This window comes from Pseudopodoces humilis, chromosome 4 (assembly GCF_049639895.1).
Source record: "Pseudopodoces humilis isolate 2021_Gansu_Grassland_sample_001 chromosome 4, ASM4963989v1, whole genome shotgun sequence".
NCBI classification, from domain to species: Eukaryota; Metazoa; Chordata; class Aves; order Passeriformes; family Paridae; genus Pseudopodoces; species Pseudopodoces humilis.
Genome location: NC_142203.1, coordinates 64,170,768 through 64,314,946, shown reverse-complemented (window position 1 = coordinate 64,314,946; position 144,179 = coordinate 64,170,768). Strand labels below are relative to the sequence as shown.

Genomic DNA, 144,179 nt, shown 5'->3' with positions numbered 1-144,179 from the left:
TCTTTCAAATATTTTCTTCTTCAAATGATTTCCCAGCAGGGATAGATTCCCTATTTCTTGCTTTTTCTGAGTTTACCCAAAGGTATCTTCTGCAGTTCAAACTTCTTTCCCTTCTGCATTGCTCTTGAAGGAGGCTCAGTTTTCCTGTAATTCTGTTTAATAGAAGTTAATAATTACTTTTCTGATAAGTCTCCAGTGCTGATAGGACTAGGTCAAATGCCAGAATCCATTGCTAATGGAACAATTTTTAAATAGCTCAGAGTGGAATTCAGGTGTTAAACAAGTGCATGGTCATATGGTCCACATGTATGCCCATAAATTAAACAGCCCCAGTGAACAGCCCTGAAAGGATTCACTTTCCCATGCTGTTACTGTCTGGGTTGTGTCATGCAAGTTATTGCTGAAGAGCAGTCCTAACACTTCAGTGTTCTCACACACATCTATGCAGCCACTAACTTACTCATTTCAACCACATATTGACACTACACTTTTTTAGCCTAAAAGCAAGGATTAAACTTGCAAGTGAACTCGATGTAAACTTGAGCACATAAACATTAAACAGTATACAGACATACTGAATACAGACAATTTTATTGACTGGTAGGATGGTTATCAATTAATTAATAAATTATTTAATGTTATTATTACCTGTGCAAGATCTACATTATTATTATTTAATAAGTAACAAATGAGATTAAGTTTATTTTTAAGTTTATTTTTAAATCTTTTGAGCTGACAGTAAATTTACTTAATGCCCACATGATAAATGACAAGGAGCTATGAAGAATTCAGAAGTATTTCAGAGTACACTGGGGACTACAGAAAAATTTCAGTGGTCATTGAAAAATATTGTGATTGAATTTTCCGCTCATAAATCAATAATACGACAAATAAAGGAAGCAGATGTAGATGGAAATGACCCACTGTAAGAAATAATATGAAAAATAATATTCAATATTATTTATGACAGTTGTTTTCCTGTATTAAGAATATGTAAAAGAAAATGACATAGCTGGGAGACGATAAATAAAATGGGCAATTCAACAATACATGGCAACCAGATTTAAATTCTGCCCCTCTTATCCCTAGTGAAGATTAGGAACTAGAACACTGTTAGCTCTTCCAGTTCACACTGAGGACATTCTCATGCCTGACCCATCAAAAAAGAAGAGTCCTAAAACTCTGACTATAGTGGATTGTGAATCAGCCTCAGTTCAGGAGCAGTGGTAATGATGTGTAAAGCAACATTCCATTTGTTTCTTTAGAGAAAAAAACATGCACACACAGACTAGAGGTTATCCAAGTCTCTTGTTACATTTCATGGTTTATATGGTTTGTCCTGCTGGGACAAAATTGCGATGTTCCCAAGGAGTTTTCCAGCCAAGCAAAACCATAACATAAGCATCACCACTTGCATGGGAGAACTGGTTCAGTACTCCTGTCTTTGAGGTCAGTGGATGATACAGCAGAAAAATACCCCTGGCGTTTTATGCAACAGTGTCTCAGCTAGTTCAGAAATTATTCCAGCCAAAACCACATGTTCTACATTCTCAGCCAATGAAACATCGTAAGTGAAGCTGCAACACAACACGGCTGCCATGCCGAAATAAAGACAGACAGTGCTCAAGGATATAGGATACAGAAATAAGAGCACTTGATTTTCCAAACTGGTTTCTGACAAGTAAGATCTTGAAAAAAAACTACTTACGAAAATATTTTAATTACTAAAGACATCTTAGAAATAAGAACACACAAAGGATAACATTTATTCTCACATTCCTGTGAAACAGTTGAAGACTGTTGAAGACTGTGAGACAATTGAAGTCTGGCTATCTAATGATTTTTTAATAAAACTACAGTTATAATGTGATTTAAAACATTAACTCATTAATAGAAGCTACATTTGTGAAGGAATTACCTAAAATACTTGAGGAATAATTATTATGAATTGTGACTTAGAACCTAGAAGCTGACCAACAGAACTTATTTTTGAAAACAATAGAGCAGAAAAAGTGAGATGATGCTAAATAAAATTCAAGCCTAAATAACACTAACAAACCTAAGCAAGGTTAATATCTGAGGATCTCACTGATGGAAAGAAAAGTCCAAGGTAATGATAATTTTTCTCTAAGTGTACAGAAAGAGAAAAAATGAAGGAGTAGCATGAATGATAACCATAGAGTTCTGGAAGAATGAGGGTTTGTTATTCTCATTAAGGTTTCTTTACCTGGTGTAAAAAATTCATTGACTAAGAAAACAAAGACTAGCATAAAAATCTTTCATAGTGCCTGAAGCTTGTTTGAGTTCTGAGAGACTGAACAACAACCTAAATTCCAAATATTCTTTCAATCTACCTCAAGAACTGTCTGAATAATGTAAATTATTTTCATTAGAATCACAGAAACAAAAAAAATAATCATAGAATTGTAGAAACATAGATTAATTGTGTTAGAAGGAACCATTAAGATTATCTAGTCCAATCCCCCTTCAATGACATATTCAACTAGATATGGTTGCTCATCTTTTCCTTTCAGTCCCACTGGAGTTCTAAACCCTGTATTTGTCAATATAACTTGCAGTCTGATTGTTATAATCTCTGGTAGTATTTCACTTCTACACTTTTGAAATTTTTCAAAACTTGTTACATAAACAGGTATATGTGTATATCTTTGGATGGGTGGATGGATGGATGGATGGATGGATGGATGGATGGATGGATGGATGGATGGATGGATAGATAGCAAATTGCATATTTCTGTCTGGAATTTTAAGAGAGTAACATAAGTAACATGCACAGGGCAAGTTTTAGCTGTACTATGTAACCAGAGAGGTGTTTTCAGCCAAGTCGTGATACCAGCACTTAGTCCACCCTGTTGAAGTCCATCCTATATGAAAGACTCCTATTCTCATTTCCTCTCTGCACTCTACAACATAAAGAGATAAGTCTGCTTAATACCAAGAGGCTTTTGCATAGAACAGATATGTGTGTGAAGCTTCTGCCACAAGTTGTTGCAAGAGACTTTTAGAACTGAAAATCCTGGCAATCAAGAGATACAGACCATCTCCACAGTATAACAATATCTGCATATGTGACTTCATTCTAAAAACCATGAGGCAAGGAGATTTAAAATAGACTGCTGGCTATTTGGCATGTGCTGACAAGTTTTATGTGTTATTATACACACATACATAAATTTATAAATATAAACATTTATAGATTTCTAAATATATAAATTTAACAGATTTGCAAATGACTACTCATAATTAAACACTTTTTAGGTTCTTAACTACTAAAATTAACTCTATTGGTTAGCTATAATGTTTATTAAACTAATTTTATTATTTAACAAATTAGAAATCTCTGATCCCAAATTTTTATTTATATTATGCTAATAGTGAGTCATGCTATGTAATGGTGTGAAAAAATAAGTGATAAGATTAATGATAACTTCTCTTCTAAGTGTTATATTTAATCCAAAGCATAGAGAGGTCATCAGAAGTCTTTCTGTTGCATTCAATTAAATTAAAATTGAAAAGATAAAACTGAAACACACCTTAAATAAAATAAATTAAATTAGAAGCACTACTAAGTGCGTTCCTACTTTTGCAGTATCTTAGTATAGCTGAAAATAATACATCATTCTTTATATGCGGTTCTCCAAATTTCATTCTCAGAGGCAAGTACTTATTTAATACAGATCTTTCTTCCTTTTCATGGAAAATCTTTGGCTGCCCTTCATTGTAAACCCCAAGGAATTTGGATTCCTTTTGCACTAGGAATGAAATAATTTCCTTCCTATATTCCTCCAAGAACAGTTTTAATAGCTACTTCTCAAATTTACTGTGTAGACCTGTTTGGTCTGTTAGGTTTTTATATTAACTACTGGTTATTATTTCTCACTCTCTGCAGCCTCTGTTTCAAGGGTGATGAATCTCAGTTAAGATTCTATTCTAGCACATATCATCTCCTTTTGAGTTTCTCATAAGCAAAGTGTCTTTGGGTGGTCTATGGCTGACAGGGTACAGAATAATAAATAGATACAATGTCAAGTGATTTAAATTTTTCATAACTCTCCCCATTATTGACTTCTGACATAGATTTGTTTTTCCATTCCTTTCAGCTGAGAAAAATGTAAATTAATGGTTCAAAAAAGGGCTTTTATTATTTTTACCAAGATTAAATAAGTCAAAGTAAAAACATTTGTTGAAGTAAGGCCCGGCGCTCAGAAGATATCGGAATGTAACGGAAAGATAGTAACCCCCCCTCTCTGTTAGTATGGTAATGCCTTCTGCAATTAGCCAATAGCACCTAGCTGTGATGAAAGCAGATGGGAGTAACACAGTGAACCTAGGTTATAAAATGTCAAATTCTCCAGCAATAAACACCATTTTTTGCCATCCGTCACATTGATGCTGTGGGTAATGGACCAAGTGGCCAAGGGGGGCCACCGTGCTGTTCCTTGAACCAGGGTGTTTGCCTTGCTTAAAAGGCAACAAACATTGACATTAAAAAACTTAATTACAATTAAAATTATGAAAATATTGATTCTATTTCTTTGTATAGTGTGTTAATTATTGATTTAAATAAATTCACTTAGTTATAAAAACAAAATATTTTCATATCACATACTGAACAAACATGAGATTAACCTCTTTTAGCTTTAAGCACTTTAATTGCACTATGAATAATTCATATACTTTACAGGGATAAATTTCTTTTATTTGGCATTACATCAATAATCTCTCATCTCTGAATCTCTCTGTTTCATTCCTAAGTGTCCTTTACACAAAACTCACTGTTGATAAAGCTAGCAATAACTAACTAGCTATGAAATATAACTGGCAACCAAACAAGGAACAAGTCACAGGATCACAGAATGGGTCAGGTTGGAAGGACCCACCATGGGTCACCTGTCCAACACCCCTGCCCAAACAGGGCCATCCTAGACCATATAGCACAGGAATGCAATCTAAAAAATGGGGTAACTGCAGTGAGGGAGACCTCACAGCCTCTCTGGGCAGTCTGTCCCAGTGAGTCACTGCATATTAAAAAAGCTCTTCCTCATGTTCAGGGGAATTTCCTGTGCATCAGTTTCTGCCCCTTGCCTCTTGTCCTATTGCTCAGCACCACCGAGCAGAGCCTGGTCCCTCCTCTGGCCCCTCCCTGCAGACACTGACAGACACTGCTGAGGTCCTCTCTCAGGTGTCTCCTCTCCAGGCTGAACAGGCACTGCTCCCTCAGTCTGTCCTCATATGAGAGGTGCTTCTCTTCCTTCATCAACTTCATAGCCCTCTGCTGGACCTGCTCCAGGAATTCCATGTCTCCGCTGTGCTGAAGAGCCCAGAACTGGACACAGCACTCCAGATGCAATCTCACTGCAATCTCAATAGGGCTAAATGTGTGTGTATATATGTGTATATACACACACACACACACACACACACACACACACACATATATATATATACACACATATATATACACATATATATACACACATATATACACACATACAAACACACACACATTTCCCAAAAATCCCCCAAAAAGAATTCATATCATTTGGATTCATATCTTTATTGCTGTTTATTGAGATAGATTGACTTGATCATTCTGTACTTGCAACCTCAACTTTGGCTTTCAGTATCATTAGTTAAACTGAAGTTTAATTTTTGGAAGTCTAGAGTATTAAAATCCAGCAAAGCACTGACACATATAAATAGGTTTGATCTTCCCATTAGGCCCATTATGACCTATTGTGATATATGACACAAAAGAAATTTAGTTAAAGTTTCATTCTTCCAGCTGAGCACGCACTAATGAATTGTTTCCACTCAACTGTGGATCAAACTTTAGGATCGAACCTGTAGGCAAATTATCTGCTTTAAAAGTGCATTATGATATGGAAATGGACTCCAGCTTGGGTGGTGGCTTTTGATCATTCCTATTTGTTTACCATTTATGGTAACATGCCATGTGGAATCCTCCTAATAAGATACTAACATTCCTCTTTCACCTGGCATGATCAGATTGTCTCTATTTGAAACGTGGATTTCCCAATAGGATCTCTTCCAAGCAGAGACTGGGATTACATGGAGGAATGGTAAAGGCTATGAAATTGTCTAAAAGGGAGAATAAAGTTTTAGAGAGTTCCCCTTCAGAGATGTGTTTGTCCACAGACAGTACACATAATGCCATAACTTTGACTGAGGCATGGCCCAGGCTTTGGACCTTGGTCTGTCTGGTACCAAGCAGGGATAAATCTGACATTTAGATACATGCTGATACAGCCATGAGGATTCCAAAATATCTCTTAATGTGAAGATAACAGCAGAAATAGCTGTTCTCTTTCTTTCCATACTCAGATATAGAAAGAGGCTGCAGTTCTATTCACCCTGTTTGAGGTCAGTTCACCAATCAAGAAGGAATTACAGAGTGGGGTGTTTTTTAAGATTAAGATGCCAGTGCTCCTCAGATATCAACCCCAGTCTCCAGTGTACGCAGTCTTCATTGTTTGTTTTCTGCTCAAGGGAGAGAGCACACAGCCACTCCACTGCAGCAATGAAATGAAGGGCACAGCAAGTTGCAGAATCAGGTAAAGACCTACTTGGTTACAACATTCCAAAGTTATTTGGGAAGGTAAGAGGAAATACCTGCTCACATGAAAGAATTGTACAGGTAAAAACTTTGGGAGTATATCACCAAATTAGGATCGGTCTGAAACTGGAAGTACTACGTCCTTCATGCACTTGTAAAGAGAATGGTCAATGAAAAGCTGTCTGCCACTTATATAAAAGTACCTGCCTGTTTTTCCATGGCTACACATGGAAAAGTTCTGGGAATAAAGACTTTTTACAGGAATTTTTTACCTAGTCTTGAACAATATATCATCACTATCAACTATGTTAAAATTCACATTTCATTAGCAATGCAGCAAATTTTAGAACTCAGTCTTAACATTTCACATCAGATTCAGTTTGTTCCTCATATGCACCCTAACCTAGTTCCAAGAACATATGCAAATTTTTAGTATTAAAAGTGTTTTATGGTGCCACGGCTAAGCACTCATAGAAGTGATCAAACATTATAGGACATAAGTATGAAAATAGTAAATTAAGCCATACCTAGTTACTGTAAATTTTCCATCTCAGGGAAGGAGGCAAATCTGCACCAAGACTGTAATAATTTATCTTCCTGTTGTGAGTTCCAGTCTTCAGAACCTAAAGGAAAGACTCAGGTAATTAAGAAAGGAACAGAAAAAGCAAGCAAGCAAGCAAACAAACAAACAAAAGCAAAAAAAAAAAGGAAAAGTTAAAATGTAGAGCTTTTTGAATAAGGGAGACATATCGGTTTTAACAAATGCTTCATTTATATGGATTTGAGTTTATAATCTCAGAACAGAGTTTGGGAGACTAGTCCAGAGACTCTTCAATTCCCCATCTCATTCAGGAAAGCCACATGGTAAATTCCTTATAACAGAATCACAGACTATTCAAAACTGGAAGGGACCTATAAGGAACATCAAGTCTATGGGGATCAAACCCACAACCTGGAGCATTATTAGAACAATGCTAATGACAACTGAGCTAGTGCTAGCATCTCTAGGCAGGATGATTTATCATCTAACCTTCTTCAACCATCCTGTTCAAGAATCATATTCAACATTTATGGGAAAAGTCTTCAATGAAGACAATTGGGGAAAAGATGACTCCCACATCTCTTATCAGTCACCATGATTCAGGCTGCTTAACTTAAACAAGGAAAGTCTCTTGATCAAGAAAAGAAAAATTTTACTTCTTTGGATTATCTACGAATCTCTTACAGATTAATCCCTCATAATGGGTGACAGAGGATCTGGTATCTCTGGTTTCAGACCACTTTTGATAGATTTCTAATTACCTGAGATGGAACTTGATCCAGGAATTGATCTATTCTTCATTACAAGAAACACTCCTATCTTCCATTTACTCGTGTCCATCATGGACATACTCAGTAAATTTTCCCTACCAGCTTTCACCCAAGAATTTTTGTACAGGATTACTTATCTTTTCCCCTCCACTTCTTTTCCTTTACTTTGTTAGTTATTGAGCAGAACGCCCAGTACATGCTCCATCGTCATTTCACTTGTGGCTAAGGGCTCATTGTTTTCCACTCAGACACGGAATTGTTTTACGAAAACAGTTTGGATTTTCAGTCTCTTCCAGTCTACTTTACTGTTAAAATTTCCCTTACTCACTGTCTTCATGTGGTTTCCTTCCTATAGGAATGACTCTTGCTGGGTCTCAGGAGAGCGCAGTTGTGCCGCAGCACCTTTCTCAGCTTGCGTCACTAGAACATCATAGTCTGGAACCGGTTTTCCATCTTGCGGTTCACCCATTTTATTTCCCCTGCCTGCCCTGAACTCTCAAGAAGGAGAATTTTTTTTTCCTTTCTTAACTGTGGGGCTTAAGGGATCACAATGTTGCAGTGATTTGTGGCTTGGCTTTCACTCTCTATTTCTCTCATCTTACAATGCTGCTCTCCCACCAGCTCAAACTTCTAAGGTAGTTAGTTCTCTCAAGTCATAGAGCCAAGAAAAAAAAATTCTTTCTACTTCTTTCTGTTCTCATTTAAAGCTATTGCAAGTGAAGTGTCATGGTACCATCTGGCAGTTAGGGAGATGCCACTGTATTCTAATTACCTTTGTCATCTGTATGCATACACAAAAAAAATCAAAGGGAGATGGATGTCCCTTTCTGCCTCGGTCCAGCTTTTGCGCTAAGGCTGCTAATGCATGAGGCTTTAGGTAGGAACATTTGTTCTACCCTCTGAACTCGGACTTTTGTCAACTGCATCATCTGTACAGGAAATACTCCATGAAAGAAGATACTAGGGAGGTAAATTTAAAGAAGGAACTGTTTTTAAGTGTATTCATCTTTACATACCATTGTTATTATACTTGGTTTACAGTTTTGCATTTCAGCATTTTAACAAAAGCCTATTTAAAGACATTCACCAACTACTAAGGCAGAGGCAATCACTATGCAAGGGATAGTGATTACCCACCTACCCTGGATTTGGAATACATATGCCTTATTAAAGAATGCCTTCCATAAGATAATGAAGACAGTGAAAATTTCATGCATGTCTTTTACTTAACAAAGGATAGATTTAAATTTTAAAATGTAGTGATAACCCTTTAATAGAAAACTAAGGGTGATGCTTCTGAAAAGACACCTGGGTTCACACAAATCCTGGAGATGATACTGCTGGGACTGATTCTGCATCAGTTGTTTTGGCAGATTTTCAGTCTAATTAAAAATGTTTATGTGGAAACAGCATTAGGTGAACATCAAGCCTGTGGAAGGCAAAAGGAAACACTAACTTCTGTAATACAAAGCATATGTAAAAGAGTTTTCAATCTAATGATAAATAACTAACCATGGAATTGCTTTTATACAGCTTGAAAGTCTGAATAGCACCCGCATACATCAGTAAAATTTTCTAGCTTCCTGATTTAATTTTACTTTCCTCAACAAATAACACAGTCTAATGTGCCAATACAGACACACTACTTTAGGGTGACAGATTGAAACACTGAGTTTGTTGCTTTTAAATATTAAAAGATATGTGTTGTATGGTGGATTAGAGCCCTATTTTTACAGCACAAATGTTCTCCACATTTATCTGAAGCACGCTGTCTGCTCAGATGCACAATAAGGAATTTAAATTAAGGCCTTTAGCATGCCACCCTCAAAGTGGACTCTCAAGTAGGCTTTACCATTGGAAGCACATGCACTCATACAGTTCATTTACAGCAATAAATACCTTTCAGCCAGTCACGTTTCTCCCTTGGCTTCAATGAAGGCTGGATCACATCCTTAAAGATAATCAGTTACAGAAACTGTAGTCTATAATCCTGAATAAAAGCAATAAGAAAGAGTGCAGCGGATGCAGCTACTCAGCCAGTCAGAAAGACCTAGAAGGAACACGGAGGGAAAACACATGGACATCTCCTTGATGAATTGTGGGACATTGTTGACATTTCTCACAGGAACAAAATGCAGAGGGCACAGTGACTGCTACACCAAAAGAAAATATCAAAATAGTGATTATCTCATCATCATAGCTTCTAGGTTTTGGCTTCTAATGCTTGTAGTCCTTCAAATGCTTTCTAAGCACTTTACTCCACTTTGTCTGTAAGGCACCAAATGTTACCCAGAAAAGGTTGACAGTTTTTTTCAGTCCAAAAAATTTTTTTTCATGAATTCAGATAAGCTGTGAATTATAACACATTTAAGAACAAAGAAGACGGCTACCCATTGCAAATTAATATGCATAAAGATCAATGTTTTTCATGTTACAAATTGTATTTCTTGTTTATAATCAAGTTTGTCAAGCTCAGAGGAAGATACACATTCCTACAGGTAACAAAAATTTTCCAGGGACTTACATAGTGAAACATTCTTTTCAGCAAATTGTATTGGGTTCACAAAAAAGTTTCAGAACCAATTATTTTCTCTTGTGGCATTTCTGTTTTTAAAAGGCAGGCTAAATCTGGCATTTTGTGTTACAATCTGAACTTTCTCATACTTGCAATGGGTGCTGATGTTGGCACAGGGGAATAAAAAGCCTTTTCTTCCAGTACCAAAGATCTTTTATACCTTTGGCATGCACCTTTCCACCACCATTCAACTTACTTAAGAAATGGCAATTTGATATTGCCACCTATGAAGTAAAGAATATTTCACGGAAATAGTTTCCTAACAATTTGTCAAAATGTAGACCTGAACTGAAATTGATAATGGGAGGGCCTTACTCATTACCCAGAAATCTTTCCCACTGCCATGTAGTACCACTCTCACTATACTCCACTTCCTTAAGTATTATCACTGGTTTATATCAGACTAAAATGTCTATGAATTTATTGTACCTGTTTGCTGCTTAGAGAAATATTTTTGGAATTGGTACAGACTAATTACAGCTGTGAATTTTAGTTGCTCTTAAAAGGCTCTACATGTATGACTGCAGAGCAGCACTAGAACAGGCAACTAAAGATATGGAATTCTACATCCTTGCAGGTTTTTCAGACTTGGCTAGACCACGTCTTTGCTGACCTAATGCTGATAGTCTTCCTTGGAGCACGAAGTGTGACTAGAAACTTCGAGAGTTTCAACCACATTTTCATGACCTGTGATCTGAGGTACTGAAACAAATCTGGTGAGCACTCAAATAAGTCTCTCACGGTTGGTGTAGACAGACAGTCCTGGCATTACCTCTCAAACTTACTTTATCCTTATAATGCAGATTTTCAAAATACACCATCGATAGTAAAAGGGAAGCCCTTTATAAGAGTAATACAAAACTGAGATTTACTTCAAATTACATTGTCTTTTCGTCACATTTGAAGGGCTGGAGGGCAGAAAATTGAAATATTATTTGGCTTTATGTTCTCAATAACTTGATTTTAACTGTACCAAATATCTGGTTATCAGATTGGCTCCTTCTTGTAGAAGGCCACAGTAAAAGTGGGCTTTAGGAAAAAGGACACCACACACATTATTGCAAGAGGCTTGCAGAATTTAACTGCAGTGGGAAAATGACTAGCCAGCTGCATAAAGAGCACTGGGCACATGATTATTCAGGAGGTAGTCTAGCTCCAAACAGACCTCAGAACATGCTGGGAAGTAAGAGGGACACATGAAGAAGACAAAAAGAATGGGTCACTGAAAGAACTGCATGCATAAAGGCAGACCTGCTGTAAGATATGATACTTATAGAATACACCACTGTAGCAGATATCTTTTCACTCTGTAATCAAGACAGTATTAGATTATTTCTAATTTAAAACGAAAGTGAAGATTCTGGTTATGAGATAAAAAGTGAGGGTTACTGAAGAGTCCTTAATGTCAAGGTGATTTCCTGAAGGAGTCTCTTTTACAGGCTGTATGGAGTCCTGTGCATCTACAGACTACAGCAATTGATTGTTTGGCAAATGCACAAGCTTTGCCCAGGTGGCAAGGTTAAAATGCATTCCCAAAAAGGTTAAAGGAATGATGTTCATTAACAAACATGAGCTTCTAAGTCTCATCTTAGAGCCCTAAGGCTTCAGCTAACAGCTTAGAGCTCAGGATTTAGATTTACATCTAGATCATTTTAATAACACAGGAATAACTTAAAGCACCTGAGCAGTCCCAGTGAGGTCCATGCAGGTAAGCACTTAGACATCTGCCTGGACTGACTCACACAAGAGCTAACAACCGAAACTCTGAGCAAGTATTGAAATAAGACCCTTAATAGTACTCCTTAACAGTTTTCAAAATATCACTACACCACTCCTTTCAAGAGCTTTGTTGAATAAATATCTGGCAAAGTTTATTTAGGCATTTTCTATACATGCTATTTTTTCACAGTATGCTAAGCACTGCATTTGTTTAGTGCTTAACAATTAAATTACACATCTCTTCACTTATACCTTGTGGCTGCACAACTCTGAAAATATATCCGCCTCACAGTTTTTAGCCTCCACATGCACACATTCTTCTATTATAATAAACAAGTGGGCTATACCCACCATACAATTTCTTGATGTTATGTGCAGAAAATGTACATAGCACATTTTTCAGAGTCCTGTCAAAAAGATTTAGAACAGCTTTCCACAAATACTAGAATAATATTCTTGATTAATATTTCAGAACAGTGACTGTCTTATCAAAATCCACTGTTGAGAAAAAAAAGCTGCCACATTACAGGAGCTGATACTGGTTTTTATCTTCTCTAAGCTTAGAATGCTTATATCATCTTTTAAAAAAATAAATCATACAAACCAGTTGAATAAGACAATACCAATTCCCAGCAGCTCCAAGTTAGTAACTGTAATGTTACTCTCTTTTTAACTAAATGGGTTTACATTGCTATACACATAAAGTGCTAAGCAGCAAAATACATATACTGAAATTTGTGGTAAAATCTGCTGTGAAGCGACATTATATGTGAAAAACATATTTTGATTACAGAAGAAACAAAGTGTATGGAATATCAGGAAAAAAAACAGAACCAATTGGTACTTTCACCAAAAAAACCCCTGAAACACCTCAATAAGCCCTGATTATGTAATTAGGCCAACCTGGATGGGGCTTTGAGTAACCTGGCCTAGTAGAAGGTTCCCTGTCAGTGGCAGAGGTTTGTAACTAGATGATCTTTAAAGTTCCTTTCAATCCAAACCATTCTGTGAATCTATGATTGTAACAGTTCTTATGACTGTTTTCCTGGTAGTTTTAAGAAATATAGCAAAAACTGACCGTTAACAAAAAAAACAACATTCCTGTCCAACTAAAAAACTCCTTTAGAAACAAAGAAGGTTGCAAACACTGAAATATGAATGCATTAGCAGTCTTTTGCATAGTAGAATTGATAAATTCCATTTCCTCCGGATTCCTGATTTGCTGTACTATGCATTCCACTGCAGTCCTCCCTACCTTCCATAGGTTAAAAATCAAGTATGGCAAATCAGACAGAGCTCTAATCAGTCCTCTTAGAGTTACCAGGACAGAATAGTCTTGTGCATTTGGTGGTCCACCAGGAAATACCAAGTAAGTTGATCACACTTGCAGATGGACAAAGTATTCCCTTAGCCAGCTGGGTCTCCGCAGTAACACCACCTAACACATTAATATAAGAGAAAGCCACAATTACATTGGCCTGCTGCAACTCACCACAGAGAAAAAAAAAAAAAGTCTGGCCAAAATTGCTAAAAGAAAATGTTTTTAAAAGACACAAAAAAATATTTTTTAAAACTCCACCTTTTCTTAAGCAGTTAAATATAGATTGGGAGTCTTAATAAAATCCTTTCTTCTGATGTCCTTCCCACCCAAGAACCAGCATTGATGAACACCACTGTAGGACTTTTTACTGTCAGGTTAATTAATACCTCTGCAAACTCTGCTGACAGAACCCAGGATAGCCCTGAATTTATGCTGCAGGAAGAGCCTCAATTGCTGGAGCTGTTAAGTGTTATATTTCAACACCAGCCAGTTCTCAAAACTTCAAAGAAAAACTCAGATGTCTCTCTTTGACTTTTCAAGGATTTGACATTAAATACACTTAATAAAAACAAAACATTTCCTCTGTTAAAGTCAGAAGGACATCTGCTGCTGACTTCACTGGAACAACACCAAATTATTCTTAAAAATAAGGATAGGTATTATCCAAATTAAAAAAAAAAAAAAAAAGAAAGAAAAAATATTAACTTTTTTGCCTAATTCATCATCAGCTCTTTATTTAGGACATGTCATCTGAATTTATGATCCCGCTTGTCCAGACTTTATCCCAAAATAGAAACAGTGGTATTATAAACCTCTGGGAATACAGATACTTAAACAAAGAGTTCCTGTATCGATCATCTGTGGGAGTCAATGCATGTCGGTTGCAGAATCCCTTGATAGAAGCAGCATATCACGAAAGCAGAAAACCTGGCCTGTGAGCTTCCTAATGCAACACTGGAAACCTCTCCTACTTAGCTCAGAAATCAACAGCCTAATATACTGACCTTAGTAATAAAGATTCCATGTAAGCTGTACTCTAGAAATGCATGTTTGCAGAACCAGACCAAAGTTTATGTATGTATTCAACTTTTCACTTGTTTAACAAGTGGGCTTGGCCTGAACGACAACCCTTTACCATATGCTGTACTATCAAGGTCACAGTGAGACAGAAGAATTTTCCTGCTTGCAATGAAAAAACCAGTTTTGCTCTCTAAGTAGTCTGTTGTGAATGAAATATTAAAATTCATTATTACTCAGAGAAAATGAGAGTATCTAGGAGGACTGATTCACTGTGTTTTAAGAAAGTAATTTGAATATTATTCTGTGATTAAGGACATGGTTATTAGGGTATTAAAATATTAGAAATTAGAAATTAGAATATTATTCTATGGTTATCTCTATGGGTAACTTATAATAATAATTTTATAACACTGATAGCCCTAATTATCACACTACAAGCAGTGAAATTGCATTTCCTTCTAAATTAATACAGCTTAATATTAAATATAACAGAAGAAATTAATCTTTAAAAAAAACTAGAGAAATTATGGTGAATGAAAATCAAATAAGTTCACACTACCGTGACATGGAGGTTGGAAAAACCTGAAAGACTGATGATTCGAAATAAATAATTCTTGTTTGCTTTATCCAGAAAGCTGCTATTGCCAAGTGCTGTTTAAATCAGTTACCCTCATTGCTGAGCTCAAATGAAATTTCACAATGGTGTAAAAAATTTAAAATTTAAACATTTTAATCTAGCCTGTATGGAAACACAGTTACTGAAATGATTAAAATTAAATTCATGTAGACATTGGTAGATTTAAGAGGAGATTCAATATATTTTTTCAGACTTCTTCAGATATCTACACCTTCTTAAGATCTGAGTTTGCTTTCAGTGTGGAAAACAACTATCTGATTCTGATAAAAAAAAACATCTGTGAGGCCTCCTACACACTCCAGTGTAGGTGGATGATGGGGCTGTGTGGGTATATGTACTTATGAGCTTTGTGCCTCATTATTTGTCTTTTAATCTTTTTATTAATTAGACAAGTTTATCTCATATTTCTGGCATGTGATCAACATATTTTTACTTCCTCAAATCAAATCAGATCTACTTATACAGCTAAACTGTACACCAGACATGACCCACTTTAATGTCATCAGCTCACTGGTTTTCCTTGTTCCAATACAACAGAAGCAAACAGGAATGACACTACCAAGATAAAACCTACCTACAGAACCCAGAGAGTTACTAATTATATATGTATTTAAATATGAGTGATGCCTGCTCAAGGAATGAGCTGAGAAGTTAAATTCCTCAATATGCTCACTGTCATTTGCCATGAAGAAGAAAATCACTGGAGCTCAGAAAGATCTAATGGATTTATTAGAAGTCTTCCATTCTGGAGAAACACCATTTGCATGAAGCATGTGACAGCAAGCTTCTGTCATTTTACTCCCATTTCCTTAAAATCAATTTCACATAAGCATTTTTTCTGAATATTCAGCTACAAGTCTAGCTTACATCTCAGGGACATGGGATATGAACCTGGCAGTTTCAGTCACCTGGATTTATTGGTCATCGTATCATGATGAGCAGCTCAGCACCACAACAGATGCCAACACAGTCAATGAGTAGACTGGGAAATTTTTTTTTGCTAAGGAAGGATTCATATTCTGCTTTTTTTTTTTTTTTTTTTTTTTTCTGGACTGCAGGCTCATCCTCAGTCCCAAACTTTGTCATTCCGCTATGGAGCAGATGGTCCCATTTGTGTAAGGAATAAATTCTGCCTCACACTTCCAAATTAGTCTACAAATGTGGACATCTGGCTTAATGAGAATAAAACAAAAGTATTCAGTCAGACTGATGACACATGAGCATAATAGTGCAAAATAAAATGAATAGGCCCATGGGTAGAATTGGTGCTGTGCAAGTTATAATCATCATAAACCTAGAAAAGCAAGGGTATTTACATTTGCTGTCATGATGGAATCCATCATGGCAAAATGCACACAGCTGAAATGGTAATTGCTCAAATATTTTTAGAATGGACATTTTTTATCATTGAAGACTTTTCCAATAACATGGATTTTGTATTTGATTTTGCTTTTGTTCCTTACATCTCAGCTTTATGGCATACTCACCTTATGCATTTGCAGGAAGATCTGTCTTGAAATACATTGGTTAAAAAATGCTAACAAGCTGCATTGACTTTGCCCAAACAGAATGAAATAGCTATTACGCATGACATCATACACCCTTTTCCACACATTCACAGACTCAAAAGAACAACTTTTCCCAAGAGAGGCAGTGAAAGAGATACAATTAAGGCTGGAAAGCATAAATTGAGCCAGAGATTATAAAAAAAAGAGAGGTTAAAAAGTGTATTAATACAGACAAAACAGTGCCTTGCACAGGCAGCAAAAATACTTCCACACCTCCAGAGCTGGGAGCTGTATGGTACAGGTGGCACAGAGCTCTTCAGGCAACAGCCTAGCTCCTAGCAAGCTGGTAACCACTGGCTTTGCTGCACTAGTGGCATCCTAGGTAAGATCCTCAGATCTAGCTCAAGCTACCTTGGCCCGGCATGTCTTGTGCCATAGTCACAGAGGGTTCTTACTGCACAGGGTGGGTTTGGAGCCCACAGCCTGACAAGGCTAGTCACTGAAAATTAGTTGTAGAAAAGGGAAGATGGAGAGCAGCCATGAGAGTTTTCTCCTAAAAGCTAAGTGTTGAATACCTTGGGACATGTATTCAGCAACTCTCAGCTGGCACAGAACCATCAAAATCTCAGAGCTCTGCAAAATGCCTGCGGTTGGGACACAGTCACACAATTAAATCCAGTGCTGAGCAGTTATTTCTGAATGTGTTTACTAATGCATTATGCACTGGCTCTCCTTTCCTAATTACAGTAATCACCTGTGTACCTGTCCAGATGTGTTGCACGTTTCTTAGACATGTCCCCTTTCAGAAAACATTGTCCTAAGGGTGAGAAATAAATGTAGACATCCAAAATTCACAGATGTTCAGACTGGTGAAAAGTGGGAGAATTTTATCTTTGAAACAATATCTATGCATATTTAGTAAGAGCTGATAGGTGATAAAAATCAATTATACAGTTAACAAGACTAGCAGGATATGTTTAGAAAGAGGAGGGGAGACTTATGCAAATAAAACCAAGGATGATAAAACTGCCACCGATTCTCAGACAGCCACATCATCTGACTATGCAAGCAAAACAGATGGTAAATGTTAATACAGATGGGTTTATAGGTAGCTTATCATAATGAACAAATATGTACTGTGCAGCATGTGCAAAGGACATTCAACCTATATTACCCATCCTATAATAAGATTATTCTGGATGTAATATTGTTCTTAGACATTTCATATCCAAGCTGTGTGAGCAGAAATATGTGCCTGTCAGTTGCAGTTGAAATGAAGGAAATCAGAGGGTACCAGGTCAAGTTTATGCATATTCTACAAGCCCATGGAACAGAGGGCAAAACCACAGTACAGACTTCCCAAAATTATCTACACAGTTTAAAAATAATAAGATAGATTTGCTCATACTGTCCTAATGGAAATCCTCCAACAACACTATCAAAGAACCTTGAAGTATTTAGACTGCATTGAAAAGACTTATTACACTTTACATACAAACACCAGCTGGCTTGGGAATAAATAGAAGACTACCTGGGGTAGGAAACTGCAATGTTCTGGCTGGTCATTTGAGGTTTACATAGCTTTCCAAACATACATTGTGTTGCAAGCTCAGCCCCACAGTTATGTGGGTGTCAGCAACAGCACTACTTAATTCCAGTGGGGCATGTTGGTGTGAATTGCTCTCATACCAAAGACTTCAACACAGATACTTCCTCCTCTCCCTCCCCACAAGAAAGTCTGAAAATCAACTGGTGAAGCTTCAGAGCCCAGGCTCATTAACGCCTGACAATCCTAAAATCCTTGTTAATATCTGAATGGCAGCAAAATACTAATTCTGTAAGTAAATATTTAAGAAAATCTTTATATGACTCATCAGAAAAAGCTTTCACACAGGTTGGGCGTCTGATGAAAAACTGGCATGGTACTGACTGAAATCTGAAAGAAAATACATGGAGAAGAACAATACATTAGCAAATTGAAGGTGGGACATCCAATCTTCCATACTAAAATGAGTCATTCCTGAAAGGTAACAACCAATGCAACAGCAAAATTTGCAGATGATACAACCTTGTACAGTATTGTACAAGCACCTTGTACAGTATTGCACAACAATATACGGTTCTGCTCTATTTACCTTAATTTACCTTACCTTTTCCAAGAAAAACAAACAAATTTTTTTAAAAAATATGCTGTGGGAGAAACAGAAAAACAAAGGTTCAGTAAACCTACATGTAGCTTATATTTACTGAGTAGACAGCTGACAGCTTTGGCCAGGGAACAGCTGTTTTTCATCTGCAGAACTCAGAACACCTTTATGTACAAAGTGGCTGATCATTCAGGATCAGAGCAGTGTTCATTCTTTGCCTCATTTATTTTTTCCTGTGGGCTCCATTCTACAAAACACCATTCTACAAACTCTGCCTCTCTGCCTTGCCTCTTTCCTCTGCTGTCAAAGCACAAGGTACTCCAGAGACAGCAGACTATTCATACCTGTAGAGTCCTCACCTGAATATTAGGACTATTCTGTCTTGTTCTGTTCACATAAATACATTGACTTTCCAAGGGTTCCTCAAATTCTGACTTTTATTTAGAGTTACAAAGCCTAAAATACATTACACCTTAATCCTCTTCTATCTGATCCATACTACATAAAAACAGCTTTCTCCACCACAATTTGCCAACCTCTCTTTAAAGGCAAACTGAATTATGTGGAATCTGTAAAGTAATTGTTATATTTTCCACATATTTCTTGCATTACTATACAAAAAAATAACAGGTGTCAAAACTGTCGTCTAGTTAGTTATGAAAAAAATTGAAAAAGTTTAAGCAAATAATTTACACCAGAGAAGTCATGGGCCTTCTCATTCCCTCCCAAACATGGAAGGCAAGGAATCATCCCACTAATAAAATAAACACAGTGTTTTACTTTTTCATCATCTCATCCTTGAAAGGTCTTTAAAAAAAACCAATATATTTAGCTCAGATATCTCACAGACATTTTAACATGGTGTGGAATGATACTGCAGTACTTCTTCTACAGTGCAAATATCAGCTAGGATGCTCAACAAAATCCTAACATAAAATGCCAGATAACAGTAAACAAAACCAAACTTGCAGAAGCTATTCATGCGACCTCTCCCAGCAAATGTACTTTTCAGTCCTGATAGTAAAGTCTCAGGAGACAAACTGAGATTAAGAGATGTCAGCTGATGACAGGTACTTGGGAATATCAATGGAACCTTCCCCTGGAAGCACCAGTGGAACAAGCTGCAGATGTGGGGCTTTCCTTCTCTTTGGCACTTGCAATGTCTTTGTTTTCCAGTGCTTGAAACTGCCTTCCTGAGATAAGCTTTACATGACTACCTTCTATGGCTCTGCTCAGCTTTGGAAAAGTGTCAGCTGTGTCCAGTCTGTCAGACTGCACTGCACAGAAGTTGTGCATGATCTGAAAACCACATAAAAAAATAATAACTAGAAATGCAGAGCTCATGAAATCTGAAGAAAAAATATTGAGAATGATTACGCTAAGGAAGAAAACAGTGAAGGTGAAATCTAAAAGCAGACTACAGATACTGTGATAACACAAAAAAAATCAGGGAATAATCTGTCCCCTGTGTCTTGGATGGACAGGCAAAGAAGACATTATTTTAAATTTCTGGAACAGTGATTAAGAAAGTAACAGAAAGTCTGGAAATGTTCGGGAAAATTTTGTAAGAGTAAAGACAGGTTAAGATCTGAGACAAATAGCTTGAGAAGCATCATCAAAGACCTTAAAATATGGGTGGAACAATATGAATGACACATTTTGAACCATACTTTTCCCTGTCTCTTATGACATTCACTTACCCAGGTACTAAACTGCAAGAACACAGGACTACTATTCTTTTAACCATGGAAAAATATGTCAGAGGGGTGAAAATTAGAAAAGTGGATTTATGCGGCAGGAGAAGCCAGGAGTTCATGTGTTACATGTGTTACAAATCAGCATGCACAGAGCACGACTTGGTGTGTACCTTAATAAAACATTCTAAAAAACCAGATTTCAAAAAAGTCCCTTTCAAAATGTAAGCAGAGGCTATGAAAAATGTGAGCTGTGAAGTATTTTCATAGTCAAAACTGGCTAATACACAGAAGAAAAAGCAGCAATGGTGAATGCTCAGTTTGCTTTACTGAAAAAGTAAGTTGACCAGTACAAAATCAAGGTATTTGTTTCTTTTCAAGTATAACTGAAAAAAAACTGGGCCAAAGGCTGAGTAGTAAACAAGGAAAGCTGCAGGTGCTTCAAAGTTATATAGGGTGGTCAAGTCCAGACAGAGCTGTGAGAAGTTTACAAGAGAAACCAAAGCACTCTCCAGAGTGGCAAATGAAACTCAATGCTAGTACATACAAAATAACCCACAGAAGAAATTGGACAGAATTGGACAGAAGAAAAAAGGAAGAGTGTACTTTCATCATCCTAAATTAACTATGAACTTGTGAAAATAGTCTGGTATCACTGTAGAAAACTCATTAAGGACCTCAGCTCAATGCTGAGCTGTGGTAAAAAGAGCAGACATGATGTTTTGAAGGATAAGACATAGGATGGTGAATAATGCAGAAAGTATTGTAACGCCATGATATAAATCAGTGGTGGAGTCTCACCTGGAATGCTGTACGTGCTTCTGATTACCCAGTCTCAAAAAGGACACTGCAGAACTAGAAAGGTTCAGAGAAAAGCAATGTAAATTATCAAAGGGCTGGACACCTCACATATAATAAATGGAAAGGATAAAAAAATATTATCTTCTGAAAAGACCAGGCCAACAATGACAAATGTGCACTGTGATGAAGTATGGAGAAAGCAAATAAAGTTTCTTCTTATCCCTGACTCACAACACAAGAACAAGGTCATTAATTGACATGAAAATATTAGAAATTTAAACATAAACAGGAGATGCTTCATTCTAACACATAATTGATACGTATGAAGCATAAGCATAATGCCAAGTACTTATATTCTGCCCTTTTTCTATACATTACAAAGCAATTAAAAAAAGTAGTAACTATCAGTGTTAAAAAACTTTGAATGGAACAGTAAACCAATTAGGATTAAGGAGTAAACCAAACCTAGGAGGGAGATTACCCTTTGTTTAGAAGCAATTTCTCATACTTCCTCAGCTAACTGGTAATGGACACATTACATTGCAACTTGATGAAATAAACCAACAAAACTGTTTTTACTCTGGTCCTTCTACGTCTGTGAGAGAGAAGGAGTGATGGACACTGTACATCATCAAGGGAGATGGCTAAGACAGAAACTGTCAGGAAATGGAAATAAACAGTGAAAAGCAGTTTAAAAGAGGTTGTCAAAATCCAAAGCTGAATTTGAGAAGGACAGAAATGAATGCTAGAATAAATGAAGGTACAAAGATGCTCTAAGCACAACTATAAAATCTATGGTTACAGAAAAAAATGTGGCTTTACTAATGCAGAGATGTAATTTACAACTGGCAGAGGTCAAGCTTAGAAGACAAATTGTAGGCCTCTACAGTGTCAACTAATCTATTTAATCTATTTAACTTTGAAAACACAATAAATTATGCTTTCTTTTAAATGGAGTATCTATGCATGAAAGAAAAGATGTGCTGGCATAGGCCTCAAAAAAAGCATACTTAAGTTTTAGAGCTGAGTTGACATTCCAAAAACAGATGGGAAAATGAAAACACAGTCCAAAAGAGTGACTCAAATTGTGACTGTAGTTTGAGGCTCCACAAAGGTACTGAATAAACTAACTTGTATTTCAAAGTGTGAGTGACTGTGTGACTAAAAATTTTAGCACTACTTTCAGAGACGCTAACAGGAGTTACACTTTCAGGGCCCACTGATATTCAAAATAAATTGCTAATTGAATAATTAATTGCATACAGAGATTTGAAAACCTCCTCTTTATAGAACTAAGTTTTTTGTTTTATATATGTAAGTATTTCTGTTTGTTTATGTATGCATATTTTCATATGTAAATATATTTAAGAAAAACAAAGGTGGCCAGGACCACTTTCTGACACCAAGACCACCTGGCAACGAACTCATCAGGTCTCTACTACTGAAGTGCCCATGTCTGCAAAACAGAGAGGGCACAACATGGAATTAGATGATAGACAGGAGTCCCCACCCCTACCCAGGAACTGCCTGGGCAGCTGGCCTGGGCCAGGGCACAGTGGTGCCTGCTCTGGTGACACAGCAGCAGAGAAGACCCAGTTCTAATGCCATCAGATGTCCTGGCACTGCTTTCTGCCACAAAGCAGCTCATGGAACCCTGCCCCTGACTACCAGTGTCTGACTTATGTTATTTTTAAATCATGGAGGTATTTTCTTCTTTACAGTGAGGGGAACATCAAATAAAAAAGAATTAATTATAGTTATTTTTCCTTACTTCATTGCTACTTTTCATTACCCTCATTACGTAAGTCCCAAGTAGATAGACACTTTTGTCTCTTGCAGGAAACCTCCTTCCCCCAAAATACGCTTAGTTCACAAAAAATGAAATGCATGTGATGCTCAGGTAATGTCAGAGCAGGCATATGGCAACAACATAAAAGCCATATATGGCCAGGTTGCCAGACTGCTGCCTCCTACTGCGCAAGGACTTATGACAACATCACGCTGAAGGGTTTGCATGACTAAAATTAGGCAAAACATATTCTTCATGAAAGAAAGGCAAGGCAGTCTATAAACAGTAGCCAGAGGCAGCTTCAGACGTGTCAATTCAGCTGTATAAAGAATGTGCCAGTCTCACTCTTGGAACAGTTTCCACACTTAATATACAGAACGAGTCATTAAAAATGAGGGGGAGTAACATGAAAGGGTGAGGCATATGGCACACAGTGTGCTACCACAGCATACCATATATTCAAGATAATAGTGTGCATTAGAAAATCCATTTGCACTTTCACTGATGTCAAGTACAGCTACTGCCAATTAACTTCTCTCTCCACCTCAATTTCTGTTTCAAGGTAAATTCCTAACCCTAATGAATCAACAGCAAATTTGCAATAAAGTTTAGTAGGAACAATACAAATTACTTTTTTGGGATTGTGCAAATGTTTATATTCTTCTAATTCAAAGAGACATATTTATTACATATTTTAATACATATGATTTGCTTCACTCCTCCATGTCACTTTTCTCAGTTTTTTGTATTATTTGGTGTGAAAAGGCTGAGAAACATTAAACTACCATCATATTATAAAAAGATGGGTAGCAATTTAGGAGGCAGAGCTCCTGTCTGTCTTATGTCATTTCTAGTTCCAATCCTCCTTTGAGCTTTGCATGAATGTATCCACTGTAAAAGTGGACACTGTGAGGCATAAGCAACATTAGCTAACTGAGATCCTGGCTGTCTGTGTGGCATGAGTTCAACACTTTCCATTTGCCCAGTGCAATGGCAACCACATTCTGATAGCTCGGGGCATAGTCCTAATCCACAAACAGCAATGCAAACCATGGCCTTCTCTTTTAAGGAGATTCAACTCTGGATTACAAGTGATGTTCTAGTGCCTTCTTGAAAAGAAAATAGCAAATATTTTTCATTCTTATGTAATGATATTGGTAGCCTAAAGGATTTAAACAAACCCGTTCCATACCTATATGAAAATTATAATATCACATACCAGATTGTTTAGCCCTTCTGTACATAGAAAATTGGATTTATGTTGGTGAATTATTATTATTGATAGGCAGGAGCTACCCTACTATTCAAAATATTCCAATGCAACAATAGATCAATTTGATCCATTGCAAAGTGAGGAGAGCTGAGTTGATCTAGGAAAAAGGGGAAAAGATCATGCAGAAACCTGTTCCAGTTTTGAGGCTGTTGGAATGAATATAGTTCTGTGCACGTAAAGGCTCTGCGTAAACATACAGCTGCTGAATGGACTGTGGTGAAACTGATGATGCACACACACAACATTCCTGACACAGACAGGTGAGCACACCACCAAGCCTCACTGAATAAATTTTATCTTCACTTTCACATCATGTGGGGCAGTTTCATTTTGCCAGAAATTAATGTTGACATACTCCCTCTGAACAAACTCCAACCTATCTGCAAAGCCCATCTGTACAACCATTCCAGAGAGTCAACAGCCCCCCTGATGACAACAGTACTGCCCACCGATTGCAGTGGTTCCCTGCAGGGAATAATGCTGTGACTCAGGCTGGCCTGAACTTTTTATTACATTTAACCATAAATCTTACTCACAGAAGTACAACTGCACGAGCTTTGATTTCATAAACAGAAAATTTAAGTGCTTGTTTCATTGCAGTTAGTGTCTAAAAGGCCACAGGAAATCTACTCAGTCCAGGATGACTGCACATCTTCATATTGTGAGAGAGATTTTTAATTCATTCCCTGTATGAGATTCTGCTATTTGGGCTAAATTAGTTCCTGATATTTAAAAGGAATCCCCTCTCTGTATGAAAAATCCACAGCTCTTTAACATTTACAGATCTTAGGTATGCTCTCTAAGGGGGAATTTTCCTCTTACATCATAATGTAGATTTGCACATCTATAGACATAAAAAATACTTAGCCCACCTTTCTACCAGTTATTAATTAAAAACAAAAAACCTTCTGATGTAATTTTATTCTTTCCAACTAATGAGGATGAAAAGAAAAGTCCTATTCTGTAAATTAATTAGTCTGGTGCCTCTGTACTTTGTTTTCTATTTCCAGGAACGCAACTCCTTCAATGAATGATGAAATTCAGGTACATGCAGGAAGATTGATGCAAAGACCTTGTACTGATGATGAGGGGTCCAGAAGGAAGATCCAAGGATAAAATGTAATTCCTAAAATGTAGAATTATAGAAATTGTATGATCTAACACTTCAGTGCATAAATGAAGGGGGAGAAGGGGTGGAAAGAAGTCAGATGTATTTCTAGTACTTCAAACTAGTAGTACCCATTGGTACAAATGTCAAGATAATAAGCAAGTCAAGTGACTTCAAGGATGCAAACACCAGCTGTGTTTGTTGAGTCAAATGTAGACATCATTCGGTTTTTTTCACAAGAAACATTTTCTATAAAAGGAAAATGGAACAAACATCAAGCTTGAGTCAAGTGCCAAGTTCATATGCCTGATGAATGTACAGGCTTTATTTGTCAACCTTCTTTTTGTTGAAGTTGTCAAAAATGGAACACCAACGAAGCAATGCTAACAAAAAGCAATTGTCCAAGTAAGTGTGACCATCAAAACACATTCATATTATTTGACTTAAATTAACTCCTCCTTTATTGCATTCATCTAACTTTTTATGATGGGAACACACATCTGTAGTGCAAGCCATCAAAAGAGGAAAAATTACAGCAACACAACTTTCAAGTGAAACAATTATCAAATAATATCATGCTGTTCCAAAATACCACCTTAAAAATGAAAAATCAGGCCTCCTAGATACAAATATGTTCAATTATTTGTACACTTTTGTATCTCTAAGATCATTAGTAAGCAGTAATGACAAAGTAATCACAAATGGCATTTTCCCAGTAGAGGAGATCAGTGACCAATACCCTAATCCTAACTGAGCCCATCAAAGGCAATCAAGGAAATTATCCACAGAATTTAAACCAATGGTGAGTGTCAATAATTCATCTCTAAAGCAACAACAAAAGTAGTTTCTTCTATGCAGTATTTTCCATACTTATAATGTGCTAGATTGGTTTATAAATGAGAGAAGTACATACCAGGACTCTGGCCATACACCTTAAAGGGGATGAAATAGATCTCTAGAACATTCAGGTCCTGAGCCAGACAAAACTGTTATTTTTATGTTGCACTTAAGCTTTGGTTTCAATCCTTAGTAAAATTCATCCTGAAGAAGAACTTTAAGATGGTTTTGTTCTAAGTGAGAATTCTCTTTCGAGAGGTTGCTGATGTCAAATTCTTAGTCCCAGTGCAGTTAACAGCTGTAGCTGATGTTGACTTCAGTAAAACCAGGCTTTTTAACAACTTTTTGTAAAGGTACATCGACCTGTCATCAGACATAGAAAGGTAACACAAGCAGAGGCTGCTAACATATCACAGATAAACAAGATAAAAGTTTTCAAAAGCTAAGATGTTGAAAATTAGTTTTAGCTTCATAGATATACAGCCAGAAAACATCACCTTATGCGTCTATGTTTTTACATCTTGAGATGAAAACGTTAGTAGTGGAACAACTATCTTACTTTACAGTGACCACACATACAAATGAAAGTCACAAGCAGTGATATGCTCTGGAATTTAATGAACTTGCCTTCTTAAAAAGCATAGAGAAAAGCAGACAGATCTTCTGGAATCAAAGAAACAGCTAAGAAAATTCCATCTTTTTTTCCACAGAATAGTCCCACACATTTAATTCCATTTGAATTAATGCCATTTCGCATGCCTGAAGTAATTCAGCCTAAATGACAATGGCAAGTTGAGCCACAGAATTTACACCATTGATATTGAACAAGATGAACAGAAATCAGGTCTTGTAGGCAGGTTGCTGAACATGTGCTTTTTGATGGTCAGTGGAAGTTTAGAAATTATTTGGACAAGAAAGGTTTGAATCAGCATTATCACATACAGGACAGACATTAAGAATTCTCTCTTTTGATTCTGAGATAATGTTTTGTTGAGTTGTGTTTAACAACAGAGAACACTAGCAACAAAAATTAAGAACAAATCATCCCTTTGTGCTTTGGCATAGTCCTCACAGTATTGTATCACTACAATTATTTTAACCTCATAGACACATTTTCCATTATTTCATTTTATTACCCAGTGCTTCAGTGAAGTCTCTTTGTTCTTTAATACCACGAAAATTGGAAGCTCTGTAGTAGCTGTGATCAGGTCAAAAGCATGCTTCTGTAAGCCCCTTTTTTTCCTTTATTTTGTTTCTCTAGAATGAGTAGTTTAAAACAAGAGCCAAAGTGCACGAAGAAAGTTTACCTCCAAGGTAAAAAAACATATGGCCAGAGGACATGTCCATACAAAAAATTCCCTAGCCTTCTCCTTTTCTATTCTTTGGAACGGGTTTGAAAGCTAAAGTTGAAGCTCAGTTCCAGATTATGATTAATGAGTAATATTGTTATAATGCTTACAGTACAAAAAAACCCTTGGGGTTTATTGAAAGAGAACACTGTAAGAGAATTCTGTTTTATTTACAGTGGCTGAAGCACTGTCACCTTCCCGCAATGATTAAGAAAGTGTTTTTTCCATTGAAAAAAAAAGATTAATATTCACAAAGCATTCTTGGAAAAACACACTGTGGTAAACAAACCTACAGCTTTTCCTCCTATTTTCGTCAAATATTTTGCAGACTTCTGAAATTTGCTAGGGAAAAGTTGAAAGAAAAAATACTTACCTGGGAAAATTAAACCAAAATCAGCAGGAAAACAACAATATGAAACACAAAGAGACTAAAGGAAAAGCAGGAGACAGATTTCTGAAATACTTACAATTAAATCCAAAGACATTAATGCTAAAGTCACTGGATTCAACATCAATAATTTAAAGACCATGGGCTCACTCCAAATTTTGACACCAATTTTCTAGTTGTTCATTTCCTGGTGTTATTCACATGGGCAGCAGACTCCAGAATCAAACCCATCCTCCGTATTTTCACTGGAAGGAGACCTAAATCACAATAAAATTATTTTTCTGTACAAAATTATTTTTTTAAAGATAAATCAAATTAAATAATATAATAAGTTAATTTAATCAATTTCTATAAATATAGTGCAAGCTTAGAAAGTGTCATGGAAATTGATTTTTTAATTAATGCTGTTTCCTTAAAGGTACCTGCCCATACCCAGCACAAGTCCTCTCTTATGTAATACAATACTCTGAAACACAGACTGAAAGCAGGATTGATCACATTTGTTTTTACCATTTATGATAAAGAACACTGTTTCAGCAAGGTAAGAAGATTCCTTCTATGGTCAAACAAGATGGACTGCCACTCTCAGAGGACAATTCTACATGGGTTCAGGGACGTCTCTGTTGCACCTGACAAACTCCTGAACTCAAGCATCGCTGAGAGGAAGAAACCTATCCTCCCTCAGCTGCACATTCCTACGGGCCTTTGTATGCTCACATTCAGTGAGATCAAGATACAGATTAAGGTGAAAATTAACCTCCAAAGTGAAGAGAAAGCACTCCAGGCAACAGTCTTTCAGAAACATAAACCCCAATGTGAGTCAACAAACAGGGGAAAAAAAAGTCTTCACGTACAGAGCAGCAACCTGCACCCAATTTAATCTAAAATGATGACAAAACCACATCTTAAAATAGGAGGAAGTTACAGTTTCCCTTATAGAAGAAACCCAGATAACAATGTAAGACTACTAAAGTCATATGAAACTTGCTTATTTATCTCAAATTTCTCCACACTGCATGGGGCATGGTTATGAGATTTCTCACATGGTGCTTGCAGAGAAAAAGTTTTTACACACCTTTCAACTGATTGCCCAAAACTTCTTTCCCATGAAGATGCAAACATCCAAGCACGCCGCTAAATGTAAGATGTTTCTGTTCTTGCCTTCATTGCATTGGTGCAGCCAGCTAGGTTCATCTTTAAACTTTCACAAAACTGAAGTCATGAACTTCTTCCTGTGCCACTGAGTTCCACCTTAGAAAGTCTCTGAGTAACAATTTAAGAAGACTTTAGATTGTTTTTGCAGAATTGATAGTTACAGGACCTGAGAGCTGCAGACAAAAAGCACTTAAAAACTTATGAACACTGCATAGAATTTCTAAATCCCTGCTGCATTGTTCCATGATTTTTTTTTGTTAAAACTTGTATTATTAGTATCAGTTCATAAAGTTAAGCACCCTGAAAGCTAATGCTGCAGGGTTTCTAAACATAATGAGATAGTCTCAATGAATTATTTTTAGAAAGTTACTCCATATCTTTAGAATAAACAAAATTATATAACAGAAAGCATAGAAAATAATCTGATACATATATTTTTTTGCAATTCCTGTGTTAAGACTTCTGAGATTTGATATTTCAAATCTTTTGAGATTGGATATTTCATATTTCAAATTAAAGAGAAGACTGATTTTTTAAGTATGAGGATACATAAATGTACATAGAATAAAACTTTATGTTACGGTTTTCAATTTCCATTGAAATTATGATTTTGGTAAGAATTCCCAGGCTGCTTATAAGGCTTGAGAAGACAGCATCAAATCTTTCAGATTTCTTATAAATCATCACTTCCACTTCATGCAAGTCCCATTTTGAAACTGATTGTCACCAGCCAGTCTAGCAACACAAAGACCAAATTACTTCTCTGTCCTAGAGCTTACAAAGGGATAACCATGACACTGCAAGTGCCCCATGCCTGATGCTGGCACAAGGTTCTTGACACACTGAGTAAGAACACTTCAGCCCTGACCCTCTAGCCTCACTCTCTGCTCTCCAGCCCAAGAAATCTCTATCTGCCAGCAAATAAGGTATTGGTAATACCTCTTAAAAAATGTATATGCAACCTATTTTTATCTGTGGGTCTCAGTATTGCTGTTTTAGACAGCTGTGCTTTTTATCACTTGAATTAGCCCCAATTAGCCACATGCTCAAAACAATACAGCCCCTGAAACTGCCAGCACACCAACACAGTAACTAACACCCTTCCAGGAGCCTCTGATCTCCCAGCTCTTCTCTCTGTCCCTCCCACTGACACACACTCACTATTATGCAATCGGAACCTCAGTCAATTTGTTCACTCTCACTTCTGTTCCAGGATGTTGTCCAGCCCTGATTACAGACAGGTGGCATACTTAATTTGCTAACTATACTGCATTTTAAAATAAATACTTCAACCAAGAAATATGATTGCTGACTGTTTAGAAATATATATTCTCCAATTCTGCTGGGGAATGTGTCTCCTTATTTTAATGCCAGAAAATAATTCAAAGGGAAAAAAAAAAACCACTTATAAATTCTTGTGTTTTTTCATCTATCCAAGTCTCATTCAGGAAGAATTTTTAATTGTGTAAAAAGCCAACAGCAGTTTTGTTCTTTAAACAAAAGGTACTATATGCAATATATATATATAGAAAATACTTACATTATGAAGTACTATTGCAATAGGAGCACATCTGATTTTCAAATTTTGGAAATGGATAAAACAAGCAAAATGACTCAGCATTTTTCCTGGTTTACAGTGTACAGAAAATGCAGGTACACATCATCAGGGATATAAGAGACATGAGGCAACACCAAGAACCAGTGTTTACAGAAGTCACTGACAAATGCAGGTATGCAGGTGACAGAAAGAGAAAAAGAAGGAGAAAATTTTAAAAGTAGGAGAAAAATTATTACTTGGAAGCAAAAGTACAGAGAAACTCACAGGAGAACCTTAAAACTACCAAAGAAATGGTGACATGGGTAGTCCTCTGACTCAAGAGAGAAAGAGGGAAATGCTGGACTTGCCAGGGAAACGTTCTTGAAAAGTAAAACTGAGGCTACCTAACAGAGGAGATATTTTAAAATAGGTGTCTTTCTTTCACTGCATCATTGAAAGGCCATACTGAAATCAAGCAACGAATTTCCTCTCACATATTCCTCTTCATGTCTCATCCTGAGCTAAATGTAGTAAAAAGTATCTTTATTGTCCCCTACAGTAGAGATCAACAAGTATTGATCTGTAAAGACTGCACAGGGTCATTATTTGGGTTAAAATTTCCATATTGGTCTTTTATGTGCAATCTAATCTCTATGAAGACAAAGATCTGCCTTTCAGTCATCTAAAACTGAAAGGCTTATCAGTGGAATGCAGGTTTCAGCAGGACATCAAGCAAATTCTTTGTTAATTCCTCTTAAACAGCAAGGTTATTTTTAGCTAAAAGACAGCATCCATCCACCCTGGCAAAGGCTCAGAAAAAATTTAAAGATTAAATAGCAAGTGCAAGTTGAAAAGCATAGTAAAATGGTAAAAGTATTTACCCCTACTGGGAAGACAAGTTCCACTGAGGTCTGAGCTCCCTTTCTAAAAACTTTCAGCAGCAATTCTCAGTGTGCTTTTTACACACAGATCATTAAGGCTTAAAACTACCAAAAAGATTAAACACCTTAGTAGCCCTCCATTCCTGAGGTTGTAATCTCCACGAGTAATCTGCTGAGTCTATTACTCCTACTGGAAACAGAGCTGCTCAGTTGCTCATTTCCCTAAAGTGTTCATCTGCTGTCAGGCTAAATCTCTTGTGCAATATTTGAGCCTTCCAGTTACTGTAACAGCAATTTTAGCTTTCAGAAGGCTTCCCCTTCCTCTTAAAGACTGAAATTTGTTTTGCAATTCAGTTCATTTTATTTATAAATATTTAATTTTCATTTGCCTCCCTAAAATTTGTTCTGAGTGGATAGTAACATGAATTTATTATGAAGTGTATTTATCTTTCTCTATCTCATTAGTGCTCAAGAGTTCTATTGACTCTAAGGATTCTGCTAAACGAACTTCTGGAGGCCAAATTAAAGTGCATGGAGGAAATTAAATGTAAATTTAGGATGTAGCTCTTTTATGCCCCTCTGCAATCTTCTTCAAAAAAATATGGCCCATAGGAGTTCAGAAATGGCTTTAGGTTTGGTGATCTGAAGACAGGATACATGGCTCAGATTAGTTTTAAGCCCTCTGCTTCATATACAAACTGCAACACTTCCAGGAATAAAACCAAAGTGACAGATTTGGGGGTTATAAACATGTACACAACATAAGAAAAAGGGCTAAAAAAGTCAGTTTTTAAAATTAAATAAAAAACTCTGAGTGAGGGCTTATAGCTGTTACACAGTGTTAGTTTACGCTAGTTGTTTTCCAATTCTACTTTTTATCAGGTCTGCATTCTGTTCATATCTCTCTGAGGCAATGAACAAATCAGAAAGTTCAAATCAAATGAGGCTGCTTGAAAAAAAAGGTGAGGAATTAAGCGAAAAAGACACAAAGAGAGTCAAAATCAGAAAAGAACAAAAATATGAATGAAAAAAATTATGACAAAAAAATAAATGTCCATTTGTGCATCTCATCATGACAATGGTTGATAACATTTTCAACATACCTTCAGTTCAACCAGTCAGCAAATATTCTGATAACATAAATATCCTGAAAGCACAAGCCAGGAACAGCACAGCATGATTTCAATCTGTTTTGACTTAGGAACATCACTATAGTTTCATAGCAACAGTTAATGGAATTTAATTTGTCATTTTAAAACCTTTATGATGCAAGTTTCTTGGCTGGATATCAAAAGCTCTTTTCACTACTTCTCTGCTACAGGGAAATTAGAAAGACATTACTAATTGGGCAATTCCAAACATATCTGCATACTTTTTTCCCCTTAGACCAGCATCATAACTGCTTTATTGGTAAGTTCACAAGGAGAATCAGGTTTTATCATTAATACTAAATTACTTGGGAGATGGAGAATAAAAAAAAAAAATGTAGAAGCAGTTAATTTAGACTTGAATTATGATGCCAGAAATTATTGAAAAGCTAAACACCTTGACTACAGTAACTGAATTCATCCATCTGAATGAAAACCATAGTTGCACTTAGTTGGCTTAAAGCAGGGCACAGATAAAAATAATTAAATTAGCAGTGCAAACATTCAATGAAAGTATTAAAAGAGGAAGTGCTTCTTACTCTGTCTAAAAAGATATAGAGACTTTATGTTGAGGCTGAATGAAAATGCATTGTGCTTTGCAATCAGTGGGTAAGCATTTAGTCAAAATTACCTCTACTGGTGCACTCAAAATATCAGAATGATCCATTTCCTTTAAAATGGAATGGTACTAATATCTGTGTGTCTTCAGATAAAACAAATAGTATTTTGAAAAGTTCACTTTGATCTACTAAAATGGATACTGCAGTTCTCTCCATCACTAAGATACTCATTAATCTGCCACACTGTTAGATATTTCAGACAGCTAAACAGGTTTCTGGTTACTATTAAAAAGCATTTGATATCAGGTTTTCTAGTTTTTGAGAACTGAGGTATTGCTCTAACACATTCTCTTCTCATTCCCAGACAAAACACAATGCTCAGAACTTCCAGTAAGGTCCTGGAAGAACAGATACACTTTTTCAAAATAATCAAATCCTTCAAAATATTCACTACAGCTGCCTCTGGCACTTAAACTTCCTGAATATGAACTGCTCCAAAAATTGACGCCTACAACATCATATTTTGTATTAACAATTTCAAGACAGTAGAGTTTACAGATGTCACATATTTTATTACATAAATTTCTGTAGTATTCTATTATGTGGCACTCTCTTAGCTACTGGAAGAGTCTTACAAGCACACTCTGTATTAGCAAAACCTTGTGACAGTAAAAGCAAACTACCACAACCAATGTAGCTTTCTTGACTAGGTTTAGCTAAAAATTTTTATTTTGCAGTGAAGTGCTAACTTTAACATCCATCACAACCTTGAAAACAGAAAGCACTACTCTATGCTTAGTACTTGATAAGTAAAATTATATCAGATTACATTTTGAAAATGCAGTTATAATCCCAGTTTCTTCTGAACCAGTAATGAAATGGGGGGGAAAAAAAGCACCTTATTCTCTTGATATTATAAGGAATACTTATTAAGGAAATAGAACAAAGTCCTATAAACTGCGTAGTCGCCAAACACTGGAAGAGATTAAATTCCTGATGAAAATATTATTAGTACAGAAAATTTCTACTATTTATATCTTTATTTATTTTTATAAGATACTGTATGAGCCATTATTCTCTCAAAAGGTGATTACCAACGACCATCCAGTAAAATAATCATCAAAAAGTAGGATAGTAATTCAGATAAAATACATTGATTAGTTCCTGTACGAACAAAAAGTGAGCAGTAAGATCATCGATACATTGCTGCCATGCATTAGTCAAGCTGGTTAATACAGTATCAAAAGCACTCCAATAAGGAAGTCATGAAAGCTAAAAACAGCCTGCAGGAACCACTGGTAAGACAATCAGCTTTGATACATGGCTCAGTGTATTTGAAGAAGCAATTTTAAACATGGAAGCTAGCAAACAGGAACTGAGCAATCCTTGAAAGAATCTGTGAAAGCTGTGAAAAGCAAGAGACACAAGGAGGGGGTTTAAGAGATACAACACAAAAAGGAGCAAAGCAATGAAAGCAGCACAAGAGGCTGGGGACTTGTAAAAATACCTTCCACTTTCAGCATACATTGACATTTATGGTTAGATCTGTATAAGTACACTAGAGGTAGGATTTAGATGCTTAATTTGGTGTTTATGTTCCAAAATTAGATACTCAGCATCATCCCTGTTAGTTAAACCTGCCTATTAGCACACTCAGCTGCTATTGCTCAAGAGAGCTGACATCTTTAATACTATTTTCATTTTAATCTGTTTCACTTCTGTTCCTATCTATGGATAGTTCCACATTCTGCTGCTTCCCTTAACTGTGGCACTCCAGTCAAGGACATCCTCAGAAAACCAGGCTGAAGGCAGACTGCAGGACTAACAAAAAGCACTCTCTGGAGCTAGGGCTTAAAATTCATGTCTCTCCATTCCCAGATGTGTGAGCTAATCTGCAAACTGATCTTCTTTTGCACTCCCAATTAATACTTAATTATTCCATGCACAGCAAAACACCTTCAAGAGACACTGCAACCATCCCACCTCAGTATTTTATAGCCAGGATACTTTCCTGGAAGATAGGAGATGCTGATTAGAGCTCCCTCAGGCAGAGGAAGGAACTGAATGCAAGCCTGCTGCCTTTTAACTGCTGAGGTAGTGCATAGCAAACCTTGGGAGTGGCAAGCAAGCAACAGAACAGTACGAGTTTTTGAACAAAAAAGGCCATACAGCTAATTTCAGGAAAGGGAGCCTGTCCTGAAGGACACTAGTCCCAGGCAATGGCACTGCTTAAGGTACTCCCCATTTTCAACATCTCTCTCAAGCAGCTCTCCATTCAGCTTGTTGGGATTTGCAATGTAACTGATTTTTCCTAGAGCCCTCCTAATCATCTAACCTTAATGATGCAAATTCAGAAACACCAGACACCTAGGTACAGCAAAGCTTGAAGCTGCAGCAACTTTTCATGCTTTTCATCGTGAGTGTAGTGCCCAGCAGCTTAAAGAAGAGATCAAGAAACACAGTGTCACTGCCAGAAATACCTTGATTACTCGGGGTCAGCACAATTCTGGGTGCACACAGGAAAATAGCGTGAGCAGTCCAGACTGAGAGCATTCACTGCAATCCAACAGAAAGTCATGAGGAAATGGAGAGAAGACAGCCATAAGGATATATAAATAATGAAGTTCCAAGAAGAGCACCTACACAACAAGTCTTCCCCAGCTCCACTTCTCCACATGCTCCCATTGTGTTCCTCTCTTAGAACATTTACATTCTTATCACCAAGCCTCCTATAATTTGTATGCCACAGCAGTTCTCTTGAAAGCTACCATCTTTCCACAGCCTTTACAGATAATATTCCTTCTCTCATCACACTAATAACATTAACATCTTTAACCATTAATCACTAAAATAAAACAGTCTCTCTCCCAGAATGTATCAAAAAATGGTTTAGATTATTTGTAAAACAGATTGTTATTTCTGACATACCAAGCATACCGGGTTAGGTTCTGACTTGTGATATGAATCAGTACATTTCCAAGAAGGGTTCTGATTTACATCACATGAGTATCTTGCTCGTCTAATTAATATGCATCAGGACATTATGCAGGAATGCTCTCCACATGGCATATATGTCCATGAGCTGTGTGATACATCACACACATTCCTTCAAGATCTGCCATGTCAGAGAGGGTGTCCCACAACACTGCTATGTTTGCACCTGCTCAGGTGGGTGAGGCTGCAGCACTACTGCAGTAAGCATATCACAGATACATGTGCAGGAATACAAAAGAGATAGCATAAACCTTTGAGATCTCCAGAGGCCCTTATCATTCAACAAGAAATATTTTTCCTTGCCATTTTTTTCCTTTTTCTTTCTTGTCAGCATGTCTCAGGGGGTCTGTTATACCACAGAAATACTTAAGATATCCTCAGTTATCATTTTTCTGAGACCACTCCCAGGATTTGAAAACACAGATCATGCATGTGAAAGTCAGTTTATCAATGAAAGGATGGGAAGTACACAGACACTTCATTTAGCATCCTAAAACAAACAGTCCTAAAGTGCAATCCTTCACAACACGGTTCATGGCTTCAATCTTATTTCTTTCTTTCTTCCTTCTCAGATCAGATGAAAACTGCAGCCCACAATCAGGATTTTAAATAATTCCTTCAGAAGAAAGAAAAAAAATAACATCACTAAACACCATTAAAAACAGCCCACCTGTAAAGCACTGTGGAGACACTGTAAAGCATTGAAGTTTTTGTGCTACATAACTGGGAAAGAATCACAAAAAGTTCCTTGAAAATGTTCAGACCTCAGCAACAAACAGCCTTTCTAGAATTAACACCAGGCTCAGCAGCACTGCACAAGATATGACAAGCCTCTAAGAACACAGGTAATTACTCATATGCTGTGTGATTTCAGCTTTCATAGCAATACTAAAACTGTTACAGCTGCACACAGTAGCTGGAGCAACCCAAAGTTTAGTCAAGAGTACTTACATTATCCAAATGTCTCATGTGCACACATGTAAAATTCTGCTTCAATTTGGCGATATACATACTGAAATTATATAGAAAAGAGCAAGGTGCCAAGGTACATAAACCAAGGATTATCTTGTGAAGTTAAAACTCCTGTTGACATGTGGAAGTTCAGGCTGTTGCAATCAAAAGGCGTATTTGCAAGTCTAACATTTATAATTACACAAACATTCCCCCACCCTTAATGTCAAACATACTGAATGCCTTTCCGACAGTGAGAGGCTTTCCAGCTGGTGAAGAAAACAACATCAGGAATTCAATGTGTATATTATTTAAAACTATTATCTATCTACATTTCTAAAGAGAATGGCGTTCATTTTTGTTCCAGTCTGTAGCTCTACCATAGCCAAATGTCAGAATAATGAATAAGATACATAAATTAAAGAAGCACACATGAATATTCACTAACAGACTTCTCAAAAATATTACTAAGCTAATACATATCTTTAATAAATGGTGAATTGTTGTTATGGAGTGCAGTTGTCCAAAGTTCACTTATGCCTATTTAAAATATATTAATTGCTAACATAGACATTCTTCATCTGTGTGACAAGCTTACAGTCTCAATTAACCATGCATTAGCACTTTGTAAACTGCTTACCAGTGAAACAACATAAAGTACAAACTAAATACTTTAAATCAACTATAAATGGGTCTGTCTTCTCCAAAGTTATTTCCACTTTGAAAGGCAACAAAGTCCAAGAGATCCCAAGTTGCGAATCTGGCACTATGTATGACTTTGGAAAAGCTGTCCTGGGTTCCTCTCCTTCTTTTGTCTGTCTAATGTTTAGACAAAAGTGATCCTGGATTGGTATTCAGGTCTGGAATCATCCCATGTTAGTAAAATAGCTTACCAAAGTGCCTGCACTAAGAGATTAATTGCCTAGGCTTCTTGTATCATTGGTAGACAGTATGATACATGTCTTCTCCTGATCCATGCAAAAGTTTTTCTATATTACTTTGATCATGTAGAATATTGGTGTAAAAAATAGAAGCAAGTTAACTGGTTATACCTGTATTGCTCCAAAATAAAAAGAATTCAGACACATTATTCACCCCTGATATAATTGGGGCTTTTTTACCCAATAAATATAAAATTATAATTAGAAACCAATAATGTGTCATTTCTGAAAGCAAATTCAAAACTATAAAAGGGGGGGAAAGTCTGTAACACAGAGGGATATCACTAAATGTGAACTACAGGCCTAGTTGACTCAAAAGGAAAAAAAAAATAAAAACATAAAACAAACAGAAACAAAAACAAATAACCCAGAAAGAAAAGACAAAAAATAGAAGTCCTGTGCACCTCAGGGAAAGCTCAACATCCATGAGGAACTGAAACATTACTTTGAATGGAAACAAATTCTTCACTGAAACATGGCAACTGAACAGCTGTGGGTCCTCACATCTCTTCTGCTACCCTTCCAAATATTCAGTCATCAGTGCTCTCACACCTGCTCTCATGTCAGAAGAGTTTATGCTGCACCTCAGGACTGACAGCCACAAAGCCTTACCTCAGAACAGCTTCCTGATGACTGATTTAAAATAAAATATCACAGACAAGAAGACAATAAAAAGAGTATCCTCCAGTCCACACCCACTACCAGTGAGCAGAGCAGAGAGCTGCTGCAGGTGGGTATTGCCACGACAAACTGCAAACATATATTCTCCTCAACAATAGCTGCTGCAGCAGGGAGTACAGTGGCAGAAGGAAGGGCTTTTAAGCAACTGTAAGCAAGCCAACACTCTTCAACTAGAGTGATTTTATGTATTTGAAGTAAAAAAATGCTCCATGTTGTATCTACTTCACTAGCTGACAAATGAAAGTGAAATACCTCTTAAGCCGATAATTCAACTGTTCTTGGCACAAGCAAACTGCACTAATTCTTGAAGGGCAAATGAAGCCCTTGGTAGCAGTACAGAAATGGGACTACTGTTGAATTTGGCTGCCTTATCCAGTCCCAGCCTAAGAACATACCACAGCCTAACAATATGTTTTAGTATTTGTTAATCTAATGAGGTCAGTCTGTTGAAGTTAATTTTTATTGCCCTATCTAAAACAAGAGGAAATGGGAATCATTAAGTTACCTTTCCTAATCATTCCTTCAACACACCTAGTTTCCTAGAGGATAAACTACCCTCTGCTGGAACAACAGAGAATTTACAGGCAAGAAAACATTTCCTTGAAAACTTCCTGTGTATCTTTTTAAAAACATTCTTATGCAAATAGAGTTCGTCACTTGTTGCAGACTTACTACAGTTGGACCTTATTCCAGTGATTTTGAAGCCAGTGTCCTCCCAGTGAAAGATAATTGACTCACCTAATACATTAATCATTTCCACAAAATTAGCCTTTTTTTCAGGGAGCTTTAGGAGATTTTTCTAAGAACCAAGCTGCTGAGTAACAGATAATATCCAGTAACTTTCTGGTTTCTATTATTTTTTTTGGTCCTGGAGTCTTTCAGAATTCAATATTTAATGCAATGTAATTCACCCCACTCAAGAGTTGATCACATACAGTAGTTACACAGTGTACAAACCCTTTCTGAAAAATTGCAATAGCAAACATTTATAAAAAGAAATAACCTTTCCCAAAGTGCCCAGCCTTAGCATTTATTCAGATAGTTCTTCCACCAGGTAGCAAAAGAATCACTGCACTTCACTATGAGTTGCTAGTCCAATCTGACAGCTGGAAATACTTTCAAGTCCAGCCCCACAATGGGCAGGATGGTACAAGAAGAAACTTCTATTAAATTTTCAACTGATTGTAACCCACATCTATCCTCAAATCATATGCCCAAGCCAGCCCTCACATTGCAAAGGTAGCAGAGGCTCAGCACATACTAGGAAGGATTCTGCCCTCTTTCCAAAGTGGTTCCAGTACCATCATGGAAGAAAAGAAATTTCACCTCAAAATTACTGACCAACTTCTTGGACCACTTCACCAGGATAGAAACAGAACACAATTTGTACACAGGCAGTATATCTTCCAGAGAAACTACAGTATATTTTACATGGAGGTGTTAAACAAAAAAACAAAGACAAGTATGACAACAGAGAAAGGAATGCTACAAAACCATATCATGAGTTAAGCCACTTCCACGACTGTTAAACCAGTTGCAAAAATCACAGGTCCACTGATTTCATCACATTTTGGTACACAGCTTTTAATACCTGATAAGTTTCAACTTTCAAACAGAAACACAAAGCTCTGATTCTTTCTTCAAATCCACAGAATATGGGTGTATATCACACCCTGACATAAGGCTATCACAGCACCCCAAAAAAACCCAAAAATAACAACCATGAGAAAGCCTGATACTTTTTTAAAATTTCTGGCACACAGATACTGTCATAGAATTACAGCCAGGATCTTTGGAAAGGGTCTTCTGCCTTATGATCTCTCATGGAAAATCTGCAGAACAGATAGACTGGAACAGGACCTGCCACACAACAGCTTCCTGTGTAGTGCTGGGCTGTTTCTGCTTCCACCACAGCTGTCAGTTACTGTACCTCCTCACAACAAAATGAAACAGCACACAGCATCAGCCATGGAAAGTTTAAAAAATACAAAAAAAATCCAATTACTAATATTAACAAAGTATATTCTAAGGACCTGTACCATCCAGCATATATTCTAAAAACCAATTTACTTCAGTGAAGGTAACAGTTTGTGCCAAAGAGGAATTTAACTCATAACATATTTTTCTGCATAGGATCAGGCTTAGCTGGCTACATGTAACACGTCAGGTAATGCCTGAAACAGTAAAGATGCTGGCAGCTATTTATCAGTGCTCTTCTGTGACCTTCCCATTTCTGCTGTTGGCCTCTGAAAGGCAAGTAAAAACTGCCAACTGAAAAATAAATAAAGTAATTAATAAATTAATAAAGACAGTGTAAGCAACAGTTGAAGAATAAGATACTTTAACATACACTGTTCCAAAGAAACAGATTGCAAAAATAAATTGAAGTAGTACATATTTTAACAACTAATGCAGCCCTCATAACTGCTAAAATAGAATTGTATACTAGCACAGTGACGGACATCATTACAGAGGAAAAACCCAGTGTACTACAAAGATTAACAGCATCATTTAAACAGTCAAAAAAACCCCAAACTTCAGCAGAATTATTGACTAATACGGAACACATGACTGCGGAGTGAATTATAGAGCTGTGTCACAGACAGTGTCCCACGGAGGTGCGGAGGTGCCCTGCACACCACGCACCACTGGGTCCCCTGGCAGTGGCATTTCGCAGCGCTCTCCTAGACAGGCATGCAACAAGAAAAGCAGGGATGGGACAGGACTGCTTTCACTCCACAAAAAAACTGCCCTGCCCCAGGAAAGCCCCCGCTCATCACAACGTTTTATCAAGAACAAAGGAAAGAAAATGTGCCAGAAGTGCTAGTAATAATGCTAGTAATATTAGTAAGAACTAGAATTCCTAAAAAAAAAAGAAAGAAAAAGACTCGCCAAACTGTTACCATCTGTGATGATTTTATATAAAAGTATGAGGGCAGGAAAATATTCTATGTTTTAAAGTATAAAATTTTTATCTACCTACAGAGCTACTTCTGTTCAAGTGACATTACAGAATTCCCCAATTCCTTTGAAACAGATTTTCAGCTTACTCCTTGCATAATTTTTCTCTTCTAATTATTAATTAAAGACTGTTATGTCACATTTGGTTCAGTCTATCTCCATTGTCTATTAATAATGATTTTATTTTGGTATACAGACAGAGCTCAGTCTAACAGTTGATTTTTTTCCTGAAAAAACTTTGTGTCAAAATTATGACAGCAAAAATTTAGCAAAAATTCAGCAATAAAGTTTTCCCATAGCCAAATTTTCCAGGAAAGGAGAAAGGCTGACAAACTCTTGAGTTAGTCAAGAACATTACTGAACTCCAAATATGTAATGGGAGTTTAACATACAAAATTTTTCTAAGACCTGCAGCATGCTAAGAGCGGCCCAAAGTTTCCAAAATTGGCTGCATACATACTTTCAGAGCCTGCTAAAGACATCACTCCTCTGGCAGTGGAGCTCACAGAAGCACTGCCAGAAAATACCCATCAAGTCAAATGGGCATTTCAGTACTAAAATCACAGCTTTACAAATAGCAGAAAGGCCTTTGCATGGTATTTCTGGCTATGTTCCAGCTGCCCCTGAGCATTGCAGGTAAGGTTTTGGAACCATCAGCCAGCTAAAGGAGCTACAAGGGATACCATGTGGCATCTGATGCATACTGAATAACTATGCCATGGAAGTAAAAAAAATAAAAAAGGCAAATATTTTAATTAAAAATCTTTCACCAAGCTAGAAATATGACCACAGTTAGCTACACATCTCAACTGATCAAGCTATAGTAGTCGACTCACATGTCACAATTATCCTTCTAAAAACTGCAATATTATAATCAGAAAAAGTTTACTCTGATGCAATTAAGGGTAAATCCTAAATATTTTGACTGTCCTAATATTTCTAATATAGCAGTTTTGAAATTCATTGAAGGTTTTTTCCCATATATGATTACCCTTCAAAGCTTTTATTTTTAATTCATGATAGTTTGACTTCTCATGTAAGTGGTTTCCTCACAAACAGAAGTTCTCTGGTGGTTACTCAATGCTGCAATGTGTGACATTTCTGCTACGAGGGGACGACAACTCATGTTACAAGCGGAATTTCTTCATTTTTTCAGTTCCACTTCAGTTCCATGGTGTCTGCTTTGCTCTGAAGACTACGGATTTCACGTGGTTATGCTTTTCATCTTGACTAGGAGTTCTATATATAAAAACCATTAGTTCAGTGGGAAACTCACGAAAGTTACTGTATTTTTCTAACAACTCCGAAAGCTAGACAATGGGTAGACACAGCAAGCTCACATCCCCAAAAACCCATCCCACAATTGTGTGACTGATTTCTATCCTAGTCTCTAATTAAAGAACTAACAATTTCACAAAACAGATCATACAATCCTTGCACTCAAAACTATACTTTTTGTATAGTTTTCCTTTCTTTCTTCCTTTTTTTTTTTTAATGTTGTTTCTTCATTGATTTTCCTGACTTTCCTGCACTTTTTAATTAGTTCTTCAGATGTATCCATTATTAGACAGACCTTATAGAACAAAAGATAGCATTCACTCTTTCACATCCACTATCACGCACACACACACACAGAAGGGCCTGGGCACCCTCTGCTATAGACTGAGACTTCTTAAGACACACTGTCTGTTATGAGATGGGCAAAGTACCCCCTAAAACAGGATGTGGAGATGAGAAAAGAAGTGAAAAAAAGGCAGCAACAAAGAAACACAAATCATTTCCTCTGCTTTTAGTCATGAAAAATTTTTGCACTGCTACAGAGAAGCAAGGTGGTTCTTTTTCCATACTGGTAAAAATTGCTGCACATGTGTTTAAATTAATCCCATATAATGGTCTCTAATGCCAGAGCTACAAAGTCCTGGTGTATGAAAAAAGGACTGTTGAGAAAGTATGTGCAATTACAACTCTTGAATTCAGAGCTTGCTCTGCACCTGGGTCAGCTTCCCTGGAACAGTTAGAAAACTTTTTAAAAGATAAGCAAAAATAACCTTTGTTAAAATAACCTGCACTTACTTTGGAAATTGTTTTGAAGTGCTTTTAATTTGCTTCTGATAGTTAGGCTAATGTAACTGATCAACCTCTACTCCCACCTGTACCCCTGTGCTTGTGACAGAATGACTTTCCAACTTTGTAAAAATTAAAGAGCCACTGATACCAGCAAAATTTAAGGAAAATTGCTGTTTGTGTTCTCTGAGCAGACCAGATCACCACCACTGCTATAGTTTATTTTTCCCTATATTTGTTAAGTAAAAATCAAGTTTTTTTCTAAAACTGCATTTAGTTCTAAAAGCAGTTAGATAACAACACTAAAAAAAAAATAAGCTAATCAAATAAAAGCTTTTTTTCTTCATGTCTGCCCATACAGCACTGAAACACACTCTTTGTTCTCTTTCCCACAGTTCAAACTTGTCCTCATATATTTTGTTGTCAGTACTTTTGTCATCAGTATATCATGATGTTATTATGACTTTACTGATAGAAAGTCCACAGACATCATTTTCATAAGCTTAAAAGGGAAAATGATAAGACTGAAAAATAATAGACTTTTATAATACATTTTGCCTTTACATCAGAGAAGAGATTCTTCTGAGGATACAGATGTCATGTTTTGGGACAGGGGTTTTGTGTTCTTTGTAGCACCTGATGTCACCAGGTGTACAAGGGCAATAGACCACCAGGTGTAGAATCCAGCATGACAGTGTGAAGCTTCATCCCTGAGCCAGAAGTGACAGCACGGGTCACTAGCACAGAAACTCCCATGCACATACTTGTGGTTGTAGGTCTTGTATGGACACTTCTCGACGAAGGGCTACATCGCCACCATCACCGCTTGGGTGAAAGCTGCACACAGGCACTGCATGAAGCAACTGCTGTCCTCCCGTCAGTCCAGATAAGACTGACTATAATCGTAGGGTTTTGCCAGCAAGTGTAACCCTATTTCCAATTCACACGTGATTGTCTCAGTCAAGACCGAACAAGTATGTACAAACATACAAATGCACCCCCTGAACGTACACACACCCCTGTCGTGCTCGGTACCCACGCTAAGAGAGGCCAGAAACAGGCAGTGTAGCAGATCTTCCCCCTGGAAGCGGGACATGTCGCCCTGATGCCAGAGCATCGCCTGCCGGCCCTCCTGTGCGGCCTCACCCCTCCCTGTGGTGCGCGGGGGTGACACGGGCTCGGCCCGGCCCGGGTCCTACGCTGGAGCACGGCGGGCCGGGCAGCGAGAGCCCGGCTCCGCGGCAAGCACCGTCCAGCGCCGCGGCCCCCTGGGTGCGAGAGGCTCGGCTGCCGCGGGCCGCGCCTCACGCACAGGTGCCCCCACCACCCCCGGCCCCCGCCCGCGCCCTCCCCGCGCAACCTGCCCTGCTCGGAGCGGCCAATGGGGCGAGAGGGCGGGGAGCAGCGGCGGAGCGGCCCGGGCCGCCCCCGCCCTCCGCGGCGAAACTCGGCGGGAGCGCCGCGGGGGCTGGGACGGCGCCCGGGCCCCAGACGGCCAGCTCCGCTCCGCTCCACACCGCGAGCAGCGCAGCGCACCGCCGGCCGGCGGCGGGGGATGAGCCGCGGCCACCGCGCTCCGGCACCTTCTCACGCCGCCCCGAGGGCACCTGGACCCCCCGCCCCGGGGCCCCGCTGTGCCCTCCCCGGCGCCGGTGCGAGAGGCGGTGAGGCGGCTCCGCTCGGCTCCGCTCGGCTCGGGCCGCCCCGATCCCCCTCCGGGCTGGGCGCGGAGCGCTGCGGCAGGAAGAGGCAGCCCCGGCTGCGGTCGGTGGTTGACGGACGGCACCCCAGTTCGGCCCCAGTTCAGGACTTTTTTTTTTCCTTTCTTTCTTTAACTGAAACACACCACTTTTTTTTTTTGTTTGCTTTTTTTTTTTTTTTTAATAACTTCTCGCGCATTTGAATTTTTACTTTCGCACGATACAACCCTCTCCCCTCCCTTACTCGGCTTTTCTTTTTCGGACCCGATCTTGCCGTCTCTCAGCTCGCCAGCGGCAGCGTGGTTATCATGTCATTCGACCCCACCATCATGCCACCTGCGAACGGCTCCGCCAACGGGACCGCCAGCGGGGCCGAAGGCGGGAAGCCCCCCACCATCCCCACTGTCATGTTCATCTTCGGCGTGGTGGGCAACCTCATAGCCATCGTGGTGCTCTGCAAGTCCAGGAAGGAGCAGAAGGAGACCACTTTCTACACGCTGGTCTGTGGACTGGCAGTCACAGATCTCTTGGGCACCTGCCTGGTGAGTCCGGTCACAATTGCCACTTACCTGCAGAACCAATGGCCAGGAGGAGCTGCACTGTGTGAGTACAGCTCCTTCATCCTCCTCTTCTTTGGGCTGTCTGGCCTCAGCATTATCTGTGCCATGTCTATAGAGAGGTACCTGGCCATCAACCATGCCTATTTCTACAACCATTACGTAGACAAGAAGCTGGCAGGGCTCACGCTCTTTGCCATCTACGCTTCCAACGTGCTGTTCTGCGCCCTCCCCAGCATGGGGCTCGGCAAATCTACTTTGCAGTACCCTTACACTTGGTGTTTCATAGACTGGCGGACAAAGGTGTCCACCCATGCAGCATATTCCTACATGTACGCGGGCTTCAGCTCCTTCCTAATCCTGGTGACTGTGATCTGCAACATCCTGGTGTGCGTGGCCCTCATTCGCATGCACCGCCAGTTCATGCGACGCACGTCTTTGGGGACAGACACCACCTCCAGCCGTTTATCTGACTTTCGCAGACGCCGGAGCTTCCGTCGGATGGCTGGAGCAGAAATCCAGATGGTTATTCTGCTCATTGCCACTTCCCTGGTCGTGGTCATCTGCTCCATTCCTCTGGTGGTGAGTAACATCATGCAACCCTTCTGTTCCATCACCCTTCCTGCAGTCTTTTCTTCTCCTAGTATGTGTTTGTCAGATTTCTGTTGGAATAGGTGCTTATTTGTGGCACCTATAGTTGGTGTCACAAACTGTTACAATAACTCAATGGCTATTAGCATACATGCGTGGTAACAGAAAGTTGCATATATTTACATTTACGCAAAAAGGAACCTGCTTATTCCAAGTCCTGGAGTCCTTTACTTGATTAACATAGGGGGCAAGAATTCTCAATAATTGTTTCACTGTTGCACTGGAATCCACATAGTAAAGTCCTGAGTGCTAAAGGCACTTTAAAGTTCACCTGCAAAATTAATTTGTGATAAGTGAGGATCACATTTCTGGCTGTTTAGTGTGTTTTTAAAACGTGCATGCTGTCACTGAAGGGTGCAGCAGTCCCTGATGTGCAAAAGGAGGACAAGGTTATGTTCACTTGGCACTGGCAACATACAGAGTTCTTCACAACCAAAACTTAAGCTAAGCTTCCACTCCTCAGGGATTCATGCACCATCTTTGGATAGATCACACATAGGCATCCTTTCAGGAGGTCCCCACACAGTGGGAGGAGTGAACTCAGTGGAACCACCTGTCAGTGTATTGCTCAGTGAAATGAGTGTTAGAGGAATCTGGCCCGCATAAACCTTGAGATCATGCTGAAATGTCAAACAACATTACAACTAACTGTTTGGTCATTTTCTGAAAAGGTTGATGCAGTGTTATTAAATTGAACATACAGTATCCACTTTTTCCTATTCCTCCACCTTATCCTCAAGAAAGACAAAAAAGCCCAAATACACCAGCTAGAGGCTCAGTTCTTGCTTGCCAACTGCCATAATAAAGCTTGTCAAAAATCCTCTCCTACTCTGGCTCAGAGACATTAAACAAATAGTTGGCTTGCCTTATTTGCCATCTTACAAAACACAGTGTAGGAACTCAAGTAGTGGCTGTCAGACAGAATGTGTTTTTAGAAGGACTTTTTTGAAGAGGTTTCTTGTCAGTAGGGGGATCCCTCTGTCATACAGAGGGGGTGCAGTGTATGTCAAATAGAGCTGACCAGCTGGAGTTGCGAAACAGTGAATATCACTGTAAGGGAGTTGAGAGAAGTGCATGTGAGGAGGACTGAGCTGTCAACGAGTCTGTGCCCCTGGTCAGAGGAGCTGTAATGACAAGGGTTGGCCTGGGCTGCCACATTACTGACAAACAGGAGCTAGTGGAGTGTGGCTGTGCTGCAGCAGCAAGGGCCATCTGCCATCCTTCGGCATTGTCACTTGGTGCGGTGCCAAGGCACGGCGGAGCACGGCGCCGTGTGTGCATTGCCTGACATCCGAAGGAGGCTGAGGGGTGCTGCCTGTGCTGCACACAGGGTGTTCCCGGGAGGAGCATCTGCCTTAGACAGAGGAACCGTGCCAGCCTGCCCTGCAGTCCAGCTCCAGAAACGGCAGGGGCAAGCTGACTCCCTGCTCTGGGATGCATCGGGTGGCCAAAACGCCGACAGTACTGACGGGTGACAGTATTTAATTTGATTAATCCTGTATCAGAACAGCTACTTCACAGAAGAACAATACTGCATTTCCAAAAGAGATGCTGGTAAGTGCAGAGAACAAGTTGTGTGAATTAAATACAGTGTCATGATATGATGGACTTAAACAGCTTCAGAAAACAAGCCAAGCTTTATCCTGTAGCAAAGCGGCTAGAGGAGTGTTGAGACGTCTGAATGTGAAACGCAAAATGAAATAGTTTATATCTATTTGAACCTAGGGAGTCTTTTACATAATACTTTGAAAAAGGCGGGGGGGGAATGGACCAGAAATCAAGGCATATTTACCAGAAAGTGGACTGGATTGTTGAGAGTTAAAATTAATGAACCTGGGTGAGGCAAAAGTTTTATTATTTAAACAGTAGCTAGTGAAAAACTTGTATATAGCAAGAGCTATGTGAAGGTGCAGGTGATAAAGTTGTATAGCTCTCCCAGAACTTGATTTCACTTTGTACAAAGGCAGAACGTTACCTTGGGAATGTTCACGTAAGTTAGCTTTTACCTGCTAAAGCAATATGTATTTTTTCTATCTAAACTGACGTAAGGGACTCTCATTTCATTTAGATGGATGACTAAAAATAAAAGGAAGCTTTTTCTAACAAAACAAACCCAAATAACTACATATATACACATCATCACAGTGTCCAGTGTGGTTAAATTTCTTTATTGTTAAGTAGCTTTTTTAAAGTCTTTTGCCTCCCTGTGCGGGAATAAGCCACAGCCACTTTTGCTGCTTTGTGCCATGATGAACTGCCATGTATGCTGCCATGTTAAGCCCTCTGGATGCACAGACACTGGGGTTAAGAATGGGGAAACCAAAGTGACTCCTTTATGCTATAAATCCCTAGAAAGAGCCATTAGGCAAAGTAGGTAGATTACTAATATATAGACTTGCATTTTCATGGCTCGAAGGAGTTTTAGGGAGTCCTCACCACTGAGAGGCTCACCTATAACAGGTCAGCCTGGCAGTCATCAAGAACCATAAAAGTGGTGTGGTGGTGGTGCCAGCATGATTCAGATACACAAAGCAGGCTCAGAGGGTGCTTTGTGACTTAACTTTTCCTTTGATGAGCTGACTTCCCATGGATGATTTCAGCTCAATAAACCATCAAGTAAGTCAAAGAAAAGCAACTTCTGAAAGAGACACATAAACCTCTAACATTTTAGAGCAAACACTTTCACAAGATAGTAAGATAGCAGATGGTGTCAATCCAACAGGATCCACTTATGATTTGATAGAAAAAAATTTAAGACTTGAAATATTAAACAGTCCTGAAATAACTGAGTCACAGATAACAGCAGTTTTTAATAATGAAATGCTTCAGCACATGATTTACCAGTAGGGTAGTTTAGAGTTTTAGTGGTTATTCATAAAATCAGCAAAATTTTAAAGTAACAAGTAGCTGTAACAAAATTATGGGAGGTTATGCAAAATGCTGAATTAACTTGGCAGAACTGAAGCTGATCAAATATATCAAGGAAAGAAAAGATGAATGGAAAAAAGATTTTTGAAAGGACACTTTATATAACCTGGTTTGTTTTCAGTGTGCAGAAAGGGGTGTGAAAGATATCAATCTGACAATAGTTTAAAAATTAAGTAAGAAAAGCACATAACTTATGTGCTAACTCTTGACTCTACATGGGTTATTTAATCTCTTAAAATATTTTGAGCTTTTTAGAAATTAGAATTGCATAATGTAAAATACAGAGAATAAGTTGTATTAGCAAAGATTTTGTCAAGAAGAGAGTAGAAATTTCTATCTGGCCTTTCTTAAAACACCAAGATGTTTCAAGAGTAAATAGGCACACAGTACTCAAAATCTGTAATTTACTCCAGCAGTCTGTCAGATACTCTTAAAAATTTTAAGTGTGTGACCTTTATCTCATTCTGACCACTGAACATTGTTGTTAAATTATGGTGATATGAAAAATAAAATGTAATGTTTCGGGGTGTACATCTTGTTGATTGCATGAAATGATCAGGATTTTCTAATTTGGTGTTTAATTGATCTAAAATTGGATTTTCTTTTGGCTTGGCTGATTTCACCTTTTTACTATCAGGGACTGTCCATAGCCAACTGCAAGGTGTCAGGCATGATTTTTTGGCAGTAAAGTAGTCACCAAGCAGACAGTAAGACCTTGAAGGGCAAAGGTTACTGGCTAGTGGAGCTGCAAAACTTGTTCCTGCTTACTACCATATGTTATTTAAATTTATCATATCAGCATGTGGGGAGATTTTGAGGGCAGGTGGAAGCTTTGGAAACAATTACAAGTGTGACTGTAACTATAAAAGTCACTTTATAATGCTTCAAAGGATTAGAAATCATGCATCTGTAGTTAGTAAAAAGGAAAAGAGCAAACAGCACAAGGACTCTGATCCTACACACAAGATATCCCCATCTTGAGCATAAACTTGACGTACTTTATAGATATGTACTTAATTTCAAATAAACTGGTAGTACTTTTAAGATAAGTTGTCTGAATTCTACAGCTGCACAGCAAATATACAAACCCTATTTTTAAGAGATCTGAATTGTTCCAGTTTGCTTCCTTCTTTAATTAGGATTTCAAATTGCACAAATCCAAGCAACAGATTAGATAATTTATTTAGGAGTGGATTCCACTTACTTGGCACTTGCTTAGAAGATGACAGGCAATATCTTTTATTCTGTTACCTTCTGCAGCAGAGGACTTGTAGCCAAAAGAGGGAACTTCTCTAGCTGTTATTTTAAGTGATCCTTTACTAAGTGTTGTTTCACTGGTAAGTAAAAAAGGATAGAACTTATGTTCCAACACAGATAAATTTTTACCCTTTTGTGATTAATGTAAGATAACAATAGGTCTGAACTGATAAATGCATATGATGTTCTGGGGAGCTTTCTGGGACTCTTCTGGGAAGTAGAAACAGTTTTGTACAATCAGAGTTTTTGCTGACTACGTCCATTCTGTGAATTGTTAACCTCCACATGCTGCATAGCTGTCAAAAGGAAATATAGCATGCAGAGATAGCATAAAATGAGCTGTCCTGTACCATTAGCAATAGTCCTTTTCAGCCACAGAGTGAACATTTTTCATCTTTCCATGAAGTCTGCCAGGTAGCAGAAAGAGGTGGAATAAGTACCTCAATTTCACGTGCTGCTTATCAAAAGGAACAATCCGACTATTAAATCACTGACGTGTAACTATAGCTCTGAGTTTGTTTTTTTTTTAAAAAAAAAAAGCAAGCTGTAGGTTGAACTATGTATTTCTTCAGCTTTGTTCAAAGTGTGCCTTCTGGTTGTGTGGTCTGGGTGAGATTTGTTATGCACATTGCACATATACATACATACACATTATACATATCTATATTATACATATACATCTGCACACACATGTTATACCTATGGACACATGCATATTATACATACCTACACTTAATACACTTGCACACATGCACATATTACTCACGTTATGCACATGCACACGTACATATTACACATATACACAAACCTGTTGTACATGTGCGCACGTTGTAGACATAAGCACATCCTACACATACGTGTACATAACCTCGTATTAAGATAGGTAGGCATGTACTACACAGATACTCACACGTTACTCACAGAGCCGCACCTGCCGCGGGACAGCCCCGCCATCTAGCGGCACGCCCCGGAGCAACAATTTATTTATCAATCATTTATTTAATAAAATTATGTCTTAAACAGTTTAAAATAAAGCCAAATGCTAAAAAAAAAAAAAAAAAAATAAAAAAATCTTAACAAAAATTAAAAAAAATCCATAAAAATAACTTTATCATGGATAGGAATACTCTTTGAAGCATCTAAATGGCATGTTTGGCCTAACAGATAAGTGCAGCCAAGAAATTAGTAGTCAGGAAAGACATCTGCAGTGTTATAAATCATTAGGAAAGTAACTACGGATAAAACTGGCATCACTGTATTGCTTTATAAATTCAATATTTTCCCATATCTTGAGTTCACTAAGTTTCTCGTAAACTTAGAGAAAAGTACTGAGGAAGGAAATACAGTCAGTCACCAATTTGACAGACCATTTGAGAGAGACTGTAGGCACAAGGCTCCCACAGAGGGACTCTGTATTATTCTAAACGTACCATTGATAGCTTTGGGGAACACTCCATCTCTGAAAACTGACAAGGCTGAATGCCACCACACTGCCCTCCTGCAAGAAAATTTCTCAAGCATTGTGAAATTTTCCACCAGACTTGGATGGCTTCACATGCAGGACTTGTAAAAAAATTACTTATGAGAGTTATCTTAATTTGGCTTGTTTATTTAAATGCTTGCTTGCCTCTATGTCTGTAACCTCATAGCTAGGCAGGCCTTGATTCATTTCAGAAGCCAAGGATGAGATTCTAAAAACCTTTTAAGTTTGCTACCAGATTTTTACTGCATCAGATAAAAATACAACTAAGGTATCTATTTTGACTTACCTTAAGGAACCTGAAGAAAACAGAATCTTCCATTATCCACTTTTCAGTGTGTTTCCTCTAACTGGACACTGCTTAGGTCTTGCTAAAATGGTGAAGAGCTATTTGAGACTAATCAACACAACAAACTCCTCTGATGCTATTGTGGACTGTGCCTTACAGCAGCATTTACAAAAGTGGCTTCAAAACAAGGAGAGAAAGAAAAAGAAGAAACTACAATAAGCTAAAGAATACATTTCTATGTAGAAGAAAGGGCCCTTCAGTTTTGAAATTTGTGCATGATAAACTAGAATCACTAATTAAATAGTCACTTCACACATCAACTTCGATACCTTAAACTCTAGACTAAATTCACTAGTATTTTTGCAAGTAAAACCAAAATGCTGGATAGAACAGAGTACTCTAGTCCAGTGCTGAAATAATCTCATTATCTTGGCCTGTTGAAAATGTCCTAGCTGGGCCACCTATCTTTTCAGAGATTTTTTCCTCCTTTTCTTTTTTTTACATTTCTGTTTTTCTGAAACATGCTGCAGCAAGCAAACCCTTGTGGTTATATAAACAGTTCCAGTTAGGACAGGTGCCAGGAAAATACATTTCTAAACTTGGGAATCGACAACTCAGGACTTGCTTATGGAATCTCATGTACTTGGATTATCGTGTGTGCTTCAGTTCATTTCTAAGTGATTATCAGACCTTTGCTAACGGAACTGGTCAGGTCTCCCCAGGCAGTTACCTCTTTGCAGGTTGTATGACACTTGAGGTACCCCAGGGAAGCAGGATTCAGGTTTACATCTTTGCTCCTGGGAAATTTTAAAGACCCCAGTCAAAATTTGGAGGTTCAGGAATTAATTACTAGGTGTGAGAGAGAAAAAGTCTTGTTCTACATGTAACAAATTACAATTACATGTTACAATTTTCTCTCTTTTTTTTTTTTTTTTTTTTTTTGCTATTTCCAAGAATGAATTCATGGCTGCCAATCTGAGATGCCTAACTTTGCCAACCTGCTCTTCTGTCATAGCTTACATCTGCAAATCTGGATCTCTGCTTTGAAGTGTAACCTTTTCTGTCCTGATGCAATTACGTAATTGTGTCTTCCTCTTCCCCCTTCTCCTTGGCTAGGTCCGTGTGTTCGTGAACCAGCTGTACCGGCCGGAATCAGTGGAAGATGTCAGGCAAAACCCTGACCTGCAAGCCATCCGCATTGCCTCGGTGAACCCCATTCTGGACCCGTGGATCTACATCCTCCTCCGCAAAACTGTGCTCAGCAAAGCCATCGAGAAGATCAAATGCCTCTTCTGCCGCATTGGAGGGGCTCGGAGGCAGCACTCGGGGGGAAACTTCAACTGCGTGGATGGGCGCAGGACCTCCTCTGCCATGTCCAGCCAGTCGCCCTCCTTCATCTCACGTGAGCTGCGGGAGATCAGCAGCACCTCCCAGACGCTGCTGTACCCTCCGGAGCTGAGCGAGAGCAGCGTCGGGGGCCGTGTGCTGCTCCCGGGCCCCAGCGCCAGCTTGGCTCAGTCCGACACCACGTCCGTAAGGACTCTGCGGAGCTCCGACACCTCGGACTCCTCACAGGGACACGACGCCGAGAGCGTCTTCCTGGTGAGCGAAATCAGCTCTGGTGGTGGGGCCAGCTCTGCATCCAAGAGCGGCCCTCTCCAGGTCACCTTCCCCACAGAGACATTGAATTTGTCAGAAAAGTGCATTTAGATAGCCATGAAAGGCATCAACCCTGGGGATACTTCCTGGTACATTGGAAAAACTGGTGCAATAGATAGGTGTTCTGCCTGTTCATGGGAAGAGGGGTTCAGCTGTGCTTCAAAGGGCTATTTTTCTCTGGCTGTGTGATGGGTACATTTCCTTTAGACTACTGAGGACTGTGTGGAACAGACATTGCACTTGGGCCCTGCCATCAGAAATGGTACAAAGCAGGTTTGATGGGACTGGAAACATGAACTGCCTTGTCTTGTTGTGGGACACGGGAGAGCTACTGTGCCTCTGGAAATAGAAAGGCCCATCACTTGCTTTTTTTCTTTTTTTCTTTCCCTTTCCAAGTCTGGTAGAATTGTTTTTGCTCCTTCCCCACGGCTGCTCAGCTATTAAGAGTTTAAGCTTCTGGTACTAGAGCTGAATATGAGGCAGCTGCTAGGATCTGGACACAGCTACTCTGAGAGCTGCCTGCAGTAAGATTTTAAAGTGTCTCACTAAAGCATGAAAATGTGAATTTTTATCATTGTATATATATCAGGACTGAAAATATTTAAAAGTGTATTCTTCTCTATGAGAAGGTTTGTTATTAATACAAGGTATATAGAAATGATTTCCAGCCTTCTCTTCCCTCAGTATTTCCTGCTGATAAGGCATTCTTGGCTTAGATTCGTTGTCCATGCTAGATTCACAGCTGATGAGGTAATTCTCGAGCTGAGAATACATAAGCACTTTCTGAGTGAAATGGGAATATATGCCTTTTTAAGAGAGAAAAAGAAAACACATCCTTCCAGTTAAGACTATTAGTTTTCAGCATATGTATATACTAAAAAAAAGTCAGATTTTATTTATGTTCTGAGAATGTTTTTCTGTGTAACACATGCACGCCTCTCTGAGTACTTTGGCCCACAGTCTGCACACCTTAGGCACACACTTAACATGGCCCTTCAGAGTGGTCCTTCTGTTGCCAGGGAGACTCCTTACATGTAAAGTTAAGGACATATAGAAGTGCTTTCAATATCAGGGCCTGAAACCTTCAACTCCTGGTTAAAAGTCTTAATATTCACTTTAGTTAAAGCGTCGCTGATGTAATAAAGGTATTTTTTTCATAACATTTATCATTTTACTTTAAATAGTAAATAGAATTTTATGACTGTGTAATCTGATACTCCATCAAATAAATGTATGAAACCACAGAAGCAGAATCTTCATATAAAGTATAGATTATATAGAACTATATCTCAAACACATCTAAAAGCATCTGTTGTTAGAGTTTTGATGACAAACACATCACCAAAACCAGCTGTTAACCACTGACAAAGGAGTTTTGTGTTTTATGTTGTAAGGGTAATATCTTGTTCCAGAAATACTGTGTATGAAAATTATTCTGTGCAGATATTGGGGGATGTTTTGTCAAATACAAAGCATGTTATGCTGCTTAAAATGTTTTCATGTGAATGCTACATTGTAATGAAAATCTTGAGCCTTATGTTGATATGTTTAAGCAGTTGTACCGACCAAAGCAACTTTGGGGATCACAATTAAATGGAAATGTTCTGCTTGATCTCAGATGTCTGCATGAGTCTGCCATTCAGTACCAACTCCTTGCCTTAACAAGCCTCCCATCTTGGAATGCTCTGCACTCAGCTACTGCCAAAACATACTTTGTCCTGCAAGTTTCCAAAACACCACAGCATGATCACCATCAGCAAGAAGCAGCTGCCTTCAAATCTGTCCCCAAGAGCATTGACACAGAGCCACAAAAATTCTTTATTTGAACAAACACATTTTCCTTTAACAGGGGAGAAGTTGAGCTTGTTTGTCTTCAATGCATATAGAAAGGTTAAATTTCTACACAAATATTTGCAGCAGTAGCAGCCACTTTTTGCCAGGTAAGCTGGTGAATTACTCTTACTGTTACCCAAGCTCCTACTGCAGCTGCAGATAAAGATCTGCCTGAATTCTTTCCAGTTAAACCACCTCACTATGGTCTGTTGTTAACTAGTGACCAACAAATAGAACAGACTCACAATACTTCCCAAGACAGGAAATAGCACCTGGCAGAGCAGGAAGGTGGGTCTGCCACTGGCAGATAACACCACATGTACAAATATGGGACCACACCTTTGCAGCTGGCCCAGAGCAGCACACCAATATTACTGGTACTTTATGCAGTGATAGAATTAAATATCTGCAGTGTGTAAGTATTTAAAAAAGCAAGGGCTCACTATTTTTAAAATTATTTCATTAATATGCTTTTATTGCTCTTTATCATCATTACTGATGAGAAATACATATGGTCTGAAAGAGCTTTAAATAAGAATAGACAATCTTAAATAGCTTCCCTTAGCAAACACAATAGGCCTGAGGTCCTCCTGCCCCCAGCATTCACAACATGTCAGTAGTGGACTAGACTCACCATCAACATGAACTCCCTCCAAAGTTAACTCCCTGATTCCCAAACATCCCGCAAAGTCTTCTGAGCAGTACTGGAATTGCCTGCCACAGCTCCATGGCAGTACACAAAGGCAAAATCGGAGCAGATCTGTTGTCTAGTTGCAAACACAGATGAGTGCTTGGGAGCAGTTGGGCAGGAGTGGGCAAGTGTGCCTTTTTTTCAGGGTGACAGTAGTATCCCATCTCACTCATCTGCCCCACTGTGCTGCTCAGGTTTAGCACCTTCTGCAATGCTGGCCAGGCACATTGCTGAACTACATTCCTCAGCCTCCCTGAGCTTAACAAGTCTTCTAAAATAAGGCTACAAGTTTGAAGAGTCTAATTTGCCATGTGGAGGTTATAAGGTTATTTTCTTGCTAGGAATTATGAGTAGTTTCCATATATAGAAAAAGGTTTCCTTTCTCACACATGAATATAATAACCACAGAGATCCATATCCCCTTTGAACAGCCTTTCACATCGTCATGCACATTCCCCAGTCTTCCATGTTCACAGAAAATTAACTGATTTAAAAATTTCTCATGCCAAACTTGTATCTCTCAAACCTTGTCCACCCTGTTGTCCTGTGACAGGCAGTCCCTCTCCCTCATTTCCAACAGTCTGTCCTGCCCACACATCCCAGACCACCGCTTTGCTCAACCCTTTCCATCAGAGACACTGCTACACCTCCAACCCCACAACCACACCCCAAGTCTCAGCCATAACTCAATTTAAGCCCCTGTCTTGTAGCAGGGCTTGGAGGATCCACCCACCACAGGCAGGATGAGAGCCAGTATCTGTACCAGACAGTGGTTCCTGTGAAGATCAGTAGATTAGTTGGAATCTCTGATCCATGGTAAACTAGCCTTATGAACAGCTTAGGGTGTAGGATGTACTGTCAGAGGACTTGGGCTGTTTGAAACGAGGCTCACACATTCCTGTTGGAACACCCGTGCTGCCTGACCTGAACTGGTGCTACAGGCCCCGCGCCAATGCACTAACAGGATCAGTGTAATCTGCTATCTTCAAATGGCACAGCCAACATCCTAAGTCAGAAAGCTTTTGAGGTTTTATTTCTGCTGCCAGACACAACAGCAAACCCATTCCACTTAAGGCAGATTTATTATTAGAGCTACCAAATACCACCAGGCCTTTGCACTCCAGACCCTCCTCTAGACCTGCCAGCTTTACAGACCTAGAAACCCAGTCAGTCTCCTGCTTTGGGAAACCAGAGGCAGTGTGATCCCCACATCTAATCTTTCTTTCCCTTTGATCATTTATCCTTTACAACCCTTACAGCTCCTTATGGCTCTTATGAAATCAGCCCTCAAAGCCAGGCAGCACACCTGGCAGGATTCAGCAGTCATACGTGCCCATCAGCCCCTCCTGCTCCAGAACCAGCCCCTCTGGAGATACCAGCACAAGGACTCCAGCGCATCTGGGAACATCATGTTAACATGACAGTGACCTACACACAGTTCCTGCAACCTGCCAACAAACCAAGCCCACATGCTACTGCCTTCTGTGCCCAAGTCCTAACTACAATCATTATGGTTTTATAGCAATTCTATGAACCCAAAATAAAAAACTTAACACTAGTATTTTACCTCTGTTCCCTTGGTTAGGATCGGGAAGGAACTTAAGTTGTGTGAGTAAGCAAGTTTCCAGTGCTATCTCTCTGATGTTGATCTCTAAATCCAGAGTAAACTGCTCCATTTGCTTTTCATCCCTCTCCATGACTAGTTTTAAAATCCAGTATCCCATGGTATTATCTAGGAAGCGTCACTGTTGTGTTATCTGAACCTTATTGCTGTTTTACCCTCTAGTACTGTCAGAAAGGATTTCTCTCAGTTTTATTTCTCTCTCTCAGTACATTTAAGGTTTTTAAAGATAATTATTGCACATGCACGAGAGCTGAAGTCACGTGCCCAGCTTCAGCATTTGAGGTTGACTGCCAATCAGTCACCTTGAGCTTCCTTTGTAGTCAAGGGAAATAATTAGGCACCTTGGGAGGCTGATTCAACTCATTCTGATACTTATCTAACACAAAGCAGATGAATGGCACTGTGAGACTGTGTATTTCTTTCCACTGGATACAAAGGGACTCAAAGGGAAAAATATATTTGAATATTTAACTGTAGGCTTTTAAATCAAGCAAAACTAATGTCTAGCCCAATGTTGTTCTTGAGCTTTCCTCTTGAATGCCAACAGCTGAGCATTTTAATATGTGATACATATGGAACGCAAACACATGAAAGCTGTTGCAGTCACTGCCACTAAGGATAGTGATGAACAATAAAAACAATTTTCTAATGTCAAAGGGGGAGAGTATTTCACTGACATCCTGTTTTGGATAACATCTCCTTTTGCTCCATCTCATGTGAAAGGTTTAAAAGCTCTGAGCATCACCTTTTATTAAATATTTTTCCCAGAGATGTTTTCTTTCTTACTAAAACAAATTAACATGTTCACATGTTCATTAACAGAGACAAAAGCCAATTATAAAATGAGGAACATTCTGGAATGGGAAATAATACTTATTTTTGTTATAACCCAAAGAATAAACAGGCATCACTAAGTAGAAGTCAGTGTTTTATTCAAACCGCAAACCAATCCAGAAAATTACATACATGCAAAACATGGCATGCTGTACAAAAAAACAATGTTGAAATCATCAATATTTCAACTTCTCCCCAGTTTGAAAAGACTGTCCCAGGAACTTAACTGCTTGACAAAAAACTACAGTTCTGGCAATATCTAGGATTCATAACCTAATCTAATCAGAACGGGATGGGAGCCACCACCCCTCGAGCCCGGCACAGCCTGATGGTGCAGATGTATCCCCTTCCAGCAGTTTGGCCCTGCAGTGCTGAAGTCAATAGGAGCTTTGTGAATCATTTCAGTAGGAAAAGATTCTGTGATAACACAGACCTCCGAGAGAAGGGCAGCAGTCCTTCCTGTATGAGTAAAGACAGAACACTGACGCATGTACAAAGCGCAAAGGAAGAATAGATGAGGTGGATACAGCTGAGCTCCTTCAAAACAAAAACATACCCTAGAGCATCTCACACATGTCCTTTCCCAGCCAGAGAAGATCTCTTCTTTGAAGAAATATGTCCAAACCACTCTCACGCTAAGGCTTCCTACGGCTGACTAAAATTAAGTTGATAGGAGAAAGAAGAATAAGAAACCCTTCAACTCTAATAATTTAAACTATCAAATCATATCTTAATTAAGTGCCTATCCAGTAAGCACTTAAAATCTTTCTGAACTTAACGAAGAAATAAAAATGTAGCATGATGCTGTTTTACATATCTTAATATATTTAGGCTACTGTAGTTCTAATTATTTTGAATGCTCAGAAGATAGGTGTGATTTTGTGTGAATGTGTGCTCATGCAAGCACAGATCTAAAAATTCATACATACAAAAAAACATTCAGGGAGAATCTTGTAAAACTTAATGAAAATTTAGTACAACAGGGCAATTAAGTATTTTTAAAAAACTATATGTATCCTCTTAAATGAAGATATTCTGATATCAGATAAACAGAAAGTATGACTTGAGATAATTTTTCTGCAATGCATTTTCCACTGCAAAAACACTATACTTCTCAAGCAACATTATTTTCTTTTAAAATGTTATTTTGAAATTAGAAATCAGACTCAAAAAGTGCAAAGATGATTGATTTCAAAGTTTCACTTGTTTACAAAACTATCTATTATCATACAAAATTTTATCAAAATCAAGTAAAAATTACATGTTCTCAAAATGAATTCTTCAGGAATTCCTCAGCTGACCATTTTTTCCAGTACTGTTACCATGGTAGGATGTGATCATCTCTACCATGTCTCCAAGACAATGAAAAGAGAACAGTTTCAGCACAGAGCACATTAAAGAAACAGCCTGATTTCATTTCTCTGAACAGCCTATGTGAGGAACCAATTGCCACCTTCCCCAGAAAAAAAATCAACATTAAAAAAATTTCCTAGGTTATGCCTCATTACCCACCACTGCATTCAAATTCCAAAAAAGATAAAAAGGGAGACTCCAGCAGTGCTGTCCTGGAAAACTGGTTTTTTTCCCTAAGAGTATACTTTTAATGGCAGGTCATTAAGAATTTGGAAAAGCAAATTGACTCCCTTTATCAGATTAGCCTTACGAGGAAAGAAAAGCCCCAAATACTATACAATTCAGCCATATCTATTTCCTACTCCCACCATTCTACTTTTGGTGATGTCTGTAGCACAGCACAAATGATAAGAAAGGGCCAGTTTCAGTCACTAACAGTGTTCTTCTGGTGAAACATTTAGTTGTAACTAAGCATTCAGGGCCTTGTTTGGTAAAGCATTTCCTTTCATCTCATCAGAAAGTGCTTAACCCATTCACCAAGGAAAGCACCATAAAGGTTTCTACTCAATTTGGCTACAAATCACATCTGTCACACACAGACATACAATATAATAATCCACCCCCACTTCATAGGAAACTTTCCCATAGAACAAGCAAACTTCATGAAAACAAAGACTGTCAATGACAGAACACAGTTCACACTTTTACTGGAAAAATAATGTTAATTAATAGTGATCGAAATATTTTTTAATATCCTGTTTTCTTTTTGTACTGGTTTTGGCTGGGATAATTTTCTTCAGAGTTGCAAGGAGGGGGGCAGTTTTTAATTTTGTGCTGGCAAGAGTTGATAACACACCGTTGTTTTCATTATTGCTGAGCAGTGCTTGCACTGGGTCACGACCTTTTCCTGTTCCTCATCCCATCCCACCAGGGAGAAGACTGGGGGTGCACAAGAAGCTGGGAGGAGACAAGCCAGAATACCTGAGCCCAGCTGACCACAGGGATATTCCATCCCACAGCACAATACAAAGAACTGGGGAAAGAAGGAGGCAGGGGAAGGGAGGACATTCAGAGTTTCTTCCCAAGTCACAAGCTATCCCTGCCTTCCTGGGGATGGTTGAACAATGACTGCCCATGGGAACTGATGGGTGAATCCCTTGTTTTGCTTTGCTTGCATGTGCAGCTTCTGGTTTCCCTATTAGACTGTCTCAATCTCAGCCCAGGAGTTCTTTCATTTTTTCCAATTCTCTCCCCCATTCCACCAGGAGGCAGTCAACTGCACTGGGCTGAACTGCCAGCTGGGGATAAACCACAGCACTTTTACAGTTTAAATAAAACTTTCCTAATTACTTGGAAAATGTACAAATTAACTTGTAAAGTTATGAAATACACAAAGATAAAGGTAGCTGTTAGAATCAAGTCAAGCATTTCAATATTACATTTGTTCTTAAGAATTTAAAATTTCTAGAATCAACTCTTGGCTTTCTTTTCTAAAAATATGGATGGAAGAACAACTCAGGTCATTGCTTTTTTAGTTAATGAAAGAAAAATAACCTCAATTCTTTAACTTTTGTAGGCTATCCTACCATTTAATAAAAAAAGAAAAAACACAAAGCAAGAAAAATACAATAAATAATAGCAGTTCTTTTAACTATGGGTATGACAACCTGTCAGGCTGCCCTACCGGGCCTTGATGAAAAGGGTTTCATCAGGAGTTGCAGGACAATTGTCCTGCTCAGTAACAGTCTCTACTGTGCCTGAAGCAGACACAATTACCATTGTTTTAGCTGCTGAAAGAGCTTTCTCCTTCTCTGCAATGGCAGCACAGACTGCCACAATTTCATCACTTTCAAAGTCATAGTCTGGGATTGACTCTTGTACAAGCTCTTTTCCTTTTGCCAGTGCTTGCACTGACTCAGTCTTTGTGGCCTTCTGCTGTTCCTGTAGTTTTCTTGCCCAGGAAAGGTCTTCATTCCATACTTCAGGGTTCATTGGAAAGATGTGTAAGGATACCTGGAAGCTTCGGATTGCCTATAAGCAGAACAGGGAAGAAACAAAGATGGGAGACTTTAAAGCCCATCTTTCTCATAAAAATTCACAACAACAAAAAAATTACGTATATAATTTAAGCAAAGCTCAAAGCCATTTAATTCCCGTCTTTATTGGAGCAATCCTCCCTTGTCTTGGTTCAATAGAAGCCTCACCCCCAAACAATTGTGTCTGAAAAGGCAAAAATGCATCAATAAATTTGGTACCTGGCAACAAAGGCACAAATAACGAGTTCATCCATGAAAAACAATATTGTAATTAAAAAGGTAAAAGGAAAAACAATTTTTTTGATTGTTCCCTATTCTACTTCTCTCTCATCATCAGATGTAGGTAAAGGCAAAAGCAGACAGATATGGTTTAAAAAAATAGAGAAAAGGGATGACTGGAGTTTGAAGTATAACTGATTTTGCTGCCTTTAAATTAGAATGCAGTGGTTTCATATTCAGACCTAACACTACACTATTAATACTAGCCACATGGCAAACAGTTTCTGTAACAGGTATGTGTTTAAAAAACACATAAGTAAATGCTCAGAAGAAGCCAAATAAACTCCAAGCTTCAAGAGCTGCTCTAAAAAGAACTTCCAAAATCTTATAAACAATGTAATAGTAGTAGAAGTAAGTGTAGTTAGTAATGCTTCTTTCTTTCAGTTCAACTGGGAAAGTACTCACAAACACAAAGCCTCAACAGAGAAGTTTTGCAGTTAAAAACAAAGAAATATGACCATCTAAAGTAAGAAGAGGTCGCTACAATACTAGAAAAAAGCTACACCAAGAATTACAACTGTATTGTCTTTTAGTTATATTAACAGTGGTCACAGCTGAACCTACCTCCTCAAATTTAGGTACGTGTACACAAAAGCATGAGTGTATTTCACATTTATATGCAGTTATGAAAATGTGTCACCTCAGTGACCAAATTCTTTTATGACACGTACAGAAGCCCTCCTGTAAGATGGGAAAAATGTGATGATATGGATTGGGATGATATTTGGGAAGAGTTCTGGTAACTTGAATATTGAAGCTTTAAAGACATCACTGGAAATCACAGTATTATATATTTATATAATCTGTTGTAGTTTATAAATACTTGAAGCATGCCAAATAATTTGGAAAATCACAACTTTTCTTCTGCACTGACAGAAACTCATAGTTCATCCTTCTGATGGCATGTCCACCCATATGGACACTATATGATGGGAACTCAGAAGAAAAAGATACAAAATCAGATTTAAGAAATGCTGCCTATGCTATCAGTATTACTGCCGTTTTAGGAGGCAGCCTTTCAATTCCAGATGGGGAAAAAGAAAGCTTGATTATTGGTCCACAGCCAGTTCTGAAGTGTAGGAGCATGTTCAGCTTGAAACGGAAGAACTGAAGTTTAGTTGTTGTAAAACAGTGTCACTTTATTCAACTATGCTAGCTTTTAATTTTCAGGGGCATGCGAACAACAAGTAAACACCAAATGCTCTTTTTTTTATTTCAGTTGAAAACAAAATATAAACAACCACCATCTGCTTTCAGGCTTTCCATGAAAGAAGTCCCCTAATTAAAACCTGTCTATATAGTTATGTTCATACACAATAAATAACATTTGGTAAGCATGAAAGCTGCTTTGATGATTCACACAATACAGCATAAAAAGATCATCTTAGTAAATTTATTAGAAAAGAGTTTTTGTGCTTGACATTTTTATAAATAAATAACAAAATATTAAAGTAATTTTTTTAAGTGCTGCAAAAGATCAGAGGGATTAATTTTAAAGCAGTAATGTAAAACTGAAAAATACACACTTGTCATCCATTTAAAATTTTATGTTGCCACTGGAACAGCACCCAAAGCCACTAATTTCTACTAAGACAGAAGAAAAGAACAGTGATACTTTTAATGCTTCCCCTTATGGAGATGTAAATCTCCTTCTCCAATTGCCTGTCACATTATATGAAAACACAATGACACTACATAAAAGCGGTATTTCTAGCCTCATTTTAAAGAGGAGCTGTGATTTTAGAGATCCTGCATGTAAGGACTACAGGACTTAAAATCATGCAGTTATGTATCTGCTTTTGCTTCTGCAGGGAAATGCAATGAAAAACCTTCTGCAAGACCTTCTTCCTTGTGGAATTACAGTACATGAAAAGTCTGTATTTTTGAAGTATCTTACATTTTGTCTCACTAAATAGCATAGCTATTGCTAAAAAAGTAGCAAACAATCTTACATTTGTCCCATGAGCAGAGTCTCCTCTGCTGATCTGCATAGCCTTCAAGTGTGAAGGGCAATTCTGATCAGACTACGCTTTTTATACAGATTTCTGTGACACATGCACTTAGTAACTGCCACTATACCCCCAAAAACCATAATAAAAACCATAAAACCATAAAAACCAAATACCAGAAACCCCCCCAAAAAGCCAGGTGAGAATTTTAAGAGGTATCTGCTACCAAAGTTCATATTAGGCCTTAATGTTACATTTGGCAGACTTTCTGACCTGTTTCAAAGGATGTTTATCAGTGAAGTAACTAATAATTTTCTTTGTTAAATGCTCTTCTATGCAGAAATTTTCTTGTGTTCTTTTACAGCACTCAGGACAGCCCTTGGGGGAACTGATACATGAAAAGCTGGACAAGCCATGGCACTCACAGCCCAGAGAGCCAAACGTGTCCTGGGCTGCATCCAGAGCCCCGTGGGCAGCAGGGCAGGGAGGGGATTCTGCCCCTCTGCTCTGCTCTGCTGAGACCCACCTGGAGCACTGCATCCAGAGCTGGGGTCCCTGCATAAAAAGGACATGGAACTGTTGGAGTGAGTCCAGAGAAGGCAACAAAGAGGATCAGGGGGCTGGAGCATAACTCCTGCGAGGACAGTCTGGGAACAGTGGGGCTGTCCAGCCTACAGAGAGAAGGGTTCAGTAACCCCCTACAGCAGCCTCTCAGTATCAGCAAGGGACCCACATAAGAGCTGGACAAGGACTTTTACAAGGCCATGAAGTGACAGAACAAGGGATAGTGACTTTAAACTGAAAAAGGGTAGATTCAGGCTAGATGTAAGGAAGATATTGTTTACAATGAGGTTATTGAGAGACTGTAACACATTGCCCAGAGAGACGGGTAATGCTTATTCCTGAAACATTTAAGGCCAGGTTGGACAGGGCTCTGAGCAACCTGGTCTAGTTGAAGATGTCCTGGCTGATTGCAGAGGGTTGGACAAGAGTACCTTTACAGGTTCCTTCCAAACCAAAGCTTTCTATGGTTCTATGACAATATATTACTGGAATCTGAGTCTTATTTTTGTACTACTCACTATGAACATAAGTAATTTTTACAGAAGCATTTATCACATTAATGTATGAAATAGGAAAATAATACATTTTAGTATATTTAAAGACTCCTCATGACATTTCTCTCCTTCAAACAAGGAAAAAAATTCCCATCCTTTCAAGTATTTTCACTGTAGTTTAATTGTTCCTATGGTATAACCTCAATGGCAATTTTTATTTTTTTTTCTTTTTACTTTTTCTTTTTTTCTTTTTACTTTAACATCTTGAACTTTTCTGTGTAATTTTCTGTTCAGATTACTTCTACTTTTCAAGAAAAAAATTCTCTCTGGAAATTTCATCAAAAGTAATTCTGATACCTTACAAAATGAGGTGAACACAATATTTTGCACTTCTTATATTTCCAAAATTATTCAAAGGTTCTGTTGCTCTGATGTTCTGGAGAAAGTACTTGAAATATAGTAATTTTCGAGATCTGAAAGATTGTTTCTGCCTTATGTTTATTGGGATTTGGTTAAGTTACAAATGCATAAAGGTCTTTGTTTACATTTGGTAGATGTGTGTGAGGTATCCTCACTTCCACACTTTCCTTCTCTTTTGAAGAAGTTTGTGTCCTCCTTATCCTCCTCTTGTACTTTCCTTTACTTCAGTGACAGATTTCACAGATGTCATTTTGCACCAATTCCTTTCTTCACAGCCCTCCTTCCTAACATTTTGTGCCCTCACACCTCAGTGCACACCCCTGCATGGCTGCTGCCTGTCAGACCTCTTACACTCTGCTCTACCAGATGCAAGGATATGAGCAAGGATAACTAAAAAACAATAACCACAAAAATCAATCCCATCCTAGAAATTGACATAGTCAGCCTAAGAAAATAAAGCTTAAGTGTTGTCAGTACTTTCACCTTGAGAATCAGGAAAATCCAAAACATTTACTTCTTTATTACCGACTTATACTGCTAAAATTATTACAGGAATTTTAAAACAATGGTCAAATAAACTTTCTCCAACATCCCAGTTTGTCTTATCCTGTGCATCTGATTTAGCTAAAGCTTTCAACTACAAGGTCTTGATGTTGAGAAATGCACTCCTCAAAAGTCCTGAGCACCTGACAAAGGTAAATAACAGGAGACGTCAGCTAAATCAGCCACAAGCAATTGCAAAACCTGAGTACCCCTGGCAGAAATATATCTGAAAAGGGTATTTAAACTTTTGGAGATTTTCTTGCCCTTTAGCTTTCTTGACAGAAAATAAAAATCACCTGTCTTTTTGTGCATTAAAAGTCATGAAAATATATTTATGATTTCCAGCAGTGGTCAAAAAGGCAAAAAAGGATACCTCTGTTGTACATGGACACGGCAGGACTAACACAGAACCTTCCTGGGAAAGCTTATACTACTGGCTATTACTTCAATAACTCATTGGACTGATTAAAACTGCTGAAAATAATTTAACAGAACTCCAATTTAAATGAAAAAGCATGATACTTTCTCTCTTAACTTAGCATTTCCCAAATACTTTGACTTTTCAGTCAACCACCAATTTCCTTTTTATTACCAAAATATGCTTCTAAATGCTAACATCTGTAAAATGTTAAAATTTATCTCAAATTCAGATTAGTTATGTTAATTAGCTGCCTTCCAATAATCACAGACATTTCTCTCTTTGGGAGTAAAAAAATCCCACCATTATCTAAAAGACCTAAAACTATTTCTTTCAAGAGAGACAAAAGGAAAGGGCTGATCTGAGGATTCATATTGTCAAGGCATGATTCTTTTGACAAAGTGTCGTGTCATACTTAGGGACTGCTAAAGCACTAACTACTTAGCAGGAATAGCAGAAACCACATCCTTCAAAACATCAAGCAAAACCCATGTACAACTGGTGCGTATTTACACATCTACCCTCTCAACCTGGTGATCATCAGTATTCCAGATTTGACAGGGACCCAGAATGGGGTAAAGCTGAAGTCACAGAACCACAGAATGGCCACAGTTGGCCAGGACTTTCTGAGATCACCTGTGCCAAGCCCCTGCTCAAGCAGGGCCACCTGAACTGACCGCCCATGACCGTGTTCATGTCACAGGGCTGATGAACTTCTCCACGGTGGGAGACTCGGTGCTTTCATTCAGTCCTTGATCTTCTTGTGATTAGTTTTGGGTTTTTGTTTTAATACTGTTTTTGTTTTGGGGTTTTTTTTCCTTGATTAATCACAGCACGGGGCTCACCCTGACTCATGGGAGGAACTGTTCTAATGAAGCTACTAGAGTGAAATTGTTAAGTAGTTAAGATGTCATCAGCAGTAAAGGAAACGTAATTTGTAAAACCAAGTATTTGAAATGGAATGAGAGAAATATTGCAAGCCTGACTATATTTCTACAGTTACTACATTCACATTCCAGGTTTATTCAGGTGTGTTCTGCACATTGATTTGTAGAATTTAAGGAATTTCTTCCTTGACAGAGATAAAGTCCTCCTTGCTCACATTTAAGTATTACTGTTGAATTGAAAAAAAACAACTTTCATAAAAGGTAAATTAAAAGAGACTAATTTACCTCATTCTTTTTGTCCCAAGTTTGACAAAAATTAAATCCAAGCAAATCTTTCCTTCTTTTACTATTACACAGCTCATAATATACAACAGATTTGTTTGGAAGCAACATTTTAGACCTGGGAAACTTCAAATTAAAATACAGTAAATTGGTTTTTTTTTCCTAAGAAAAAACGCATCATTCATTGTAAAGTAATAAAAGTACTCAGACCATTTGGCAGGATGTGGGTAATGAAGACAGATGTTGGTGGGGGGAGAAATAAAGCAGAGAAACAGAAGAAGCAGTTTTTGAGAAGAGTATCTCAAAAATCTCAAAAAAAAATTACTAAAAGCCTTGCTATTTATGCTTTATTAACTTTTCTTTGCACAAAATATGATACAGGGAAAAATACGGAAAATCATGCCAATGAAAGACTAGTGGAAAAGGATAAACCACTTGGTCAAGAAGACTCAGTACGTCCAATAACTATGAACCCATTTCTCATTTTAAAACTCCTTCAATCTTAACCTCTTAAGATTCCTTAGAAATCACTTGGTTCAAAAACAGACAATGAAGATTATTTGCATTTTAGAACAAATCCCCAAGTTCTCTGTATGTGAGAATATTTTTATCAGAAGGCAGCTAGACCTACAGTCAGAAAGGCAGTGAAGTATGAACACACAGTACCAAAGCACTGGAGACACCACGAGGAGCTTCCACACCTCAGGCTCCCTGTTCAAAGGCAATCAAAAACACTAACAGGGCAAACTACCTGTGATAACCCCTCCTCCCTCCCTCTCCACCACAGTAAGGTCAATTTAACAATTACAGGAGTACCTAGAGCAGTGTTTCAGATGAATGAAGTGCTTTGATGCAAATCTCTGATTGTTCCCAATTAAAATGCTTTGCATCACCGACTAGTCTCAGATACATAAATTAGATCCCTTTCTGATTAAGCTCAACAAGGTACACTCTAAAGAGAGCACCTGAAGTGCTACTCTAAAATAAAAAAAAAATTAATATAATATGAACACTAGGTCTCCAGTACTCAAGGTACCCAGTCCCACTGGTGTTTCATGATTTGTCAATGTAGAAAAACCTTATAGGATCTGGTGAATCAACCTGCTGAGTGTAACTAGTACAGGTATATTACTATTTATAACATTTATTACAGCAACTGCAGCATTTTTTACAGAATAAACAGCATCAGTTACTTAGGATCCTTGAAGGAAATAAAACTCTAATTTTCCTGAGACTAGTGGATTTAAAATTCTCAGGCATAATTTACAGTGACAGTTTCATACACTTCAAAGGAAAAGATCCAGACAGACCAGACCATCTACCCTTACCTTCTACACCACAAAAGCCATGGAATGTCACCATTGCTGAAATGCAGATATGAATAGATTTATATGAGATATTTCATAATATGGTAGTGCACCAACAAAGGGGGCACACTGCACATCTGCAACACACAGCTTCTGTCTTAGGTTTTATCTAACAGGACTGGAACACCTCCCCTGTGAAAACGGGCTGAGAAGGTTGGGGCTGTTCAGCCTGGAGAAGAGAAGGTTGTGTGGAGACCTCATGGCAACCTGCCAGTATCTGAAGGGGAACTACAGGGAAGCTGGAGAGGGACTCTTTGTCAGGGACTGTAGTGACAGGACAAGGAGTAATGGGTACAAAGTAAAATGGGGGAAAATTAGGTATTAGGAAGATATTCCTTACTGTGAAAGTGCTGAGACTCTGGAATTGGTTACCCAGAGAAGGATACCCCATCTCTGGGAATGTTCAAGGCCAGGATGGGGCTTTGAGCAACCTGGTGTAGCAGAAGGTGTCCCTGCCCATTGCACAGTGGGGCTGGAATTAGATATCTTTAAGATTCCCTCCAATCCAAACCATTCTATGACTTTAGGTGATTCACATTGTTTGTATTTTTTTTTGGTTGGTTTGGGGTTTTTAACATTGCTCCTTACTACATTTTAAAAATTAGTTTTGCATGAATTGTTAACCTCCACCAAAAAAAACCCTATCTTTTTTTAATTCTTGAAAAATTTGAGACCAAACATTGTAACTTTGCAAAAACACTCTAAACTACCAATAAAATTATTTATCAATGTGTATCAAAACAGCACACAGACACTTCTATTCAAAATACAACCAGTATCTTTTTTTCATCTAAGAGGTCATGATGCATTGTTTTTCTAATGGAGCTCTGTGAATGTCTCTGAATTTGAGAGTTCACCTGTTGTGTTTTCACAGAAAGTAGCAGAAAACTATTATACTCCAGGAAAAAAAATGCATTTCAGCTACTGCAGAGTAGCTCTTTGCTCTCTCATTAAATGAAGAAGCAACTTCAGCCACCATTTGAGGTCAGGGAGTCAGAGGAAAGCAGGAATGAGTACATGTTATTTGCTGCATAAGCAGGACACATGGAAAACAAGACATTAGAATGTTATCAATAGGCATGAATAAAAACTGAATAATCAGCTGATCCCTGGACTTCACACCACCTTCATCTTTAAACTATGGTGAGCTGCACTGTAGCAGTACAGCACACAGAATGTAGTATGTGCAATTATGGCAGTATAATTGTTCTACTACATAAAGCCACCACATAAATATAGTATATGACACAAAAGACTTGGAGCTAGATAAGTCTTCCACAAGTCCAGCAACAAAACCACACAGGAAGTGTTTGTGAAACACAATAAAGCAGAAGGAACACCAGAGATAAATAATAACAATCTTTTTCCTTGTCTGTGTACAAGTTACCATAAGGATATACAGCAATCTTGGCATTTCTGTACTTTCCTTCTTACACACAATTAATTCTGTTATCCTACCAGTGCTATCTCTCCTAATCCAAGCTGGGCACGTCCCAAAGTCTGCCAGGCATCCCAGGAACGTGGGTTTCTCTGGACAGCCATTTCTGCTGCATGCACTGCTGGGAACATTTCATGTAAAGACATCAGGACCTGTATCAGAAATAGAAAAAGAAGAGGAAGAAAAATAAGCAAAACTGAAAATAAATTCAAGTTTTCTGGGATTACCCAGGCAACAACCACTGTTTCAACAACTAAGGACTGGATTCATCTTACCTAGCTTTATTTAGTTAAAAGTTAGTTGTCTGACCTCAGATAATCACCCAGACTCATTCCAATCCCCACAGAGAGAAACAGGCATGCTAGAGGATGATTCACCCAAACTATTTAAGCAACCCTATTAGAAGTAGATTAACTGCTTCTGAAGGTGTCTCTCCTTGTCAACAAACCCTACAGCTATAGAAACATAACAGAATACTCAGGAGGACAAACACATGGAGAACTGAACATAGTAAATGTGCAAGTACTGTTGAAAAACTCCTGGACTGTATTTATTTTTTTTAATAGAGAACTGGAATCTACCATAAACAGTGCGGTACACATGATACAATTATAGAAACAATCCCGGTAACACAGCATGGAAACAGACCTTAACAATGACTCTTGTATTTAGAGAACAAGCATTCTGCAGAGCCTAACTTAGACATGACATCACCTACATAAAGTAAGAAAAAAAGTGGTTTCTGAATGTGAAAATCTCTGTTGCTCAGCAGTTACCACAGGATTATTCTTCTTGCATCAAATCTCCACAACTAAGGCAATAAATCACAGTTAGCAATGCACAACGTGGCTCAAAGCTTGCCTTATGTTTCCAATACCACCATGAGATTGGCACATCACCTGAAGACCTGCATCACTCTGAGATCATGATTTCAGACACCCACATGCTATGGTGATAGATACCAGTGTAAGAAACAAACGACAACTGCATTCCTGCAGTATGATGAGAACATCAACCACAAGGGTTAGACTCATGTGTGGGAAACCACTTTCATCCTAACTGACCGCAACTATGATGAATAATATTAGAACACATTAGGACTATTGCTGAAGTTTGAAACAGATTTATTTAACCTTAATGTTCTATGATATATTATATAGATAAATATGAGTATGGAGTAGAGGAGGAGTCAAATGCAATAATCTTGAGTATTTACTCTAATTAACAAATAGTACATATACAGCATAGAGGTGAGCAGCACATTAAAAAGAAGAGGAGGAGGGTAAGGAGAAAGCAAAGATTTACTATAGGAAGAAACCCTGGACTGAAAAAATCAAGAAACAAAGTTTCTGAATAACTCTTTGGATTGATACTTCTGCTGTTCTAGTATGACTAGATTTCTCAAAAGACTAGTCTTATGGCTTCACTTTAATTCCATTCAATGGACTGTACCTTAGAATTCAGCAGTACATAATAATCTTTAGAAAAACCATCTACAGCAGTATATCATCTTCCCCCTTTTTCGTGTTCAACAGTTCTCAATGACTACACCTGAAAAACCACACTGAAAAAGGAATAAAAAACACTCCTAGCACAAAGATTTCCTGTGCACAGATTTGACAAGTGGTGTTCAGTCATTTTTGGGTAGGGCCACACGGGCCAGAGAAAGCCAAACAGAACCACATGTGCTGTAGCCTCTCTTGTCACACAGCGTGCCTGTCACATGTTCCATGTGCAGCCACGTCAAGTACGTGTGTATATATATATATATATACACGTACACACACTCATTACATATATATATAGTGTACATATAAAGTGATGTATGTATATATAGTGATATAAATGTATAGTGGTAATACTCTATTAGAAAACATTCTTAAAACTAATCCAAAAATTAGGAAAAAAAATTTACAAAGCAGAAAAAACATCTCAAGACTCTCACCCCACACAAACACACAAATATATATATGTGTGTTAAAAGTGACTGGAGGGAAAAGTCTTATAGAGATGTTCAGTAAGTGGATTTTCAGGACTTGTTTCATTCAAAGAGATTTATCCTTGTTACATGCTTTAAAACAAAAAATATCCATGTCCTATAATAACTTAGTTTAACAGATCTAGCTTTAAATTTTAGAAAAAGTCATACAGGAGAGATTAGAAGAATTAAAAGAAATCAGTGGCAAAAAACCAATTGAACATAGCAATTCTCATAAGGAGACTGACCAAGTATTAGAAATCCAGGCAGCAGAGTGACCCATCCTGTTCTGCCCACAATATTTTGGAAGTGTTATGAATCTGAGTAAGTTCTGGTTTTAAATGAGCTCAGTGGATTGAGGCTGAATCACTATATATAGATACATGCCATGTCCAGTGCAACTAACCCAATTCCTTTTTCCATCCAGTAAATCATTTCAAAATACAGATGAATAAAATTCATCCTACCCGTAAGTAGTTTACATTTATCCATGCCCTAAAGCAATTACCACTGCACCACACAGAAATGTTAATTTGCAATTTAGATTTCTGGAGTTCACACTAATATTTTGAAACTTTACTCTACACACTACACATCCCGATTTCAGAAAAACAAATTAAAAATAACTGACACTTATTAGGTGATTTGCTATTATCTAAACTTGGGATTCTAAGTCTGGTCATGTCTTAGAAACCTTGTAATTTCTTAAGCAAGAAGACAGATGAGTAGAAATTGATATTATTTCTTCACTGAGTTCAACAATAAGAAAACCTTTAGAAGAGGGGAAGTGGAATGATTTGAAGTGATGGGTTTCATACATAAAAACAAAGAAGAGTCATATCTGAAATCCTGGTCCTGTTCAGTGAATGCAAATTTACGACACAGCATTGTAGGAAACTTAGATTCTCATACATCCAAAAACATCCAAAAAATTATTAAAAGGAACTTGATCTGATGATTTACATTTGAATTTATTTGTTTCTAAAAATACATATAAAAAAACCTGTATTGTCTACTTTAAAAATTCTGTCATAGCTGCATGGTTATCTGAGATCTGAGGTGCAAGTGTCACGAGACAAGCAACACAAACCAGGTGACTTCTCAGGAGTGGTACTGAACAGCAGCAAGTCTGGCTCCCATGAGAGTTTTGTTACGTAACAAGTATCAAGTCCTTTGATACCCTTCTTCATTCAACAATGTCCCACATGGTCCAGTAATCAAATGTTAAGATAAAAAAATCAAAGAGTATGTCAAAGTCTGTTCCTCCATCTTTGTAATTCAAAGCTTTAACAAACTAATCCAGTCAATATTTAAGAAATTCAGCCCACAATTAATTTCAAGCAGTCTTAGTAGGTGCATTAATAGAAGCAGATTTTTACATTCTTTTGAATATACTAATAATAATACTTATCTAACATCAGAATCAAGATTAGTTTGCTGTTGCTGGGTCTTTTTAAAAGATTTTTGGTTTTCAACAAAAATGCAGAAATGAACTTCCATAAACATTTACTTTCCAGTCATTGTTCTTGCAATGAGGAAGCAGCTGAGGCTGGTTATGAAGTATCAAGCATGCATACTGACAGATCTTGCATGCAAAGAAAAGTGCACCCCTAACCTCTCAAAAACCATAAAAATCTGTTTTTAAATGGATTAAAGAGTAGCTGAGAGCAACGGGAAAAATATCATCAAATTTTATGGTTTTTTGAAGCAATTGAGAAATTCCTCAGCTCCCGTGCCATGTGATTTTCTGGAAATACACTTATTTCAAGTATCTTTGACAACTAGGAACTTTAAACACTATTTCTGCTCTTCAGAAGTACTGAAAGACATTGGTCCTACATCTATTAAAATAGAGATCTTTGAGAACTTACCATAAACATTTACAGATTCCTACAATGCCATTATCATATTTATCTGAGCTGCATATTAAACAATGCGGTATTGAGAATGTTACATTTTCTGTTGAGAAAGGAAATACTAAAGAATTGAGAAGCTCATGTGTAACCCAACATAAGGTTATCCTAATAAATGTAAGGATATATGACAGATACTCAAGCCTGTGCAAAAAAACCCACTTCGTCCTCCAGTGTTAATTCTCAGAGTTACTTCACAAATCAAGACATTTTCGAACTGACAGAAAATTAATACAGACCACAAAGAATCTTTGCATATTGCACAGTCATTTCTGACATCAATCTCCTCTAGTATGTGACACATATACCAAGACATGGGGATTTTTTATAGACCCAGTGCTGGTCAAGACCTTGCTGAAGTTGGTGTACAGTTCTTCCAAAGCATTTTCACAGAGCTCCACAGTAATAGCTGCAGTATTTGTGACTGGAATAATACAGTCAGCTCTAAGACAGTATCCTTTAAATATTGGGAACAAAATTTTTTTGAATGAATTATGTATTCCTATTTCAGCAAAAGTGGATTTCTACAGCTCACATCAGTGCTGTTAGAAGAACAAAGGTATCAAATTACCCATTCTACTAAACAGCTTCCAGTAAGCATAAGTCATACTGCAAAAAAACATCTGCAATAATTATTTGCATGTATGAAAGAGACATTACCAATTGAAACATTACAGGTTTTAGTAAAAACATTCTAGAAATAGTTTTATAAATTAATATCTTGTACACAAGCCTTTCTTGGGTTCTCATTCACAAGTGTAACAAGTGGTACGTAATATAAGAAAGTGAAATCAAAAAGAAATGGTGCAATTGCCATGAACTTCTCTCTTTTTCCGGAAAGAAAGCAAAGGGATGGTGGAAGCAGAGGCCTGGGCTACTTTGTTTTTCTCAGCTTTCATTACTCTTGAATTGCTGCATTAGTCAAGGACAGCTAATTCACAAGATGAATCAAGAGTCACACAGCTGTTTTGCAGTTCCTTTCTGTCAGCAGAAAAGCTCTGTGTCTCTAGCTCACCTTTTCTATTTTGCTGAAATACAGGGACTGGGAAGCCAAGTAATCAACAACCCCTCAGTACTAGGTATTGCATCTGGAGCACAGATTGAAGCACGTAGCAGGCACCTCTTTGAATAATTCATTGCATCATAGCTCAGATACAGGTAGGCTTCCACACTTCATAGTTCTGCTATTTTCAGTGTGAAAATACTTAATTTTGGTATCATTTCAAGTAAATAAAATGCTTTTGGGGACCTATCTTAAATTCTTGCATTCACATAAGACCATAACAAAGAACAGTTACAAGGGAGCTGTTCACTAATTTGTCCCGCTGAGCAGAACTCTCCTAAAATTTTTAACAGCTTTCTGTTTTATTCAAAACAGAGTTAAATCTTTAAATTATGGTAATAAAATTTATCAATACCATCTTCACATCTTATCAGATTTTCTTTACTAGTGAAGTCAAAAATTAAACGTATAAGGGAACTGCTACATAAGTTAACACCCTTTACAGCAATCTGGAGTGCTACTAATTAAAGCAGAATCCTGTGTCTTCCAATAACGTATAATCAGGATTTGAAATTCCTTAATACAAAGCTCTGCAGATGTTAGAAATGTACACAGAAGCAGAAAGCATTGAAACAAATTTGTTGAAGAAAAATCTTTCAAGCACTTCTAAACACAGAGATGTCCCAGAGCCAAAGCTTGCTGAAGAGCCTGGGAAAAGGATCAGGAGAGTAGTATTGCTACATGCTCGTGCCATTTGTGCAACTCTTTCCCAGTCATTGCACTAGGCTAAACATTTACACTAACACTTATGGAAAGACAACATACTTCTCCCGAAACAGTTTAAAAGAAAAACCTTTAAGCTATAAAGTACTTCTCAAACCAAATGCATAACCCAATATGATCTAAACCTTCTGCAGCCATATAAAACAGAAGCATCCTTCAGTATTACCATACTGAAATTATGATTATTCTGTTAAATCTTTTGCAGAATCAAACTCTCTTCATTTCACCAGACAAGACGAATGTGAGGAGCAAATGTGGTTAACGGCCATTAGAAAAAGCAGCCATCACACCTTGTAAAAGAACCAGCATTGGTTCTTGGGGTTTGTTGAGGTTTGGGTTGTTTTGGCTTCTTTTTTGGGGAAGTGGGGGTGTTAGGGTCTTGACTGGGGTTTTTACACAATAAAAGAATTAGAGTAACAACAAAAGATTTTAGAACTAAACAGTATAGCAGGCTTCCTAAAAGTTATATAATACATTCACCAATTTTATTTTTTTTTCTTTTCTTCTCCAAACAATGTATTTTTTCTGGACAGCTTGCTGAGACTGAATAGGCACAGTTCTATGGGGAATGTTGAGATGCATCCTAGAATCCAGAGGGCTCTTATGGGAGCCACAAGAAAGTTGGAGTGGGACTTTTTACAAGGGCATGTAGTGATAGGACAAGGAACAGCTTCAAACTGAAAGAGGACAGGTTTAGATTAGATATTATGAAGTTTTTACCTGACTGATGTAACACATAAATACAAAAACAGATTGAAGCAAATAATTTGCATACAGTACCCATGTTTAATATTGTCTGTGGGTTGTATTAAGCCCAGTCTTTAGAAAGAGCAGGCAGATTTTTAATGGTCAGATTCACTAATCTATCACACTAAGGCTCTCCTTGATCCCTCCAATATAATTTTAAGCATTTCCATTTTTTACTCCCCAATGCATTATTTCAATTTCTGTTAAAAGACACCCTCTGGTTGGTAAAAATGAAATACCTAAATGTGCTGTAGTTCCTTCACGCAACAACTAAACAATGTTGTCCAAGTATCTGTTCACAAACACAACGTTTTCTAATTTCTAAACTGGCAAAGAACTGTCACGCTTTACCTGTGATTTCATCTCATAAAGCATAGCATCCTCTGGAGTTAACTGAAGTGCTTCATCCCACTTGACAAGAGCCTCTCTGTACCTGTAGTTAAAACAATATTACAGTGTCAACATATTTAAAGGGACTGGATATTTCTTTTTATATCCTGACATTGTCCTAAATAAAGTGCCATGGCGTATGATTAGTATTAATTATTTTTCTAATTACTTCCCCCTAAGAGATTTTGAACTGTTTTCAGGAACTGGGTATTTTTTTGTTCTGATCAAATGGATGCTAAGTACTACTATAGAACTGACCTCAAGTGAATTTACGAGGCAACATTGGAAACCTGAGGCAAAGTTTAATGACTTAAAACTAGAAATCTTGAACTGAGTCCAATTTCCCTCATTGTCAAAATAATCCTTAGCCAGGCATAAAGAAATAAACTGTCAACTCAACATGCCATGATACAGTCAAAATTAAAAATTTCTTTTCATTCTAAAAAGCCTTCATTTCTGTACAGTAAGATAATGTAAGACAATGTAAGACATATATACCAACTTTGGTATAAAAATATAAGCAGGAAGTTGAAAGTAAACAGCTATAATGAAATCACTCTTTGGAAAAGCATATGCTATGTTGCTCTTTCCTAGGAAAAAGAACAAAATAGAAGAATTGACCAAAACAAATAAAAAATAGCTTTTTGTCTTGAACAACGAGGTAAAAACTTAAAATGTGGTAAAATTTGAACCACAATGAAGAACTGTAAGAGAAGAGTGAGATGCAATTACAGATGTGCAGTCTTTCAGCAATAAAAGTGGCTTCTCATCAACATTAAGGAGTCTGTAGGGTTATCACACATTCTCTGAAACTTCAAAATCCACATTTGTAATGGAACTGTGTGGGAACACCTGAATTTATATTAATTACACTGCAAAGGTATGAAAACAGTTACTCTTGGGGGATACACATGCTTCAATTTTAATATAGTATAAGTAAAACTACTGCAATTTTCACAGACCCTTCATACAAAACTGTTTTTATCTTCCCTTACTCCCCAGTTTTCCCTCCTTTTCCTTTCCCCAGTTTTCAATTCTCTAGGTTGTATCACAGCCCCAGGTTTTCCAGAGTAGGGACATAAAGACTTCAGAAACTTCACATAAAGAATTCAGAAAATAATTTAGAACAGAAAACTGGACTGGAAAAGCAATGCAACTGAAGTCAGACTCTCATTATGATTCAGATATCAGTTTGCAAATTACACTAATGAATGTGATATTTGAGTGTAAAGCAATGTATGTTTCAACAAATTTTTACTTCCTCGAAGTTTAGGGACCAGCTGCACATTTTTCATCTCAGTTCACACCCCGTGGGCAGGTGTTCACCCTAAGAAAACATCGTATTTTCTACATGCCTCAATATAAGTTTTATGCTGCTATTTACTTAGTGGGGACTACTTTTAGAGAAGACTATAGTTTAGTTTGAGACCTAGCATAGACCTTGCAAATAAAGCATACATGAATAAGGATCCGCAGCTCAGTTAGGTGGTGTCCTGGCCATGTAGAAAGGTGCAATAGTGTGAGTACAGCAAAAAAAATTCAGTAAAAAAAAGTTTTGGAGAACAGAGCAATACAGTAATAACATCAGTAGCCAGAAAGAAAGGAACAGCACTGGCACCCTGCAAGTAAAAAGATGTTGAAGTAAAAACAAAAGTAAAAACAAGTAAAAATAAGTTGCATTTCAGGAACCTTCACTGCTCAACGCACCAATCTGAATGTGATAAAACTCCTAGCAAGAACCAGCTACCTCTGAAGGAAGGATCAAATATAAGCTAATATCCCCCAAATTCTACTGGGTTTTGCTGATGGTTTGTCAACAGTCTACCAACAGAATAAAGATGGACAAGGGAGAAAAAGTTGTACATTCACAGAAACACTATGTGTGTTCTGTGTGTGAACAGTAAATTATGTAACTCTGTCTGCGAGAGTATTATGTCTGCATAATATTATGTCTACATAATACTCTGTCATGACTCAAGAGAAGGATGCTAAAATTCTGCAACAGAATGCCAGAATCACTTCCCAGACTAAGAACACAACAGTAGAGAGCTGGTGAAGGAAAAGTTCCACTTAGTCAGAAGACCGACTGCTGACAACCAGCTAACAGTCTGCAGATACCCACAGGCCCGTGAAACAGTCATCTTTTCAGTGCACTTATTTACTTTAGAGGAAGGTCTTATAAAACTTGGCTGTTCTTTTAAGTAATCAGAGAAAAAGATGCTTCTATTGCTGCTCCAGGAGAAACCAAGGATACTGTCCTTACTAAGCAAAAATGAACCATGTTGCTTGCTCTAGAAATGCAAATTTAGGAAAAATTATTTATAAAAAGGTAGTCCATTAATCAAAGAATGTTCTATTACATTCTTCTTAAGGAAAAGGTTATATAAAAGATTATATTAAATATCAAACACCATACTGAAAAAGGTTCTTAGATAAGATTATAAAGTCAGTGTTCAAAAAAATCCTTTATGAAAACCATAAACCTTAGCAGAAATAAGAAGGGAATTAACATAGGGGTAGTGCTGCAAAATAATAATTTTAAAGATAGACAATTTTATTGTTTCTCAGGATGCTTTTTTTAGCTGAACTGTACAGCTTTACCACTGTCCTTTACCATGGTGAGGAGACGTAGTTTTGTAAAAGAAAGCTTTGATATAAATATGACATCTGTTTAGGGCTTGGAGCAGCTGTCATATAAGGGGAGGCTAAGAGACACAGGACTATGCAGCCTGGAGAAGGGAAGGCTCAAAGGAATCTTACCAAGGTGCAAAATTACCCAATTTGGAAGTGGGGCAGGGAATTCAGAAGATGGAATCAGACTCTTCTCAGTCATGCCCAGTGACAGGACAAGAAGCAACAGGCACAAACCAAAGCACAGAAAATTCTGTTTACGCATATCTCCATCACTGGAGAAAACCAAAACTCAACTTGGAAACATCCTGAGCAACTCACTGTAGTTGACCCTGCTTCAAGCAGGACCCAGGGTAGCAAAATCTCGAGTTCGCTATGATTGTATGATACTAAGATATCAGCAAAAACAGCGATAAATGATTTAAGATATTATTATCTCTTGGCTAAATGAAAACCAATTTTAAGCAAAATATAAGCTGACAAAAATTAGATCCATTACTTTTTAGATCCCTGGGATGGCTATAAAAATTTAACTATTGCAGTAGTAAAGTCACAGAATACCAATAATGGACATATCCTGTTTTTAATGGGTTATGAAAACACTATTTCCAGAAAAATTAAAACCCTTATGTGTATGTACGTTGCAAGCAAGCACCTAAACAATAGTACACAGCATTTTTAAGATAAGACTAATATTTTGAAAGATAGAATTCTATCTAAAGTAGTATATAGGAGTATACAGATACAGTATATCTACCCACAGTGATTTCATCCAAGTATTTCACTTCACTACAAAAAAAAATTACACAATTACAATCACAATTTAATTTGCATTTTCTGTTCTTTATTACAAAGCTGTAAAAAGAAATAAATTACTGATAACTGGATACATCCGGAATGGCTTCAGAACGCAAGACCTGATGGATTCAGAAATTTCTTATTTAACAGTCATGAAATCCCATAGCTCCCCTAAATGACTACAACTGCTCTCTTCAGACGTGCTCCTGACCATCTGCGAGCTGCAGAAACTTGGCACATTTTTCTACAACTTGCCAAACTTTTGAAACAAACATCTCATGCTTACACTTCACTTTTTCAACACCACTTCTGGGAAAACAGGATCTCTTCAACTCTTAAATAAAATCATTAAAACAAAATTTAAGATGAAAGTTTGCAGCTTGGTAAAAAACCTAATACTCATATTATACAGATATTGATTTCTGAATCATATACATAAAATGCTAAAAATGAGCACTACAGCTCATGCAGGATTTAGAGTCCTGTATTTTTACTCGCAGGCTTGCTAGAGGCTGATGCTTCAGGAAGAGAGTGAGACAGGACATAATCAGAGTGACAACATCTGCAACTATAATAAAAAGAGGAGATGGTATAAAATTCAGACAAAACAAGACATCTGCAGGAGAGAGGCAGAGTACAGGAGCAGAGTGTCAGGAGAAGGCATGAATAAATGTAAGTCCTAGGATTTCTTTTAGAATTGGATAGGTACTCCTACCATCAAATATTACAGGATAATGAGGAAAAACACAGACAAAGCTAAGAAAGGGACAACAAATTTTAAAAAGAATATGCCTCATTGTCAAAGATTCCTATCAGAGGAGGAACAAGAATGGTCAGTGGCCACCAGCAACACCATCTACAACAATTTTTAACCGAGTGCTGGGTGAAACTCTGAATTTGTTGGAAACCTGAGGAAAAGAACACTACTCAGTAATTATACAGACCACATAAAAAGAGAAATGAAAATTAAAGCAGAAGTTGATTACAGGAATAAACTTCTCTTTTTAAGCTGAGAGATGACACAGGGCTAGATGAGGAAACTAGGAAGGAAAGCAAGAATGAATGTAACATGTCCTTTTTGTGTTTAACAACTTCAGATTTCTCTAACACAGCTAGGTTTTCACAGTAAAGTACGTCCTCTGCTGGGGGTGAGGAGAGAGATGAACAGCACTTAGTAGAATCATTTGGAGAAGAACAGTTTTTAAATAAGCAACAAGAAGTTGTTTGCTCACACACAGAAAACTGATGTCCACAGCACATTTAGTCTGATAACAGTCACAAGATTGGTGCACCTTACTATCATGCTTCATGTGTTTAAAATGTTCTTTTCAACTTTCCAATTTTTTGTCAGACAATTCTGATAACTATAGGTGAATCATGACCACTGCAGCACAAGAGCATGGCTATTTTGTAGTAAAGTGTCAAAGGCCACTTTTGATTATGTATGTAAAGAAACATCTACTTTACTATCCACCATAACTTTCAATAAAATGTTTTAATTTAACAGTCTCAATTAGGCGTGGCTAGAGGTGGATGGCAATTATTCAATGGCACATGACAATATATGTGGGTCTTACCCCACAGTAAAGGAGAGATAAACTTACTGCAGCTACCCTTTGTGAAGACAAACTCTTATAAATTCACAGTGGGGCAAAACAACATGCACATATCTGAAGTACATAATTTCAAATCCCATGTATTCAAAGTTACTATTCTTGCACATATTAGACCATTCAAAATCAGGACATTGACACCTGGACACTTGTAGTGCACAAAGTGAAATAAATTCTAGAAATAAGTCTAGTTTATACAGTGAACACAAAGCTCTGTTACATGTAAATCAGCTGAACATAACATAAAATCAAATAGCTACACAAGTATTTCAAAGAGACTTCTCTCTCTCAACAACTTCCACAGAAGAATAGATGGGAATTACCATTTCATCATGTGCCAAAAGTAATTACCATCTATCATCACAATGAACTACAAGATCAAAGGTTTGATGTAAACTCCACTCACAGGTTTCCTAATTTTTATTCCAGCCACACATGTAAATATGGCCAATTTCTATCATTGTATCTATTAGGCAAATGCAGTTTTGAAACTACCCTTGTCCAAGAAAAACTATGAAATAAAATACTGGAGAAAGATGAACAAGTTCATATGAAAAATCAAGTACTCTAAAGCAAAAGCCACAGAATCAGGATTCTGGTACCATCTCTGACACACACCCTCTCACACACAGGATTTAATTTAATATTTAAATTCCTCACATATGATATGAAAAAGTCATCTCAAAAAATTACTACTATTTCACAATCACTTCTTTGAGACACAGGAATGGAATAATTAAAGCGAAAAATGACAGAGAAAATGGGAAATGAGCAAACCTGTCTTTCACAAATACATTTCATATTGAATTGAGAGCTGAGGGCTCTGCTACCTTTGACTTACTTTACCCCATTCTTTACTTGTTCAATCACTGTTTCTTGGTTCACCCACTCAGATACTGCACTTACCTGTAAGCAGACAAGAAAATTTGTAACACAAAGGCAAAACATCTAGGTGCTAATCAAATCTCTTGAAGCTAAATTCCACAACCACTTTAATTCCTGGGCCATCAGTGTGTGCAATTTTAGGGCTTTGTCCCTGAAAAGGGAGGCTTTGAGAAGCATGTATGCATGTGCCTACACTTGTTTACGCTTCAAAAATGACATCAGTACTTAAGCTTTGACTGAAGAGAATTATACAGCTGGTTAACAAGCTAATTCAAAGCACATATTTTTCTTTTTAAAAATCCTTTATACTCAGGGGAAACAGAACAAGTAAATTGCATATTACTAACCAAAATCTTAGTTAAAACATACCAATCACATGCAAAATTCTAGATACTGGACATTCTATAGCTTTGTTTCTGGCCTTGATGCAGATCCTCTCTGAACTTTGCACTGCTACTTCATATTTTTCTCTCAAAATATGGATTTAAAAGAAAACATACGTAACAGAGAGGAATTTACTTACCTGCAATAAGATTGTATCATGCTGACTGCCAGAAGGGCTAAAAATACACTGCTAATCATTTGCAGTAGTCCTAAGAATTCAGTAGCATATTTTTTAAGTGAGAATACCTAGTATCTCAAGTTCTTGCTACAAGCTGTTAACAGTTAAACAGTTGAGTGTTTGGGGTAGAGTAAAGGAACTCCAAGAAATTACACTTCTTTCAGTTAAGTAGTGGTTTTGCTGGTTTAGTTTTGTCACGAAAACCACAAGTTTTCAATCAAAGTGACTGCTGTCACTGACTGCATACTTGATTAACTATAGAAATAATAACAGACAGACTGCAGTGAGAAGTATTTAGGTTTTAACCATGTAAAAATTTGAAGCTGCAGTAAGAATAAATGTTTGGCCTTTAGGAAGAGACAAAATAAATAAACTATTTCTACTCATATTCTATTAATACTAAACTGTCAATTACAAAATAGTACACAAAGATGTGCAAAAAGGCACAATGAAATATCTTAATCTGCCAGATCACGTGCAACATTTGAGAACTTCTCTGCAGCCAGGCAAACCTCCTACCTGTATTTCTCTAGTATCTATAGCTGCAAGTTAGGTAACATACCTGTTTGCCATTTAGAAAAGGCAGTGCTAAAAACAGAGTTGTTGAGACACAGGTGTGATAGATTAGCATTTAAGAAAACAAAGAGAAACACCTAAGGAAGTTAAAACCTCTGGAGGCTGATGGGAGTTTGTCTCCTAGCCAACAGCTGGCCATTTCTAAGAAGTGACAGCAGTTTTAACCATTGAAAAGTGAGATCAACCTGTGAACACTACCTTAAGACCTAAGCCTGGGAATTTCTTTGTCTCTTTGTTTCCTGGCTGTGAAAGGTAACTGAGCTTTAGCTGGCTTCCCGTCCCTGCCCAGGCCATGTGGCCCGGGCAGGGGCTGGGCTGGGCCCAGCGGCTCCCGGCCGGGAGATGGGGCCTGCGGGGCTTGCCCCGGGCTCTGGCCGGGCCAGGCCGGTCCCTGGCTCGGCTGCAGTTTCTGCTGTGACTGAAATCACCAGAGACTGCCGAGTAAAGAAAGAAAAAGCTCTTGACCTGCGGCGGGCTGAGACAGTGACCAAACTCTCCAGAGCAGCCACGAAGAATCTTCCATTGCAGACAACTCCAGCTGCTGCTCCGGCAGAGATCACAGAACCATCTACAAAGCCTGGGCAAGATTTTAACCTTTTCATTACCCAGATGAGATTTGCAGATTAATCCTTTTTTTCCAGAGAAAAAAAAAGAGAGTAATCAACATGTAAAGAGACTTTATAAACTATCAGAGACAGTAAAGAATTAAGCTTCAGAAAAGGTAGAGAATAACGAGATGCTTTAATTAAGCTGAAATATTTTTCTGTTAAAGCTATGGAGATGGACAATATAATGTTCTGAAAAAACTCCTTTAATTCATGACAGAGTATATGGGGAGGAATGGAGTGTTCAAAGTGTAGATTTTGAGCAAAAGGTGGAGTAATTGTGATACAGTGAGGTGCTGGAACAGAGAGGGGAGAAGTATTAGTTGAAGATTTGAGGCCTTGAGAAGCAAAGAGAAAACTTCTGTTTCCAGAAAAGCTCACAGAGACAGATGAAGAGAACTTTTACCTTTGAATAACTCATCCTTAAAAATGACATCCCTAGACTCATGACCCATAACACACCTCAGAGTGATGTGAAATGGGAGGAGAACATCTGATGACAGATTTCCGGGCAGCTGGCATCAGAAAAATAGAAAGCTGTAAAAGAAATAGTTTTCTTGTGAGAAACTCCATAGATTAGCAGAAGAAGACTTCTGTTTCCCTACAGAGACTGATGAAAAGATTCTAGCAGGAACTGGGGACTGTTCAAACACCAAAGTTCCGAAGTTTGTTGTCTCTATGTTGTCATGTAAACAAAAGAATGGTTGGGTAGTGGGGGAAAAAAGGGTTTTCTGGAAGTTTTATTTTAGTTTTCTTATTCTTGTAGTTTTGTTAATAAACTTTTTTTATTCCTTTAAAGTTTTAAGCCTGTTTTGCTCTTGTTCTAATCCACATCTCACAGCAAGAAATAAGTAAGTTTTCTAGTTTTTTTTTAGTTACTGCTTTAAAACCATAACAAGAGGGAAAAACAGCTGTATTCACATACTGAAAGTCATATTACAGTGCTGAAGAACAGCAATTGTCAAGACATTTCACACCACTGAGAAATATTCTCACACAGAACAACATTTAGTATGGTGTACAACTAGTGTTCATGTATGAACATTAAAAAGAATAAATATAAATTATTTCATATAGTTAAAATGCAGCTTCAAATGCTTTTACAATTAAGATTAGTATCAGATTACACCACAGATGGCAAAAAAGACAACACCTAATAATTGCTCGGCAGGGCCTAAAAGTTGCTTTCCAACCATCTATAAACACGTGGGTCACTTTGTTAAATACCAGACTTTTAATTTAAAGTAATTAAAATCGGGTATTGATTGACATTTTACAGGTGAGAGCCCTGTAGGAAACCCAAATAAACTGCAGTAAATAGTGGCACCATGGAAATACAAGAAGGAAATCAAGTTTTATTACATCTCAACCTGCTATTTTAATTATTTAAGCAGTAAGAACTGACTATTCTAACCCTGCAAGCTTCAAATGAGAATTTTATTGTTTCAGTAATATCAGTTCACCATTTTAGTATTCTAAACAGAAGCTGCAAATTAATATAAATGAAATATCAGACATTGCAATAGCTGTAGTATTTTAAGTATTAAGTATTTTAAGTTACAGAGAAGTAACACATTTTTATTGCTGAAATTAAATTTTAAATAGAAAGCTTTAGTTCCTCAAATTTTTTTCCACAGCAGTTCCTCTGAAAGAAGCAGGAAGGAAAAAACTGTTATGCTGCACCTGAACCAATACTCTGGTATTGAGAATTACTTGTTCAGATACCCTTTAGACACACAGCAGTAGAGGCAAAAATTACAGATGTCATCTCTTTTGCTCTTAGCTGTTTTTAACCTTTTAATTATTTGTCTACAGATAGCAGGCAGCCCTCTCTTACTTAACATTATGATCCTAACAGTCCTCAGAAATCTGACACAGAAATTAAGGCTTTAAATCAATACAACAAAAAAAATCATTAAATGCTGGGCTTTAAACACCAGGATTCCTTTATTTTTCCTCAAAATTATTTACTGCCAAATTATGATGCTCAACAGTAGGGTATTAACATGACAAAACATTTTGGGAGAGATGATACAAGAAAAACAACAGTCTGCTCACATTGTATTTTGATCAGTTCCATCTCATGACATGCTTTTGTTATCTGTGATAACACATTTTGCTGATGAATAATAATGACAAAAGTTAGACAAAAACAGAGAGAAAGACAAAGATAAGGGAAATGTATACTTCTCTATTGTATTTTCATACTTGAAAAGCAATTTTATTTTTTCATTAATGCTCCAGTAAGTTAAGTAGGCAGGTACTCTATAAACCTCCCATACAGCTCAAACTATTAGAAAGCATTGATTTCAAATCACTATAGAGTACTAATGCAAACACTAGTCAGCAAAAACCATGAAGTCTCCTATTGTAAGTTAAATATAGATATGTAATAAGCAGAGCTATCTATCTGCAAGGACATAACATACATATAAATAGACTATATGAAGACTGGCTGTCACTACCTAGAATTAAGAAAACTATCACAGCTCTTAATCTCACGATAACTAAGAACTCATCCACATGAAAGTGGCAAGAAAAGCAGCAACTTTTCACTACCAGCACTACAGCAGCAAGGAGCAGCAGCCTTCTGTGTCACTACAAAAAACATTCTGTAAAGGGTCAGATGAGTTACATTTGTGCTTCAAGACCCATGACAGAGCTGGTTAATCACTTAAAATGGCTGTTTCTACTGAAACACAACCTTACAGGAACCATTCAGACTGATGGTTTGGCTGGCACTGTCATTCTGCACAATAAAGCAATGCCTGTCAAAAGAGAGGAACAGCAAGAACTGTTAAACTATGTATTTCAATGTTTTTTCCCATAGCACAGCATGCAATTCAAAATAAATCATTAAAGATTCAACAGAAGATTAACATATCAGATGTTTTTATCTGCACTAACTACTGGATAGGAATACTTCAGTGATTTGTTCTGATTATCCCATGCTTCTGGATTCTAACTTGTAAAATTAATTCTCTCTCTTCATCTTAATTTATGACTCAAATCCTATGCTCTACCTAGCAGGAAACATCTACAAAGAATATTCTGAGTTTTGAAAGACAGTAGCATCAATAGATTCACAACACACTTTCAAAAAAGAAAACAGAGCAACAGACATGAGTTCGTTGTAAGAATGCATAGGGCTGTAAAGCATCTATAAACTGGAAGATCCATTCTGGGGGGAAAAAAAAGGAAGCAAAGCTTGATAGCTTCCTACATTCTAGAGAATAGATCTGTGTCTCAATTATAAAAATATACCCTTTTACTTACACTCTTTACTAACTTCTTTCTTTACACATTAGGTTGATTACATTGATAAGATGAACATAATTAAGTCTGACTTACAAAAGTCTATCTCTACAATTCCTTTTTCTGAATTTATGGAAAGCTACCATCTACACCAATTAATGTTCTTTAGATTTAGACACATACTACCTCACCTCGGTGTTTTTTTCCCAGTTCTGCTCAATATTTATGATTTTTCTCTCTCCATCTCAATTTATTAACAGAATACAAAGACCAGAAGTAACCTGGGCACCCTCACAATCAGTTAAACTAACCAAAAAAGCAATAAATTACGAAAAAAAAAAAAGTCTAGGTTAAAGATTTTTCATACTTATGCAATGCTCAACATAATAATATCAGTAATTTGCATAAAACTTCCTTAGGTTTTATTACAGCAATTCTGTAAATTAATTAGGATATTTTAGTTATTATTGCTCAAATTTAGTTTCTATTTGTTCCACTCTTCATACCAACAGCACTTCTAATTTTTTTCCAGTATTGATTGCAATTCTTTTCTCACTTTTGAAGACCACAAAAAAAATCAGCTACTGAAATAAGTGATTTCTGAAACCTCGTTCATTCAATTCCACCCACAATAGAGAAGTTTTGAAAATTTCAGAAATTTTAAGAATTCTGCCATATTTCTGAAAGACAAATATCTTCCAATGACTCCGCAACTTCCTGGAAGGTCCTTAAAAGTTGTTCTGCATTCTCCTCACCTACCTCAGTTTATTTTCTTGTCCCTGCTTTGCACCAGTATAAAAGCTTTTACTCCTTAAAGCAAGTCAACAGCCTTATCAAGATTATGACCTGTCCAACAGTTTATTTTAAAATACCGGGCAGCTCCCTGGTGTAATTCTCCATTTGGAGAATTCACCTAATTATAGTGGAATTACACTGGAGAAGTACTTTGCCAAACAACTGTTGTGATAGTAACGAAACTCAATGCATTATAAAAAAATGCTGTTTTTTTTTTTTCATTGCTGTTTGTTGATAGCAAACAGCATCCTATCACCTGCACACTCAGAGCTCTGCAAAAAGACTTTCTAATCTGACAGTGACAGAAAGATGGTCTAGCAGGGGCTGCCTAAAAAAAGTTTATTTTCTGGACTGGAAAGTTTTCATTTCAATTTCAGCATGTGATCCTACTCCCTAGAATGCTTTATGTACACATTTTCTTTATCAAGGCCCTATTTAAGTCCCTTTTGAGGTCTCAGTAAATATTAATCAAGTTCAAATCAGAAATGCTCTTTGAGGACCGGAAGCTGAAATACTTAACTGAATTACATCTGTTTTAAAATACATATTTCAAATATGTCCAGAAAAATAAATTATGTGAGCAGCACCAGTAAAGGTTAACCTTCTGACAAACAAATGACTTTCACTCACAGCTCAGAATAAAAGCAATATAAAAACATCCATGTCAACATTCAAATTCACTGAAGGAGAATTTATCATCACAAGAGCAAATTCCCAGGAAAAGAAAAGTCTGTATTAAATCCTCCAGACAAATGCAGCTTACTACAGAAAAGTCTAGGCTGCAGATTTCTTCCAGTTTATGCTATTTAACATATTTAAAAGGTGTCTCCTATTTTTAACAGTAAAAATAGGACTGTGGAGCCTGCTGAATATAATCCATTATTCACTGCCAAGATCTCTTATCCAAAGACTATAGCTGAAAAAAACCCCACAACTATGAAATGAATTTTGTTTAAATGTCATTTCCTAATTTTTGCAGAAGACAAAAAGCTTAAGCCATGCATGGTCTACTACATTGGATTTCTACTACCAGTTGACAAGTCAAAGACAGAACATTGGTTTAATATTTATCATTTAGTTGCTAGAGCCAGAGACTGGCAGAAAAATATATCAAATTCATGCTCAGAATGGCAGCCTGTAAAAATTAATAATTAGTTTGAACTGACTGCAAAACAGCAAACTTCAGTTCTTAATAAAAACAAAATTTCTGTGACTGTGTTTCAGAAGACACAATAGGAAAGAGAGGAGGCTTGCATTACCACTTTCACTATAAGTATGTACCATATGTGAATATGCTATGTATTATATATACATACATATATTAAATACTGAGTCTTCCCTTTGAGACCAGATCAAATTACCCAAATGACTCTACTAAGAAAAGTGTACAGCGTCTATCACCCATTTTATATGACTTACCAATGATTTATATGATTTACCAAAAGTACTTGGCAATGTATTTTAACACTTTCATTATGTTAAGAGTCTCTCTGTACCCATTCCACATCAAAAAAGTGCACTTTAGTTTGTACTGCTAAAATTGGAGAAAATAACTGCTAGTAAAATCCCTATGAAGTAATTAGAAGTATTTTGTTCACAGTCTAGTGATAAAAGTGAGACAAGACTCATTTGAAAACAGACAAGCATTTTAAAAGTACAACTACAAGTGCAAACAAATTCACAGATAACTATTTCAAATTTTATGTGCAATACAGTAACATAACACAGACAACAGCTAGAAAACAATACAGCATAAATGAAATAACTTCCCTCCTCTTCCCCTGTGGTTTGGCCACTCATTCCCATTTTACTGGCTATTTTGTTAAAAGTATTTGTGAACTAGATCCAAAGCAGCAACCAGAAAAAGACTATTTTCCAGGCTTCTTCTGCAGTGCCATGACTAACTGGTACTTTGAGTTGGCTTACTGAAGGGTAAAAACAAAAAAATAGGACCATGGTAAAGTAGTGGAAATAAAAGGGCAGCGGAAGTGGGTTACATTGACCCCCAAGTCAAATCAGTTTACCCAGTGATAGAACTGCAATTTTGGACCAGGTACTTCAAAACAACCAAAGCTAGGGACAATGCACACACCAGCCCTTGCTTTTGGTTAACTGACATAATTTAATAACTGTCTACAAAATTACTCCACTGTTAATTGCCACATAAATAAATCAATGGGACAAAAAAAACCAGACAAATTCAAGATACACAATAAATTAGGTTCCTATAAATTTGATGACCACATCAAATACAGGACCCTTCCAAGCAGTTATTCTTGTGGTAGTAGTTAATGTTAAGAAGCCTACTCATTAACAACTATCTAATCATTATCAAACATATCTACAATGTAAACTGAGAATGCACCACTCTCAGTTTTCCCCATTTGCTGGTGGAGTTAATTCTTCAAAAGACTTGGCTGAACAAGATGTTGACAGAGAGCTTTTATTCGAAGTCTTTACTGCCAAGCATCCTTTTCAGTTTAAGAATACTTTCACAATACGGCACAGGATATGGAGGACACCATTTTGGAGCTAGAAGACAAGCTGACATATACATAGGAATCAAGACCTTACAACAAAGTACACTGCCATATCCTACTTCTGTAGAAAAGCACTGCACCAAATGGGCAATTACAGTCTCTTAAAATGAGTACATTTTAATTTTGTAAGATAGGCACAGCAGGTACACATCATGTTCAGTAAGGATTGGGCAAGAGATACTAAATTACTATTTCAAAATTATATTCCATGAGTGCAGAGACAGTTAAAACAATGGCAATGGAAAGGGATATTATCTTTGTCAGCAACAATAACTAGACTTAAAGACAAACTTAAAATAGTTTCTAGAAGTTATTTAATAAGGAAACCACTTAATTTTTTTCCCTGGTGGTTCCCCTATGAAGAGAAATAATATTATGAAAAAAATATTTTTAAATACAAAGGTTTCATTATTCAAGTAAAAGGAACTAGATGTACTTAACACTAGATCATGACAAAAAGCAAGACAACAGAACTGTCACTTAAAAAAAAAAAGATATGTTCACATATTACAGTATCCATGTTGTAATATATACTATTAATACAGGGAATCCTATGAAGGATGTGGAAAAGACCCTAGTGTGTATTTATCTATAAAAACTGCTTAGATTATTAATGTAACTTACTAGGTTTTGCTAAATTGTATTATTCTAAGCATATAAATAATAGAATTCCCTACATTTAAAACCTGCAACATTAGAATTCCTAACTGAAGTTGTAGGCAAAATCTCTAAGCTCAAGCATGTTCTTTAACCTGATAGGTAGACTTTTGCATCCAAGAACTCACATGAACCTCTAGCTATCACCTACCAATACACACCTGCTAGCAGAAATTAGTTTTGCAGGATGGCTATACTGCCACCACATCACCCATCTCAAAGGATGAGCCCTGTCTCAGACAGTTTATCACAGTAACATGCAGAGAGAGAAAAGGAATGAAGACAGCTTCAGAAATCTAGACAACTGAAACACACACTAAAGCACTTCGCCTCAACACAGCACTTGGGAGGAGAAAAAAATGCATCAGTAGCACTCTGCTACATACACTCATTGTCTCTGATATGCAGCAGAAGGTTGTCAATGTTCATGTGGGAAAATATCTCAAAGTCTGGTGGCACTTACACATCAGATTCAAGGAAAATCAGACGGACAGAAAAATTAGGTAAAAAACAGTAGAGTTAATTACTCCACCTTTGTATACTTTACTATACTAGATACATATATATATATATATTATATAGTATGTATAGTATATACTATACTACACAAGGCTAGAAATATGCCAGCCCACATGCTTTCATATATTTCAATTTTTCAAGCACAGCTTTGATAGTGGGTGGTAAAAATTAAATCCAAAATATTATCATAATGAGTAATGAAAATAAAAGTAATGAGGTATCAATATTAATATTTTTATGCTATTTATTTACTGTTCATTGTGTTATGTAGTTAAGAAATACTGCAGAGGTATTCTGGAATTAGATGCAACTGTCCTACTGGGTCATAAATAAAAGTTATCAGGAAAGCATGCTAGGAATGGGACAAAACAAGAGGAGCAGCAAGTAACAAAAATTGAGAAACTATTGATTACTGCCTATAAAAATTTGAGACAAGTATTCATTAGTTTCAAGTAACTTTATATATGGAGAAAGGACAGAAAAAAGGGAACTGTAAGGCATGAAGGCAGGGATATTAACATACACATTAAAAATTAATACATTCTTATGAAACACTTAAGAACTGGGAGGTTTTTTTATGCTTCTTTGGTTCCAGTATCATTCTCTACATATTTAAATATAAGGGGAGATATTAAGTAAGCAAACATATTTTCAAAGAGTTCATTTAAAAAAAAACCAACACTGCATAGGACATATAAGTGAAAAAAATAGCTTTTCACTTATAAAATTCTGTATAAAATATAATTCTTATAAATTATATTTCATGCACAGAAGGAACAGACCCTCTAGACATAAATACAATGGCAGATAACACAAATTACCCTTCCTTCACTTCCAAAAAAGCACTAGTAGGCCTAACTCCTCTCACCCCCTCACCCAAGTTTAGACACCTAATCAGAGGTATTTACAGGAGGACTGCAGTCACCTCACAGGCTGTATCTCTTTCTCTTCACACTGTCAAGAGGCTTTGAATGAATACTGATTCTTATCGAGGCTGACAACAATAACTGCCTAAATTATAAAGGATGATACATAGGCACCAATTAAATTATGCTTTCTCTGAAGGAAAATATATCTATAAAGACCTATATAAATGATTCCACAGTCCACAGCTTGCATGTGAATATTCCTTCTGCTTCTATTTACAAATACATGCACATAGAAATATGCACACATTCAAATACAGATGGCTTGTATGGTGTAACATTTCAATATCCTCAAGGAACAACAATTGTAACAAAAAAATACTCTCAAAACTGTTCAAACTCTGGGTACATCCTAAATAATCTACAATTCTTGCACTCACTCTCAGAAAAATCTGCACTAAATTAGTAACAATTTCATAACTGAACTCCTGCTTTGCCAAATAATAACCAGCTGTTGGAAAATAATGTTTCCCAGAACGAAAAGAAAACAGCTAAAGATAAATTACAACTTAAATGAGAACAACTACTTAAGCAGTCTGCAAACAACTTACTTCTCAATGAAAGGGGCCAGCTAGACGCATCACCAGGAAGTAGCAACTCTATCAGTAAATGATGAAAAAAATAAAGCTAGCAATAAAAATCAACTTGGACAAAAAAAAAAAATCACTGTGTTACTCCACACAACAGCTTACAGGAGGGTTTTTAACACTGCAAAATACTCTCTGCACTTTTTTTAATTCTGTAGAAAAGTTCCATACGTTCTGACTAATAAGAGAGAAGCTGTAACATGCTATCTCCAAAAAACAAAGGTACAAAGTCTGTACTTGTTCAGTCTTTTCTGTTTCAGCTCATGTCATGGGGACTTCCAACTTACACACCCTTTATCTCTTTAGTGAGCATACGATGTGTACAGCAATCCCAAGGAAGCCTAACAGGAAGTTTTATATAGACACAAAATAGACAGTAATGATAAACACTGAAAAACTTTAAAAGGTGATCACTTTAAAAGACACTTTGAAAAGTACTTTGACTAGAATTCACAACAGTTTTAACCAAGCCCCTATTTGCACTGTATAATTTTACTTACAGTGTGAAATCTACTTATGTTCTCTGCATTTTTACATGACTGACCCAAAAAAACTCTCAACCTAATCAAATAATTACTGATACTAAAACTTTTCATTTTGTTTGCAGTACACTGGTATTGGTAGTTCACGCTGAAGGATGTAAGCATTATATATAATAGCTAATTATACCTTATGCCATATAATTATGCAAATTACACCCACACTGATACTAAACAGTTATTTTCAGCCTACAAGGAACAGTAGACATGAGTACTTACTACATACTCCAGGTTTCATTATAAGCATTTTCCAGAAATTTCTCCTACACTTAATCATAAAAATCCTAACTGTGTAGTGCCTTCAGATTATGCTTATGAAAGTCAACATTGCCAGCAATGCCAGCAGCCTAAAAGAACTTCAGACTTTATTCTTGAGGTCAGACATTAAAGTTGACTCACAGATTATCTACTGAATCAATCCTTTTAATTTTTTAACTTTTAAAACACATCTTTGCTTTAAATGAGATCAGTTACCAGTGATAGTAAGAAGGCAGAGCAGTTTCTTAAATTTGATTTTGCACCCAAAGTATTTAACTTGTACCAGTGAATCAAAATTTTAAGTCCTAGGAACTACCTTCTGTATGCTACATGTGTCTGAAGTTTCAATGGGATATACTTAAAAAAAGGCCAATATTGGAATGAAACTCTAGAGATCATTTAGTCCAATCAGCTGCTAAAAGCAGGGTCAGCTAAAGGACGTTGCTCAGGCTCCTGTCCAGAGTATCAACAGATGGGAAATCCACACCATTCTCCACCAGCCTGTCAGCTCCTAGGAGCCATGCCCTGCTGTCAAAACCTTTCAAGTGCAGTTGAAGATTCTCTATCAGCCAGCTCCTGCAGCACTCTGGGATGGATATCAGGTACCATGAACTTCTATAGATCAGATTTATCTAAACATTTCAGTCTGACTCATAAAGGGTAAGTCTTCCTTGAGACAGACTTCCCCCTCTGGTGGGTTGGACCTGGCATTCCTGAAGACAACACTTACCAGTACAGACCAAGGAAAAATAGTTCTGCATCCTTTGTCACTAGATTCTCCATCCCATTCAGTAAAAGACCCATGTTTTCCTGGTTTTCCTTTTGCTGCTGATAAACCTGTACAAGTCCTTTTTCTTGCTGCCCTTCACTTCCCCCCAAATTCAACTCCACATGGGATTTATCTTTCCTAATTTCATCCCTGCCCCTGTGTACTCGTATATATATATATATATATACATGCATGTTTGTATATATATGTGTATATATATGTATGTATATGTATATGCGTGTGTGTATATATGTATATATGTGTGTGTGTATATATATGTATATACTTATATATACTTATGCTATATATCCTCCACACAGGACTCTTATTCACCTTTTCATGATATCCTCTTCATCGGGAAGAGCTACTCTTAACTTTCAAGTGCCACCTGCTCTCCCTGGATTCCTCTTCTCTCTAACACACCCTATTTTTCCTAAATTTCTCTACAATGTAACTCAGATGATTAAATTGATGAAATGTTTTTGCCAAAGACAGCTGCTTGTTACTTCTGGGAAACCTCTTTATTAACACTGTATTATATAAGTAACATCAGTTTTATTGACTGAAACTTGAAAAGCAATTTCAACACAATGATGTCTATCCTTTGCCACCTTAGCTGCATCAAAATGAATTTGTAATACAATCTGTAAACAATTTTATTACTTTCCAAACTCACTTCTAATCAAGTACTTACCATAATCTAAACATAAAACACATGGGTAAATGGAATAAATACAACTGTGAAAATCTGCTCTACCTGGTAGACATATTTTTTCAGTAAACACTTGAATTACCACTACACTAAAAATACTTTTTAAAGGCGTGTGCCTCATCATCTGACAACCTACAGTGTCCAGTGAGAAAAACAAACTCAGTTACAGCGTATATAGCTAAAGAATCACAAACTACACATCTGGGAGTCATGCTGGCATTCACATCAGAGAAAAAAGTCTCAACTGCTAAAACGTGGAAAAAATGACCCGTCAGAAAAGTTCAGTTCAACACATTAGAAAATTAAGCAATTCTAAAAAATTAATCCTGCAACAGAAGTAAACAGTTTCATGAAAATTGGCCTGTTACCTGGTCTAGTCACTGCACTTTTGTATGTCCTTGTTTAATCTGCTATTGCAAAAGCTAAGACAAATAAAATGTTAAATATTATTAATCAGTCTAATCTAGACACCAAGTGACAAAGTGAAAGAATTATTTTTTGTTTAATATAGGAGAACCTCTAATGTAGGAGTGTTCCAGCTGAAAATATGACCTTCCTCATCAGGATAGAAATTTTAACTCTTTTTCAGTGCAATAAACATCATCAGAAGCAAAAGCAGTATTAACTTGTACTTGGCAAAACTGAAAAAAAAATAAATGCAAACCACTGAGAATTCAAACCCAACATCTACTTCCAACAGAAATCCTGCACCTCTCCAGGGCACGTTGAGAAGAGCTCTATCGCCACTTACTGGGCAGCTACAGAAGTCTGAAAACAGCACAGGGATGACTGCAGATCTACTGCACGGACAGGCTGCACAGTTACACTGAGGACAAAGTCTGACAGAAGTTTTTCTTCCTGCTTTTACCTCTCACTTGCCATGTATTTAAGGACATCATACTTACTGTTTATCTGCACCTTCACCACTTCTTAACCATGTGGCCAGAGCCAGAGGCTTATCTCCCTCCCAGTCAAATAACACTGTAATGGCAAATTGCTGTGTTCAAAATACGAAGGCAGAACGTGTGAACTTATGCTGGATTTAAAACAGTGTAGGACTATCAACACAAAAAAACTGAATTGGGGTTGCTGGGTTTTGGTTTTGCTTCCAGTCGTCTTTTATTTTAACTGCAGTGTATGTGGGCACATCCATTCTTGGTTGTATAATCAAGTATAATCATATCCATAAGATGGATAATCCACAAGTATTTTAAGCTTCCCATAAGCAAAAAAAAACTCCTCTAAAATATTCTCCATACTTTCCACCAACAGACAATATTCTGTTCACAGAAATCACACAATACCCTGAGCTGATGGGGATCCATAGGGATCATCAAAGGCCACCTTCTTGCCCTGCACATGACAGCCTAAAGAACAGCATCACATGCTGGTTCCCAGAAGACTGTATGTGTCTATATATTTGTTTCACTGCTCCTCCTCACACATCAAAAGAGCATACAAATGTGGTACTTCTTCCATACATCTGCCTTTTCCTGCTGCTCTGACAAGATCACCCACTTACAAACCATCTTCAACACTGCCTAGTTATCAAATTTCTAACTCAGAGTCTCCTCAACAGCGTTTTTCACAGGAACACACCCAATATGACAATCAACTTAGTTTAATGCCTTTTTCTGGTAAACTCCTGATCTTTCTTCCCATCCCACAAAAAAACGCAAAATATGGATCAGAAACTGTCATCTTCCTCACTGTTTTTCTTCTGTGTGTCTCGGCTTATCAGGTTCATTACACATTACAGCAGGTACAAACTCTCCTCAAACAGTTCCAAGAAAGCTGAAAACCCACAGAGGGCCACCACCTCCCAAACAATCCCAACTCTGACAAGCAAATAACGCAGGTTGCATAAATCCTGGTGCCTGAGAAGCTCATTCATTATTCCCTCCCCTAGAGAAGCATGAGACCCCCCACCTTACAAACACCAAACACTGGGATTTCACTCATCCACAAAAACAGACTTACAGTGTACACACAGACTAACAAAACCACAGTGGGGATTATAACACCATCACTGCCTTCTGTTACGAGAAAAATAACCCGAGTAGACTAATAAAGCATAAATGTGGTAATGACTATTTTAGCTAAATAATTGTGGGCTTATAAAATTCATCATATTAATTTCTGCCAGGCACATTACCTCAGAGTTTCTCTATCCTTAGAAATGAAGTCAAATTTATTATTTTCCATTTTTTCTTTTATTTAGCCCCCTGCTTCTTCACGAGCTTTTCTTTTAGGATCATCTTCACTCCACATGTAACACCAATCAAGAACCAATCTTTGTTACTTTCTAGTGCTAGGTCTTTGCTTTTCTTCTAGAATGCTACACAATCCAACTCAGATCTCTTTTTAACTGTTACCACACTTTGATATTTCAGAAAACAATCCACCTTAAGTATTTAATTATTTACATGAGTCTGCTTATGCTGTTCAAATGTATGTTTAAGAAATAGACAACACAGGCCTGAGTAAAATCACAGCAACCACTTTCTGCCAGAGAGAGTAAAACCTATGCGATTTTTTTTTTTTTTTTAAGAGAAAATCTGTCTGAAAGTTACGTACCCCAACAGCATCATATCACCGTCACTGCCTGAACTGTAGAGTGTGCTGGAGTAACTGATGGAAATTTTAAGTTCAAGTGAGAACCTCTGTTGAGCCTCAAGTATGAATGTTAACTTCTTTAGCACACCTGTTGTAAGCCATTCAGAGTTTCTCAGTAGTTCTTATAAGCACTTCTGATCCTCTGATGACAGTTCATCCTAAACTCACAAAAAATGCTTACATTGCTACTCATGGATGGGTGAAGATTTTGTATTGTTTTCTAACCAACAGGTAACAGAGAACTCAGTTCCTAAGACCAAGTGAAGATATCAAAAGCATCAAAAATTACCTGCTGTTCAGTATGTCTCTGCCCTAAACCACATCTACAAAAAAATATTTGCCACTGTTGAAGACTTACTGCACATTAAAAAATACACCAAGAAAAGCAAAACAAAAACAAACCATAGAGAAAAGACACACAACAAAATACAAGGAAGGTATATGTGTAACAGAAATAAAAAAATCAATCTGTTTAATATGTGTAAGTACAGGATGTATTAGCGATACAAGATTAGATAAACTATTTAGTAATCTTTATATTCCTAAAAGGACAGAATGGATTTAACTTTCTGTAGACCAATCTGTGATTTATTTCTGTTCTTAAAAACAGATATGTTAACTGACTATTAATTTGCACATTCTGTGTTTTCAACTAGTAATGTTAATGCAACTCCCTTATGCAACTACTACATTAAATCTATTGATTAATACAATGTCAGGATGCTTAAAACCTATTAAGTTTAACTTGGTTTTAATTTAAACTCAATTTTAAAAGGCTTCAAAATTTTTTTCAGAAATTACACACCTCAGGAACAAAAAAGAATCAACTTAAGTCACTCACTGAACAGTGTCACTACTTGAGTGACCAGTTAAAAGCAGAAACTGTATTCAAATATTTGAAAATAGGCCTTTTCTCAAAGAGATTTCGTATTTATTCATTACTTTTTTTAAAATCATACCCAACCATACATACAGTATATTTATTATGATATATAAATTTGCCTGCTTTAAACTTCCAAGTTGCTCTCTCTTCCATATTGCCCAGGGAACCCTTTTTTAGCATGACATTTCTTAAGAAAAAGTTCAACAGCACAAGAGCACCTACCTATCTTGGTAATACTTCTACCAGGAAAATTTTATCTCTGATCTGGGACAATAAAGCAAAGATGCTTCTAAAAGTAAAGAAAGGATAAAAGTTCTTATGCCCAAGATTTTAAGGGGACTACTCTCAGAACTGTTTCTTCCCTCTCCAGTGAAGACCTGGCCAAATTATGTAGTCAATATACAATTTATAGCCCACTTCTCCGTCTTCTAACACTCCTCTACACTGAAAGGACTTCCTGTTTGAAGTATAACAAGACAATGGAACCACTTTTGCAATATCCATCCAGAACTGCCAAACTTCCAACATTCAGGAGGCTCTCGAACCTGTAGCTGACTTAACAAAGGCAGATGAACAGCGCATGAGCTGCTTGGCAGTATTTACCTGGGCTCTCTGCGCAGAGAAATAGGCTTACTCTCAGTAAGGGAAAAAAGACACACTTTCAAGAGTGGCTAAAGCATTACTTACGGTACGGCTTATAACCCTGCATCCTATTTACCCTCTCAACTTTCAGATCCAGTCAGTTTTTCATCTCTCGATTTCTATAATCTTTGTTGTTGCTGGTTTTGCCATAAGAACATGCAAAGGTAAGGTGGAATATATATTTCGTTTCACAAATGACAACACCACCAAAGGCAAAAACTTATTTAGTACTAGACAGTAAAGGAAGAATGAAAGAAATTATCACTTCTTAAATTATGAAAATTATCAATGAAGATACTGGCAAACTACTAGTGTTTAGAGCAGGGATTAAAATATTACGCAGCAGCTTTTCAGTCAGTGAAAAGGGAGTAAGGTAACATTAGTACCTCCTATTTTCAGCCAAATTTGCACCTTCATCCTTGAGCTCCTTACTTTTCCTTACACAATCTTCTAAGAGAACTTCCTTTCTTCTCTTAGCTGCAAGTACCCAGTTACCATCATCATCGTCACCCACATCCTTGTCATCCGCAGCTTCTGCTTCGAACTGCTGCGAAGTAGCTTTTGAGACCTTCTCACCAATCTTTCTCTTCCACCCAAAAGAAGCCATCTGGAGAACTAGGAAGAATGCATTTTCGAGAGTTAGGTAATTTAGCTTTTAAGTACACAGCAGGAAAAATCACGCCTCGCTCATCTCGAGGCTAAAACAGTAATACAGAGCGGCACTCCCACACAAAATTTAGCCGATCGGCTGCACCTGAGCGCTCGCTGAAGTACGCACAACCCTGTTGCCCGCGCCGGTACCTGGCGCTGGAGCCGGCCACCCCTCACGGCTGGAAGCACCGCGCCTCGGCCCCCGGCAGGAAGCGGAAAGGCGGGGCAGCACCGCAGGAACCGGGCAGCAGCAGGAAGGAGAAAGGGCAGCGGCAGCGCCCGTGGGCCCGGCGGCAGGGACAGCCGGGAGCCGTAGTTCGGCCGGGCGCGGGGCTGCAGGGCCGCTTGGATGCCGTGAGGCGCTCGGCAGGCCCCTGCACCTGTGCGGCCTGAGGGAGCCGTGGAGCGCGGGAGCGGAGGGCACAAAACACGGGCCCTGGGAGTGTCTCACAGGGACCCAGTGGCCCCCGCCCGTACGGACTGCACCCTGCGACAGCAGACACCCACCACGAGAGGCGACACCCGCCGGGAAGTCCCATAAGGAGAAGGGACCCAGGCTTACAAGGACGGCTTTTTTCTCAAACGGGAGGAAAATACTGCCAGAACTAAAACACACACAACACACACACACAAAACAAACAAAAAACCCAAAAAACAAACTTCCCCCCAAAAATACAAAAAATAAACCAAACCCAACCCACAAACCTCAACAAAAAGAGAAGACGGGGTTTAAAACTGCTCCCTACTTGCCGGGACCCATACCGAGAGAAAAGCCCCATCCGTGGTGCAAGGGAAAGGCTGAGTGAAGATGCGAGACGAGACAGATCACCACAGGGGCGCAAAAGACGTGGTCAGAGTTTGTTCCATTTCAAATTCCTTTTCTGCAGCAAAAGATTTTACAGGATCGAGGGGGAAAGGGTCAGTCAGATCCGGCGAGCTGGAGCACCAGCCTGTCCAGCTGGGAAATGTGCTGTAATTTTTGCATGTTGCTGCTTTTTCTGTAATAGCTGCTGTTTTTAGAACGAGTGTAACAGTTCTTGCCCACTTATATAACACTAGAAAACAGCACACAGTCACAAACAAGATAGTTCAGTATTTCATGTTTACTTAGTTTTTAGTTTTGAAAGTTTAAAAAATTATACATTTAGAAACAAGCATTTTTGCCATTCAGCTTTGTCAAAAGAAATTAACAAGAAGTAGGCACATCTTTGTTAAAGTACAGGACATCCTTTCTTACAATGCTAATCAACGGGTAAAATAAAATTTAGCTCAAACTTTGTATTAAACACTCATATCAAGACAAACATTAAAAGTTTTTTCTTCATATTGCACTACCAAGATGAATTTTTATCCATTACCTAGTGAGTTTTGCACATGGACAGCCCAGGTTCATCCATGTTACTGAAAAAATTACAAAGACAAGGTAAGTAGTAAGTACTCATTATACTCCAACAGGAGTAAGCTTGGGAATACAGAGTAACACACTTTACCAGTTTGTGTATCTGCATAAGCTGCCTTAAAACTCTGGCAGCTAAGTGTAAGTTTCATTTCTCAGCCTATTGGCAGCTTCTAGTGCAAGGCTAAAGGTCAGGAATATCAGTAGGAACACGTGAAGAAAGCAATTTCAACAGCAAGATCTACAAAGCATAGGAAAGTCACACAACAGGCAACTGGGTTCAGCTCAGTTCTTAGTGCCCCTTTCTACCCCTCCCCTTCCCTATAAAAATCTTAATTCAACCAGAAAACCTTTGGCCATCAAAATCGATCTGCCATAAAAATGTACTTTTATTTACAACTACATAATGTACACTTCTGCCAGAAACTTGCTTTAATCTCCTGATACCAAAACTAAGGACAAACCAGGGTTGTCTTAATGCACTAGAGGGCCAGAAAAGTACATAAAATTAAGAACTATTTTGCATCTTTACACTTTGCATGTGTTGTCAGTATTACAAGGAGCAGATAGCATTTATAAATAGTTTAATATATGCAAGTGATCCCAAACCAATTCTAGGTGAGGAATTACTACAATTTAAAAACCTGTGCATTTGTAGTGTTTATACAAGTGCAATACTTAACAATCCCAAAATAAAGGGTAACAAAAATGAACCCATTGATTTATTCAGTACATCGGAACCAATTCTTACAAGACTAAGGACTTTTTTGTAGGATTTGCAGCTGGGCCCTCATGTTAGTTTTGGGTTTAAACTTCCAATACTAACTTCCACTTTGGAAAATCTTCCACTTTAAGGTACAGTGATACAGCCAATGTCCCAGCAGGGACCATCTGTGACACATAAGGATAAAGAAATGAAGTTGTAACTTGTACCCACCCACCTATTAGACAGACCTTGCAATCACCCAGTTCAGAACACAGTTACAGCAGTTCAGGGGCTTAAAAGCAGCCTTATGTTTCTTCAGATTCTGTGCATGTGAATTTCTGGGCTACAGCCAGCTGGCCAGGATTTAAACTGTGTATCTATAGCTAGCAGTTTCCCATGGATAAAATCTCAGCCATTGGCAAGAATTTCCATCCATGTGGAAAGTCCAGGTTTTACTGTTCACAGTAATGCCTGGAGTTCCAGCCTCTGCCTGTGAGAGCAACCTTTGAAACAATGGAGGCCATGAGTTTTAGTTTGAAGCGAGCATTAAGTCTTGAATGCAAAACTAAGGATTTTATGACTGTTTATGTCTACTATGTGCCAGATGAAAATGGAACCATGGCTAATTATATCCAGCTTAAAGAGACTAAAGGTTTTCATGCAAATACTACCTGTGATTTTAACATATGAAGTTCAGGTTTTTTTCCTGAAATGCTACATAAATGCAGGACATTTATTATGGGTAACTGCAACCTACAGTTAAAACCTCTAGAACTTAAGTTGTCATGATCAGTTTTCAATGCTCAACTGAAAAGTGAGAGGTCTTAATTCAATTACATTAAATAGCAAAGTTTTCTATAAGGGTCACGTGGGAAAAACTAGAAACCTGTGTATGTAATTTTCACTTCATACTGAATACTATATTCTATATCCTAAGTTAAGGTGATAACCAGCTGTATCAAAGTATTAACATACATGTTAAAAACTTGTAAATTTCAGATTCTGGAATAGCATGAAACAGCCCGCAGGCTCTGCTCGTATCTATAGGGACATGTTCCTAAGGAAAAGGATTCTTGGCCTGCAGTAGCAGTGGGGAGTTGCTGTGCTGCTACCACACTAAGATAACATGCACAGATGAGGAGCTTCCTCACAGTTTCTCCACAAAGCAACATTTTGGTTTAGCCCATGGAGTGCCACGCCTTGTCTCAGCATTGTCTCCTGCCATTGTTATGGACTCAATCGTTCTACTCGTTGTCCACAGAATTTTCACTCTCAGTTCATTACAGAGCACCTACACGCATTTCCATCTGGCTGGATTTGCATTCATTTAATAACACTTTTTGATAAAAAGTAGTACATTGTAACGCATCAAAGCATTCTTTATTATTTTCTGTCAAATAAGGGGAAGAAACATAGCAGTTTTAATACATTGCTGTTAGGAGACGCTGACAGTTCTGAGTCACAACTGTAGAGGGTGGCCAACAAAAGTCATACTGAGATCACTGAACTAGTATGTGTATGTTAATTTACAGTGCATCAGATATTTGTATAACTAGAGAAAAGACAAGGAGGTCCATCTAGTTTAAATGTTATAGGCAGCCTACTTTGCATTCATAGTAAAATGTTACAAACACTACCCAAAGGGCATGTTATTTCTTGTACCTGTGTTATGCTATTGGAGAGCAGGCAATCAGAGTTCACTTCAGCTTCAAAATAATGTATGTTAACTGTCCATAATAATTTTAATCCCCATGCAATTTGCATTCTGTGGCTAGCTTTTTCAGCGCCTTAGTTAATTTCACTTGATTATAACTGGAAGCATCTGACTAAGATTTAGGCATGCTTATTGCTGTAAAAGAAATAAGCCCATCTTCAAAATTACTGTGCAAGTATTTTAATAAGATTTGCACACATCTCAAAAAACTCTATTGTGTGACTCCCTGGTCTTGTAGTTACATCTGCTGTGGAAGAGTCAAGCGAAGAGTTCACTGATGAGGTAAGGGATGTATCTGCAGATTTTCCTTGAGCATCAGCATCTGAATCTTTTTGACAAGATCTATAGTTGCTCACAGAACCTGATCTCTGTGGAGTTGCAGTCCCAGACTTTGCTTCAGTAATTTCATCTGGGAACAAGGGAAGAGAAGAGAAAAATTTGGTATCAGTATCAAATCAGTTCTAGGAAGAGCAAAAATCTTCCCATTATCACACTTCTGAATCTTGTCTTTTAAATCTTGATTAATAAATAAACATCTTTTGCAAACTGTATTTCATACAAAATAAAAACTTGTATACGTAGTAGCACAACAGCAAATGTTCTTATGCTAATTCTTTCTGTACTCTGATCTGTGCTTCAGAACTATTTACATCTAGTTCAGACCAATACTAATTGTATTTTTCATTAACTGATTTCAGCAGCTAATTTCAATTCAGTTCAATTTAGGTTACTCAAATAAAGTTCAATTTACGTTACTCAAAACAAAAACAGGTCAGCATTATAAGGTTAAGTTCAATAGTAGCTTGTAGATTTTTTTTCTATCATCTACTTTGTTTTTATTCTATTTTTGTTCTCTTTTGGGTATTTATATATTGTTATTATTTGTATTTTATGACAAGTCATTAGCACATTATACTTGTTAGCATTTGCATTCATTTATTCTTCTCTTTTGAAAGTTTGCCACCATAGAATGTTGTGTTTGGGCTGCAACAATTTATGTTTACCTCCAGTATGAGGAGAAAATAGCTTCATCTTAATAGTATTGTTCTGCTGAAGCATCTCTATTCTTATTTTAAATACTGAACATTAACTTGGCTCTAAGTTGGCTCCTGAAAAATTATTTCAGGATAAATGAGCAAAAAGGCAATCTCTCCTGTTTACACAAAGCTACTTTAATTTACAGATTGTTAAGAGGAACAGAGAACAGTTAACCATGGTGGAGAGAAGGAATGTCAAATCAGTTTAACTATTGGAAGATATATAACAAATCTGTGCCCTTGGGTTGTATTTCATCAGAAGTAGAAACCAGGATTGTAGCAGGCTGCCCTCCCCCAGCTGCACGGCTTTAAGCAAAAAAAAATTGCTTTTTTCCATGCAATGTCTTCCTACACGTCATCTACACTACTTGCTGTAGGTAATGTTCCTTTAGTCTGCTATGCCCATAAGCAAGCATTGTGTTCAGTCTCTATTAGCTCCTCTGTTCACTTAATCTAACCAGGCTTTGTATGCTGTATTACTGTCACTCCAAAAAATATATTTTTCTACAGGTTAAACTAAATGCTTTCAAGATTTTAGCTCCTTTCAGCATAAAATTCCTACCTCAAATTTTAGCTACTAGTAGAACAAATGGGTTAACTTCATATTACAGCTGACACCTCAGTGCAAAGGGGAAGAAAATTGGAAGGGCAAAAGTGAGAAAACTCATGGGTAGAAATTAACAGTGTTAAGTAAGGTGGGAGTGATGAGGGAGTGATGCGAAGGCAACCACTATCCCCAGAGCAGACTGATGCCCAACTGGTCTCAAGGTTACCTTCCTCAAAACCCCCTTCTTTGCTAGGCATACTATAATACAGCACTGAACATCCCTTTGTTCAATCTGGCCCAGCTCTGCTGTTGCTCTACTCCCAACACGGCAGTGTGGAAAAAGAAAGGCCAGATACTATGCCAGTGCTGCTCAGCAACACTCATGTGTTATCAATACTGCTTTAGTTACAGATCCAAAACAGCACCATGTAGCCTGCTAGGAAGAAAATTAGCTCCATCTTAGTCAGACCCAGTACAGCAAGGTACAGTCCGAGTCAAACTTAAATGCCTAGATGTCATGCTTTATCTTCACTAGAAAACACTGTTCACATGCCTACTTCAGATCTAAATTAATATTTAAATTTGGGCTGAAGCTCCAAAGGCAGCTTAAGTTGGTCCCAATCTCACCTCCAACAGTCCTGTCCTCTTCTGCATGACTGGTACTAGTTTTGATGCAGACACAAAATGGAGCTCCTCAGGAGCTAATACAGCAAAATGCAATTATTTAAGGGATGCAGCAGCTAAGCATGTATCACAGGAACACTAATCCAGGAAGGAATAAGGAAACACTAATACAGGTTAGATTGGTTTAAAATATAAAAGGGCAACAGCTACTTTACCTCTAAATACATAAATAAAGACATGTTTGCAAGTAGAATCATTTCCCATAAAACTCAAATAACTTAAGTACTTTTCACATACCATCAATACTACGGAAGTCCAGTAAGTATGTTCTGCTGTCCACCTGATACAATTGGAGACTCATTTTGGAATATGCACTTGTTACTGGATTCTTCCTCCGAACACGCAGATAATATGGATTTACAACCTATTATGAAAGAGATTTGAGTCAGTTAACCAGAACTGCTTGAAAATCACTGCATATTGTTTTCGTCCTTTCAACTCACTATTATTTATCAAGAGATTTCAGATTTCATTACCTGTTGGATTTGAGGATTGTTGGGGGTCTTTTTAGCCAAGACAAACATATTTGTACAGCCCCAAGAGAAAACTTTAGCACAACTTTTTTCCTGTCAGCATGTACAGTCTACCCCCAAAACCCTTCTGGCACAGCAAACACAGATAGCACAGGCACATGAGACTAATACCAGAATATGAAAACAGTTTCAGACATATGGGCTGCGTAACTACACTGCTCGAGCCAAAATGCATTGTTTTTGCTGTAAAGGTCCCCTATTTTGTTACCTTCCATTCATAATCCAGTTGTTTAATTGCTCGACAAACTTCAGCCATGATATCATTTGGTCGACTCTGACTCCGTATTCCCAAGTGCCATTTAGCCCGTCTTACACCCTGGTGTTTTGACTTCTGTGGATTCAGCTCATCAAGGGTATGGCGAGGACGTGGTGCCTCTGCTACTAAAAATGGCACTCGTTCAGGGTGAGGGCGAGACAGGTGGTGATCATCCAGAAAAGAATCTGGAGGACTTGTCGCCAAGTAGAAGTCTTTGGCCTCATTCATTATTCTTCTGTTATCTATAATAAGGTGATAAGCAACAGCTAGAGGGTCCTGATGATTTCGGCTGTACAGACAACTTAGCACTTCCTCTTCAGTGCATTCAAATTTCTCACACACTTCTTTTAGGGCTTCATCATCAATCATGGTAGAGCTATATGATGGATCTTCAGGAAACAAGTATTTTGGAAGATCCTGCTTAAACCATTCATGTTCCCTAGATTTAAAAAATAAAAAAATTCTAAGTATACGTAAATAAAGAAAACATTTTTAATGGGAAATTCCTTTAAAATATAAAATTAATTGCAGTCTGTGCTGGAAGAGAGAATAATGGTTACCAGTCCAAGACCCCTTGTAGCACAGACAATAAAACAGTACATAAAATAATCACTGTCTGCACAAGATTTTACTACACATTTCGCAGGAAATTGAAAAAAATATTTTTGTTATCTCACAAATTGCTTAGGGATAGGAATCATCTCATTTATTCAGTCTCCTCCTCCAGCTGTTCCTGTGACTGTTCTGCTGCAGAGAGGGATGATCCTTCTGATTCCCTCTCCTGTTCCCTCCTAGAAGCTTCTTCATTCATGACCAAACAAGGTTATTTTTGCTTCGGTTATTTATTTATAGGAGAAAGTGATATAGTTGAAAGCTAGGTTTCTGGCTTAGCCAAAGTGTCTGTTGGTATGTTTTCAGACACAGAAATACCCTGTTCTTCTTGAGGGTGCTGATTAGTACTGAGCAATGTTCAATAGGAGCAGGCCAGGTCCCAGCACAGTGTTATAAGCCAGACCTCCTTGCTACAGCATCTTTCTTTCAGACATTCTATCACTTCATGATGAAATGCCATTTCTATCATGTCCTACCTGCACATTTTCTCCCACACGCCTTACCACCCATAACCACACAGATGCGAGGCCTGGGAGATGCTCCAAAATAGCTTGTTAATCTTCCAGAAAGGCTAAACTATGCTCCAAAGAAATACCAATAGAAATATTTTGACTGCCTAATGATGTTCAAGATCCTGAAGTTATGGCAACGAGGGGGAAAACATCACAGAAGAATGTTGTGAAGGTGCCATTATGTATTTCCTCCACATAAAAAAAAAATCTTGGACAAAGATGTATAATTATTAATTGTCTCCCTGAGATGGTACCCAAAAGACAGTAACAGCTTCGGTACAGAGCCCAAATAGCAGATTAAGCTCAAGGCCAATGTTCTAATACAAAAGGAAAAAAAAGTCACTAAGCACTACAAAGCACAGCAAATTTCAAAAAAAACAACCCAAATCTTCAACACGTAAAACAAAAAATGGAACATGGAAGAGATCGGATAAATCAATACTGAGAACAGAAAAATCGATATTCTGACCAACAAGCATTATACAGATAGAATTTATAATTATTTTGTCTAATATGCTGTGTTCAAACCTGTTATTTCTTAACACCTTCAAGCCCCACACTGGGTTTCTAACAGGATTGCTATGGTTTAACTCCAGGCAGCAACCGAGCACCACACAGCCACTTGCTTGGTCCTCTCCAGTAGGATGAGGGGCAGAATCAGAAGAGTAGAAGTGCAAAAAATTTGCAGGTTGAGATAAAAACAGTTTAATAATTAGAAATTTCTTTTTAAAAATTCTAAGGGAAAAAAAAATCAAAAAACACAAGAGAGGTGCCAAGAAAACCCAAGAAAGACAAATAATGCGGATAAAAAAACTGCTCGTCAAGAAATGTCCGATGACAAGCAGACCAGCCCCATCAGCCTTCCTCTTATTTTTACAGCAGAGTATGACCCCATATGGTATGAAATATGCCTGTGGTCAGTTGGGGTCAGCTGCTCCAGCAGTGTCCCCTCACACCCCCAGCCTGCTCTGTGGGGACAGTGTAAGAAGCAGAAAACACTTTGGCTCCGTGAAAGCCCTGCTCAGCAGTAACTACAATATACACTTTTTACCAAGACAATTTTTCAGTACAAATTCAAAACACAGTTACTGTGAAAAAATTCAACTCTATTCCAGTCCAAACCAGCACAGTGCACTAAGCTCTACTCAATGTGATCCTGAGAATGCTGTACCTCAGCACAAATGTGCAGGGCAAAATATAGTTTAATCAGAAAAACAGTTAATTTGGAAGCAGAAAAATGTTTTCTCATACCACAACAAAGGCTCAGCTATAGCTGGAATGACTGAACCCAGAGGAATATTTTTACTGTTCATGGCACCAGGCCTTTCCCCTTACATGCACATACATACAACCCCTGGAAGAATCAAGGTATTCAATTAAACTCAGTTTGTCCTTTGAACTGTGAAGTCACATGTCATATGGATAATAGGACAAAGCTGTTTCAGGTTCAAATTCCATCCATGTTCTATGACCAAAATTTTTCAGCATCTGTTCCACACCACTTCTTTCCCACACACTATTTAACATAACTGAGGTAACTTGAGTTCCCAACCGCTAAAGTTTTACAACCCTTAGTTCTCATCTCTGCAAGGAAGTAATTCCCATCGTAATAAAGTAGTAAGGGATAAGTATGCCATATTTTTTGTTCCACTGAGAAAATTAACATTGCTGATTTCCTAGCCTCCAGCCCTAAAAAAAGCAGCATTTTCACTATGGTAGTATAACAACATTCTTTCATTAGAGTTTCTGCAAAGAAAATTAAGCTGCTGCATAAAGTACATTTCTCTCAGCAACCTAATTTTTGTCAGCACAATCAACTTCTCCAGAATCATCTCTTGGAATCTGGAGCCCATGATGCCTCTCTCTACCTACAAACTTTAACTTATCAGTACTTGGTGAAGAAATTACCATTCATACATAAATTCATGCCAGTGCTTTGAAGCTAGGGATTGTTGCCTTACATGTGGAAATTTCACCGTCTTAACAAACGACTTTTCAGAGCCTGAAGAAATGCAAATAAAAGCAATAGTTATCAGATTAAAGAGCTTACTTAGACATTTACAGTAGAGAGAACTGGTTCCTAACAGCAAAGACATTTTTCTTTCCCCAGAGAAGTTAAGTTTTGCAAACCATTATGCAAGTAAACAGCTTTGCTATGGCAGCCATAAATGTAAAGTGACTCAGAATTTCCATATATAATATAAATAATATGTTTTCCTATGATCTATAATAGATACTTCATTGTTCACTGGAGATCAGCACTATCAGAGCTAAAACCAAGCCATCAGAAGTTGAATTTTTCATCTCAGTCTAGGAAACATGGAAAAGCTGTATAAATAACTTCTTTGTTCTGCATATTTGCACTATTATAATTTCAGAATCCTGTGATCAGACATCAGCAAGTGTTTTACCTAATGTCTCTGATTGTTGCTCTCTTCATTGGATCCACTTGCAGCATGTGCTTCAAAAGACTAATTACAGATGGATTTAGGTACTGAGGGGTATAAAAGATACCATCACATATCTTCTTAAAAAGGGTTGGCACATGATCATCATCAAATGGAAGCGTTCCGCATAACAAAGCATAGAGAATAACCCCACTGCTCCAAATATCTACTTCTGGACCTGCATATAACCTGTGAAAAAAATAACTATTAATGATTTATGTTTAATGCAATTCAATATGTTTTCTCTCATTTTTCCATGTATCACAGTGATTAAAAGCACATGAACTTGGGACAACTGATTTTGCAAGCACTGTATCATTTCAGTTCTATGCCATGCCTTCCTTGAACTTCTTCCCTTTCTAATATATTACATGCATAAGTACAGTTTTTCCTTTCTAATGTGTAACAATAATCCACAGTGCAATTTTACACAATGGCAAACTGAAAGAAATGTGCATCTACTACTAAGAAAGCCTGTTTTATATATTGTTATCAATGTTTTAGAGAAATCTATGCAAGGTCAGCTATTCCCTAAATTGTGGCTGAAACGTTTCAGACAAGTACATATAGCTGAACATGTCACATATTCTGTGCCACTGCCAGAGTAAAACAGACATATATGGCCTCCAATCAACAAGAGGCAGTATTAGGGTAGGTAGCTGAAAGCAGATTTGACAATCATAGTTTACAAAAAGGGAAGTTACTTCCAGACTGAGTATCTACTCTGCAGCAAATATTTCACTGCTACTCAACTTCACAGCAGACTCTGCCTGTAACTCTGCACCTCAGCTTCCAAGATCTGAGCTGTACATGAGATTTTTAAAGCAGTTCAGGCAGAGTGTACACAATGGATTTGGGGCATTAGACATCACCTCTATCTTACAGGAACCATTCAAAGCTAGTTCACAGCAAGTTTTGAACATTTAAAAAATTATCAATACAACCAACAGCCCTCAGTTTCTCAGCATCAATCTTGTCAACTGAACTAGTTTTGTACCCTTTAGAATCAAGCAGCAACATGACTGAAGTACATGCATACATGTATCCAATATAAAAGAAACTACCTTCCAGAAATTACTTCTGGTGCAGCATAGTTAGGGGAACCACAGCTTGTTCTTAAAAATTCTCCATCTGACATCATATTTGATAGACCTGAAAGCGTATAAGAGTAACTACTAAAAATTGAGGGAGCAAAATTATATCACACTGCATATACCACCTAGAACAAACCACTACTGATCCAAATTAGAAAATTAGCAAATTTACTCCACTTAAGAAATAATGTTGTTTTGAATTATGGAATTTTTATATGAGCATGCTACATAATCCTCCATATATTTTACCAGAAATCTGAGTAACATCAATCCATTACAGCCCACAGCCTAGAGATATTTGAGAACATATTCATTCTTAGATTAGAACAGTTAAATTTGAAGGACACAGGCATGACAGAGAACAAAGTTGCTCTAAGAGAAAAGAAGCAGTATAGCAAGATAGGATTTTGGTCATTAACAAGAAAGTACTAAAAACCTCATTTGCTTTTAAAATGCCAAAGTGGGAAATGCTACCACAGAATTCCCTAAAATTGTGTTAGAGGTTACACAGAAGAAGGGAACTGAAGAGTACACATGACTTTACCACAATTTACATCCCCACACTATGCACCTGGTTCCTGCACCACTGCAGTTTAGTAACTACTAAACTTTCAGATGCTCTGTAAGCAACAGAGGTGTGCTTTAGAACTAGCACCAGCACTCCATATAGTCTAACAGCTGTAGAAAATTTCTTCTAGTTTCCTCTGTAAGGCTGAATGATCAAGGCTACCATAAGACAAAGAACACAGTCTCCAAGAAGGAATTATGCCCTTTTATGTGTCAGAGAGGAAAGAGTACAGCTTGGCTAGCTTTCATATTCTAACACACAAAAGCTTTTATTAAACTCTTGTTTAATACACCACTCATGATTAACTGAGTGCTACAGTTTTGCTGATGCTAAGTTACTGAACTTCATTTCTTCACCATGTGAGCCATGTAACCCAAATAATTTTCTCCACATGAAAAACCAATATGATTCCCAGGGCCCACACAGTTGAACACCATACTTTTAAAACATACTTAGAATACTCAGCATTACCTAACACCTTTCACTGGAGACTTACGTAAGCAGGTTATCCACTATATCTACAAGAGATGTGTCATGACACAGCAGTATGGATACCTTACTATGCTTATGTGGTGAGGTTTCCTGACTCAGATGGTTCCAAGAACTAGCTTCAAGGCTTCTCTGCAGCTGTGTCACGAACTGCTGGCATAAATAAATCAGGAGGACTAGTGTATTTTTCTATAGCACTGCAGCTTCTTAAAGATGAATTGTCCCTGCACTGATCTTCCAACAGAGCTAAGCATCTACATTTTATGGATGATGAAACAGATAAGGAGTGAGTTTTGAAGAAGAAAGGTGAGAAACTAAGTCTACTTAGCATTTTAGGGAAAATATTAAGAGAAACAAAATGAATCAGTTCACAATTTCAGCCAGTCACAGAAAATACCTCAAAAAACAGCAAGAAAGCTTGAGAGGAAAACAAGTTTAATAAAAGTGCAAGAACATTATTTTGCTTTACATCTATTTTCTTCATGTTCTTCTGTTGTATCCCACCACCAGGATACTAAAGTATACACACTTTATTTAATATTTACTATTGTTACTAACAGGATATAACACCAGAAATGCAATCAGATAGAAAAATAAAGCCATACTTACCAAAGTCAGCTATCTTGGCATTCATGTGTGCATCAAGAAGCACGTTTTCAGGCTTCAGATCTCTATGTACTACCATGTGCCTGTGACAGTAATCCACCCCAGAAAGGATTTGCTGAAACAGACGTCTGCTTTCCTTCTCATCGAGCTAAAACAGACAAAGATTTTAAATAATTAAGAGACACTGGAAGTTAAGTTGTTTTTCATTTTTACTAGCCAGAGGAAACTTTCCCATGACCTAAACTTATCAATTATACTTATCATTTGATATTTTATACAGCAGATTATCAGAACATGTAGCAAGCAGCTTTATATCTTACATCATTTTGATTATACCACAGCTCTTAAGTGACTAAAACAAAACATACCCACTTACTCAAAAAGTCACTGGAAGTTCTTAATCAGACTTTTGAAACTGGGTTTGGCAGATGTTACATACTCACTAACTAGAAACATTAGCACAAACATTTAACTTTGTCTAACTGGAATTATCTACAAACTTTGATGTTTAAGCACAGCGCAAGATTTAAGCTGGCAAAAGCTGCTGAAATGCAGCATAGAAATTATAAATTTCAGATGCTATTTATGCTATCAGCAGCTAGTCCCAAACAGTAGACTTAGGTGGGCATTTCCTACAAAGGCCTGTAATCCACAATAGTTTGTCAGAGCAAGTCAAGTATCCTATATATCCAAATAGTCTGTAAAGAGTGACTTCAGATCTTTCATACAAGCTATCCTAATAGTAGAAGACAGTAATAGGGTCACAATGGTAGCTTTCAAATAACAGGATATACCAAAGAAACAGTTTTCAGCTACTCCAACTGGGTACATACTTATCTAGTTTATTCCCAGCGAGTGTAAATTAACAGATTAGTAGAAATGAAGAATGCTATGACGAAGTTCACAAAGATTTGAAATGTGCTAACATATAAACATTTGTACTTTCAGAAGAAAAACACAGTCATAAAATATATTTTAACTGATAGCAGCAAAATTAAAACCAAAAACAAGAAAACACACCCAAATTTAACAAGATGTAATCAGCACCCCTTGCTTTCAGCCCTTGATAATGTGGTTAGCTTAATTAACGCCACTTTGTGAGGCAAGCAGACATTCTGTGACCACACAAGACATGTGTTCATGCCCTCTGCCTCATTATCAGGCCCTGGAGGTCCTGTGAAGCAAACAGACAAACCAGTTTTCTTCTTGCCGTCCCCAGCAGCCACAAGATTCCTGGGTACCAGGCCAATTATCTGCTTCCTTACCAGCCTTTAATTCCCAGGCGCAGAGCCATGGATGACTCTGTCATGGCATATGGAACTGCACCAGCAGCCAGAGCAGTGCTGCTTTGGCTGATCTTTAACATCAAACAGCTACAACTCCTAAATGGGAATGAATCCCCTGACTTCTCAGTGGCCACACATGTGTCCACCATCCTCTGCTTCCACTGAGGACTGAGTGACTTGTGTTCTCCCGTTTGACTTTGAAAGCTAGACTGTTGTTGCTATATGGATATTGCAAAATACGTATTTAGATTTGACCAGATCTTCAGAGGGTCTGTAGATCCAGGTGAATAGATATCCCAAATTAGGTTGTGCACTAAAAATTGTGTACTACACTACCTATAAACTATATTCATCCTGCTCACATGTCACAGAAATCCTGAGACATGCTAATCATAAATCCTGTGCTACACTAATCATAGTATTCTTTTGAGAAAACAGAACTTTTAATTGTATCATTCTGACAAAGATACCTAGAAAGATACCCCCAATTCTGTCCCATCATGGTAGAGTGACACAGGAACACTGCAAATGCAGTAACAGAATGCAAGTCACTGATTTGCAGAGCTGGACTACTTCTTACCCTTCCATTTTTACAGATATAATCAAACAGTTCTCCTCCTGAAACATATTCCATCACCATGAAAATGTCAGTGGGTGTACTGATGACCTGGTACCTGATAAGAGAAGGTATCTATTAGTCTATACACTCAGATAAACACTAATTACATTTAGCTAAAACCGAAGTAATACAAATAATCAGATGAAAAATATACTTTAAAATAGTTATCATTCAATCTACATCTACTGAAATGACAATATTTTTCAGAAGATTGCTTCTTTCACCATGTCATGACACCATTGCAAAGACTAGCAGGAAATTTGTAATCCCTATCAGGAATATCAGTCCTTGTTCTTTCAGAGGTACAAGTGATTTCTGTAAGACTGTTTACAGTGCTGCCTCATCAACAGCTTGATGCAGTGACAAAGGACTTCAAAAGCACTTTGCTAGTGTTACAAAAATACACACCTTTCAACATTAATGTGCAAAAAAATTCACTTGCCATAAATGAAAAAGTGTACTTCTGGACTAGGAAAAAGTTCTTCTTAATAATTATGAATGTTAGTATTTAAGAGTACTGATCTCTGGTTATTAAATTTTTATCATTCTACTTCAATTAAATTTTAAAAACCTACCTTTGAAGCTTTGAAATAACAAGTTTAAGGACAAAATCACAATTTAAGAGAATTTTAAGATAAGATTTTTTTTCTACATATCCTTACCTAAAAATTGTTTCATCTGTTCCCTTTACATCATTCCACATGCAAAAGAAAGAATTCTCCCTGTGATTCCCTGAGAAAGAACCTGTCATCTGAAATCTGCTGAACTGTCTTCAGTTTAGCAACAGCACAAGCACACATTCCTCTTTCATCCTGGTATGTCACGTGGTGCACTGACACTTCCTACTCTGTTCTGGCTGTAGGTGTGCCCTTTGGACTCATTCATAGATTAACTGAGAGCAATAGCAATTTTGCTCACAAATCAGCTCAACAGTCTTCTGAAAACAAGCCCACTGAAGAAGTGGGAGGGTTGACCTTACACTTAATTGTAATTTAGCTTCAGTGTAACAGCTGTTGCTGAATTAAAGGGAGTGCATCTGCCAGTGGCAATGGTGTCTTTAGACAAGAGTCTACCAATTAAAAAAAACACCCACATCATGACTAAGACAGTGGAAGTCACCCACACCCTAGAAATATAGATTATCTTAACAGGAAATCAGAGTCAAAAGAAAATCAACATTAGTTATCATTTATTACCACGGACAAGACATGAGGGGTCTACTCTGGGACATAGTTGTACTCTGAAATCTACTGATGAACATTTGATCAAGTAAGAGATGTAATTAGGCACATTTTTAATACCACATTTAGACAAAGGGCAGAAATCTACACTGAAGATTTCTGAAATAGCAATCACATTTATCAAACTGTACATCCTTAATTCAGAAAAATCTTGCAGAGCACCACCTACACTGAAAAAACATGTATCACTGACCAGCACATCACTAAAAACATTAGAAGATACAATAAACTTGCTATAGAAATGACCTTTACACTCTCGTTCTTAGTAACTCATTTTCCAATCAAGAAAAAAAAAAATCAAACATAAAAAGAAAAATGAAGTAGCCACTAAACTCAGATGACTGCTACCATTTCCATTACCAAGGTGATGTCATGACATTACCTTTTTCATACACCTGTCCAAAGAATGTCTAAACAAAGATCTAATGGAAACTCTCCAGCCTGCAGTAGAGATCAGCTTTGTGAAAACACATTACAGAGGGCACAGCTGAATGCTTTGAAGCTGGTTATTTTTCTGACAAGGTACTGTTTGTAGCATTGCCCTTTAAATGTATTTCAGATCAGTGAGAGCAAAAAGAGATTACTGCCTAAGTAAGTTCGATTACAGTAAGCAAAACTTACAGCTTAATTATATGAGGATGCCTGAAGAGTTTGAGGTTCTGAATCTCCCTTCGGATTTTGCCTACAACATCAAGGCTGCGAATCTTCTGTCGATTCAGGATCTTCACGGCAACTTTATGCCCAGTTAACTCATGTTTTCCAACTGCAAGAAACAAGGAAGTATTTAGTCAAGGTTTTTAATTGCTCAGTTAAGACATTATTTCTCCTTTTTGAATGTAGCCAAATTAAGACACTAGCATTCCACATATCCCCATTATCTTTGGGGAGTTTGAGAACCAGATGGTATAGAATTTCTTCAGCCTGACTCCACTTTCTCATACAATTCTATCATTAGAAGATGCATGTATGACAGAAATTCCTTAAACCTAACCAGCAGAAGTGTTGCAGCGTAACCTTTTCTGCAATATTGGTTAAAAAAAATAAAAAAAATAAAAAAAAAACCAAGAAAAATAAAAAAAGCAAAGCATATCCCGAAACCCTGACATCCTTGCTAATTAGAGAGAACATTTTCTCTTCCTGTGTAAGTCACTCCAAGCTTCTGGCTTACTTGGCAGCCCAGTCAAACATGTTTTCCTGTATTTCTTCTACTTCATCTGCAAGGATCACTCCTACCGCTCCCTCATGATGCCTGCTTCAGCAATTGCTCTGAATTACCAGTGTAAGTACCCGATCAGTTTACTTATAAAAATGTATGAAAGTTTATAAAACTTTCTAAGTTTACTTACAAAAATGCTGACAGCTCCACAGTCTGTGCAGTTAACACCAGAGCTTTATTCTATTTAAATAAGTGGCAAATGCGATGAGAAATGCACAAAAAATAGAACAGAAACAATGAAAAACTATGCAAGCGTGCAACCTAATGCATTCCTAGAAGTGGAAAAGAAATTAAGGTTTCACTGTTCCTTAAACAGAGGAACTAAAAACTGTAAACTATTTCATAGTCAGCTACCTCTCAAAGTCCTTAACTTTGCAAGTGCTACTGGGAGTAGTCACAGCAAAGTCCATCAGAATAATTTTCTTAAACCCAAAACACGATCACTGAACACTGAGAAGCTAAATATCTCTTTTACTAGAAGGCTTCCCTATCTGCATGGCTGCCACATGCAGTTATTATAATAATTCATTTGCCATCCTGATTCCTACTTCCCAAAGATAAGGCAGATCCACCAGACACCCACGTCTCATCCTTGTCCACATAAATAGACATTTGTAACATGACTGTGCTGAACACAACTCACTCATTTGGGTGCCTACCCTCACTTCAGGGTTTAGAGAATTTAAATAAGCCCTGGGATTCAAGTTTTGTTTAAATACATCCATGGGAAACTGTGATTAAACAACAGCGATCCACAAAAATCCTTCTGTGTTCAACAGATAATCTGGATAGAATAAACAAACACCCATCAATCCGTAAATCTCATTCCAGCACAAAAGACCTTCCTGCTGCCTTCTGCCTCTATATCAAGCTAAAAAGCAATGCAAGTGAGAAGTTCTTCACAGAGAGACAGACAAAAATGATAAGCAACTGCATGCTTATTCTTACAAGAAGACAGACACCTAAAAAATTAAGCAGTCTGAATTCACGTAGGGAACTAAACTGTGGATTACCCTAGACCCAGAACCATCACAACGCTGCACTCAGATATGTCTAGTACCTGAAAAAACAGGAGAATTCTGACTAGGATGAAAAGAAATCCCCCCAGTTCAGAGGGGCCATTACCTAACAAAGGCCACAACAAACAAAGTGCTGGGCAGGCGTATTTGCACTACTGAGGAATGCAAGACAAAGCTGGAATACATAGCAAGTTCTAGAGAGACCACAAAGCAGTGACAGGTGAGTGCTTAGAAATGGATGAGAATTATTTGCTTTGAACCAGACCTACAGTTAAAGCAATCACATTTCCTTTATTTTCTTCAAACGTGATTGAAGTTTTAAAGGAACTAAACAGATTATATCACCAATGTTCAAACCCTCAGGAGTAAAGAATCATGAAAAGAATTGTAAGAATTAGAAAAGCATCTATTCTAATTTTAAAGTTTTTACCCATCCATAATGTGAACTGATGTACACCAAGGGAGAATTTGAAAAAAAAAAAAAAAAAATCAGTAAGTTAAAATGTAACATTTGTTTTTGTTAGTAAGAAACAACTTCTTAGAAACCAAGCAGAAGTCTTTTGGTCAAACACATGACCGTATCTTCTTTTGCTGTACAAAGTACATTTAAGAAGGTGTTTAATACAGTAAGTAACATACATATTTGACCAAGTCTACAGCTTAGAATATAAATACACAGTTTCGATATGCAGTGGGTTATAAAATCTCATTTTTAAGCTGCTTTTTTCATTTCTGGTTTGTCAGTCTACCTTAGACTGCAATTCCATTAGCAGTCAGAAAAACATTAGAAAGTAATTCATTAGCTACAATCAATGTTGAATATGCAAGACACATAAGAAAAGAGCTTTTCAAAGGAATTTTTTTTTTCAAAATAATTTAACAGTAACATTTGCAGTTGACTGAAACCAATTCTAGCTGTCACAGCCTTCAAGGCAGTGAGCCTCAAGCTGTAATTTTATTCACTCACTGGGAGAAAACAAGATTTTCTGTTTCTTCAGCTCCACCAGCTCTGAATAAATTATTGTCATGAAAACATACTGTGGTTTGGTGCTGGTGCTGAAAGATCCTGAAAAAGCTATTATGTTGCTTAAAACATTTTCAAATTCAATCTCTAATTTCTTCAGAAATGTTTGCTTTCATTTAATTCAACTTGAAATTATAACAAATCTAGCCTTCAAGATACAAGTTTCCTGGATTAAGTTCAAGGTATCTGTTACCAGTAAAACAGTAGATACCAAGTGGTAACAGACTGCTGACACTTTTTAATTAAACTTTAGGACAGAAGTGAAAGCATTAACCCAGATGATAACATCATGTAGGAACGTAAGCAGCCAGTGTTATCTTCCTGAAAGCTGCTTTGCATTACCACTTGATGGAAGTTTTACCTATAAAAGGAAACACACCCTAATCCTCAACTAGCTATCAGTCCTTCAAAATAACCTAAAAAAAAAAAAAAAATTAAAAAAGAACATTTAACAGACCTACTATATTCCTGGGTTTTTTTCTGGTAATATTAATTGCCTTCAGGCTTCACTGTGGCTTTGCATAGCATCAAGATTTTCATGACAGTGACAGTCTCAAAGCAGAAGCAATGTATTTTTAACTGTAGAAGTGCAGGAGCAAAAGTCTCCTGTTCAACAGCTCTTCATTTGGGAAAAAACTGATTATGAGGCCATGCAGACCAAATACAACAGACTCATGACATACTTAATGATCAGCTGTTAAGGTTTAGACAAAAAAAAAATCTGAAGGCTGTATTGTATTTAATGAAACAATTCGCAGCAGCCCAAAAAGCCAATCCAAAGCTCAGAGGAAAGCAGTCTTTAAGAGTATGAGCTAAACAAATGCTTTCACCAACACAGGAAAAAACCCAAAGAACAATAAATAGTTCATGCTGTGCAAAGCCATCTTCCTGCACGACATTAGATACCATGTTGATCTGCATTGTTCATTTCCAAGTCTCTTATTGCCTTGATCCAGACCACTTAGCTTGCAGTCTACATGAACAGTGTTGATAGCCTAGATCTAGAGAGCTGGAACAATCATTGTATATTTAGAGGCTTATGTAACATCCCTCATATTCTCAATATGGTCCACTGGAAGCCCAAGTACTTTTCCTTTTATGAAAGATAACTTTAAAAAAAAAAAAAACACATCTGGAAATAAAAGTTTGCATCAGTTTCAGCAGAAAACATTAGCAGTACTTAAAAAACAATTGATGGAAATAGGGACAGATGTTTTACACTGAATCCTAGTGAAGTCTGAACATGAAAGTGTCTCATACAATTGGTTTAGATTCAGTATTCTTCCACCTCAGCTTTTCACTTCAGTGGCATTTGCTTTGAAGATAGCTAAGAACAGCCATCTCTGCAACTGCCCATCTGAGGCACAGTCAGGTAAACCAAGTCACTCATAATTAATTCAGAGCAGCACAGCCAGGTGAAAATAATAAACTGGACAGAGTCACACCAGTGACAGCTACCAGCAGTGTGACATCATCTAACTGCGACAGCAGGAAACCTTTCACAATTCCAAATAAAGCACTGATTTTCAAGTTCAATTTTTTTCAGGCTACCACCACTATTAGAATAAAACACTCATTTTCAAAAAGCCATACACCTGACCCTCTACATTACATGAGCTCAATGTAAATCCTAACTGAATTTTAAGAAGCGATACATTTTTCACTTTATGTCAATTGATGAAACCTTATCACCAGAGAAGGAAATTATGAAAACAGTAAAACAACTACAGATCTGGAATTAAATGAAGAAAATGTGTGCTCAAGAAGAAAACCAGTGCATCATAAATAAAATATTCTTTATTAAGCACAGCTGAAGCAAGACAAAAGTAACACAGTGCATCACATGGAGACAAGAAAACAGTAGTGCACAGTGCTCTCCCAAATTTAGGATCATACTAGAACCAATCCATTCAATCTGTACCAATTGTTACCAATCTGTAACAATGCATCTGAACATCTTAGACCATAGTATGCACCAGCCAAACTGTCTGTGGAGTTTCTTATCAAACTCTCAGCAATTTTTCAAGGTTGCTGAGACATAAGCTATTCTAAAAATAAGAAAGAAGAGGCTAAAAAACAAGAAAACAGAACCACAAGAGCCAGACAACAGAGGGTGGTTGAACACTGGACTGTAACCAAGCCTGTGCCCTGAGGGGTGTGTGCAGAGCTCCTGGACAGGACAGGGGTACCAATGAAAAGATGCATGTTCGCGTGAACAGTAGTTCTAGAATGCATAAGTAAGTGTGTAATGTAAACAATAAATAGTTCCTGTGAAATCATATTGATTCATTGATCAGAAGTCCTAAGCGCTCTCACACCAATCTTAGTCATCTGTGGTGTGCTGGGTAAAAACACGCAAAACAAACACATCTTTGACCCCTCCCCTCAACCATGCAGTCCCTCCATGAGGAAAGAGAACCTAATGCTTGTCTGGTGCATTATTTTTTTCTCCTCTACTCAAGGAATCACTAAGTTCCCACAGAAAAGAGTGGTACCCCAGCCGTCAGACAGGGGTGTGGGGAGGGGGTCACTGCTCCCAAATGGCTGGGGCTGTCCCTTTATAAGTTTCCCTTGAAAAGAGACTCAAAAGGTTCTGCTCTCAAAGTATTTTTCACTGCTTTCCTAGAGCAAAACACAATGGATTATCTCCACTGGGGAAAAAAAAACCTGGTTTTTTATGCACCTATTATCTTAACAAAGAAAAGAAAAAAACAAACAAAAAATACACCTTATGAAGAATACAGCCTGAGCCTAGATCTACTCACTTGAGAAAGGATATTTTTTATTTGCTTGCCCCACTATTTGAAGTTCTCATGAACAAGACAGGAATAGTGTTGATTAATGCACGGTCCTGCCATCTGTGGTGAATGGCAGCAGGGGGAAGATTTAACTTCTACCTTAGTTCTACTAGCCCTCAAATAAGCAGTATGGCATCCATAGCCTTACACTGGAACACTTTTAAAATCTGAGCTGAAAAAAGAACTTTGTTAACCACTGGTCAAGCAGATTAAACATGAAGTTTTTCAGTATCTGCACATCAGCTGTGTTACCAACTAATCCAACAATCCCAGACCCATCTTTTTACCCTTATTTCTCTGTAGAGAGAGAAATTTTGCCTTCCTTACAAGGGCATCAAGAGTTCGTACTTGAACATCAAAATGCAATTAAAAGAAGCTCGGGGACTTAGATTCCCTACTTTCGTTACATGCCCGGTGTTGTTCTAAACAAACGCAGCATTTAGCTCCCAGCGGTTATTTCCGCAAGCACAGACGAGGAAGCTGTTCCTGCCTCAGCCGCTGCTTCCCGCCGCGGGACCGCAAGTCCCACCCCGGCGACTCAGCCCGGGCAACCCGCGCTCCGAGCGGCGCTCCCGGCGCCGGGGCCCCGCTGACGGGCCGCCGAGCGGCTCGTGGCCCCGCTCCCGCCGCTCACCCTTGACTTTCCCGAAGGTGCCGACGCCCAGCGTGTCCCCCAGAATGTAGTGCCCGATCTTCACCCGCCCGTGCTCATGCTTCTGTTTATCCGCCACCGCCGCCATCTTGAGGCAAGGGCCGAGCCTGCGCATAGCGCCCGCCCGCGCCGGGCCAGAGCGCCGGCGGGGAGGAGCAACCACAGAGCGCCCGCCCGCACCCGAACCCGGAAGCGAACGGCGCACAGACCGCCCTCCCGCCCTGCCCCGGGACGGACCATTGCGGCTCTCGGGGGCGGCCGGGCCGACCCACGGGCGCCCGGGGCAGAACGGGGCCTGCTGGGCTGCAGGGCTGGGCGATGGCGGCGCGGACGGGGCTCTTTGTCGGGAGTGGCAGGCTTGCGGCGAGGCCGCCCACATAAAACAGACCTCCGGAGTTTGTATTTCCAATAATCTTGTAAATTAAGTCCGTTTGTTCTCCTCACTCCCTCTTCCCACATCCAGACCCTACTATGGGAATACGAAGGAAAGTAGGAGTCTCTTAACTCCAGCTACCTTGACCACGTATCCTGTCCTCTGGCTTGTCTTGCCAGCTACTCATGCCACTCGTTCACATTGCATTTAAGCCACTATTCCATTTAAGCCTTCCATTCCATGCATTTGGTATCTTCTATACACCAAAGACCATACTTCTTTTATTGTTGACTATAACAGGATTAATTTTTTTAATCACATTCCAACTTCACATTGAAAGAAACACATAAACCTGGAGAGTGACTATTGTATGGGTATTTTCAAACAGAGAGATCATCAATTGAAGAGAGAGGTTATGGGCAACTTCCATGCCTTCATTTCCTTTCCCTAGTGCTCCAGCTTAAGAGAATGATTCAATCTAAAATGGTTTCTCTTGCCTGCCCTACATTCAGAGCCCCTGAATGTGTCTGCAAATAGATAAACACATCAGACAGCAAGAAATGGACAATTTTATTCTAGTAAGGGTCCTAAATCCAATCCAGAGAGCCTTCAACATTGCTTATGTTATAGTCATTAATTTAACAGCTGGAAAACAGAAATTCTGATCTATGCAAAAATTGTGTCTTTCAAGAAATTCCTCGATGGTAGTGGCATAAAAAATCTCATAGGGAAGTAACCTTGAGAGGTTTCCCACTCAAGGGAGAAATCTTCATACACTTACTTTGGAAAGGGAAGGGATGTGTCAGAAGCGAGCCCATTAAAAAGTGGGCTTATAGTATATAAACCACATATACAATATAAAGTGAGTGTCAGCCATGGGTTTCTAGGTCACCTGTGTCAGCTTAGCAGCCTTTAGGTCAGCAGCTTTACTTATTATCAGCATTGTCATTTGTGGGTTCCTTTCTCAGGAACTTCACTACATCCCCAACAGTGCCAGTTCCTGGCAGGAAACAGTTTTTCACATCCTCAGGATATTTGACTTAGAATAGCTGAGTCAGGCTGGTCTCAGCATTCTTCAACACCAAAAGCAGCATGACACCACTCCTCCATCCACCTCTGAAAACGTTTGCTAACAAGATACAGTGGTTTTACCCTACTTAAGAGCATCCTGCTATAGGTCATTAGTAACATTACACTACACTACAATAGAATTGTACAAGCTTTTATTACAATCCACTATGTAACAGTTGGCTTTTGCTATTATGTATCTGCTTTTGCAAATTATCATAAATTGTAACTGCTTTTGTAGATATAGTGCAAATTGTACTTGCTTCTGTGAACAGTATAACTAAAATTGAGCATGAAGCAAGGCTATCACAAGATATAAGTGTGCTTGCAAAAGGTGAATACAAGACGCAACTTCTCTTGCAAAATGTATAACCAAGATACCACAGGTAGAGAACAAGATACCATAAAAGAATACCAAACCTAAACTGGCATCAGAAGACCCTTCTGTACTGGCAGGCCCTTGGATACTGTAGCCGTGAACCTATGCAATGCTGTGGCAACCTGAGGTGAAGTTGTGGAAACCTGCTCAGAGAAATCTACAAAGTCATTTGGGGAAGTAATGCAGCAGCAAAAGTATAAAAAGAATTGGCTTGCTAAAGAATTGGGTATGCCTCTGGCTGTTGCCACACACCCAATGCTGTTACTTTTGCTTTATTGTTCTGTCCCTTATTATCCCTTATTATCCCTTATAAAACTCTGAAAGTTTTGAGGAGTGGGCTTAATTTCTCATACTTTGAAGCATAATTATAGAAACTATTTGGCCTGATGTTCTATCTTTGGCTCTAAAAATCTAGTATATCACAAGTAGGAAACACACACATAAATCAGAATATACAAACTAACATTGTTCATGATCTGGGATCTTGGGGAAAATATTTATTGCTGGGCTATCAAATTTCAAGGTGGGATTGGATAGCAATCTAACATCAGGAAAAGAAAAACTGGAAAGTTCTCAGTTCTTTTGTGATGCAAAAAGCATTGCTTTAACCTTTTGGGAACATTTTTTGTAGTAGGAGGAGAAAATTATGTGTTGAACATCACACTGGGAAAAAAAAGAATGTATTACACCATAGCTAGCTGAAGACGTAAAAATTATTTGGGATGTCTGCAGAGCTCATTAGTGTCTTGCTAGCAAATGATTACAATGCTATTTTTGGCTTTAATTCAAGCTGTTATCCTGATCATGACAACACAATGAGAACTCAAAAAGCTCTACAGGCCTATACTAGAAAATTATATAATTTCATTAATCACTAAGTAATCTTTTAATCTCTTAGATACCAGAGAGTATCTGGTATACTAATCAGCAGCACTGCTTCCTCCCTTGTCTTTTGCATGTACAAGTCATATTAGAAGATTGAGCTTTTTTTGACTGACAGTGCATCTTTGAGTAATGTATTGTTAGGGTGTGGGGTGCAGGCTGTCCTCTTAGAATAGCTGTAGGAACAAAATATACCAAAGGAATTACTCCATGAGTCTTTTAAGCTGACTGACAACCTCCCAATTACACTCTATCTTGAAAAGCCCATGCACTACTTTAAAACCACTTTTTCTGATTGTTTATTCACACAGAGCATGACTCTACTTTTAAGACATAATTTTAAAACAAAAAATGAACTCCAAGCTGACTTAATTAATTCTGTCAATTATCTCCATAATCTTATTTTGAGACAGAAAATTGCTGCCAAATTGCCCTTGCAAAATTGTTTGTTTTAAATTGTTTCTATGTTTTCAGTAACTTATTCCCATGTGTGGGACGACTCGGGGCATTCTAGCATAAATAGAGCTGCTGTTCTGTGGGAACACCCCCAGCGTGTTACAAGTGCCACCAGTGTGGAGCCCTGGCATGTGTGCCCTTTGTAACACACAGGGAGCCAGTTCTGTGGTTCAGGGACACAGCAAGGCTTTCCTAATGCATGTCTGCCCAGATACTGCAATGCCATCAGGCCCCTGTACGGTTCAGGGCCAGCAAGCAGATCAGGAGTGGTAGATGATGTAATAATTAGATAGTACAAGAAAACAAAAGGGATAACATTCTTAGTTTTACTAACAATATGAAAGGGGGAATGTTAATGTGGGTTGTTTCTACTAGCTGGCATTAAGACTTCCTTGGCATCATTGGCGTGCTTTGCAAACAGGCACATGCTTCTTGCCCTTTCCTCTTTGACTTCTAACTCTACATTACCCCTGAATGTACAGCACATGTCTTCCGCAAGCACCCAGTACTATTTCCATTTTGCTCCCCTCCTTGTTAAAACAGTATGTTTTGCCCAGCTCCAGGCTTGTATCTCTTCTGCTGTTTCTATCTTCTAAGTTGAAGGTACTGCAGAAATCACTGAATCACAGAATGGTTTAGGTTGGAAGGCACCTGTAAAGATCCTCTAATCCAACCTGCCCTGAAATCAGCCAGGATATCTTCAAGTAGATCAGGTTGCTCAGAGCCCAGTCCAATCTCTCATGAAACACTCCCAGGGGGCTGGGAGTATTATAGCTTCTCTGGGCATCCTGTTCCAGTGTCTCAGCAGGCTCATAGAGAAAGACTTGTTCCTCTTAGATTGCCTGAATATACTCTCCTTTAGTTTAAAACCATTGCAACTTGTCCTATAATTGCAGGCCCTACTAATAGGTTTGTCCCCATCTTTCTTCCAAGTTTCCTATTAGTATTGTATGGCTTCCTGGAGCCTCTTGTTCTCCAGACTGGACAATCCCAGCTCTGGGTTCACAGGAGATGTGCTGCAGCCCCCTGAATCTTCTTTGTGACCCTTCTCAGAGCATGGACCAAAGACCATGTATTTCATGTTCAGGGGACCCCAGAGCTGAATGCAGTGATGTGAAGTCTTTCTGTAGATGGAAGGACAGAGGGGCAGAATCACCTCACTTGACCTGCTGGCCACAGTGCTCCGGATATAGCCCTGGATGTGGTTGGCTTTCTGGTTTCTGGGCTGCAAGTGCACATTGCTAGCTCACGTCCAGCTTTTCAAGCACTTTTTCGAGCACGCTACCCTCAATCCTTCATAGAGCATCTTTCAATCCCTTCATCTCTTAGCTGGGATTTGCCTTGACCTTGCTGGTCAGGAGCAGGATCTTACACTTGACCTTGCTGAGCATCTTTAAATTCCCATGAGCCAGTTTGATCTTTTCCATGTCCTTCTGCATGGCAACCTGCCCCTTGGACATGTCAACTGCACCACTCAGGTGTTGCCTGCAAATTCTCTGAGGGTGCACTCAATCCTACTATGTCAGTGATGCCATGTTCACTGTGGGGGAAGTTACACTTTGACCTTCCATTATGGCTCATGCCTACAGAAGCCCTTCTTCTTTGCATCCCTTGCCAGGTTCAGCCACACCTTGACCTTCCCAGTCCTATCCTGTCACAACTGAGCAACGCCCCCATGCTCTTTCCAGCATACCTATTCCTGCTTCCCTGCCTTTTTATTTCCTTCTTGCCCTTTAGTTTGGCACGCAGGTCTTGACTCAGCCATGCTGTTGGCTTTCCTTTCCTGGTTTTTTACAGATGGGGATTGAGAGCTCTTGCTCCCTGTGGAATGCACACTTCAAGATATGCCAGCTCTGTTCCACTCCCACTCTGAGAGCAATGGGTCCCATCCACTAGCTCCTTCAACCTAAGAATTGTTGAACTCTGCTGCAGGGAGACACTCCTGTAGCCTGCTGTTGTGCCAGGGAGCTCAAATGGCCTCACATAGGACCACTGTTCATAGGGTTGCAAGATGACTGACTTCAGTCCTCAGCCAGTTTCCATCTTGGCCACAATCCAAAACAGTAATTACTGGAAATTTTCAAAAGTCCGTAACCATAATATTGTTCCACTCAGGCTATGTTTCAGGCAAGTAACATTCCTAGGCTATCAGGGGACGACTTCCTATCTCTTGTCACCCTCCTTGCTTAGGACAGTGTTTCTGATAAGTTCAAGGGCAGTTTTGGTGGGGGTGAGGGGGTAGGGGGAGGTATCTGGGGATGTAATACCTCACCACACAAGGATCTTTTACCAAAGGCAATCAATCTTTCACCACTGTAGTCACCTGAACACCTCTCTGCCTTTAAGCAACTTTCATCCAACACACTTCTAAGAAGTGAGACTTGTACACTGAACAATAGGAAATGTAATTTCTTATGTAATTTGAACTACACCATCTATCAGTCTTAAGGATGCAAAAACCACATGACAGACTGGGTATGACAATGCTTCTGTACACATGAAGCATACAGTGAGCATTATGAATTAAAATGCTTAACAAGATCTCAACAAAATGATTATACACTGAGCAACCAGCAAAGCAGCCTTTAAATTTTTAACAATGCCCCACAAAGAACAGAAGTGCATCAAAATCTATTTCCTGTGTAGTGCAAACATAACTGACACATGAAGTACACAACCATTTCTGAACAGGACAAAAAAACTCACAAAAAACTGATTTCCTGCTCCTCACCAAGAATTTTAAAACAATTGAAAATGGCTGTCAAAATTCTGGTCCATAAAAAGCATTCTTGCTACAAGTAAAATTCTCCCTGAAATATAGGGTTTCAGTTGCTTCAAGTCACTGCAAGTTTCAATCACTATTACCATAGAGCAGAATTCATGAGAAGCTAAGAGGTAACAGCAAGTAGCTAAGCACTTGTCCTTAGTTTTATCATGTCTGCAGGTCAAAGAGGCTGTTCAGAGCAGAATCCCATGCTACAGAAAGATTACTTAAGACTTGGCAAGCAAAGGCTTTCACTCCCACCCAGTCAGAATACCTGCCATACTACTGTCCAACTGTACCTTTGCTTAAAAAGCCCTTCCTTAGAATTCCGCTGACCTGTTTTTGAGAGTCTTGCATTTATTCTCAGAGAATAACATATTTATGATTACTTCCTCCCTACATGTTTCCCAGACATCACCAAAAACCACATTTGAGGGGCACTCCTTAGGCCTGGGAATACATGGCCAGTACTGTGCACAGTGGATTTTAAGAGCATCACTACCACTTACATGGCAACTTCCTCCAACGGATCAGTTGAATCTAGAGCAAGTAGAGTCTATTTGTTAACTGTGACAGAACAGCAGCAAATTACTTCTTTTGGTTTGGAAACAACCCAAGTTGATACACTGAGTATCCAAGAGCTCTAACTCCATTTAAAAACATAGGAAAGTGCACTGCAATTTCACACCTGGCTGAAAGTTTATGTGATTTTGCAGAAGGTAATACATAAACCACTGATCATTCAGTAGCGACAAAGCAATATTCTGCTTCTGGAAGTTCATGACAAAACTGAGAGCAGTGTAAACAGCCTCCAAAGCTTAAAGCATCACAAGTTTTTTCAGTTTCTAGTATTGTCTCTGCAAGGCAAAAGTCCTGTAAACTCATGCAGTAATTACTGCAATTCCCTAAACTTTCATAGCAGCACCTTATGATCTCTCTTAGTGCGAGTCTAAATGCCAGTAATACACAATGTAGGGTACAAATTCATAAGGCATTTATCTGTAATTTTTATGTAATGCCAACTGACTTAATTATTTACACCCAACACTTAACTCAGATCTCTGTGTCATCTTTCCACACCAGCCTCATCAGGCAATTCAAGCAATTTTGTTGCACCCAGAGCAGGTCTCCAACCGACCTGCATCTGCAGCACATGTGCTCCAGGCTTGGGAGCTGCTTTTTTCCCATGAAACAATGATCCACACAGTTAAGTAGTACCTTTGTAGACTTTTCAGTACCACAGAGCAGTGAAAAAAGCACTAGAAATCCCTCTCTCACCAATTGCCTCCCAAGACAGCACATAGAGCCATTATTGTAGCTACTAGCTTTTAAATGAAATTCTGGCTCTCCATGCTACAGCATACTGAGATCAGAGGCACACAGGGCAAATCCACAGTACCAATATTCCACTGCTCTAGCAGGGGACCTCCTGAGTAATACATACAAGCCTCTTTTTCAGTTCAGTGCAGAGATTAGGATCCTTTACAAGACAGATGTACTACCAAAATAGCCAATTAAAGGATTGTTTTAAATTGATCAGCTCAGAATTTGTGTTTTTAAGTATTTATGTATTTTCATGAATACTACATTTCAGTGAAGTAAAACATGTAAAAAAAGGTGACAAATCTTCTGGATAAGACCATTTATTTTAACAAACAGATGAGTCTTTAAGATGAACTGGAGGCTGCAACAGCTGCTCTCTTGGGCTTCGGTGTGGTTCCCTCACGGAATCCATTCCTGCAAGTAGAAATATGGTTACCACTTTTTGAGTTGATTCCTGCTCCAGGTTATTTTCTGACAGGCATGTTTTAGATGAAGCTCACTATCTTTTTTCAATTTATCTAAGTAATGCACTGAAATCGCTACAGAGTTCATCCATTCAGACCTTTCTAAAAAGAAACACATTATTAAAAATTGTCTTGAATAGCAGTATGGTTTTCACTCTCTTACACTGAAGTAAATTAAAGTTCTTGAAACAGAAAGATTTCATTATTTGAGTGAACACTGCAAATACAGCTCAGCTGCTGAAATCACATCTTAGTTCACATTCCCTCTAAGCAAAGTAATCCAACTAAACAGGTCCTATTAGTGAAGCCTATTTCTTACAAAATTCCTCTATGCCTCCAAGCACACTCTTCAGCCCTAAGCTTGCTTTTGCATGACATTTTACTTGAGCAACACAGTGGAAAGCAAACTACAGCTGCACACTGGAAGGTGTTTTATGGCTGCCACTGGAGAAGAATGAGCTAACCAAAACAAATGAATTGATCCCTCAACCACATCCAAGACTGAGACTTAAAAATCTCCTACCTTTTGCTAATAAAGCCAATCTACATTTTTATGACAGCACTCCTGAATTACACAGTATTTGTCATATAGCTTTTCTGTGTAGTAGAACAGAAACTACAGAGTTCCATGGGAATCTACAAATACCCCCATTACCTCCCAAGTACAACTCAAAAGCTTTGTAACAAGCCTTAGAAACTTGCAACTCAGGATCTGATGCAATACCCATTTAATGCTGACTAAACTCTAAACAAAGAGATGTATCAGAAGTTATCCCTGTCCTGAACTTTTTTCTGAGTGAGCAAATGGGGAATGGAGTGCATTTTGAGACTTATCTCTATAAAACTCCCCACCTCAGTGCAATCATCTGCTTAACTGAATCACAAATAGATGCAATACCACACAAAGAATTTTTAGATGTGGGCTTCTTATTACAACAACCTGTGTTCTGGTACTACCTTCATTTAGTAGAAACACTGCAACTTTTTACACACCCTTTGTCTTACAAGTAAGTTTTTTTTCACCCTCTAAGGAGGCTAAAATGCAGATAACTATATAAAGCACATTATTTCATATTTAAGTCATGAAATCATAAATAATATGTAAGCCATGAAGTAATAAATCATTACCCATTAAGGGGTACTAGTACAAAATAAAAATGTTAACTTTGACAGGTGAATTTTGTCATTAAGTTGTGTCTATGCAGGGTTTCACGCCATGGAAGCGTGTAATGAAATGCTATACCTGAATCGACGGTAGACCTTTTTCAGGTGCCTCATGCGACCGGTACCAGTGGTGTTGCGTCTTTTAGCCTTTGCACTCCAGTTATCTAAAATATGTAAGTTATTGTTATTTACCTGCACCAAATAATTTTAGTTCCATGTTATATTTTTATTATACAATTATTCAAGCTGACAGAAGAAAAAAAAAATTGACGATCATTTAAGTCAGTTTCTATGCAGTAATACTGCATATTACCTACCATACAGTTAAATCATCATTAATTTGAACAAAACTCCAAAATGCAAAATAACAATTTTTCTCCTTCAGTCAAACTACTGAAGGAAAAGAAACAGTTTTTTTTAAACTGTTTCCTTAAACAAAGTAAAAGTTTATTTTAAACTAGAGCCAGTTAAGAGTTTGTGACTTACACTTTCTCTTACGCTTAGCAGGGTAACCACATTTCCCACAGGTCGATTTTTGCAGATGGTACGCCTTGGACCCACATCGACGACACAGGGTGTGTGTTTTATTTCGTCGTTTACCAAACGAAGATGTACCCTTCGTCTGAAAAGCATTTCAAGACACAGAAATATCACTAACATTTCCAAGTCAAGAAACTAAAATAACAAACCTTAAAAAACCGAGCGCAAACCGAGTCGTGTAAACACGTCAGACAACTCAGTTCCAGCTACAAGTAGCCTCCATTTTTAGGTCTCACTGCCGCCATTCCTTACGTGACCCCGCCCCCGTGCTGAAGTAAAAGAAGCCACGGCACATTTATATCGGCTCCCCTCTCCCCACACCTACCACGCTAAGGCAACAAATTTCCCTCTCCTGACGAAAGGTGACTAACTTCACACACAGCAGCCGCACTCACCCTTGGCGACCGAACCCGCTCTTGCTACGTTACTGCCCGGCTGCCCGGCCACAGTAGCAGCAGGTACGAGGCAAAGTGCCCAGAGCGCCCGCGACCCCAGATCACATCACGGCCTCCTCGCCCGGTCCGGCGCGGCAGCCGCGCCCGCCGCCGGCCCCCGCCCCAGGCGCCCAGCCCGGCCGCGGCACCCCCACCACCCCCGGGCCCCGTCACAGTGCGGGGCCTCCCCCCGCGGCGCCCCCGGCCTGGCGCAGCGGCGGATGGCGGCGGATGGCGGCGGATGTCGCGCGGGCGGGCCCAGCACTCACCATCTTCGCCCGCCGCCCGCACCAAAGAGACCGCGCCCCGCCCCGCTTCCGCCAAGGCCCCGCGAGCGCTTCCGGGGGCGGCCGCTCGGGCGGGCCCGGGCCGGGCGCTGTGGGAGGAGGCGCCCGGGCGGGTATGGAGCGGGGCCGGGTAGCGCCGGCACCGCGGGCCCGGCGCTGGGCACGGCGAGGCTGCCCCTCTGCAGCAGCGCCCGCGCTGCTAGGCGAGTGCCTCAGCGCCGAGTCCTGACCCTGCTCACAGCGACAGTCGAAGTTACTTTTATGGAATCACTGAATCACCAGTTTTGGGAGAGATCTACAAGACTATCCAGTCACTCGTCCACCCAGCACTACGCTAAACCCTAAACCACCTTCCGGGTAACCAATTTCTGATCACCCGAGCACTGACAAAATTTTTAATGTGAATCTCCCATCTCTCAGGCCATTTTCTGTTGTCCTCTCTGTAGGTACAGTAGAAAAGAACCGGCCCCCACCTGAGCACACTTTCCTTTCAGGTAGTTGTAGAGAGCAATGAGGTCTGATAGGTGAGTTTTAATGCGTGAAATTCAGGCACAGTCTAGTCTACTCTTGCCTGTAATACATAACTTCCAAAGAAAGCTGCCTTGAACAACAGGTCCTCCTGTACACTCTTTGTCCATGTCCTCCCCCAGACCCCTCCACGGTGCTAGACAGTCTGCCTGCGATCAAAAGCATTGCAATGGACGTCATGGGCACAAAAAAGGGACGTGGTCACAGCGCCAAGCCTGAGTCCAAGAAACATTTGGACAATGCTCTAGTCACATGGTGTGATTCTTGAGGCTATCTTGTGCCTGGCCAGGAACTGGTTGATGATTCCTGTGGGTCCCTTCCAACTCAGCATATCCTGTGATTGTCTGAAAATATACTATTACAATTCTTACCTGCCTGCCTACTATGCATCTTCAGTAGACTTACAATCTGTACACAATTTTATCTTGAGAGAGTTCATTTCAGGGGAAATTGGAGAAATTTATATATATCTCATTACTAGATCATTACTTTGTCAACCCAAACAGAGCCAGAAATTGATGCTATAGGCAGTTTATTTATCTTTGTAGAGTTATGCAATTTGTCCTACAGTACTTGAGGAAAGCATGTCTTTTTCTGGTAGGCTAGATCTTACTCCTTACTTACTGACTAAAAATGCAGCTTTTCCCAAATATAGTTGTTTGGCCCTACCAGAAGCCAACAAACTATAGCAATCCTCCCACTATGAATGAGTGGAACCCCTGTGACATGGAGCTCGATCAGAAAAAGAGATAGTCCCATGGCACGTCCTCAAATTAGTGAAGCTGTGTCTGACCTGCATTTTCACTCCTGGACATATAATGTTTATATGGTTGTCTAAATATTAATTTATCTTCACTTTTTTTGGAGTGCAGCCTGTTGTTGAATTCTTTTGGTGCTAATTTATGTAGTGAGAGGCCTTTGACCTCTGCTAATGTTGAGGGATGGGGTAAAAAAGCCATTTTGACTTCAGCAGCATGGCTTCCAGACCCAGAAAGGTGTGGCTCAGGCTATTCACTTAGTTTTCTCATTTTTAGGTGGCAGTTTCTGTTTCTGAAATAATAGAAATCTTTGCCTGTATTCATTTTACCTCACATGAAATCCAGACGTTTACTCCATCCATGGTCTTGCAGTAGTTAAAAAAAACAGATTGGTTCTAAATGTCAAATCATCACATATTAAATTAGGTGTCTGCAGTAGGGTGAAAAAATGATCCTTGGGAGGCACCCTTCATCTGTGAATTCTAAGAGAAGCCTAGGCAGGCCCCTTAGATTGGTCACATAGGTAGCTGAAGTTAAGTAAAATTAATTTTATCTTGACTTGACTCAATGATTATATTTTATAGCAATTTCTAATACCAGAAATCAAAAGAGAAATCACAGCTGTTCTTGGGATGAAATGCCATTCAGAAAAGAAAAAACAGAAACAAAACAAACCACTTAAACAGTATGAATATATCCCACAGGCTGAATTCGAGTCATATTTCTCCCAGCAACCTTGCTGTGTGCCTTTTATCTAGTGCCTCCTTTGCTCTTTCTTTCTCACTAAATCTCAGAAATCTGGAAGATGGCATGGACATTGGACAGGTGCCATGGCAACAAGCCTCCAAAGGAAGTCTGTGGCTGCCTGCAAGAGTATGCAGGAATTATTCCTGTCCTTTGTGGGATAAAAATAATCTTCTTCATTTACACGTCTTCAAACCTGTTCAGAAAGAAAGATTTTTGCTGTCATCATGCATTTGTCTTTAGTATTCAGAAATACTTTCAGGGTAGAGAATGGGCAGAGCTGTGGCTGGCCCTGTACCCTTCCAGAAGGCCTTAGCCCGTGTGAAGTTCACAGGGGAGAAGAGAGTTCATTGCCCATTGCTCAAAACCCACAGGCTCATGTACTGGCAGCTGCTGAATGGCACCAGTCTAAATTCAGCACTGACTAATTCACACTGCTTCTTTGCTGCATAGGAAGTAATCCAAAATTTAGAAGGTGACATGTCTGGATTTCAGAACTGTCTTTTTGATGTAGGAAACAGCAGTCTGTCACTGCAGCTGATATCCCATCACAGCTTCTGTAAAGCAATTTTGGTCCAGCCAGATTTGTTGATGGAAAAAGCCCTTTGTTGTGCCAGCAAACAGTGATCCTATTAATCTTCTAGACTAGGGTGTATTGAATACCATATTCTGCACCATGTTCAGCATCCTGGCTTATCTGGTTGGGGTTAAAAGACTGAAGTAAAAAATAGATATGCCTTTAGAAATAAACCTTAGAGTTAAGTCTAGTTTCGGGACAGGGAGACCAGAACAGGGGCCAGAGGACAGAACAGAGAGGAACGGGTGTGTGAGCAACAAATAACCTCAGGGGCGTTTGTTTTGCTCAGGTTTGATGTCATGCTACTACATCACACCATCACTGGGGTGCAGTATAGCCAGACACACCCTGTGGTGTGACTTGCTTCAAAAAACAGAATTTAACTGGTTTTACAGAACTTGAACTTGAACTGCTGAAAGGACTAATGTGTGACAAACAGACAACTGATATCCAGGAAAGTTCTGTCTAATGTCATCATATTGCATCACTTGTTGTGCACATATGTAGCACCCTTTGCACAAGCAGGGATGAGTTAAAGGGATGGGAATAGTGAAAACTCAGCCTTCATATATAGATGTTTGAAGCTAGTCAGCACTTAATATTATCTTCAATTATCTTCAGTGGTGCAGACAAACAGAAGTCTTTATTTCTTAGTGTGATCTCTTTATTTCTTTTTGTGATCAAAGGAATGCCTTTCGGTATCCTCCTGAATATTGAACATTTTGACATAGATAACAGCATCCCAGGAATGCTACAGGAAAGCTGAGGCAACATTTTCATGAGGGTTGATTTGGCTGCCTTTGTTTCTGGCTTTCATCCTGATTTTCAGAGGTAAGTATCTCAGTTGGAATTAGTGGGGAAGACACTGATTATTTGTTACTTAGCAGGCAGGAGCAGCATCACTTCATTTGTATAATATCCAGATTCTTCAGTTTGAAAACTTTAGTGAGTTTGAACCAGAAACATTGGTCACCACAAGATGACAGTAGAGTTCAAGTAAAACCTTTATACTAAACACTAAAAACTCTCTGTTTTTACTGAGAGTAAAAAGTAACAGCAAATTAGGTTAATAATTTGAAATAGTAATGAATATTATCCGTACAGTTCTTACATCTCCATGACAAAACAGAAAATTATAGCAAACAACAGTGCTTATGAATAAGCCTGTTGTATCCTGCTAAGAAACAAATAAGCATAATAGAAAGGTCTTTCTATTTGTTTAAGATGAAATTGAGTACAAGAAAATTAAACAGCTGACACTAGCTTCTGAAATTGCTTGTTAAAATACAGTGGAAGTGATAAAAAAATCATAACAACTCAGTATTTTTAAACTACAATTCTGTTGCAGCTTTCCAGTACCTAAAGGGTGCTTACAAGTAAGATGAAGGGAGGCTTTTTACATGGGCAAGGGGAAATGGCCTTAGGCTGAAGAAAGGCAGGTTTAGATTTGGTATTAGAAATTTACTGTCAGGGCAGGGATCCACTGGGACAGGTTGCCCAGAGAAGCTGTGGGTGCCCCATCTGTGTAAAGGTTCAAGACTAGGCTGGATGTGGCTGGTCTAGAAGAACATGTCCCTTTCTGTGGCAGGGGAGTTGGAACAAGATGATCCTTAAGGTCTCTTTCAACACAAACCATTCTGTTATTCTGTTGTCTCTCCTCAGCATCAGAGGAGAGAGATATTAGATAATATCCTTCAGACCACCTTGGGGATGGCACTAATACTTGTAGATCATGTCAGAAGCATGACTACCATCATGAACATAGCAGGAAAAGCTCCCCACCCACTTCTTCAGCTGCCTTTAATCTTTGTCTTGGAGTTCTTGTGGGGGGAATCCTGGTTTCTTCCCCAGTAGAAACCATACTAGAATCTTTCTTGTTCCATCTGGCAAGGGGAACAGGGAGAGCATATTTCTTCTCAGCAGAGGTAGGAACAAGCCTGGGACACGCTTGCTCCACAGTGCAACAGAATTCAGAAAATTCAGAATTTTAAAATGTCTCTAGTTTCTGTTTGTTTGGGGTTTTTTTGGGGTTTTTTTGCTTTGGTTCTGGTTTTGTTTAGTTTGGATTCTTTTTTGTTTTCTTTTTAATGCTTATGCTTAGATACAGTACAGGGTTGTGGGGCTTTGTTGCACCAAAGTAATTCTCAGAGGGGGTTTCACTAATAGCAGAGGTGGTTGCATGGCAATTTTGGCTGAGGACCAAACAGGGTGCATAGGAGAAACCACAAGTTCCTTTACAAGGTGACAGCCATTTAATTCTCTGTTCTGTAACAACAAAATATTCTTGTCTTGTTAGTATTATTTTGATAAAAAACAACCTTTCTTGGTCTTGTCTTGTTTGACACTGGTGTTTTAAAACTTCGTTGCATTATTCATGCACAAATGTATGCACACACAAGCTTAGAGCAAAATTTTCATTGGGGAGTTAGCAAAAGTATTTGAGCTACCACCATCTGGTGTTGTAGTCTGAATCACATTCCAGGTGGAAACGCCTAGCTTCTAACCACATGCCTCTTACATTGCAGCAGAAAATATTTTAGTGAGTTGTGAGGAAAATGTTTGTACCAGTACAGACTGCAAAGTACTGGACTTAATTTTCCTTCAGATGGTTCTGGAATTTTTGAGAAAAGGCTGGTCAAATAGTTGTCTGAAATGACATAGATTTGGTGGATCTTGTAGTGGGAAGGCAAATAAGCTGGATGACCTTCCAGCTGTACTTTTGTCATGCTGTGATTTCATAAGAGGTCTCTAACTATAGAGACATACCTGTATCTCTAATCTCTCAGGCTGTCATTTTCTCAGAAAAATGCATTTGACCAATTTTATACTTGGAAAAAAAAGGTCAGATCTTCATGAATTCTGCTTTCAAATTTTGTCTACTTTTCCCATTGTGGTGGCTGGCCAAATAAGTTCTGTGTCCCCTTTCTTACATGCCCACTGACAGGCCTGCATTTTAAACATCCATCCCTCTCCTGTGTTATGAAAGTCTCTGACTTGCATTTTTGGAGTTATTCTAAAGCACATTAAACCCAAAAGGTTGATTATTGAAAATAATTATATAATTGAAAAGCAAATGTTACCTAGTCACAACCCCAGCTAATCAGAGATTAGCTGAGTAGGTCAGAGCATGGTGCTAATAGCACCAAGGTTGTGGTTTTGATCCCTGTATGGGCCATTCACATAAGAGCTGGGCTCCATCATGGTTTCCAATTCAGAATATTCTGTGATACATGTGTGTATCTTTCAGTGCAGACACATACACAGATGGTATACACTTAGCTGTATTAAAAATGTTTTCCTTCTTTTGCACTAAAAAAATATCAAAAGCTTGTGTCACTTATAGCTGGACATAGCCTATACCTAAACCAAAGCATTATGGTTGAAATTTGCTAACTTGGAAGCTGAGGATCTAAAAATAACTTAAAATGTCAATTCTTTCATACTTCCAAATGTTCTATATGAATGATACATGGGCATAATCTTTGGAAAAGAAATGCAGTATCAACTGGTTGGGAAAAAAACATCTTTCCTGCAAAAGTGTTGGAAGTAAAAGTCTTTAGCTATCTTACCCTCTCAATTTTCTCACTTTTTACATGGCATTAAATGCTTGGTTAGTTATGTCTTTGCCATTACATTCCCTCCTTGTGCTTCTCAGCTCTGCTTTAAGTGCATATGTGAATGACTTTATCTTTTGTAATGGTCTGATTTTACTAAATGTGAGTGATTTTCCTTCTCACCAGCCATTCCTTAGAACATAGCTTGATATTCTCCTCCTGGAAATGCTGGAGAAATGCAGAGACGTGCCTTTTTACACTGCTTTCTGTCTCCCAAAGTAAGCAGATAACTCAGTTTTACAGAGCTCATCCAGGTTTGGCACTTGTTAGTGTTAAAAGAACTGGTACAGCACATACATGGTAAATTTTCAAATTTCTCATGTATATTGCAATTATAAGTATCCATGTATGTAAGTAAATGCAAAGCTGTGCACAAAATATAACAGATCTGATTTTCTTTTGGAAAAATGCATTTCTCACATGTATTTATTGTTTATAAGTTTCAAGTTTTACTTTATATCTAATATTCAGGAAGAAAGTTAAGTGTCTGCAGTAAGTGGAAGGTCAAAGAAGAGGCCACTGAAGAAAACTGGGGCATTGACATTTAATCTGAAAACCAGAAAATTAGCCTAGCATATTAGTTGTTTGTATATGTATTTACTTTATCTTATATCTCACTTGAGGAGTCCTAAAGAATTTACATTTTTCTTGCTCTGGGACTACTACAAATGATTGCTTTCCCTGGTCACCCTGTCCATTCTCTAGAAATAAAAATATAAGCTCACTTTAACGTAGAAAAACCTATCACTTACATAGCATGCTTTACCCTATATAGTTTTATGGGGGTTGTTTTTAATTTTTGGATGTGAGACACAAGCTTTAAAAAAAAAAAAGGCTTTTCAGTGGAACAGACAAATTTAAGTTTTATGTTTACTGAAGATAAAGTATTATTCCCCAGGTAAAATAAGTTCACTTTTCTTCTTCAAAATCACTGTTGCATTTTATTATTTTCATTGGCTGAGAACCTTCCCTAAGTACAAATCAATTGCTAACAAAGGTCAGCTCAACTTTGCAGTTGTAAATGCTATCTTCTGTTTATTCTGGAATGTTTTCCCTGTATCAGGCATTTTCAGTTTTGCATTTACTGGAATTGAGGCATACTGGCTCCATCAGGGAATTCCCCTAACACCCATGCACAATTTCCCTCTTACACTACTTCACTTTACCAAAAATAGAGGACAAAATAAGGCCTAACCTTATTAGTGTGTGTAAAGAGGACACAGAAAATAAATGGAGCTTTTTGATCACAAAATGGAATTTACAATCCTCTGGCCACAAGACACCTGGATTAGACTAACACACACAGCATGGACAGTCTTCCAGATGATGCAGGGCAAACTCAACTTCTCCAGCAGATGGCAGAGAATATGCCAGATTTAGATTATGTAGATTGAACATACATTAGGGAAAGATGTAGCCTAAAAAGTGCCTGCTCAATAAGGGAAAAATGTCTGAGAGAATGTTGCACTGTGTAAAGGTCACAAAACTGTGACAAGTATAAGCCTACTTATTATATTTAAACAACAGAATGAAATATGGTAGCCCTCCCAGTAACAGTATCAGTAATTTACTTATTCTGCTCCATGTCTTGACCATTTTACAAATTTGTAATTGACCTCACTGCGAAACTGACCACCAACCTTTTTCAGGGTACCTTTCTCATGGCTGATATATGCTTTTACATGGAAGTATTTCCCTGTCCTGGTGTCCCAGCTTAAAACCCAGCTAGGATCTAAGCCACGTGCAGCTGCTTGCTCATCCCACAACAGTGGGATTGAGGAGAGAATCAGAAGGGTAAAAGCCTGAAATCCTGTGGACTGAGATAAAGAGGGTTTAACAGGAAAAAAGCTGTGCAAACAAGAAAATCAAAATAAGGAATTCTTTCACCGCTACACATGATTAGGTAGGTGTTCAGCCATCTCAAATAGAGCAGAGTACCATCACACATAATGGTTATGTCTTGTGAAGACAAACATCATCACTCCAAATGTCCCCCAGTATCACCTTCTTCTCCCCACTTCATATACTGAGCATGATGTCATATGGTTTGAAATATCCCTTGGGTCAGCTGTCCCAGCTGTGCCTCTTCCAACCTCCCATAAGCCCCCTCCAGCTTCCTTGCCAGCATGGCAGTGGGAAAAGCAGAAAAGGCCTTGGCTCTGTGCAATCCCTGCTCAGCAACAATAAAAACATCTCTTTATGTTTATTAACCCTGTGTTCAGCACAAATCTGAAACATAGCCTTGTACTAGCCAATGTGAAAAAATTAACTCTACCTCAGCAAAAAACAGCACACCTGCTTTTCATTGCTGTCTCTGAAGACCAAAATACGTATTCACCAATACATGAGTAGCATTGTGTACCTCTCTTGCCAGGAGGCCTTTTCAAAGAATGAAACAGGAGGCTTCCTTGTATGTTGCTATCACAAACCTTATATTTTATATTCTCTCTTTGG

At 38.2% G+C, this 144,179-nt stretch overlaps 4 protein-coding genes across 8 annotated transcripts; 1 reads left to right on the top strand and 3 right to left on the bottom strand.

Moving 5' to 3' along the window:
* The first annotated feature begins 45,646 nt into the window (after positions 1-45,646).
* On the top strand, positions 45,647-56,081 carry PTGER4 (prostaglandin E receptor 4). The gene is made up of 2 exons (XM_005527964.3): positions 45,647-46,787; positions 53,927-56,081. The coding sequence occupies exons 1-2, from the start codon at positions 45,957-45,959 to the stop codon at positions 54,518-54,520; spliced, it is 1,425 nt and encodes a 474-aa protein (XP_005528021.1). The 5' UTR covers positions 45,647-45,956; the 3' UTR covers positions 54,521-56,081.
* Positions 56,082-59,561: 3,480 nt separating this feature from the next.
* TTC33 (tetratricopeptide repeat domain 33) lies at positions 59,562-103,200 on the bottom strand. 4 transcript variants are annotated; one of them, XM_014257018.2, is made up of 6 exons: positions 102,050-102,178; positions 86,372-86,502; positions 84,179-84,243; positions 78,257-78,338; positions 71,502-71,633; positions 59,562-62,835 (listed from the first exon to the last, which is right to left on the bottom strand). In XM_014257018.2, the coding sequence occupies exons 2-6, from the start codon at positions 86,411-86,413 to the stop codon at positions 62,485-62,487; spliced, it is 672 nt and encodes a 223-aa protein (XP_014112493.2). In that variant the 5' UTR covers positions 86,414-86,502; positions 102,050-102,178; the 3' UTR covers positions 59,562-62,484. The 4 variants fall into 4 exon arrangements, with proteins under 4 accessions (XP_014112493.2, XP_087910637.1, XP_014112492.1 ...); XM_088054511.1 differs by lacking the exons at positions 84,179-84,243; positions 86,372-86,502 and adding an exon at positions 103,077-103,200 and having other exon boundaries at positions 102,050-102,278; XM_014257017.2 differs by lacking the exons at positions 84,179-84,243; positions 86,372-86,502 and adding an exon at positions 102,418-103,043 and having other exon boundaries at positions 102,050-102,278.
* Positions 103,201-103,398: 198 nt separating this feature from the next.
* Positions 103,399-125,492, bottom strand: PRKAA1 (protein kinase AMP-activated catalytic subunit alpha 1). Of its 2 annotated transcripts, XM_005527962.3 has the most exons (9): positions 125,353-125,492; positions 119,283-119,424; positions 117,382-117,475; positions 115,519-115,663; positions 113,823-113,910; positions 112,723-112,947; positions 109,140-109,626; positions 108,636-108,762; positions 103,399-106,539 (listed from the first exon to the last, which is right to left on the bottom strand). In XM_005527962.3, the coding sequence occupies exons 1-9, from the start codon at positions 125,483-125,485 to the stop codon at positions 106,295-106,297; spliced, it is 1,686 nt and encodes a 561-aa protein (XP_005528019.1). In that variant the 5' UTR covers positions 125,486-125,492; the 3' UTR covers positions 103,399-106,294. The 2 variants fall into 2 exon arrangements, with proteins under 2 accessions (XP_005528019.1, XP_087910396.1); XM_088054270.1 differs by lacking the exons at positions 117,382-117,475; positions 125,353-125,492 and having other exon boundaries at positions 119,283-119,413.
* Positions 125,493-132,919: 7,427 nt separating this feature from the next.
* On the bottom strand, positions 132,920-137,152 carry RPL37 (ribosomal protein L37). Its single transcript, XM_005527960.3, has 5 exons — positions 137,120-137,152; positions 135,487-135,735; positions 134,730-134,865; positions 134,323-134,407; positions 132,920-133,029 (listed from the first exon to the last, which is right to left on the bottom strand). The coding sequence occupies exons 1-5, from the start codon at positions 137,150-137,152 to the stop codon at positions 132,960-132,962; spliced, it is 573 nt and encodes a 190-aa protein (XP_005528017.2). The 3' UTR covers positions 132,920-132,959.
* Positions 137,153-144,179: the final 7,027 nt, after the last annotated feature.

Bases quoted from the DNA above. Each gene is read 5' to 3' on its own strand.
- PRKAA1 (XM_005527962.3), bottom strand. From the start codon at position 125,485: ATGCGCAGGCTCGGCCCTTGCCTCAAGATGGCGGCGGTGGCGGATAAA. The intron at 119,425-125,352 runs GTGAGCGGCGGG...TGTTTCTTGCAG, and splicing joins CACCTTCGGGAAAGTCAAGG to TTGGAAAACATGAGTTAACT. The intron at 106,540-108,635 runs GTATGTGAAAAG...CCTTGTTCCCAG, and splicing joins GGACTTCCGTAGTATTGATG to ATGAAATTACTGAAGCAAAG.
- TTC33 (XM_088054511.1), bottom strand. From the start codon at position 102,270: ATGGCTTCTTTTGGGTGGAAGAGAAAGATTGGTGAGAAGGTCTCAAAA. The intron at 71,634-78,256 runs GTAAAGCGTGAC...TTTCTGATACAG, and splicing joins TTTATGAGATGAAATCACAG to GTCCTGATGTCTTTACATGA. The intron at 62,836-71,501 runs GTAGGATAACAG...TTCTGCTTATAG, and splicing joins GATTAGGAGAGATAGCACTG to GCAATCCGAAGCTTCCAGGT.
- PTGER4 (XM_005527964.3), top strand. From the start codon at position 45,957: ATGTCATTCGACCCCACCATCATGCCACCTGCGAACGGCTCCGCCAAC. The intron at 46,788-53,926 runs GTGAGTAACATC...CTCCTTGGCTAG, and splicing joins TCTGCTCCATTCCTCTGGTG to GTCCGTGTGTTCGTGAACCA.
- RPL37 (XM_005527960.3), bottom strand. From the start codon at position 137,152: ATGGATGGAGTAAACGTCTGGATTTCATGTGAG. The intron at 135,736-137,119 runs GTAAAATGAATA...CGCTGTGAGCAG, and splicing joins ACGTCTGGATTTCATGTGAG to GGTCAGGACTCGGCGCTGAG. The intron at 134,408-134,729 runs GTAAGTCACAAA...TACATATTTTAG, and splicing joins TGCTAAGCGTAAGAGAAAGT to ATAACTGGAGTGCAAAGGCT.